At 38.9% G+C, this 125181-nt stretch overlaps 2 protein-coding genes across 4 annotated transcripts; one reads left to right on the top strand and one right to left on the bottom strand.

Annotated features, from left to right (window-relative positions):
- Positions 1-13715: 13715 nt before the first annotated feature.
- On the bottom strand, positions 13716-52639 carry FAM210A (family with sequence similarity 210 member A). Of its 2 annotated transcripts, none has more exons than XM_026486343.4 (4): positions 52381-52639; positions 26380-26896; positions 20355-20466; positions 13716-15948 (listed from the first exon to the last, which is right to left on the bottom strand). In XM_026486343.4, the coding sequence occupies exons 2-4, from the start codon at positions 26853-26855 to the stop codon at positions 15715-15717; spliced, it is 822 nt and encodes a 273-aa protein (XP_026342128.1). In that variant the 5' UTR covers positions 26856-26896; positions 52381-52639; the 3' UTR covers positions 13716-15714. The 2 variants fall into 2 exon arrangements, with proteins under 2 accessions (XP_026342128.1, XP_026342129.1); XM_026486344.4 differs by having other exon boundaries at positions 52506-52636.
- An 89-nt stretch (positions 52640-52728) lies between these two features.
- RNMT (RNA guanine-7 methyltransferase) lies at positions 52729-93667 on the top strand. Of its 2 annotated transcripts, XM_026486319.4 has the most exons (11): positions 52729-52799; positions 55163-55624; positions 56995-57130; positions 60898-61023; positions 63521-63636; positions 64612-64793; positions 65317-65481; positions 68926-69043; positions 83951-84052; positions 85615-85648; positions 88855-93667. In XM_026486319.4, exons 2-11 carry the CDS (start codon positions 55205-55207, stop codon positions 88890-88892), a joined length of 1437 nt encoding a protein of 478 aa, XP_026342104.1. In that variant the 5' UTR covers positions 52729-52799; positions 55163-55204; the 3' UTR covers positions 88893-93667. The 2 variants fall into 2 exon arrangements, with proteins under 2 accessions (XP_026342104.1, XP_057161834.1); XM_057305851.1 differs by having other exon boundaries at positions 52735-52799; positions 85615-93667.
- Positions 93668-125181: the final 31514 nt, after the last annotated feature.

The raw sequence follows: 125181 nt of genomic DNA, 5'->3' as shown, positions 1-125181 counted from the left end.
ATCACACCTGAAGTGCAGGCAACAACATAAGATATAAACAAATGGGACTACACCATACTCAAAGCTTCACATCAATAAAATGAAAAGTCAACTTACAGAGTGGGAGAGAATATTTGCAATCCCTATTATCTGGTAAGAGGTTAATATCCAAAATACATAAAGAATTCCTACAGCTCAATAACAAAAAACAACCCAATTAGAAAATGGGCAAAGGACCTGAATAGACATTCTCCAAAAAAGATATATGAAAGGCCAATGGGTACATGAAAAGATACTCAACATCACTAGTCATTAGGGAAACGCAAATTAAAACCACAATATCGCCTCACACCTGTTAGAATGGCTGTCATCCAAAAGACAAGAGATAATAAATGCTGGCAAGGATGTGGAGAAAAGGGAACCGTTGTGAACTGTTGGCAGGACTGTGAGTTGGAACAGCCCCATGGAAAACTGTATGAAGGATCCTCAAAATATTAAAAGGAGAATTATATGGCTAGTAACTCCACTTCTGGGCAAATATCAAAGGAAAGAAAAACACTAACTCAAAGATACGTGCACCCCCTATGTTCACAGCAGCCTTGCTTACAACAACCAAGACATGGAAACGACCTAAGTGCCCATGATGGGTGAATGAATAAAGATGGTGGTGGTGGTGTGTGTGTATGCATGCACACACAATGAATGTTAATCAGCCATGAAAACAAAAATAAGGAAATCTTACCATATGTGACAACATGGATGGACCTCAAAAGTATTATGCTAATTGAAATAGGTCAGACAGAGAAGGACATATACTGTATGATCTTACCTATGTGTGGGAATGTTAAAAACCAACCAACCAATAAAACCCTACCTAAGTCATAGAAAAAGAAATCAGGTTTGTGGTTAGCAGAAGTGGAGGACTGGGGAGAGGAACTGGAGGAAGGTGGTCAAACAGTACAAACTTCCAGGAAGAGGAAGATGGTAGAGGAGTAGGGGATCCTAGTTTTGTCTGGTCCCTGGAATTCAGCTAGATAACTATCAAATCATTCTGAAGGCCTCTGAACTCAACTGGAGATCTAAGAAAAGAACTGCTGCCAACTCCACGAATAGCAGAGACCACTTTCTGCAAGGTAGGAAGTGTGGAGAAGTGAATCTGAGGTGATACATGGGAAGATAGACTGTGGCGGGAGGGAGCCTCCAAACGCCGGCTACTGGAAAGTGATATGCAGGAGACCAAAATCAGAACTTGTAGAAGTCTGCTCCGGAGAGGGACCTCCCTGCCTGAAAGACGCTCTGGTGGCGAAGCGGGGTGTGAAATCCTAGGTGGGACAGTGTGGCCCCAGGATCCCCAGGGTCACAGAAAGAATGGGAGTGCCTGAGTGCGGCAGAGCTCCCAGGCATCGGATTGGGGAAGCCGGCTGCCATCCGCAATTCCAGGAGTGGGCTCTCAGGGTTGCCATAAATCTCGAACCACAGCGCGGGGGGAGAATGCTCTCTGAGCAGGAGCCCAGCAAGCAGCAGAACCACAGCCAGATGCCCCCCGCCTCTCCCCCCCACCCAAACCCCGGGAGGAGCAGCGCAAGTGGGAGCCGCAGGAGTCTTTAAACTGGGGACTCCAAATGAGGTCACAGGCTGGGTGAACACAGAGTGCAGGCGGAAACCAGGGAGACAAGACTGATTGACAGCTTTCTTCTGGGGCTCACTGAGTAGTAGGGGGCACGAATTTTCGGCGCTAGGCCTGGGGATCTAGGCGCCACTGTTTTCGTTTTTATCTCTAAAGCATTGTGGAAAGCCTTCAGTGAACGAAAGCCACATAGAGCAATTGGAAGCCGCTTACACCTAGCCTGGCCCCTTGTAAAAGGGGCTGTGATTCCTCCTGCGGCAGACACTTGAGAATCAGCGCAGCAGGCCCGCCCCCAGAAGACCAGCAGAAACAGCCAGCTAAGACCAAGCTCACTGATTGCACAGAAGTACCAAACTCCAGCGCTAGGGGAAAACAGTGTATAGAATTCAGGTTTTTTCCTCACGATTCTTTAGTCTTTCAGTTTAAATATTCTCTTTTTCCTTTTCAACTAGTTTCTTATTTTATCAACTCTTTTTTTTTTTCATTTTTACATTTACATTTTAAATATAGATTCTGCATTTTTGGCTTCCTTTCATTGTATTCAATTTTACTTTTATATATATATATAATATATATATATTCTTCTTTCTATACAATTTTGGGATCCAGTTTCTCCTAACAAACAGACCAAAATACACCCAGGACTTAGTGTATTATTCTGTTTGTCCACCTGTTTGAGTATATTCTCTCTCTCTCTCTTTTTTTGTTTCTGAACTCTTCTGATTTGTTTAGTGTATATTTTGCTGGGGTCATGGTTGATATTTTTGTATTTGGTTCCCTCACTCACCTATTCTTATCTGATGATGACACAAAATGACAAGACAAAAAACACTGCAGATAAAAGAACTAGAGGCAGTACTAACTGCCAGAGACTTAATCAGTATAGTTATAAGTTAGATATCAGAGCTAGAATTCAGAATAATGATTATAAAGGTACTAGCTGGGCTTGAAAAAAGCATAGAAGACACTAGAGAATCCCTTTCTGGAGAAATAAAAGAACCAAAATCCAATCAGATTGAAATTTAAAAAGGTATTACTGAGATGCAATAAAAAATGTAGGCTCTAACTGCTAGATGAATGAGGCAGAAGAGAGAATCAGTGATATAGAAGATAAAATTATGGAGAATAAAGAAATGAGAAAAAGAGAGAAAAACAGCTACTGGATCACCAGGGGAAGATTCAAGAGATCACTGATAACATAAAGCAAAACAATAGCAGAATAATTGGGGTCCCAGAGGAAGAAGAAGAAAGGGGGGGCAGAAGGTATATTTGAGCAAATTGTAGCTGAGAAATTCCGTAATATGGGGAAACAGGCATTCAAGTACAGGAGGCACAGAGAGCTCCCCCTCAAAATGAATAAAATAGGTCAACACATCAGTGTTGCTTGCAAATTTTAGAGACAAAGAGAAAATCCTGAAAGCAGCTCTAGACAAGAGGTCCTTAACCTACAAACGTAGAAACATAAGCTGACAGCAGACCTATCCAAGGAGACCTGGCAGACCAGAAAGGACTGGCATGATATCTTCAGGGTGCTAATAGAGAAAAATATGCAGCCAAGAATACTGTATCCAGCAGGGCTATCATTCAGAATAGTAGGAGAGAGAAAGAGCTTCCAAGACAAACAGAAACTAAAAAATTTGTGATCACTAAACCAGCCTTGCAAGAAATATTAAAAGGGATTCTTTAAGCGAAGAGGGAACCCAAAAGTAACATAGACCAGAAAGAAACGGACACAATCTACAGAAACAGGGACTTTACAGGGAATACAATGGCACTAAATTCACATCTTTCAATAGTTACTCTGAATGTAAATGGGCTAAATGTGCCAATCAAAAGACACAGGGTATTAGATTGGATAAAAAAGCAAAACCCGGGGCGCCTGGGTGGCTCAGTCGTTAAGCGTCTGCCTTTGGCTCAGGGCATGATCCCGGCGTTCTGGGATCGAGCCCCACATCAGGCTCCTCTGCTGGGAGCTTGCTTCTTCCTCTCCCGCTCCCCCTGCTTGTGTTCCCTCTCTCACTGGCTGTCTCCATCTCTGTCAAATAAATAAATAAAATCTTTAAAAAAAAAAAAAGCAAAACCCATCCATATGCTGTCTACAGGAGACTCATTCTAGACCCAAAGACACCTCCAGATTGATAGTGAGTGGGTGGAGAACCATTTATCATGCTAATGGACATCAAAAGACACATGGGGTAACAATCCTTACATCAGACAAAATAGATGTTAAACCAAAGACTGTAATAAGAGATGAAGAAGGGGGGGGCCTGAGTGGCTCAGTCAGTTAAACAGCCGCCTTCAGCTCAGGTCATGATCTCTGGGTCCTGGGATTGAGTACCATGTTGGGCTTCTTACTCAGTGGGGAGTCTGTTTCTCTCTCTCCCTCTACCCGTCCCTACTGCTCCTTCTTTATCTCTCTCAAATAAATAAAAATTTTCAAAAAAAAAAAAAAGATGGAGGTCACCATATCATAATTGAAGGGTCTATTCAACAAGAAGTTCTAAACATTTGTAAATATTTATGCCCCTAACTTGGGAGCAGCAATTATATAAACAAAATTACAATAACAAAATTAAAGAAACACATTGATAAGAATACAATAATAGTAGGGGACTTTAACACCCCACTCACGGCAACGGACAGATCATCTAAGCAGATCAACAAGGGAACAAGGGCTTTGAATGACACACTGGACCAGATGGACTTCACGGATATATACAGAACATTCCATCCTAAAGCAACAGAATACACACTCTTATTGAGTGCACATGGAACATTCTCCAGAATGCATCACATACTGGGTCACAAATCAGGTTTCAACTGGTACCAAAAGATTGGGATTATTCCCTGCCTATTTTCAGACCACAATGCTTTAAAACTTGAACTCAATCACAAAAGAAAATTTGGAAGGAAAACAAATGCATGGAGGTTAAAGAGCATCCTATTAAAGAATGAATGGGTCAACCAGGAAATTAAAGAATTTAAAAACTTCATGGAAAAAAACCTCAACTGTTCAAAACCCTTGGAATGGAGCAAAGGTGGTCCTAAGAGGGAAGTTCATGGCAATACAAGCATTTGTCAAGAAACAAGAAAAGTTTCAAATACACAACATAACCATACACCTAAAGGAGTTGGAGAAAGAACAGCAAATAAGGCTAAACACAGCAGGAGAAGAGAAATAATAAAGATTAGAGCGGAAATCTATGAAATAGAAATTTAAAAAAATAGAACAGATCAACAAAAGTAGGAGCTGATTCTTTGAAAGAATTAATAAGATTGATAAACCCCTAGCCAGACTTATCAAAAAGAAAAGGCAAAGGACCCCAATTAATACATCATGAATGGAAGAGGAGAGATCACAACCAACACTGAAGAAATACAAATAATTATAAGAACATATTATGAGCAACTATATGCCAATAAATTAGGCAATCTGGAAGAAATGGATGCATTCCTAGAAACATGTAAACTACCAAAACTGATAGAGGAGAGAAATAGAAAACCGGAACATACCCATAACCAGCAAGGAAATTGAAACAATAATCAAAAATCTCCCAAAAAACAAGAGTCCAGGGCCAGATGGCTTCCCAGGGGAATTCTACCAAACATTTAAGGAAGATATAATACCTATTCTTCTGAAGTTGTTTTAAAAAATAGAAATGGAAGGAAAATTTTCAAACTTTTTCTATGAGGTGAGCATTACTTTGATTCCAAAACCAAAGACCCCACCAAAAAGGAGAATTACAGACCAATATCCCTGTTAAATATGGATGCAAACATTCTCACCAAGATACTAGCCATAAGTATCCAACAATGTATTAAAAGGATTATTCATCAGAACCAAGTGGGATTTATTCCTGGGCTGCAAGTTTGGTTCAACATCCGCAAATCAATCAATGTGAAACACTACATTAATAAAAGAAAAGACAAGAACCGTATGATCCTCTCAATTGATGTGGAAACACTTTGACAAAATACAGCATCCTTTCTTGATTAAAACTCCACAGTATAGGAATAGAGGGAACATATCTTAATATCATAAAAGCCATCTATAAAAAGCCCACAGAGAATATCATTCTCAATGGGGAAAAACTAAGAGCTTTACCCCTAAGGTCAGGACACAACAGGGACTTCCACTCTCACCACTGTTGTTCAACATAGTACTAGAAGTCCTAGCCTCAGCAATCAAACAACAAAGAGAAATAAAAGGCATCCAAATAAGCAAAGAAGAAGTCAAACTCTAACTCTTCATGGATGACATGATACTCTATGTGGAAAGCTCAAAAGACTCCACCCCAAAATTGCTAGAACTCAGCAATTCAGCAATGTGGCAGGATACCAAACCAATGCACAGAAATCAGTTGCATTTCTATACACTAACAATGAGACAGAAGAAAGAGAAATTAATGGATCGATCCCATTTACACTTGCACCAAAAACCATAAGATACCTAGGAATAAACTTAACCAAAGAGGTAAAGGATTTGTACTCTGAAAACTATAGAACACTGAAGAAAGAAACTGAGGAAGACACAAAGCAATGGAAAAATGTTCCATGCTCATGGACTGGAAGAACAAATATTGTTAAAATGTCTATGCTTCCTAGAACAATCTATACATTCAATACAATCCCTATCAAAATACCATCAACAGTTTTCACAGAGTTGTTACAAATAATCCTAAAATTTATATGGAACCAGAAAAGGCCCTGAATTGCCAATGGAATGTTGAAAAAGAAAAACAAAGCTGGGGGTATCATGTTGCCTGATCAAGCTATATTACAAAGCTGTGATCACCAAGACAGCATGGTACTGGCACAAAAACAGATACATAGACCAATGGAACACAATAGAGACTCCAGAAATAGACCCTCAACTCTATGATCAACTAATCTTTGACAAAGCAGGAAAAAAATATCCAATGGAAAAAAGACAGTCTCTTCAATAAGTGGTGCTGGGAAAATTGGACAGCTATATACAGAAGAATGAAACTGGACCATTTCCTTACACCATACACAGAGATAAACTCAAAATGGATGAAAGACCTAAACGTAAGACAGGAATCCATCCAAATCCTAGAGGAGAACATAGGCAGTAACATCTTCGACATCAGCCACAGCAACTTCTTTCATGACACATCTCCGAAGGCAAGGGAAACAAAGGCAAAAATGAGCTATTGGGACTTCTCAAGATAAAAAGCTCTGCACAGCAAAGGAAACAGTTGACAAAGCCAAAAGACAACCTACAGAATGGAAGAAGATATTTGCAAATGTCTTATCAGATAAAGGTTTAGTATCCAAAATCTATAAAGAACTTATCAAAGTCAACATCCAAAAAACAAATAATCCAATGAAGAAATGGGCAGAAGACATTAACAGACCTCCAAAGAAGACATACAAATGGCCAACAGACACATGAAAAAATACTCCACATCATTTGCAATCAGGGAAATATAAATCAAAACCACATGAGATACCACCTCACATTGGTCAGAATGGCTAAAATTAACAAGAAAAGAAACAACTAATCATCATGAGGATGTGGAGAAAGGAAACCCTCTTCCACTGCTGGTGGAAATGCAAGCTGCTGCAGCCAATCTGGAAAACAGTATGGAGGTTCCTCAAGAAGTTAAAAATAGAGTTACCCTATGACCCTGCAATTGCACTACTGGGTATTTACCCCAAGGATACAAATGTAGTGATCCGAGAGGCACCTGCACCCCCATGTTTATGGCAGCAATGTCCACAATAGCCAAATTATGCAAAGAGCTGAGATGGCCATCAACAGATGAATGGACAAAGATGTGGTGTGTATACACACACACACACAGAATATTACTCAGCCATCAAAGAAGAAGAATGACGTGGATGAAACTAGAGGGTATTACGCTAAGCAAAAAAAGTCGATCAGAGAAAGACAATTATCATATGATTTTACTCACATGTGGAATTTAAGAAACAAAATAGAGGAGCATAGAGAAAGGCAGGGAAAAATAAAACAAGACAAATATGAGAGAGGGAGACAAACCATGAGACTCTTAACCATAGGAAACAAACTGAGGGTTGCTGGAGCGGAAGGAGGTTGGGGGATGTGGTGGCTGGGTGATGGGCGTTAAGGAGAGCACGTGATGTAATGAATACTGGGTGTAACATACAACTGATTAATCACTGAACTCTACCTCTGAAACTGATAATACACTATGTTAATTGGTTGAATGTAAATGAAATAGAATATTTTAAAAAGGTACAAACTTCCAGTTATAAGTAAGTACTAGGGATGACTAGTAGCTAACCATGCCGCATGATACATAGCAAAGTTGTTAAGGGAGTAAATTGTAAAGGTTCTTATCTCAAGGTTTTTTTTTTAAATTGTATCTATATGAGAAGACGGATATTAACTAAACCTCTTGTGGGGATCATTTCACAATATATGCAAATCAAACCAGCATGCTGTACACCTGAAACTTATACAATGATGTATGCCAATTATTTCTCAATAAAACTGGAAAAAAATAGTCATTGTGTGTTCCAGCAATTAGTACAACTTAAGGTTGAAGCATCCAATGTCAAGGTAAAGACTAAATCACCAGGCCTAAAACTTCCTTCCTGTAGGTTTTAAGTAAACTACATGCTTCTCTCTTCATTATTGTTGCCATCTACAGGGTTTCTGGTTAATGAACCACATTGCGGGGTGGGGAGCGGGGGGTGTGTGTCTTACAGTCTTACAAACAACGTGAAAATCCAAGGAGAGAAGAGTTTAAAAAATAATTTCCCTCCTTGCCTCGCCCCTTTCACCTGGCCCTTTTTCCTTGTCTGGTTTTCTTTTTATGTGGGGGAGCAGCTGATGCCGATTGGAGCTGTTACTTAGCATTCTTTCTGCTTCCCCAGTTTCGAGCCCCAAGTGCCAGGATCTTGCACTTCAGGCACGTCTGCCTTTCTGCTAGTGCCGGGCTCTTCATTCCTCTTTGCTAACACTGGCATGATCGCACTTTCTCTACCCATGAGTGCTCAGGCTTTTCTCTTACTGTCAACCTCCTTTAAACCTCAGATGAACATGTGTGTTCTCCATTTCTCACTCTGATGTTTCTTTTTCCATCAGCCAGTCTCTGCCTGCAAGTGTTTCAGCCAGGCACAGCCACAGGGGAGACGAGGCAAGGTGCAGCACCCCACCCAGATGGAGGGGCTCTGCATTCAGACGGAGGGGCCGCTGTCCACAAACAGGAGCACCTTTTGTTCTTACCGTCCTTGCTGATTAGCCATGAAGTGTGCATGCGAAGCTACGTGAGGGACGGAGGCAAGGCAAATGTAGCAACGCGAGTTCTAGCCTGTCAGGTCCATTAGACACGCCCCCCGGAACAGAACAGGTGTAACAAGACGACAACGTGAAGAATACAGCTTTTCTCTGTGACACTTCACCATATTGCACAGCTGCTCACCGGTGTGTGCAAGCCAGGGTTTAAGTTTGGTCATTTTCTTGGGACTCAGTGAAGCCAACCTCTGTCCTTTGGTGAAACCTGATAATCCTTAACCAGGGATATACTGAACTTCTCAGTGCTTAAATTTTCCATAAATGCCAGCTTCTGATCGCTTCAGATGTTCTGGTGATTGGCCTCAAATAAACGGAAAATTCCAATCTGAGCTGGCTCCAAGTATGCCGCAGATACAGGCTCAGACATCATGACCGCTAACACAACCCGCCACACAGAAGCAACGGGAAAACGCAAACTCCCTTTTTGCCAAGGGAGGCAATGGGGAATTTCCCGGGATCAAATCCTCTTTCGACAATGAAATATTAAATGTGCAGATATATAAAGACTAAATCTAATTACCAAAGTTTTGATTACTTGCTCCCCAGTATGGATTTAGGTGTTTGAAAATAGTCACAAATTGCTTTACCAAAGTCAACCTGGATAGCAAGAAGACGCCAGCACTGACTGGCCCTGGGCAAACCTTCCTATGTCACAGGCTGACGGAAATGAAGCTGGAGCACGAGAAATGAAGCAGTATGTCCTTTCTCTAGCCCTACATGAAATAACAGGATAGCTACTTTCTCCCCTTTCCACTACTCTAAAGAGAAAAGGATGAAAATAGACTGTGAACGAATTAAAGAAAAATTATAAGGTTAAAAGCCAAAGAAGAAGGCAGGCACCAGCAGAAGAGAGGCAAAGCGTGTTAATAAATTGGCTTCAGGGGCATCTGGGTGGCTCAGTCATTAAGCGTCTGCCTTTGGCTCAGGGCGTGATCCCAGGGTCCTGGGATCGAGCCCTGCATCAGGCTCCCTGCCCCGCTGGGAGCCTGCTTCTTCCTCTCCCACTCCCCCTGCTTGTGTTCCTTCTCTCACTGGCTGTCTCTCTCTCTGTCAAATAAATAAATAAAATCTTAAAAAAAAATAAAAAAATAAAACTGGAAGTTGGGATCTGAATTCCAGACCCAGCTCTCCTGTGCCTTTCTTCAACTAAAAATATTGGTTTCAGTTCTAAAATGATCCACTAAAGGCAAAATTCTATATAAACTCTCTGCAAGACTGGGGTATAGGACTCAAAACTCCTATTAATCTAAAATGCTTCTAAAATAATGCAGTTACTAAATGGTCTAGATTCCTCAACAAAAGTTACACTAGATTTTGTGGAAAAAACTATTTGATGATATTTCCAACTTTTCGGGGAAACCACTGAGACTTGTCTGTTATTTCTGAACCAAAAGAAATAGTAATGCGAATTACGACCCACCATATCCTGCATCCTCTTTAACAGGGTACTAGAAAGTGCCAGTTGGTCGAGTACCATGGCAACCAAGCCCTGCAATTCTATCTCCAGAGGTAGCTGAAAGGCAGTCAGAGCCATCTGTATTTGTGGACTCCACAGACCCCGCGTTTTGCACCCTTAGCATAAGGAGAATGAAAGCAGCCGCTACTCTTAGAGAAGTAAAGCAATGGTGACAATTAAGTCACCATATTAAGTGTCAAAAGAAAATATTGACTCAGATTCAATAAAACACAAATTAATCAAAATATGCTTCAATCATTACAGAATCTGAAATCTAGTACTTAGAGGTTCATGAAAAGTAATTACAGCTGAAATATTTGTGTATATAGAGAAAACTTTGTATGTTGTTTAAAAAATCTAGGGGCACCTGGGTGGCTCAGTCGTTAAGCATCTGCCTTTGGCTCAGGGCGTGATCCCGGCATTCTGGGATCGAGCCCCGCATCAGGCTCATCCTCTGGGAGCCTGCTTCTTCCTCTCCCACTCCCCCTGCTTGTGTTCCCTCTCTCGCTGGCTATCTCTCTCTCTGTCAAATAAATAAATAAAATCTTTAAAAAAAAATCTAATTTAGTTTTAAGGCACTAAAACATCTAATCAGTAAAAGGGAAGATACAGATTTGCCAAGATTTCATGTGTCATATGCTTAGAATAACATTTATGGAATTCTCAAAACAGTAAAAGGCTTTTGACCACGTATTTGATTAAAAAGTCAGGGAACTTCGAGTTTACTGTCCCACTCTTTCCGAAGCTGGGCCGTGTGGACCTGCCCACTAGAAGCAGACAGGGAGAACTGGCCTGTACCGCACGGAGAAGCAGGCAAGCTTGTGTGCACACTCCGATTCCTTTCTCACTTAGGAGTTTTCTAACCTTTAAGTTGATCAAAATTCAAAACAAAACAAAGCTGGACAGAGGGCGGGAGAGGGAATGAAAGAAGAAAGGGTCTATGCAACCTGCACTTTCAGGAAGACGAGGATATACTTTGGCAGCACGTGGAATATCTTTTAACTGTCCTGCGGCTTCTGCCCTCATAGACCATGCCGTCCCAGAGAAAACACAACGTGAAAAGTGTTCTTTCGTATTACTCCTCGCGAGCACTGCCATCTGTGAAGAGAAACCACGTGCTCCGAGAATGACTCTTTGGCTGCCTGTGCACTTCCCCACCATGGCTGTCCAATCAAGTCATCAGAATAGAGAACAGGCTAACCATTATACTCTGCCCTGAAGGTTTCCAAAATCAAGATGCATTCTTCCTACTGAGATCATGCTTAGGAAAATAGCCAGATAATTGCCACAAGATAATTATGATCTGTAATTATTATTGGTGGTGATTGTCAATGACGCACAGGGAAGAATACAGCTTGATTTTCAAAGCCTAACCCTGAAGAAGCAAGACAATCAAAAACTTGTTTTGACTAGTTAAAATGAACCAATATGACACAGAAGTCACAAAAGAAAAATCTCAGAGGGGAAAAAATATATCCAATTGGCCTGAATCAGCTTTTCTCAAATACAAGTTACAAGCTCAAACTGCAGGATGGTTCAAGAATCAGAAGGCTAGGCCAAAATTCATGGCTGAAGATGGACTCCGGAAAGGAGTGGGACCCTGGGCCATTCAAGTCTCTAAGAAACAATGAAATCTGGAGTCTGCTGTACCTTCAGGTACATGGGACGGCATCATGTGGAATCCCATTTAATGCAAAATTGATACCACGTGACATACAGATGGACAACAGAGACTAGACAAAAGTCATATTTACAGAGTGAATAATTAAAAGTACCCACCTTTCATTCTATAGATTTCTGGTTCAGGTTGTTCAGCTCCAAGGTGGCTCATACTCTCCTACTGGAATGCTCCTGGGCTAATTCAGCTCTAGGCTAATATGATTTGATGAATTTTAGACTATGGTGCAGATAGTCAATTATGTAGTTAGCTTTTAATATGGAAAATACTTCAAACCAACTTTGGTAACATTTAATCTCTTTTAATTTAGGCCTTATAAACCCAACTTTGAAAATTTCAAATAAACGAAGATCCCATTTCAAAAAATGAATTGTAACAACACAAGATGTATGTGTCTACATTACCATGAAAAAAGTGTTTTTCAGAAACGTATCTCAGGGTGCCTGGATGGTGTAGTCGGTTGAGCGCCCAACTCTTGGTTTCAGCTTAGGTCATGATCTCAGTGTCGTGAGATTGAGCCCCGAGTCAGGCTCCGCATTCAGTGGGGAGACTGCTTGAGATTCTCTCTGACTGTCCCTCTGCCCCTCCTTCCTGCTCTCTCTCTCTCAAATAAATAAATCTTAAGAGAAAGAGAAATGTATATGTTACAAATACATTTTACAAAAATGGTATTTCAAAAATATCAGGAAAGATGCACTCACTTTTTCTACTTCATTCGTTAAAATCACCTTCTGTCTATTTCATTACCATCGCCATATTCCACCACATACAGGCCTTGCTCAAAATGTTTAAAAGAAATCCTGAGACTCGGCCTGAACCCAGTGGAAAGAACACAGGGTAAAGCTAGATATGCTTTTTGCCCAACACATTGTCTGCCCAAACTATTAAGATCTTTCACATTCCTGGAATTACCTTCTAAGATCACTAAAGTAGGACAGTCAATAGCTCCATTTCACCCTGGGGCATGAAGACTACAGTGGTATCTTTCATTTGTAAATAAATGGGGTATATTTTGTAACAAAAAATAAATAAATAGAAGAAACATTTGAAGGCATAATTTTATTAGGTTCACTGCTGGAGGAAAGGGAATCTCAATATATCCATTCTTTTTCTCCTTTGTTGAAATCTAAACAGCACCCTGCTGTATGCAAAAGATTCAGTAAAAGATAATTTTTCGTACATTCCTGAATAAACTAAGTCTCTTGCCTAAGCCTACTTTTCATTTCAATTGTGAATTTGCTGAGCAAACCCTTTTCATCACTTTATGTAAGTTAAATCTCAGTCATAGCTCTCTGTTTACCCTATCAACACAGACAGATACGCATATCAAACTTGGGAAGCTGCTCTGCTTCACTGCTCACAGAAGGTGGGGGCAAATTAATCCAAAGTATAAGGCTGACTGTAAATGAAATGGAGTTTACTATATATAGCAAACTACATGTATTTACTGTGAGATATATATATATATATATATATATGTAATTTATTTAACTTGATATACATTACTATATTCTGTTAGCCTATTCATATTTCAAACAACGTATTACAGGTGTCCCCTTTTAAGTCATTTGTAGCTTTCCTTAAAGACTAGGATAGCAATATGCTAGCAACAGCATTTGACAGGAGACAAATATTCCTGATGCCAAATAATGACAAAAGCACTCACCTCTTCAGAGAATATTTTACTAGAGAATTTCAAAGCACTCATCGGCATCTCACTTTCTATAACTGGATAAACACAATAACAAAGTGGATGTCAATAAAACTCAAATGGCGGACAGTCAGGAAAAGTAAATTTTAGTTTCAGGATGATTAGTGACTTCTAAGGAACCAAATTTTATCCCCGTTGGAAAATATGCCCTGTGTAATATGAAAAGTAAGTTGTTTTAGAAGGGTTTCATAGAAGATGTTAAAACACAGGCATAGTCTCAAGTGGTCAAAAAAAAAAAAAAAACAACAACAAGAAATTTGTTAATGTCTTAGCATTTAATATCTGCAAAAATGTGATTTAATAAGCAAGCTGAAACATGGAAACTGTGTTTAGATTTGAAATGTGTTGTCAATCTGAAATCATTGTTCAATTGTCTATCAGGAGACCAAACCATTCTGCCTGATCAAGGGTATGTGTGCGAGAGCAACTGTGGGCCCCTTTGCTGCTCTGCCCGGCCCCTCCCCCAAAAAAGGCAAAGATTCCAATGACAGCATATTAACTTATAAAGTGTTCCAATATAATGATTGGATGTATCAAATGCAAACATTTTTTTCCTTTATTCTCCAAATTTGGCCAAATTAAATATTGACTACAAAAATCCTGCCCAACAGCAGTGATCCCCACAGGATTGCTTCAGGAAGTCCCTCTGACACTCTCTTGCCTTATCATATTGCTCAAAACAATGACAGGTCCAGAAAGAGGCCATCCTATCTTCTATCAATCAATTCAAGAGTTAGAACTGAAGTAAAAGCAGTTAGAGCAAAAGAAACAGACACACACGTCTTCAAACACACCCACACAATCATGGCAACTCTCATATCTGACAATGGCTGAATTTCATTCCAAGCAGATAATTTAATGGTAGCTTTGCTATTAAAAAAAAAATTCAAGTAAAATGCTCAAGCATATTTCAACATAAGGGAAAAGGATATTTCAGTACAGGGGAAAAAGCAGCTACAATTTAAAAATTTACTGCACAATGAAATCAACATTAACTCTGAAACAGACACTGAAAGTGTTGGCCTGTGGAGACGAAGGCCTGCCATGTGGCAGGGAGAGTGAGTCAGCCCTGGAACAACCTGATGGCACTTTCCATCCTCCCACACCTGTAACTGCTCGAAAACCACAGACTTGAGTCATGGCTTAAGAATATTTGATTTCAACAATAAACTTAAGGTATAACATAATTTTTTACTTTTCCTCTGAAAAATAGTTGAAGAGAACACAAATGATTCAAAGTAGAGATTTACGTTTTAGGTGAAAAAGTACCATAGCCATATATATTTGCTTTAAAAAAACTGATTATGACAAGCTTCAGGTAAAAATCATTTTTAAAGGGTCAATTTTTCATTTACATGAAACCAATACATCTTATTTACACATATATGACTCAATTTTTGTTCAACTTCCTTCATATAAAATGTGTATTTTAACTGGCATATAATTGTTATATACTGTTTTTACAGAAACACTAAATATCCTCTTATTCACTGGCAGTTTTGATGGTAATATTGGTCTCCACATTAAGAAATAAATATAGTTAAAAGCTCAGTGAATAACATAAAGATGAAAACCCAGTGTTAACACCCTGTCTAGGGCCACATCAGTTATTCACGGAGCCAACTGCTTCATCTGCATAAATTATAGCTGCAAAAGACACAAAGCAAGTATGATTCTGAAGACCCTGAAAAAAGAGCTCTGACTTATGAGACATTAACCACTGCTTAATGGTGCTATTGATGTTAAATTCTTATACTGGGTTCATTTTTTTCTTTTCAAAAACACTGATTTTTCTAGTAATATTTAACTTTAAAAAGGTATCTCAGGTCTTTAACCCTCAGAGAACTGGTATATTTAGGCAACCGACCAAAAAAATAATCAGGAGCATGTATCTTTGTCCAAAGTCTCCAAAGGGTTAAAGTGCAGAAATTGTCTATCACCTGTTATATAAGGCACCCTATTCCACTTTTTTCTTAAAAGAAACTTTTTCTTTGGTTTCTTGTAATTTTTCAGTGAGTCTGTCCTTTGTTTCTTCCATTTTCTCTGTAAGAAGCTCCTTGGTCTCTTCCATCCTGTCTTGTAGATACTCCGTAACAGGAGGCGGTGTCGACATGTAGCCCCGACTACGCAAATACTTCACAGTGAAGGAGGTTCCTCCCAAAGTCACCGTATAGCGGGCGGGTGTTGCAATCTGAGGAGCAAAGGAAACACAGGCGGATTAACAGCTGATCATGACTACCATCATTAAGCAAAAACAGTCTGAAATTAAAATTGTTAGTAAAAACCAAACAGTATAAATTACTTTTTTTTTTTTTTAAAGATTTTATTTATTTATTTGACAGAGATAGAGACAGCCAGCGAGAGAGGGAACACAAGCAGGGGGAGTGGGAGAGGAAGAAGCAGGCTCATAGTAAATGAGCCTGACGTGGGGCTCGATCCCATAATGCCGGGATCACGGCCTGAGCTGAAGGCAGACACCCAACCGCTGTGCCACCCAGGCGCCCCCCAAACAGTATAAATTACTTTATTGCTTCACCATGCTTACGTAGTTACAGTCTAGATGGTTTTCCCTCCTAACAAGGGATCTTATTCTGTAAACGCATCTTACAAATATCTGTCCCTTAGACACTGACCCAAGGATTACAGAATATTCTCGGTAGAAGCAGTGGAGCCTGTAACCACGTGCTAGTGAATCTGGAGACAGGCACCCTGGGAAATGAGAAAGATGGTCCAGGACCAACAACAAACATGCTGATCTGTGGACACTGTGATTCTAGAACTAAACCAGAACCAAACTACTTGAAATGGTGAGAGGCCAGCATGGGCCAAATATTTATTCTTCACTGAATTTAGTTTAGTTTCACTTCCAAATCCCTTCGACTTTTCCAAGGCCTTATGCTACCTTCTCATTACAATCCACCCCGGCTCTGAAATCCCAACTTAACTTTGACCAGAGATTTAAGGACCAAAGCTGAGCACTAGATGAACTGGTCAACGAGCAACACAAAAGCGGAGCGCAACTGTATCACATAGCTTCTGTGTTAAATTCAGTACCAAAACTCTTTGAAGAGCTGCCTATGCTCTCCATATTCAATTTCCCTCTTCATTTTTTTGAATTTACTCTAAGCCTCCACCCCCACCTCTCATAACAGTCACTGAAGAGGCCTGTGAACCATCAGAACTATGAAGCCAGCGGCCGCCTCTACTCCTTGGAACATGTCCTGCCTGGCTGCCATGCCCCCACCTCCCTGGTTTCCTTCCACTTCGGAGGCTGCCCCTTTCCAGTCCTTCCTGCCCGTTCTTCCTCCTGTCGCCTACCTCTGGACACTGTGGGGCAGCATTCAGTCCCTGTACTCCTTCTCCACCTACCTCCTTCCCTTGGTGGTCTTACCCCATTTCAAGTCTGTAGTGCTATCTGACATTAATGATTCTTAGATTTCCAGACTGAGCCTTTTCCCTAAATTCCAGTATGTACAACCTCCGACTTATTTCCACCTGCATGTCTAAGAGGATCTTAAAATGTCATTTGTTCAAAACTGATCTAATGATGTTCAATGATTCCACCCCAAACCTGCTCTCTCAAAGCTGTCTGCGTCTCAGGAAATGGCAACTCTATTCTTTTATTTATTTATTAGAGCATGGGGGGAGGAGCAGAGGGAGAGGGAGAGAGAGAATTCCAAGCAGACTCCCTGCTGAACAGGGAGCTCCACGTGGGGCCTGATCTCATAAGCCTGAGATCATGACCTGATTTGAAATCAGGAGTCAGACACTTAATGGACTGAGCCACCAGGGCGCCCCCACCACACCGAGCACAGAGCCTGATGTGGGGCTTGATCTCACGACCCAAGATCATGACCTGAGCTGAAACCAAGAGTTGGAGGCTCAACCGACAGAGCTACCCAGGTGCCCCGCAACTCTATCCTTAAGTTGCTCAAGCCAAAAACCTAACAATAGCTTCAACTCCTTTCTCTTGCATACTTGATGTTCAATCCATTAAAAAACTCCACAGCTCCATCTTCAAAACACATCCAGAATCCACCTACATCTTATGGGCTCTCCTGCTACCACCTGGGTCCTGGCCACTACCAGCTCTTACCCATACCATGGCAATAACCCCTCCTGCTAGGTCTCTGGGCTTTTTACCCTTGCCCAGTTATATATATATAGACTGTTCTCAGCATAGCGGCCAAAATGATTTTGTTAAGACACAAGTCAGATACTCAAAACTGCCCAGGGACTTTCCATCTCCTCTGAGTAAAAGCCAGAGTGCTCATAATGGCCTGTAAGGCCACCCTGATCGGGCCGCTCTGTTGCCTCTCTGCTGTTCACTCATCCCAGCCACACTGGCATCCTCCCTGTTTCCTCCAATATTCCAGGTATCCTGTAGCCTCAGGACCTTGCACTTGCGTTTCCCCTCCTCGAATGTTCTTCTCCCATACAACTACCTGATTAACTCCCTCACATTCTGGCAACCCTCCCACTGAAAAAAACAAAATAAACCCAAATACCAAAAAAACCCCACTCCAACACAAACACATCTTTCCCTGCTGGTTTGTTCTTTCTTCTTGGCACTTAACGTCATCTAAACACCATGGTGTGTGTGTGTGTGTGTGTGTGTGTGTGTGTGTGTGTGTGTGCGCGCGCGCGCGCGTTAACTTTACCTTCTTTTTTTCTTTTTTTTTAGATTTTATTTATTTGACAGAGAGAGAGAGACAGCCAGCGAGAGAGGGAACACAAGCAGGGGGAGTGGGAGAGGAAGAAGCAGGCTCATAGCGGAGGAGCCTGATGTGGGACTCGATCCCATAACGCCAGGATCACGCCCTGATCCGAAGGAAGATGCTTAACAACTCCACCACCCAGGCGCCCCTTAACTTTACCTTCTTCACCTAACTGGCTCCCACCGCTAGAATATAAGTTCCATGAAGGCATGTATTTTGTACCATTTGATTTAATTATAGTATTGCCAGTACCTAGAATGGCACTTGGCACAGAGTAGGAGCTCAACAAATTTCTGTCAATGCAAACAAAGGTTCACTTCCAGGACAGTGCTAGGGGGCTGAGGAGTGTGTCCTAGTCAGTGTGACAAGGTCACATTCAGGTGGTTTTTCTCCTCTTCGCCACACCTTGTTTTGAGGCTTTGCCTTATTGAACCAATAAATCTCAGTGTTGGACGCTCCACCCAAGAAACTATAGGTTACAGACAATACCCAGGGGAATCCCCTGTACATTTCCCACCTCATAGAGGAATACTGAGCGGGAAGGAACACTGCTGACACTAACTCCCCGACGTGTACAGGTTCATGTTTTAATTCCCACACAACAAACATGCTGTGAGCCCTGATGTGCCTACAGAGCACCGTATCAGGCACAGTGAAAACACAGAGAAAGACGACTTGACTTTGAATTCCTACACACAGAAAATCAAATAAAGAAACCAAGTATTAAAAAAACAAAAAAGGGGCGCCTGGATGGCACAGCGGTTAAGCGTCTGCCTTCGGCTCAGGGCGTGATCCCGGCGTTATGGGATCGAGTCCCACATCAGGCTCCTCTGCTATGAGCCTGCTTCTTCCTCTCCCACTCCCCCTGCTTGTGTTCCCTCTCTCGCTGGCTGTCTCTATCTCTGTCGAATAAATAAATAAAATCTTTAAAAAAATAAAAAATAAATAAAAAAACAAAAAAGCCCCACAAAACTAACACCACACCATGATACAAACTATAAGAGCTACATACATGTTATGGGAGCATCCGATAAGGAGCAATTATAATTAGGGAAATGGCTTAAATCATCACAATGCTTTGATTTATTAAGGTAAATTACAACCACTGTAACTAGAAACTTGAAAATTTATCTTTATTAAGTTTTAATGTTGTAAAGCTCAGCAATTAAGCTTTAGCCCTCTAGTCAAAATAATAAAAAAGGAAATCTAAGATTTCAGAGGATTTTAATGACGGTGACAGAATAAAACGTTACCTGTACTGCTATAAAACCATACTTCCAAGTATTTTTACTACAACAGAAGTAAAATAAAATAAAATCTAGTTCCAAACGCTTTCTACCTGTTTTTCTTTCTTAGGATGAAGATATATAGAACTTCATAATTATTTGTTAAGTGTGAAAAATAAGATTAATATGGCTAAATTCCACAATTTACAGTGAGTCTAAGGTTTATCCCATAAAACAATTTGAACTACACTTTACTATTTTACTTATCAAGAAGATGAACTATCATAAACAGTAAAATAAATGCTAAATATAACTAAACAAGTCAGGGAGCATGTGGATCTCTGAATAAGGAAAATTAATATACCGTAAGTGGGACAAATGTCAAAAGGATGACTTCCGGAAATCTGGAAGTCTCACATTTGTCTGCTCACAGCAGTTTAGGAATGATCTACCTATTTTCAAGTCACTTCTTCTTAAACCATCATTTTATTTATGCTTAAAATTTAAACTTAAAAAAACATAAAACTTTAGCCATTCGACTATGGTATTTTAAGTTACAAAAGTAACTACTGGGAACTAACATGGAGTTTGACGAGGAACTGCACGGGCTACTGGTTAAGTGTGAAGAGCAACTCACTTACAACAGTACTTACCTTAAACAAGGCATATGCTGTTAGTGCATTTCCACTCTGGGAATTTTTCAGAATGCTTACTATGCTGTCGGGTAACCCAATGAGTTCTAGAAAAGGAACGACATTCACTCCTCTAAGAAAGAAACAAAATCATTTATATATATATATATATATATATGTCACTCCTCTAAGAAACAAAGTAACATACATATACACACACATTTATGTATGTATACACACAAACTTTAAGGGGTAAATATTTTCAAAAAGTTTTCTGAAAACACCAAAACCACATTTTGTTTAAAAGTTACTTATGCATTGTCAAGAGCTCTAGAAGACCATGTACAGAAACATCAGTGTTATACCGTATCTTACTGTTTGCAGCTTCCGTTTTGCTTCTGCACACGGACATACATCCTTAATTACCATATTTAAAAAAACAGAAGGATCTAGCAGAGTAAAATTAATAGCTTTAAACGACTTAAGAGAGAAGGAACGGTCAGACTCATTTACTTGGTCTTAGTTTCCCCTAACACTACTTCTTCAGAATGCTCTAATTCAAACTTCAAGACCTAAGCTTTCATCTCTAAAATTACATGTCAAACTATATTGTTGTAAAAGCAACATTATAACAGTACTTACTGTGTTATTATGCAAAGAATAAATGACTCCATGGGTTTGATGAAAACTTCAATTATTCTAAATGGATGCCTCTACTTTATTAGCAGGCTTAGAAGGCAGGTGAAGAAGCTATTACCATAAATTGCAACCAATTTTTGGACGGAGGGAGAGAAGGCAGAGAAAGTCTCTAATATGAGCTGTTAAGCCCTAATTTATTTTTAGTTTCCACGATTATCAACATTTAGCTATACTGGCATAAGCTCTCTCATGCTCTCTCCTTTTCTCACTGTGTGTTGTTTTACAGACATTGTAACCCTTCGCCCTTCATTCACAACAAGGTTCTTGTTCTGTGCTTTTCCTACAAAAACATAACTATCATATTCAGGAATTTTTAAAAAAGATTTATTTATTTATTTTTAGAGAGAGAGAGTGTGGGGGAGAGGGGCAGAGGGAGAAGGAGAGAGTCTTAAGTAGAGTCTGTGCTGAGCGTGGAGCCAGATGTGGGGTTCAATCTCACCATCCTGGGATCACAACCTGAGCCGAAACCAAGAGTTGGATGCCTAACTGACTGTGCCACCCAGGCGCCCCCACATTCAGGAAATTTAACATACACAAGAGTCTATAGTTAATACACAATGTATTATTTAATATTAAAATTTCCTGAATTGTTCCAGTATGTCCCTTAGCACTATCTTGTCATTTCTCTCTGGTCTCCTTTCCTCTAGAAGTGATCCTCACAATTTTTTTGAGGAGGAGGGCAGGATGTCTTTGCCACTGAGAATTTCGAAGCTTCCAGACCAGTTAGCATGGGAGAATACCCCTCTATTTGGATTTGTCTGTCTTTTCCCTCCTGATCAGGTTCAGGCTATTTCTCAACAGGAAAACTGTATATTTAATTCTGTCTCAGAGCATCGTGACAGAAGCCACATGACGTCAGTTTGTCCCATTGCTGGTGTACGTGTGACTCTTGATTAAGACAGAGCCTACAGGGTACTTCTCTGTACAGGTACTCTCTTTGTAATTAAGAAAGAGATTGCCTACATCCATTATTATTATAGATAGCTGTATTCTGTATAACACGTAATAGCTAGCAAACTAACTTATTCTTTTTTTTTTTAAAGATTTTATTTATTTATTCGACAGAGATAGAGACAGCCAGCGAGAGAGGGAACACAAGCAGGGGAGTGGGAGAGGAAGAAGCAGGCTCATAGCGGAGGAGCCTGATGTGGGGCTCGATCCCATAACGCTGGGATCACGCCCTGAGCCAAAGGCAGACGCTTAACTACTGTGCCACCCAGGCGCTCCTATTCTTAATATTAAAAAATAATTTGGTTAATTGGGGAAGTTGTCCCTCTATGATTTCACTATAATACTCTGAAATCAGGGACTACTCTCAAGAACATATGGCTGATCACCATCCAGGAAAATTACCTACCATCCACAAGAGGAAAGCAGATATCTGAAGGATCTTTAAAAAGTTAAATTACAAAATCGACTGTAAGTCCAACCTGGTTTCTTCTTTCTCCACCATCAGTTCCTTTTCAAGTCTCTTAGATAACAACAGAATCTCATTAAAGCAAAACTTAGTACTACGAGGACGTAGCTATTCTATGGATCTAATCAAGTCACTATGCACCATTAATACCTTACCATGATAGGCTAATAACTATATCTTCTAGAACCAATACAATTATAAAATTATTCTATCAATCATTTCCTAGCCCACTATGTAAAATCTACACATTTAACAGCAATCATGAAGGGGAAACAAAAGACAAACATTTGGCCAAAAATAAGACAAAATTGAGTGATTAAAAAAAAAACTATCATAAAGATCAAATAATTACCTCAGACACTTTGTACAAGTATCTTTTAAAAAATAAAGAAGCAAACAACTGGTTCTAGTTCTTTCTTTATTTTAAAGATTTATTGATTTATTTTAGAGTGCGAGAGACAGAGAGCACGAGCGAGTGTGTGCCGGGGGGAAGGGGCAGAGGGAAAGAATCCCAAGCAGATTCCCCACTGAGCACAGAGCCCCACATGGGGCTTGATTCCACAGCCCCGAGAGTATGACCTGAGCTGAAATCAAGAGCAGGACGCTTAATCAACTGAGCCACCCAGGCGCCCCTGGTTCTATTTATTTCTAAAATACTGATTTGATTATTTTAAAGTAAAAATAACTTTCACTTCCTTTGGAATCGCTAAATATGAAATACTAGTGAGGGACTAATCCCAACAGTAATATCCACTTGTCACTTTTTACTCTGAAGCTTCCACGGCCTGACAGAAATCTGTGCTTTACAAACTGCCAGCTTTACGGATGTTTCAACGGATGCAGAAACACATGGGGGCAAAAGCACATTCACGGTGGGGAGAAAATGCAGTAAAAATCAGGCAGGATTTTGCCTCGGACTGGATCTGTAACTTCAGAAACTTGAGGTCTAAAGCACAAGGCATCTTAGTGTAGAAACAAAACCATCATCACGAAGCTACACTTATCAAACACAGCACTTCTGCTTAGATGTAAGATCTCTGCAAGGTTTTGCCGGATAGAAGGGGCAACAAAGCTTAGCTTAAAATAAAATCTATTAACATGTACAATTCAGATCTCCCTGAAATAAAATGTTTCAAAATAAAATGTTTGCCAGATAGAAGGGGCAACAAAGCTTAGCTTAAAATAAAATCTATTAACATGTACAATTCAGATCTCCCTGAAATAAAATGTTTCAAAATAAAATGTTTGCCAGATAGAAGGGGCAACAAAGCTTAGTTTAAAATAAAATCTATTAACATGTACAATTCAGATCTCCCTGAAATAAAATGTTTCAAAATGTTTCTTTATCACTGAGTTAAATACAGAATGACATTTTGTTCCATCACGTCTAGTAAGGCAGTAATGCTAGTTGTCAGAGTGACTAAAACAAACACTGGTCACTAATGCAGTGTGATGTCAAACGCCCATCTTTCAAATCACAAACTATTTTTTTCTCTTTCTTTTAATAGTTAAGTAGGTAACAAATAACAGAGAGCTTTGCCCAGGTGAAAACAAGATAAAATAAAGCTAGCCTTTTGTCAGGTGAATTGAAAAACCTATATTTAATACAATCAACTCCAATTTGATAATGAAACCACATCGCAGTTAAAGATACACTGCCATTAGAACAAATCCTAAATACTTATTCTGTAAGCATTACTTGTGATAAGATCTTTACTTAGAACAAATCAACTTTCTGAAGGGATAGGATTTAATAAAAACATTAAGAAGAACTGTTTCTGGGAAGCAACACATCCTACGTAATAGAAATTAGCTGTGTGATGCCATAACAGAACAGACCAGTTGTCGTGGCTGGGCAGGGGTGGGGGGTCTGGCAACCAAAGTCCCATTCTGACAAACAGCCAGAAGGCAAATTGTGATGGATAAAGGGACATGACTTTAAGTGGAGAGTCTTACCACCATGTTTACACACAAGTATTCTCTAGAAAAAGAGGGGGAAGAATAAAATGAGGGTGCATTCCACAGGGGACGGCAGAATGTCACCACAACTGCCGTAGGTGCCAGACGGACTGAAAAAATCTTAAGTATAATTTATATCACCAGGTTACTTGGGGTCTGCTTTTTTAGTTACAGAGCTCTTTTACTTAAGAAAGCAAGGGAAAGTAAAAAGAACAGAAGTGCTGTTTTTGACAGTCCAAATGAGAATCTCATATTCAATTAATTAAAAATTTAGATTTCTCCCTCCAAGGCCTTCTGGCCAAATGCTTATAAAGGGCAAACTAAGGAGGGCAGAACTATCAGTCATATCAATTTTCACAGTATTGCATCAGAAAATCCTCAAGAGCTCAAAAAAGAACATTTGACATACAGGCAGCCATTAATTAATTAGAGCTGAAGGCCAGTAATAATTTTTATTCAAAATGGCACAGGATTTTATGCTCTGTTAAAAACTAAGGGCAGTTTTGAGACTTCTATAAATATTACATATGTCCAGAAAAATGTCATTAATGAAAAAGATAATTCCATAAAGTGTACATACAAGTGTCTTCTATAAAGAAAGGAACAATTCTTAAAGGATAATGATACATAATGAAGAAGGATATAATTGAATATTAGGAAGATAATGGAGAAAAAGATGTGAAGAGAATCAGAACAGGATCAATAATACAAGGTAAAAAAATCCTTTCAGAACTTTTGTAAAGAAACACTTCTAATCCTGTGTCTTCCAAAAATAAGTCTTCATTTCATTATCTTTTAATTTAGTAAAAAATAACCTTTTCCCAAGGAGTGAACTTTACATATAAAACTGACATATCTTAATACCTTACTATCAAGCCATTAAATAGAACCAAACATTGAAAATTGATGGACTTCCGGAAAGAATAAAATAATTCTGGCCCCATAAGGATTGAGTTTACTAAACTCAAAGTGGGGTCCATTGTGCCATTTCGTTGCTCTCAGGATGGTGAGCTCATTCGGCTCTGTCTTGCCCAGGCTAATACAAGAAAAGCCCACACAGCACATTCAAAGGAACAGGCACATGTGGGAACGCCTTGGTTGCTAGTGGTAGAAACAAACAGGAAATCATTGGGAGCTGTTTCAATGTATACCCTGCTTCTAAAACATTGTAAATAATGTAACTTGCCTTAAAAGAAAGGAAGAGTATTTAACAAAAAAAGGTGCATTTAGACATTCTGTGTTTTACAGTACGTGCAGGCTAGGCCCACCAAATCAACTTTTTTTAGAAGTTTATTTTAGTTGTGATAACACATGAGATCTACACTCAATTTTTTAAGTGTACAACAAATTAACTTCTGATCAGAACAAAAGACCTTACCTTGACACATATCAGATGTGGGTAACACTAAAACATAAACTTGCAATTTGTTCCTTTTTGTATCTGTAACGGATATAGAGCTAGACTTTGGCAAAAATATCATACTAATTTCCCACCAAAATCACATATATGGCAAAATAATAGATATCTTTTTACGTTTGTGGACACTTTAAGCAATATATAAGTATAGAACTCAATAGTGCTGCCAAATTTCTGCAATCTCTTATTTCTGCGTCATGCTAAATGTTGATAGATGAGCAGGGGCTTTGAAAAAGGACTCCAAAATATTTGGGAAAAAGCTAAGTTGTTTTGACTTATTCTTCCTTAATCTCTTTAATATAATGGGAATAATTACCTACTTCATATAGTTGTGAGGATTAAATGAGATGATAGTTTAAAATCTTTGTATAACGCTGCTATACATGGTAAGCAAATCTAGCTGTGAAAATGTCAAAAGCAGCTATGAAAAGCAGTCGCACTCAACAGTTAGACATTAAGCATTTAAGAAACTACTTAAGGCTTCGATTAGTACAATTAAGAAGATTAACATTCTGATAAAGCTGGGAAAGGTGCTCAACCAAGCAAAAACTTACTTTATGGCCGCATAATAAAATGTTCCAAACCAAACACCAGAAGTTATTAGATGCACTGGAATCAAAACTTTTCCATATTGCCTAAATGTTTTCTTAAATCGTTGATAAAGACTAATAGACTTGTCTTGTAAGGGGTCAGGTTCTTCCTTTTTTTCTGAAGGAGTTCCAGGGGATCTGGCGTTGGATGACATTATCCTCTTGGATAAAATATCTTGCTCCCACCGTTTATGGTGAAGGACCCCCCGTTGGGGTGGATGAGCAGTGAATGGCTTCCTTTCCTTTGCAACACACTGGACAGCAGACAAATGCAGCCATTGTTTTTGAGGGCCCTGTACCAAAACTACTCTGGATTCAGATTTATACAAAAGTAATGGTCCCTTTATGTTCTGACAGTGTCCAAAAAGACTGGCTTTCTGTGGTTCCATGCATGTCCTATGTGCCAGTCGGAATACAGACCTTGGTACATTCCATTGCATTTTGAAGAACGGTGACGGTCGGATTTCAGCTTCTACAGAGACTAGATAAAAAAAAATTAGATTATACAGATTTCCATTTTAAACCAATCCACTTAAAAATAAATCATTAATGTTAAGGCATATAGTTTGAACATACCACAATTTAAAATGTTACTAAAATATATTTAAACATGATAGAGTAAACCAGTCCAACAGATATCTCGAAGGGTAATGTTTTGAGGTTATTTTACTGCTACAAAGGGGATGTTTGTAGGGCTTCTGTTATTCTACAAGGAAGCTGTGTAGCATAATGGAAAAATAATAAGATCTAGAAGCAAAAAAAACTGGGCCCTCATGTAATTGCCTTTTAGACTTCAAGCTCAAGTCTACTAGTAAAATGAGGAGTACTCCACAGGGTTGTTATATAAATTACATTAAATCTCTGATGTAAAAGTGCTTTTGTAAACTAACAAGCATCAAGTAAGTTATTACTACAACTGTTAAGGTCTGATAAATAGTTGATACAAGTACCATTTTTTCTATAATGCCTTTCGACTAAATTATATAAAATTCTAAATCACATCTATTTTTGGCTGGTGAGGAGACAGACTTTTCCAGATATCTAAACTTTTTGTCAAAAGACAGTATAATGTAATTTCAAAAGAATACAGACTTTGGAATAAGATAGACCCAACTGAGCTAACGGTGGTATTACTTTGAGCAAATTACTTAGCCTCCCTAGACGTAGGTTTCCCCACTAATAAAACAGAATTATAGTATGCATCACTAAACATGCTACATAGGAAATCAATTCCCTTCCCTCAATACCAGGCAGTGCCACCTGACCACAATCTCTACCCTTACCCCACATCAGCTACCTTACTACGTCTACTACACTGTGAATAGATGATTTCGTTTTTAAAACTGCACACCAAACAAGAGTAAACAGGATACGAGTTAGCACCCCAATAAATGAGCAATCCAATAAATACAGGTACTTCATTTTATATGAATATTTGTTATCTGGGGTACAAAGTTGTCTGTCATTATATAAAAATATCCAATAATGAATTGTCCCCATATAGAATTAATCCCCTGACTCATCCCTCCCTAATTAATAGTTAACATCAGCTCTTATCAGGCTCTCACAGATAATCCAACAACACAATGCAAATAAATTATGAAAAGAGACTGCGTATCTTGCAAATAATAGGCTCCCAGGAAACCTTTAAAGGTGATACTGGAGATTGCTGCAATGAAATGCAAAGTCAATGACAAGTGACAATCTGAAGAATCAGACCAGTTACTAACCAAAAAGAAATACCACAGGATGATAACAGGTGCTTCAAATAATGACTTAAATATTAAATGACTAAGAAAGGCCACAGAGAAAAATGATTAAGTCCTTAATTATTTTTACAAAACTGACTTATTTGTTGTGAAAGTCAAATGTTAAGTAAAGGAGGTATTACTGTGCTTTCTTACAATATGTACCTATGTTGTTTATTTCCTACAAATCTATGCTATGTCTATTCCAAGGGGGGGAAAAACCATCAATTGGTTACTTATTCTAAGAATTAGCTGAGTTGGAATTATAACCTAAAATTTTCAAATATAACGCTTGGCTTCACTTTTTACAAAAAATTCCTTTCAAGTATTTTACTATGAATCTTTGGTCTCTATTTTAGTTGGATTTATTTTGAGTATTTTCTCCAGCACCATTATCTTTGAATTATTCCTGTCCATGGCTTTAATGCAGATGTTTTCGGAACTCAAAAGGTTTTTTCCCCCCCTTTTAAACCTATTTCCTTTACAAGGCAGTTTTCCAGGAGTTGAAGCTCCTGGGTGGCTTTCGGATAACTAGATTATTATATGTTTGTGAATAAAATAAAGGAAAAAAAAGATTTTAAAAAAAGAGCCTCTTTTCAAGCATCCAGTTTGCACCCTTTCCCCTGGTTTCCCCAACTACCCCCTCCCATTAAAAAAAAAAATTATCCTCTCGTACTTCTTATTATTTAAAAAAATATCCTTACTGAAGTCTAACGAACATAGAATGCACTCATTTAAGCTGTAGAATTCAATGACTTTTAGTATATTCACAGTTGTGAACTATCCCTACAGTCTTAGCTTAGACCATTTTCATCACCCCAGAAAGAAATCCCATATCCATGGGCAGTCACTCATCATTCCCTCCCCCTTCTAGCCCCAGGTAACCATTAAACTATTTGCTGTCTCTCTATATTGGTCTCTTCTGGACATTTCATTTAAATGGGATCACAATATGTGGTCTCTTGTGACTGGCTTCTTTAACTTCGCATAACATTTACAAGAGTCACCCCTGTATTACCTCTTGAGCTAATATTTACTTTGGTTCCCTTAGAAACCAGTATCTGGGCTAGTGGTTTCCAGAACTGGCTATGCATCAGAATCGTGGCAGGTTGGGGATGTTGAAGGAAAGGACAGGTGGCTTGAAAAACCAGATTCCTGGTCTCCATCCAGACCTAATAAATCAGAATCTCCTATAGCCAGGTAACAAATGGCAATATGAATTTGGGGGTCATTTCTCTAGGCCCAGCAAATGGCTTCAGTGCCAGAGGCAACGTGGTGGCAATGCTGTTATCCATCATCATCATCATCATCATTGTAAGATGTTTTTGAGCCCCTACTATGCGGTAGGTGTTATAAACACTTTACATGTATTAACTCATACTATTCTTACAACAATCTTATGGAGGGACTACTGTCACCATTTCACATTTGAGGACACTGAAACACAGAGAGGAAATATACTCAACTGGTGAGTGGAGAAGCTGGGTTTCAAACCTAGTCACTAAGCTATATTGCTACTTCTGGAAGAAAGAAACAGTGCCAATTTTCAGTAGACTAAGATACATAGGACACATAAGACACATGATAAAAGTGCCCTAAGGAAACATACGGCCCAAGAAATTAACTTTTAACTTAAAATTAACTTTAAAGTTAAAAATAAAAATTAAAACTATTTTAAATGAGAACATATGGACAATAGCCACAATATCTGACAGTGCAATTCTAGACTTCCAAAAGTAATCAATCATTAATACTGATGACATACACAGTAAGATTCATTAGATTTCAAGGAACAAACTACTTCAGATAAAAACAAGTAAAAGTAGATGGCAAGTACAAACTGAGTAGTATCATACGTATTCTGGAATGAACAGGCTTCAAGAACAATAAAACCTAGGCAAGATAGAAGTGATCTTGTCTCACAGCTAGCGTTGTATATGATGGTCTCAGCTCACTGGCAGCTTCTGTTACTGGATTTTATTAGTCTGCTCATCTTTTCAATTAAAGATAAAAGTTTTTGGTTATTGGTCAATGGTGCAGGTGTCATTCTTCATAAACTCTACTTAGACTGAATTAGTTATATGTGGACAGGATGAGTGGACCTGAAGAAGCTGTGAACAAACAGGCCTCTAACTATTTCTGATATAAGTGGAGACCTGGAGTGATGAACAACTTAAACCTGAATTTCTTCCAGTGAAATACAATAATTTCTGTAATACATTTTTTAAATCATGAGACTCAACTTATACCAAAAGTTGCCTGTTATTTTCCCGCCTCGGCAGTATGAAATTTTCATATGTATAGATGAGGTAGTGTTCTAAACTGCTTATTGCTTTAGTTATGGAAATAAATGATGAAATGCATTACCAGACCCAACTGAAGTGACAAGATTACATTGCTCGCTGTGGCTATCCTTTTCCCCTTTAGAATTATATCAGAAAGGCCTTTAACACTGCAAGGGGCTGGCATATGATTAATGGTGCCTAATTCTCAGTATACAGCCCTACCCTGTATGGTAGGGGCATCATGAATAATTTCTAAGTAAGGCCTGATTCTGTCATGAATAATCTTCATGAGCAGGCAGTAGAATTTAACAAATGAGAGCCTGGAATCCAAGGTCAGACTGCCCAAGTTCACATCCTGAATATGCTATAAACTACAGACCATTTGGACAAGTTGATTAGCCCCCCCCCATGCCTTGGTTTCCAATTTGTAAAATGGGGTTAATAATAGCGCCTACTTCATAAGATTGTTCTGAGATTAAAGTAAATGCACGTAAAATGTCCAGAAAATGAGGAGTATGTAGCGAGTGCTCAGAAAATGTTACAAGTTATTATTGTAAGTTTGTAAGTAAACAAAGTAGTCTGTTGCCCTTATTCACAGTGAAATAGCCTAAAAATAAGTGCCTGAGCTGAAAGGAGATTACACAGGAAAAACAGTTGTCTAGGATGGCTCTGGCACAAAACTTGAAAAACTACATGAAACTACATAATCAATCCAATAATATCTGGCCCAAGACCAGGCATGAAGAAGCAGTTAACACGTATGTGTGAAAGTTAGGAGCCTCTCCATAGCAATTCTGAGGCAAAGAGAAGGTGAAGACATAGTGGTCAAGAGTAAAAGTCTAAGGATTCCAGTTGTGGAATGAATAAGTCATGGGAATAAGAGGCACAGCGTAAGGAATACAGTCAGTGATATGGTACTACTGTTGTATGGTGTCAGATGATAGCTACACTTGTGTTGAGCCTAGTGTAATGTGTAAATTTGTCAAATCACTGCCCTGTACGCCTGAAACGAATGTAACATTGTGTGTCAACTATACTCGAATAAAAAAAAAAAAAAGAAAGAAAGAAAGAAAAAAAAGCAAAGGTATAAGGAAGCAATGGGAACCAAAGAGAAGCCAAGCTAAAGGAATGGTACAGCGGGAAGAATGGATTGGAGCAAATGCCAATGAGAAAGCACAAATGTTAGAATGCTGTTGGAATTCTAAGAAGCTATATTCTAAATTTCCAGTTCTATGAGGCAAATGAACTAGTTCATGAGATTCCTTTTCTCCTTCTATATATATATATATATATATTTTTTTTTTTTTTAAAGATTTTATTTATTTATTTGACAGAGATAGAGACAGCCAGTGAGAGAGGGAACACAAGCAGGGGCAGTGGAGAGGAAGAAGCAGGCTTCCAGCGAGGAGCCTGATGTGGGGCTCGATCCCATAACGCCGGGACCACGCCCTGAGCCGAAGGCAGACGCTTAACTGCTGTGCCACCCAGGCGCCCCTCTCCTTCTATATATTAACCAAACCCACACTGCTCAAAATTATAGGAACACGTTTCTGTTCCTCACAACCCGCAAGCCCTGGAAGCCTAAGACATTTGAGCAGCACTAGAAATACGATAGCTGAGCGCACAAGGAGTTAACTGATTTATACGCCATTCTTCTATAAGAAATAAAAACATACTAACTAAAAAGTTAAGAGTTAAACAACAAATTCCAACAGCAAGATTTAGTTCTCTATTGTATGAATCAAAAAACATCTTGTCAAACGAAATCTTATTTGGAAGTTTAGTAAAAATAAATAAAAGCAAAGTTGCTCAGGTTAAAGCAGGAATGAGACGAATAAAGTCTTCTGGCTTGTCCTCACCTCCTCCAGCCCATGGGCCACGGCGCCACAGATGCCCTAACTGTGAAAACAAAATCACAAAGTGTACAAATTCTCTGTGAATAATAGTCCTACTTCAACTGCCATTTTCCTGCAAGTCACATCACAGGCACTAATTCCTTCTGAAGTCCCTGAGCCCTGCAAGCTAGAGAAGAAACTCCACTGAAAACATAGATATTAGAATCTTCTTCTTTTTTTTTTTTTTTGTGGACTCTATGTTCCTGGACAGCAAGAAGTTTGTCTTGATTTCCAGTAATTACAGGGACTAGTGTAAAGCCTGGCATCTAGTGTGTGTTCAATCTAATTCAGTTCCATGAATGTCAACAATTTGTCAGGTTTTAAAAGACTCAATTTATCTCTAATGAATTACTTCCAAAATCAATGTAGCATCTTTAGCTTGGGAAGTTTTGAGGACTTAAAAATTAACCCTGTCAATTTAAAATAACTATAATATGTTAAAAGCTTGAATGGGAAAAGTAAACAACATAGAATGTAAGCAGAATGGAAATTCTAAGAACCAAAAGGAAATGCTACAAAACAAAAACACTGTAGCAGAAAGGAAGAATGCCTTTAACGGACTCATAATCCACAGAGCCAAGGAAAGAATCCATGAGCTTGAAGGGAGGTCAACAGAAACTCCCTATGCCGAAATGCAAAGAGGAAAAAAAAAAAAAGAACCCTTCTCCCCTGACCAACACACATATAAAAATACCAAAACAAAACATCCAGGCATATGGGACAACTTCAAAAGGTGTAACATACACACGATAGGAATACCAGAAGGAGAACAGAGAAAGAAGTATAGGAGAGAATTTTCCAAAATTCCTAACAAACACAAAATCACAGGTCCAGGAAACTCTGAGAAGCAAGTAGGATAATTATCCAAAATCCATATCTGAGCATATCATATTTAAGTTGCAGAAAATCAAAGACAAAAAGGAAATCTTGGAAGAAGATAGGGGGGAAAAAACACCCAAAAACAAACACCTTACCTAGAAGGGAACAAGGATAAAGGTAGAGGCTTCTCAACAGAAACCAGGCACACAAGAGAGTAAAACGAATATTTATTTATTTATTTATTTTTATTTATTTATTTATTTTTTTTTTTTTAAAAGATTTTATTTATTTATTTGACAGAGATAGAGACAGCCAGCGAGAGAGGGAACACAAGCAAGGGGAGTGGGAGAGGAAGAAGCAGGCTCATAGCAGAGGAGCCTGATGTGGGGCTCGATCCCATAACGCCGGGATCACGCCCTGAGCCGAAGGCAGACGCTTAACCGCTGTGCCACCCAGGCGCCCCAAGAGAGTAAAACGAATATTTAAAGCATGTACAGAAAAACCATCAAACTTGAATTCTATATGCAACAAAATTACCCAACAAAAGTATTAAAGCAATAAAGGTTCTATCAAACAAAAAAACGGAAGGAATTCACTGCAAGTCCACTTGACCTTCAAGAGGGAAATAACATAGAAACTCGGATCTATATAAAATAAGAACGACTGAGGTTAGAAAACTGCAGGAGGAGGAGGCAAGATGGTGGTAGAGTAGGGGACCTCGTTTCATCTGGTCCCTTGAATTTAGCTAGATAACTATCAAACCATTCTGAACACCCACGAATTCAGCTGGAGATGTAAGAATAAATATCTGGAACTCTACAAGTAGAAAAGCGACTGCTTTTTGCAACGTAGGTGTGGAGAAGTGAATCTGAGAGGAGATACTGGAAGATAAATGGAGGGGGGGAGGGAGCCTCCATAAGCCCACTACAAGAAAGTGATATAGCCCCAAAGGGCAAAATTGGAACTCTTAGAAATGCTCCAGTGAGAGACATCCCTGCCTGAAAGGTGCTCAGGGAATAAAAGGGGCAGAATTCTAGACGGATATCAGGAGTCACAGAACTAACAGGGGTGCCTGAGCCCGTAGAGGACCCAAACAGTGGAACAGGAAAACTGGTTTACGGTCAGGGAGCCCAGGAGGGGGATCTCAGCTCTGGTCACCATAACCACAACCTGGACCTGACTGGGTGACTGCTCTCTGCCTGGCACCCTGCAACGGACTGGAATGCTGGGACCCCGGGAGGGGCAGAATGGGTGCGCCCACAACCTGGCAACAGCTTTCAGGATTGCGGCTCCAGAAAGGACAGTATGGTGACATTTAGCTGTCCTCCAGGAGGGGTGGAGCAGGTCCACACACGATCCCTTGACCACTCTCAGCAGCGGGACCCTACAAAGGGCAGTAACGGGGACCCTTGGACACCCCCCAGGAGGGTCACTATGGACACATGCCACAGGAGTCTGCAGAGTTAGGCACACACAAAAGTGAAGACCATTTATCCTAGAGGGTTTACTGGAGAGGGGGGACCTCGATATTTCAGCTCTGGGGCTGGAGATCGGGGTTCGGCCATTTTTATTTGGATCCTCTAAAGAGGCACCGAAAGCCTTCAGGGAACAAAAGCCACACAGAGGACCAGCTTACATTGAGCCCAGCCCCCTGGCAAGGGGCAATGCAACTCCACCCAGGCACACACCTAAGAAGCAGCACAGGAGGCCCCTCCCCCAGAAGACCAACTGGAAGAACAGGTGCACAAGGTTACACATCCCACAAGACTGTAAAACTCCAGTGCTAGGAGAAAACAGTATATAGAACTCACAGTTTTTCTCATGATTTGTTTATCTTTCAGTCTACAATTTCCCATTTTCTTTTTTCCTTTTCAACGTTTCTTATTTTATGAACTCTTTATTTTTAAGTCGCTTTGTAACTTTTCTTTTTTACACCTACATTTTATAGATATATGCTTCATTATTGGCCTTTTTTCACTCTTATTTGTGTGTGTGTGTATGTATGTGTGTATATATAGATAGATAGATGGATATACACATATATATATTGGAAAATTGAAACTATATATATATTGGAACTAAATATATACATATATATACATATATATCTATATATATAGATATAGATATAGATATAGACATAGATATAGATATACACACACATAAGTTTTGCTTTCTTTGCAATTTTGGGATTTAGTGCCTTTTAACACACAGACCAAAATTCATTCAGGAACAAGTGTGAATCATCGAGCCTTACATCGGAAACCGGGGATGTACTGTATGGTGACTAACATAATATAATAAAAAATCATTAAAAAAAAAAAAAAAAAAAAGGAACAAGTGGATCACCCTGTTTTGTCCACCCTGTGAGATTATATGCCACTCACCCTTTTGTTTTGTTTTGTTTTTCTTTGCTTTTCTGTTTCGGTTTCTGATCTCTTCGGATTTGTCTAGTGTGTATTTTGATTGGGTTGTGATGAATATTTTTGATTGTGCTCATTTGCTCATCCATTCTTCTCTGGGCAAAATGACTAGAAGGAGCAATTCATAACAAAAGAAAGAACCAGAGGTAATGTTCTCTGCCACAGATCTAACTGATATGGATATAAATAAGATGTCAGAGCTGGAATTCAGGATAACAATTATAAAGTTAATAGCTGGGCCTAAAAAAAAGCATAAAAGACACCAGAGAATCTCTTGGTGCAGAAATAAGATCTAATCAGGCCAAAATTAAAAATGCTATAACTGAGATGCAGTCTAAATTGGATGCTCTAACAGGCAGGGTAAATGAGGCAGAAGAGAGAGTACATGATCTAGAAGACAGGTTGACAGAAACGAAGTTGAAGAAAAGAAAGAAAAATGACTAAAAGCACAGGAAGACAGGCTTCAAGAAATCACTGATGCCATGAAACATACCAACATCAGAATTATTGGGATGCCTGAGGGTGAAGAGAGAGAGAAACGACCAGAAGGTCTAGTTGAGCAAATTACAGCTGAGAACCTCCCCATTTTGGGGAAGGAAACAAGCATTCATGTCCAAGAGGTAGAGAGGACCCCTCCCAAAATCAATAAAAACAGATCAACACCCTGACATATAATAGTGAAGCTTGCAAATTACAGAGAAAAAGAGAAAATCCTGAAAGCAGCTTGAGACAAGAGGCTCCTAACCTACAGAGGGAAGAATATCAGATTAACATCAGACCTAGCCACAGAAACCTGGCAGGCCCCTAAAGGGCTGGCATGATATATTCAAGGTACTAAATGAGAAAAATATGCAGCCAAGAATACTTTATCTAGCAAGGCTGTCATTCAGAATGGAAGGAGAGAGAAAGAGATTCCAGGACAGACAGAAACTAAAAGAATTTGTGACTACTAAATCAGTCCTGCAAGAAATATTAAAGGGGATCCTTTAAGCAAAGAGAGAGCCCAAAAGTAACAAGAGACCAGAAAGAAACAGAGATAGTCTACAGAAACAGGGACTTCACAGGCAATACAATGGCACTTTCAATAGTTATTCTGAATGTAAATGGGCTAAATGCTCTAATCAAAAGACATGGGGTATCAGATTGTACAAAAAGTCAAGACCCATCCATATGTTGTCTACAAGAGACTGATTTTAGACCTAAAGACACCTTGAAAGTGAGAGGGGTGGAGAAGCATTTATCAAGCTAATGGGCCTCAAAAGAGAGCTGGGTAGCAATGCTCCTATCAGACAAATTAGATTTTAAAACAAAGACTGTAGTAAGGGATGAAGAGGAACACTATGTCATACTTAAAGGGCCTATCCAACAAGAAAATCTAAAAATTATAAATATTTATACTCCTAACTTTGGAGAAGCCAATTATATAAACCAATCAATAACCAAATTAAAGAAACATACTGATAATAGAATAATAGAAGGAGACTTTAACACTCCATTCACAGCAATGGACAGATCATCTAGGCAGAGAATCAACAAAGAAAAAAGAGCTTTGAATGACACACCAGATGGACTTCATAGATCTGTACAGAACATCCCATGCTGAAACAACAGAATACACATTCTTCTTGAGTGCACATGGAATATTCTCCAGAATACATCACATACTGGGTCACAAATCAGATCTCAACCAGTACCAAAAGACTGGTATTATTCCCTGCATATTTTCAGAACACAATGCTTTAAACCTTAAACTCAATCACAACAGGAAATTTGGAAGGAACGCAAACACTTGGAGGTTAAAGAGCATCCTACTAAAGAACGAATGAGTCAACCGTGAAATTAAAGAATTTTAAAAAATCATGGAAACAAATGAAAATGAAAACATAACTGTTCAAAACCTTTGGGATACAGGAGAGGCAGTCCTAAGAGGGAAGTACCTACCAATAGAAGCCTTTCTCAAAAAATTAGATAAGTCCCACATACACAAGCTAAACTTACAACTAAAAGAGATGGAGAAAGAACAACAAATAGAGTCCAAACCAAGCCGAAGAAGAGAAATAGTAATAATTAAAGCAGAAATCAAAGAAAGAAACCAAAAGAACAGGAGAACAGATCAATGGACTTAAAATCTGCTTCTCTGAAAGAATAAGATGGATAACCACCTAGCCAGACTTATCAAAAAGAAAAGACAAAGGACTCAAATTAATAAAATCATGAATGAAATGGAGAGATTAAGACCAACAATAAGGAAATACAAACAATTTAAGAACATATTATGAGCAACTATATGCCGAAAAATTAGTCAATCTGGGAGAAACGGATGCATCCATGGAACCTCATAAACTACCAAAACTGAAAGAGGAAGAAATAGAAAACCTGAACAGAACCATAACCAGCAAGGAAATTGAAGCAGTAATCAAAAATCTCCCAACAAACAAGAGTCTAGGGCCAGATGGCTTCCCAGGGGAATTCTACCAAACATTTAAAGAAGAACTACTACATATTCTTCTGAAGCTGTTTCAAAAAACAGGAACGGAAGAAAAATTTTCAAACTCATTCCATGAGGCCAGCATTACCTTGAACCCCAAACCAGACAAAGACCCCATCAGAAAGGAGAATTACACACCAATATGCCTGATGAACATGGCTAACAAATTTCTCACCAATATACTAGCCAATAGGATCCAACAGTACATTGAAAGGATTTTTCACCAAGACCTAGTGAGATTTCTTCCTGGGTTGCAAGGGTGGTTCAACATTTGCAAATCAATCAATGTGATACATTAATAAAAGAAAGGACAAAAACCATATGATCCTCTCAATTGATGCAGAAAAAGGATTTGACAAAATACAGCATCCTTTCTTAACTAAAACTCTCCACAGTGTAGGGACAGAGGGAATACACCTCAATATCATCAAAGCCATCTACAAAAAGTCCACAGCAAATATCATTCTCAATGGGGAAAAACTGAGAGCTTTTCCCTAAGGTCAGGAACGTGACAGGGATGCCCACTCTCACCACTGTTCTTCAACATAGTACGAGAAGTCCTAGCCTCAGCAATCAAACACAAAAAGGAATAAAAGCCATTCAAATTCGCAAAGAAGAAGTCAAACTCTCCTTCTTCACAGATGGCATGATACTTTATGTGGAAAACCCAAAAGACTCTACCCCAAAATTACTAGAATGCAATTCAGCAATGTGGCAAGATAAAAAAATCAATGCACAGAAATCAGTTGCATTTCTATACACTGCAACAATGTGACTGAAGAAAGAGAAATTAAGGAATTGATCTCATTTACAATTACACCAAAAACCATAAGATACCTAGGAATAAACCTAACCAAAAAGGTAAAGAATCTGTAGTCTAAAAACTATAGAACATTTATGAAAAGAAAGTGAAGACATAAAGAGACGGAAAAACATTTCATGCTCATGGATCAGAAGAAAAAATATTGTTAAAATGTCTATACTACTCAGAGCAACCTACAAATTCAATGTAATTCCTATCAAAATACCATTGACATCTTTCACAGAGCTAGAACAAACAATCCCAGAATTCGGATGGAACCACAAAAGACCCCAATTAGCCAGAGGAATGTTGAAAAAGAAAAACAAAGGTGGGGGCATCACAATGCCCGACTTCAGGTTATATTACAAAGCTGTGATCATCAAGACAGCATGGTACTGGCACAAAAACAGACACAGAGATCAATGGAACAGAACAGAGAACCCAGAAATAGACCCCCAACTCTATGGTCAACTAATTTTTGATAAAGCAGGAAAGAACATCCAGTGGAAAAAAGATAGTCTCTTCAACAAATGGTTTTGGGAAAACCGGACAGCCACATGCAAAAGAATGAAACTGTACCATTCTTTACACCATACACAAAGATAAACTCTAAATGGATGGAAGACCTAAATGTAAGACAGGAATCCATCAATATCCTAGAGAACACAGGCAGCAACCTCTTCGACCTCAGCTGCAGCAACTTCTTGCAAGAGAGGAGTCTAAAGGCAAGGGAAACAAAAGCAAAAATGAACTTTTGGGACTTCATCAAGATAAAAAGCTTCTGCACAGCAAAGGAAACAGTCAACAAAACTAAAAGGCAACCAACAGAATGGAAGAAGATATTTGCAAATCAGAAGATATTTGCAAAAAGATATTTGCAAATCAGATAGAGAGCTGTTATCCAAGATCTATAAAGAACTTATCAAAGTCAACACCCAAAAAACAAATAATGCAGTCAAGAAATGGGCAGAAGACATTAACAGACCTTCTCCAAAGAAGAAATACAAATGGCCAACAGACGCATGAAAAAATGCTCCACATCATTAGCCATCAGGGAAATACAAATCAAAACCACATAAGATACCACCTCACATTGGTCAGAATGGCTAAAATTAACAAGACAGGAAACAACTAATCATCATGAGGATGTGGAGAAAGGGAAACCCTCTTACACTGGTGATGGGAATGGAAGCTGGTACAGCCACTCTGAAAAATAGCATGGAGGTTCCTCAAAAAGTTAAAAATAGAGCTGCCCTATGGCCCAGCAATTGGGCTACTGGGTACTTACCCCAAAGAAACAGATGTAGTAAAACGAAGGGGCACCTGCACCCCATTGTTCATAGCAGCAATGTTCACAATAGCTAAACTGTGAAAAGAGCTGAGATGTCCTTCAACAGATGAATGGATAAAGAAGATGTGGTTCATATATACAGTGGAATATTACTCAGCCATCAGAAAGGATGAATACCTACCATTTATATTGACACGGATGAACTGGAGGGGATTATGCAAGTGAAATAAGTCAAGCAGAGAAAGACAATTATCATATGGTTTCACTCATATGTGGAACATAAGGAATAGCACACAGAGGGCCATAGGGGAAAGGAGGGAAAACTGAATGGGAAGAATCAGAGAGGGAGACAAACCATGAGAGACTCTGGATTCTAGGAAACAAACTGAGGGTTGCGGAAAGGGAAGTGGGGGGACTGGGGCAATTGGGTGATGGGTATTAAGGAGGGCACAAGATGTGATGATCACTGGGTGTTATACGCAACTGATGAATCACTGAACACTACATCTGAAACTAATGATGTACTATATGTTGGGTAATTAAATTTAAATTAAAAAAACCAAAAGATTGACAGGGATGGATCAACAAAGGTAAAATAAGATCTTTTTTATTATTAATTGATTTAGAATTAACTGTTTAAAGTAATACTAGTAACAATACATTAAGTGATTAATAGCATATAATAAGTGAAATAAAAAACAGCACTGCTACAAGGAATTGAGACTACTCTATGATAACACTCCATGGTAAGGTACTTCCAAATACACATGAAATATTTTAGTATCATTTGAAGGTGGTTTATATGAGATAAAAGTGTATTATGAACTTTAGGGAAACCACTAAAAATTTATTTAAAAAGTGCAATTGAGGGGCGCCTGGGTAGCACAGTCAGTTAGCGTCCGACTCTTGGTTTTGGCTCAGGTCATAATTTCAGGGTCCTTAAGACTTTCTCTCCCTCTGCCCCCTTACCACCCCACTTGTGCACATGCTCTCTCTCTCAAATAAATAGTTTTTTCAAAAGTGCAATTAATACACTGAAAGAAGAGATAAAACAGAATCATAAAATTCTCAGTTAAAGCCACAGAAGGCAGAAAAAGGGAAAAAGAAATAAAGAACAAATGGCAATGAATAAAAAACGTTTGCAAACATGGTAGATTATTAAGTCAATTTAAAAAATTAAGAAAAAAAAGCAAACTACATTTTGTTTAAGAAACACCCACTCTAAACATAAAGACTCAGATTAAGTTGCAAGTCAAGGGATGGAGAAAAACATACCACATTAACACTGATTTTTATTAAAAAAAGATGAGTAGCTATATTTCAGACAAAGAAGACTTTAGAAATTCCTTGTTTATCAGTGAAAAGTGGGCTATTTCATAATAAATAGTAATGCAATGATAACATAAGGAAAACGTAACAATCCTAAACATGTACACATCTGACAAAAGAAGATTGAAGTACAGGGCAAAAACTGACAGAACTGAAATTAGAAACAGACATTTCCATTATTATAACTGGAAACTTCAACAACCCTCTGTCAGTACTTGATAGATCCAGCAGCCAGAAAATCACTAAGGACACAGTTGAACTAAACGCTATTAATCAACTTGATCTAATTGACATTTATAGAACACTCCATTCAACAACAGCAGAATATACATTCTACTCAAGCTTATTACATGAACGTTCAACAAAATAGACCACATTCTGGGCCATAAAATACACTTTACCATATTTAAAAGAATAAAAATCATGCAAAATATGTTTTCAGACCATAATGGACTTAAACTAGAAATCACTAACAGAAAGACAGCTGGAAAACCCCTGGAAACTAAACAACATACTTCTAAATAATTCATAGGTCAAAAAAGTCTAAATTTTAAAATATTTTGAATAAAAAATGGAAATACAACTTACTGAAATTTATGGGATGCAGTAAAGCAGGCTTACAGAGAAATTTATAGCACTGAATGCACATATTAGAAAAGACAAATGATGTAAACTCAGTAAGATAAGCTTTCACTTTAGGAAACGAAAGAGAAGAGCAATATAAACCTAAAGCAAGCAGGCCACCATCATCATCACAGCAACAATCAATGAAATTGAAAAGGAAAACAATAGAAAATGTAATAAAACCACAATCTGGTTCTCGGAAAATTTCTCCCTAGGTTTCCCAAGAGAGAAAACACAAATTACTAATATCAGAAATGAAACAGAAGTCTTGACTACTGACACACAGACATTCAGAAAGTGATAAGGAATACTGTAAACAACTTTATGCCCACCAATATGGTAACTTAGGTGTAATGGAGCCAGTCCTTGAAAAATATAAACTACTAAAAATCATACAAGAAGAAAAAGATAACCTGAATAGTCCTATATCTTTTAAAGAAATTGAATCAATAAGAATTAAGCTTTCAAAAAAAGAAAGCACCAGGCCCAGGTGTTTTTACTAGTGAATTCTATCAAATATTTATGGCAGAAATAATGTAAATAATGTCAATTCTCCACAATCTCTTCCAGAAAATGGAAGGAGAAGACTTCCTAACTCATTTTATGAGGCCGGCATTAGCCTATGACCAAAACCAGATGAAGATATCCAAGTATATAAACCAATATCTCTCATGAACATACATGTAAAAATCTTCAACAAAATATTAGCAAATCCAATCCATCAATGTTTAAGAACAACTATACACCAAAGCAAGTGGAATTAGTCCAGATACTCAAGAATGACTGAACAGTTGAAAATCAATGTAATGCATCATATCAACAAGCTGAAGAAAAATCATATGATCATATGGATTGATGCAGCAAAACCCTTTGACAAAATCCTGCACCCATTCATGATTTTTTAAACTCTGAGCAAACTAAGAGTACAGGGGAACTTCCTCAATCTGATGAAGACCACCTACAACAAATCCATAGCTAATGTGATACTTAAGAGGAAAGAGACTGGGCACCTTCCTCCTAAGACCAGGAACAAGGCAAGGATGTCCTCTCTCACCACTCTTATTCAACATCATACGGCAATTCCTTGCTAGTGCAATAAGACCAAAAAAAAAAAAAAAAAATCACTGATACACTACTCAATTTGAAGACTTATTATAAAGTTACAATAACCAAGACAGTGAAGTATTGGAGAAAGCACAGACACAGACCAAGAGAACAGAGTCCAGAAAGAGATGCATACAAATATAGTCAACTGATCTTTGACAAAGGCGCAAAAGCAATTCAATGGAGAAAGGATAGTTTTTCCAACAAATGATACTGCAAGCAGATGTCCACATGCAAAAAAATGAACACAGACACAGACCTTAAACCTTTCACAAAATTTAAGTCAAAATGCATCATAGGCCTAAATGTAAAACGCAAAACTATAACATTTCTAGAAGAAAACATAGAATAAAGTCTAAGTGACTTTGGGTTTGGCTTGCTAGATACACCACCAAAAGCAGGATCCATTAAAAAAAAAAAAAGTAAGTTGGACTTCATTAAAATTAAAAACCGATCTAATGAAAGACGCTGCTAAAAGAATAAAAAGACAAGCCACAAATGGGGAGAAAACATTTGCAAAGCACATATCAGATAAAAGACTTGTATCTAAAATCCAAAAAGAATTCTTTAAACTCAACAATTACAAAATGAACAGACATCTCACTAAAGAAGATACACAGATAGCAAATAAACATCTGAAAAGATGCTAAAACACCTCACCCCTGTGAAAATGGCTATTAAAAAAAAGAAAAAGAAACAAGTGTTGTCGAGAATGTGGAGAAAAGTGCTGTGCATAGTTGGTGGGGATGTAAATTGGTGTAGCCACAATGGGAAACAGTATGGAAGTTCCTCAAAAAACAGAACTACCATACAGTCCAGTAATTCCACTTCTGGGTATTCATCCAAAGGGGGAAAAAACCCACTAACTCAAAAAGATATATGCACCTCCATGTTCACTGCAGCATTATTTACAAGAGCCAAGACATAGAAACAACCTACAGTGTCCACCAATGGATGAATGGATTTAAAAAATGTGGTCTATAAATACAATGGAATATTATTCAGCCATAAAAAGAATAAAATTTTGCCATTTTCAACAGCATGGATGGACCTTAATGGCATTATGCTAAATGAAATATCAGACAGAAAAAGATAAATACTATATGATGTCATTTATATGTGGAATCTTAAAAAAAAAAAAAAAGAAATCTGAATTCACAGGTATAGAGAACAGATTGATGGTTGCCAGAGCTAGGGAGAAAGACATATGTGGTAATAGATGCTGAATCGTTATGTTGTACGCTTGAAACTAATAATGTTATATGTCAATTATATCTCAATTTAAAAAAAGATGCTCAACATCATTTGTCACTAGGGAGTTGCAAATTAAAACAATGAGATACCACTACACATGTATTAGAATAACTAGTATCCAAAACACTAACACCAAATGCTGGTGGGGATGTGGAACAGGAACACTGATACACTGATACAGTCCCATTGTTAGTGGGAATGCAAAATGGTAATAGGCAATGTGAAAGACAGTTTGGCAGTTTCAAAGACAGCTAAACGTAGGCTTACCGTATGCTCCAGCAATAGCACTCCTAGGTACTTACCCAAATAAACTGAAAAGCCTACACAAAAACCTGCACACAAGCGTTTATAGCAGCTTTATCCATAATTGCCCCAAACTGGAAACAACCAAGAAGTCTTTGAATAGGTGAATGGATAAGCACACTGAGGTACCACCATACAAAGGAATATTATTTCTTGATAAAAAGAAATTATCTATGAAACCATGAAAAAACATGGAGGGAAACATGTTGCTAAGTGAAAGAAGTCAGTCTGAAAGGGCTATATACTCCATGATTCCAACTATATGACATTCTGGAAATGACAAAACTACAGAGACAGTAAAAATAGCAGTGGTTTCCAGAGGCTGCAGGGCGGGGAAGGGAAGAGATGATTAAGCACGGGGAGCACGGGGCCTTTATAGGGCAGCAAAACATTCTATATGATCCTATAATGGCGGATAAATGTCATACGTTTGTCGAAACCCACAGAACTGTACAACACAATGAGTGAACCCTAATGCAAACTCTGTACACTAGCTAATAATGTATCAATACCAGTACTTCAATTCTAACAAACGTACAACACTATCACCAGATGTTAATAGCAGGGGAAACTGGGGGTAGGGGTGAATAATACGGGAATTCTCCGTACTATCTCTGTTCCATGTTTCTGTAAACCTAAACTTCTCTAAAAAATCATATCCACTAACTTTTTTTTTTTTTAAGTACACTGTGGCCTTGCCAAATACAACTGATATTTAGTATAGCTTTAACTTGAACCACAGGTATGAGGAAGGGATAAATTGTAGAACTCATTAGGTTGGAACATAATAAAAGGGATAAGTGAAGAAAAGAATTGCCTCTAGTTATACAAACTCTCTCAATTACCACCAAATGGGAGAAATTCAAATTTTCTTCTTTCAACAGATTGAGTCTAATTTATTCATTTCAATCTGCTTTAATCACACCTTGACTGATGCTTAGAAAAAGTAAACGCATGCAAGTTTGTAGTACTTTCTGGGCTGTTATTTTCCTACTCCTTAACAAATCTGACCCCTTCAATTTAACTTCTATTATATAATCCACCTCCTTCAACCTATTCTGCTTTTGAGCTTTCTAATACAAAAATTGCACAACATAGACAAGCTGTGGCAATGATGGAGCCATTGTTAAATTCTTAATCTTCAGGAAAGGTTAAGTTATGCCCTCTAGTGAATTCCCAAGGAATTTCATTAATAATTCACTGATTTCCAGAGCAGTCTTAAATGTCAAATGTATCATTTGTATAGAAAATCAATGATTTTTCCAAAATTACTACATAAATATATTCATTTACACAAAATTTTTATGTCTTTTTGTCTTTTCAGAGGATCTAAATTTTATAAGGCAAGCCATGGTGGTCTCTAATGGTAACACTGGTCCACAATCTACGTGGTTCCACCTCCATCCCCTTTTTTTGTGTTATTACATTGTGTTATTACATTGCAATGGGAAAAGGAAGGCTTTGCAGTCAGAAAGATCTGAGCTCCAACCCTTTCTGGCATTATTTTATTTAGCCTTTTTCCTCAACCTTAAAGTGGGGTTAATTACACTTTCATACTATAGTATTTATGATGATGAAATGAGATAAGATATATTAAGTATCTAGCATTTAGTATGCTATAACAATAATCAGTCCTAGTTTTCCTTCTTTACCTTCTCATCTGTTGACCTGGCCAAACCAAGTTCATATTCTTTCTTCATTTAAAGTTTTAACATTATTCCATTTGGGTGACCCCAAAACCCCAGCTTCTTTAGCAATGCATTCCACCTTGAAGTCATCTGATATTTCTCCACAACTGAAATCCTAAAACTATGCTATCGCACTCTCTGCAGCCTCTTCTACTTATAGCCTTCATTCCTTTACTCTCTGGACTCTAGTTCCACAGGACCTTTCTCTACCCTACCTTCCTTTTTCTTTCAAATCTTACAGCTCCTCCTGGTTTCATTCAGAAGTCTTTAACCAGCCTCAATTCTCCAGTGCATTATTTGAATTACTACTTTGTTCATCTGTAAACACCAGCCCACAAAATCTAATCCTGAGCTAGTCCAACTATCTGTTTTTCCTGCAACTATATCTCGTAGCTGAGCACTAACAAAAATCACACAATTGAGTGAATTAGCACCCAGCATACACTGAGGGTACCTCATCTTATTTCAGAAAGGTTGTGAATGTTATGTGACATCTTACAGTGGTTCCTGGTCCAATCAGCTTCCTCTCCCTTTCCTTTCAATGACCATTCCACACCCTTCCCAATCTCTTCAAACCTCTTATACTTTATTTTCAGCCAATGATAAAATATAACAGATACATAAAACCGTATCTCTCCTGTTTAAAACTCTCCAATTTCTCTTAGAGTAAAAGCTTAAGTCTGTAATGACAATCATTTACAATACCTCACATATCTCCTCCCTTTTCTTCTCTGAACGCATCGTCTACTCTTTTTCTCACTCTGCTCCAGCCACACTGGACCCCCTTTGCAGCTCTTCCAACATGTTAAAATTGCCACTGTAAGAATTTTGCACTAGCTATTCCCTCTGCTTGGAATAGGCTTTCTCCAGGTGTCTGCATGGCTAATTCTTTCACTTCCTATGAGTCTTTTTTCAAATGGCGTCCATTCCATGAGGTATGCCTTGACTAGCCTACTTAAAATCACAATACCACTTCCAGTCCTCCCTTCCCAACATCCCAATCTTCCTTATCTTGCTCTATATGTTTCTTTTTTCATAGCAGTTATCTTCTAACATCCTATTTATTTATTTATTTATTTATTTATTGTGTTTACTACTCAGTGGTCCCACAACACAGATGAACTTATCCCTTTCTTCCCTTTAAAAATGAGTCAAAGTTATTAGGGGTGAATTTTCTCAACTTCAGCCTTCACATTTCCAAAGTTATGTGTATCCACACCCATTTCAGAATCCCTTAACTCCTTCCTCAGAAAAGAAACTCAATCCTCCACCTGTGTTCTAAATCTATCCTCTTCCTGTCTTTTCCAAGACTCTGCTCAACCACATTTTCCTTGTATTTTTCTACTGCTATTCTCCTTCCTGTACTTCAACCGCCCTCTCCTCTGGCTTCTTTCCTTCAGCATGTAAGATATGCCATTAAGAAAATAGGTCCCTCTGTAATAGCTGCCCAATTTCCTATTATCCTCACTGTATATAAGGATCCCTAGTTCAGTGGCAGCAGTTCCTGCTGTAATTTCTGACCCAGAGAAGAGCAATCACAAAGTTCTTCATGGATGCTGGGGTTCCCCTCATAATTTATTTCTCACTGTCATGGTGAGACCCTCCAGAGCGGGTGAGCTGGTCTTACATGATAAATCCACACTACCATTCCAATCTCCCTAGGTCTTTGGATCCCTTCCCCTATAGTATACCAAGGCAGGTCTGGTATTCTAACTTCATGAAGCATGGGGTCACCTTTTGGTCCAAGCTTCAGCCAACCAACCAGACAGAAGCCCTTCCTAATCCCTCAAGCTGTAACAGTGAATCCAGAATCTTTGTTTAGTGGTCCCTATATCAATAATTTTGGCCTGGTCCAACTTTATGTTCCCTCCACCATTATCCCACACCTTTAATAACCCACCCCACAAAAATACCCCAGATTTCTACGTGTATTAAAAAAAAAAAATCATGTGGTTTTTAGAGTGCAGCACACCTCCTCATGGGACATACTTTGTAGCTTGCCTTTGAGGGCCTGCCAGGACGTGAGTCTAGCAGCAAAGAGCAGTAGGGATAGTTCGTAGGGAGAATCCGCTACATCTTTGCAAGGCAAATACCTCCAGGAACGCCATTACAGGTACTTCACACAGAGCAGGGTTAAATTCGCAAAGAGGAGTGGAAGATCTGCTTTTGCTGGCAAAGACAATGCATTAAAATTTAGGGGTTCAGTAACTCATTCCAAATTTGAGGACTGCATTCCTTCTCAGTCAACGTCCTCATTTTAACAGCAGATACTCTGTTAGATGGGGATTCATTTTGCATTGCAATTCAACCATTTTTCAGGATGAGACTCTGGGTTTGGTTTTCAGCAGTCTCAGCTCTGCATCTACAGGAGACGAGTTTCTTCAGGGCAGACATAAAAACTTTCAGGTTATTTACACAGAGCTTGAGCTGGGAATCTGAAGACCTAAGCTCATCCTTTTCTTTCCCCTTCCTCCAGCATAGTTAGCAGCTAGCAGTCAGCAACCAGTGAGTCTCATTTTACTTGTTAATCTGACAAAAATGTTTTCAGTCATCAAATATGTGATCATCCCATCAAGAACCTTATCTTTTAAATACTTGAATAAGATGGTAATGTTCTGCATTTTGCAAATCTCTATTGCCACATCATATCATGGGCTATCAGTGCCCTTTTGCCACTGGGAATAGTCATTAATTAGTGCCTTTAAAATTAATCAGATTAGGGAACCAATTCCAAGAACACCATAACCAATTCAGAAAACTCATCATTAAGAATCTGTTCCTCTAGAACCACACTCAGCACCAAACTCTGAATCAGGCAAGTTTCTCCAGAGATACAAAACCAACAGGAAAAAATATATACCTATATCCCTATCTGTCTTTAGGTTTATCTATATTTAGGTAAATGGATATTTACGTCTATGTATTAGAAATCTAGATCACTTATCTAAATAGATACAGATTTATTTTAAGGAATTGGCTCACAAAATCGTGGGGGTCAGCAACTCGAAATGTGTACAGCAAATGTGCAGGTTAGAAACTGGCAGAAATCAACACTGTAGGCTTGAGGAAGAATTTTTTCTTCTTGAGACACTTCAGTTTAAAATTCAGGCCTTCAATTGATTGGATGAGGCCCACCCACATTATTGAGGGTAATCTTCTTTACTTAAAGTGAGCTGATTGCAGATGTTAACCACAGCTTATAACACCAGCACAACACCTAGATTAGTGTTTGATTAAATAGCTATGTAGTATAGCCTAGTCAAGCTGACATATAAAATTAACCATCACACATAATGAAGTTAGATTTCTCAACTAAATCTTACTTTCAACTATACCAAAAACTTTTTGAACAAGAATATCTTATGGGCTCCAAAAAGGCAGTAAAATTCCAGTAGGACCACTTTGGTGAGTAGACTGGAGGAACAGTCCTTCCTCCAAGACTGGAGAAACAAACTTTCCATTAAACCACCTCACTCCTACCTCCAAGAACACCATCATGCTTAGGAAGCTCTAAGATTCTACCTACACTTAAAGAATTTTTATGTTTCAAAAATGTGATCTTCAACTGCACAACAGAAATCACACTTTAAAATTACACTTCTGAGTGCTGTCACTTTGGAAACTAATGACTTAAAAAGCGGGATGGTATCTGCTGAATCTGTTGCTTACCTTTACTTTAACCAGAAAACTTACAAGTTACTACTCCCATTTTCTCTGACAAAAGTATAATCCAAGCCAGAAGAATCCAAAGCAGCTGGATTAATAATGAGCCAAATAATCAAAACGGCACATAAAGAAATTTTATAAATGAACTGATGTAAATCCTGTACGTCCTTTAAAAAAAAAAAGAATTTTTAAAACTTTTCTTGGCAATTCATTCATTCAATAAGCACCCAGGTATGCCAAGCATTGTTCAAAGCACTCACTGAACAAAATGATGATCCTTGCCTTGTTGGAACTCACATTCTAGTAAAGATAACGTCTTTATCGAGTTATTTCCTCTCTGAACATAATAACCCATGCATTAGGAAGTATCAGGAAATTTTCTGAAAATCTATTATGTGCCAGCCAACTTCCAGTTCTGAGGCTGGTCTTCCAGCAGACACTGCTTCATTATTAGCATAGATTCTGGTCTCTGGAGACAGCCTGCCTGGGTCCAAATCCTAGTTCACTACTTCCCAGCTGCTTCATTTGGCCAACTTACTTAACCCTCATCTATAAAATCATCATCATCATCATCTTCATCATCATCATCATAGCAACTACCCCACTGGATTACATAAGAATTAAATAAGTTCAAATATGTAAAGCACTTAGTCTGGCACACAGAAGGTACCAAAATACCAGCTATTATTTTAATTCAATTTTCAGAAAACCAGATATTACTCAAGCAATAATGGGGGAAAATAACATCAACGGTAATTTTAAAACATTTTTATCTGGCCCATTCACTCCTTCCATTACTGCTACATTCAAGGGTTTTATTCTCAACTCAAACTGCATGACTTTCAGTTAAGTTTGATAAAAAACGTAAGATGTGATCTCTACATATCTCATGCATGACATTAATTCATGGTGGAGTTTATATAAACACATAGTTAAGAGCCTTTTAATCTAATTAAAGAATGTCTTAGAAAGTCAAAATTAGATTCATTTTTCCTAAAATTACAAGAGCAATTACCTCAAGAAACTTAAGCATCAGAACTAGCAAATATGTGCTAGGTCATCGCTTAGTTCTACTGGATGGATACATATACAGCACATTCAATCTTTAGGACTTAACACCTTTGCAGTTGTCAATATTCACGAACTGAAATTCTCAACACAGCTCATTGCATGTAACAAAAAGTACAGGCACAGTCATCTGAAATTGACGGCTCATTCTCATTTGTTAAAAATAGGCCTCATTCTTGGTCCAAAGTTTATAAAGGGTCAACAACCTCAGAAAGGTTAATGCCCACAATTTGGAAGTGGCTCGATTGTAAACTACAGGCTGCAAATGCCATTCCCAACGCGAAGTCTCATTAATGAAATTACCTACTGACAAGTAGGCAGGCCAGTAAAACCCCTTTTCAAAACTGCTTTTAATGGGATCAATTTTGGTAAAGAATTCAAGATAAAAGGTACAACTAATCACGCTGTTTTTTCGCCATTAAGGTGGAGAGGCGCTGAGGCATAACAACATTAAAATGTACACGCATCAATAACCTTAGTTCAGATACAGTTTTGACCCTACGTCTCGGGTTGAAAGACCTGAACTATGGAGCTTCCGAGTTTCAGTACAGTAAGTGCCTTGGACTCTCTAGTGGAAATATGAGCGGATGGACAAAGTGCGTTTTCTTCCCCAACCATCCCATACGAAAGTCGAGCCAACATAGAGTAATAATACTTTAGCGTTTCTCAAGAATAGGGATGGGCTGCCCCCTCTTTCCAGAATCTGACAGATAAGAATGGCGTTCTTGAAGGGAGGCATGACAGAGATTCCCAAATACAACAGTAAGAACGACCTGCTAGTCCCTACGAAGTAAGATGTTGCTCATTTTTAAAATAACTCCGAGGGCGGGGACTCCCAGGCCCCTCCTCAGCCATCTTCTGACGTAAGGAAGAGCAGAGGGTGAAGGGGTACAAAGCAGAAAGCTGAAAAACAGTCCCCCAAACAGGATTTGCCTAGCCACATGCCTGCCAGAGAAGGGAGGGGGGTGACCTCTTTCGACCGCCAGGGGTGACGGGCGGGCGAGTGTGGAGGATCCTGGCCCCGCCGACGGATTCCCCGGCGTAGCCTAAGGAGCTGTGGGCGCGGGGCAAGTATCGGGTTCGCGCCCTGGTTCTGCTCCCCAACGTGCACCGGGTTGAAGGTGCCCTCTCGACCCCCACCCCCGCGCAGATCCTTAGAGATCTTGGGCCCTGGCTACCTCTTAGGAGATTGAGGCCACCGCCGTTCTCGCCGCACAGGCCAAAAGACAGCTCTTCTGATGCCACGGCGGTGTCACTCAGCACAGTGACCTGATAAAGCGTGGGTCAGGGTGCGGGAACTCACCAGGCTCAGGCGAACGCTCGCTCCCCCTCCCCCCCACCAGCACCCGCCTGGCCCACCAGCCGCGCCCACTTAACAACGTGCTTGCCACTGCCCGTGCGGCTCCGCGCGTCCCCCAGCAGGCCCCCGCGCGCGGCACGACGGGACTCGTAGTTCCGGCGCGAAGGTCGAGCGACCTTCCACTCGCAGCCGAGGGTGGCGTCACGTGATCCGTCCACTCCCCGGAAGTGGCGTAACAACACACGCGTGGCGCCGACTGCCGGTTCCGCAAACAGAACCGTGGATGGCTGTGTCGGTGTAAGTGTGGTGTTTGGAACTCTGGCCATTCTTCTTTGTCTTTAGCCCCTCCGTCGCCGTCGTGATAGAAGGGGTACTCCAACTACTGACATGGGCTAGCTTCGCCCTAGTTCTCTTCCTTCAGTACCGGCCGCTCGAGGTTTATTGTGCACCCAACCCGAAGCTAAGTGGGCAGTACTCGTGGGAGTCGGCGGGCTCTGTTGCTCATTCAGATCGAGAGAGCCGGGGTCTGGAGCAGCCCTAAGATTTGTCTCAGGCCGCACCTCAGCGGTGCTGAGAAGGCAGGCTGGGGGAGGGATTGTCGGATCCGAAGAAGCGTCTGTGTTGTCTTGAGCGGCGGATCGGGAACGTGAACCGGAGGTTTAGTGAGAGCTAGGCCGCGCCAATGACGGAAGAGGGTGATCTTGGCTGGAGATTTCCCTTCTCGCCTTTGTTGCGTCCTCTTAGGCCTCCCGAGTTGACCCCCGTCTAGCTGGCGGGTCAGGGTGTAGAGGTTGTCCTGCTTGAGGTTAAGCTTAGGGGTTCTGGGGACTCGGTCGTTCTTTGAGAAACGGCTTTGAGAAACTGAAATGATGGAGACGTGGCCTGCCTCAGAGGTGTGACTGGAAAGCCAGGTCGAAATGCGTATTTGGATATTTAATGCATTTCCGTCTTTGGGTCAGTTTAATCTTTAGCCTAAGCTCCTCCTCGGAGGATTCTGAGGGGCAGCTCTCTTTAGTTTGGAGTTTATTCATTATTGCACTTTGATGCCCGGTTTTTAACCTTCTTACCCATTTCTGTGGTCCTTGGAAATTCTGTGTGGTTTATTCTGACCGAATCGATTATGTGTTTTATGACATCCCATCTGTGGTAATAGAGTTGCCTAGACATTTGATAATTCGGTGGACAGTATTACTACATAATCATTTTAAATAGGTATTCTGAAAATTACATTTCTGGGTGATTTTTTTTCTTTCTTTCTCTGATTCAGTTCTTCTTAGTTTGTCATGTCTTGGTATTTTGTTACCTACACCTTGTGTAGTGAAAGCTAATATCCCTTGAAACCCTTCCTGGTTTATAGTGACTTGTTTTTACCCATTCCCTTAAGCAACTTCATTTCTTATTCTATTTCTTCACTCAAAAGACTTTTCCCTCACCTCTTCGTAACTTTCGGGTTTTGAATTTGCTGAATCGCACCAATTTTTGGACTTTTGCTCTCCCTTCTGCATTTGGTTTGAATAATACAGCCTACATTTTAAAGGTGGTATATAGATTGTAAGTTTCTTGAAGATTAACCACATAGTGCCTTATTGAGATCCTCTGTAGTAGTAAAATTGTCCAACGACTTAGTAAGTTCCTGTTCCATAGTTCACTTACTTCTCTCTCTCTCTCTTCCATTTTACACATAGGCCTATGAACCTTTGAAGGAGACTTAGTAGTCATTAAGTGAATCTTGCAACTTCTTGTCCAAAGCTATGTCTTCACTTTTCTAATTCTGGCACCCGTTATGAAATAAGGATTTCAGAAGTTAACTGTAGGTTCCCAGACTTTTCCTGTTCTTGGTGCCCTTAGTCTCTGAATTTTTTTTTCAGTATCACTAGTATCAGAAGTAATATCCAACAGTTCCACTTAGTAGTTTAGTCCAAAGAATTTAGTATTTATGTCTTAATAACTTTAAAAATAATACACAAGTTGAAAGGAAAAAATAATGTTTGTGTTTAATTCTTAGTTAACCATGAGTGCTTACTAATAGGATGTGTAAACCCATTGAGTACTGTACAGTTTCTCAAGCTTTGAAATCAGATTTGACATTGCCAACTTCATTTCCTGTTTCAAACACGTTGATATCCTTTGGTGCCACCAAAATCTCAGCTTCACAAAGTTCTGATATCATTGAAGAGAATGTAGTGCAATCTACTCAGTTGAAACCGTGCTCTATTTGAAGCTGTATTTGTGATATCTTCCAGATGTCAGATATCAGGATTTCCCTTAAAATTTTAAAATATCCTGCTGTGCCTGTACAAGTTTGTTATAGTGTCCGGCTTACAATTTGGGAACCAAGGCTATAAAGAAAGGATCAGAATAGAAATGGAATTAGTGCTTGTGTAGTACTCCCACTTCATCTGTCAGTTTCAATGCCAGTAATGACTTTCATGGATGAGATCGTATGTATGTTTAGGGATTATAATTAGTACTTCCATATTAGCATATCCAGAGATTCATGTAAAACATATATCAGTTAATGTTTTCAGTATTTTCTCTATAATGAGACTTTTTTAAACTCCTAGTTGATTACTGAAATTGAATGCCTAGCTTCTGGTTAAAATTGTTTTAAAGTTTCCACATTAGTGTTTACAAGTAATATCAAATTTTTGCCATTCCAGTGTTAGTTCATGAAGTTTTACCATCTATTTAAGTAATCAAAAATGGAAAATTCTGCAAAAGCAGAGGAGTGTGAAAAGATCTCTCTTGAGGAGGCAAAAGCGTCAATAGATTTGGAAACAGAGTCTTCATTCAGTGTTAATGAAAACACAACCACTCCTGGGACTGGGCTTTCTGAAAAGGCTTCTATCTGTGGACAAGTAGACACACCAAAAAAGAGAAGAATGGAATTTGAAGATGATCTTGTAAAGGAAAGTTCTAGTTGTGGGGAAGATATTCCAACCAAGAAAAGAAAACTTGATGCTGAAACTGTCCCAGAGGAAAAAGGTTCTGGTGATGATGAGGGCATTTCAAGGAAAAGAAGAATGGAAACTGATGATTTTCCAAAAGATGAACCTTCTACTGGAGATGGCACACAGAAAAAGAGAAAAATAGAACTCGAGGATGTTCCTGAAAAGCAAAAAGTATGTTGAATGTATTTTTTTAATTCATAATGGAGTGTGTCATTGAAATGTGGAGCAGTTGTGAAATAATAACTATTTTTTATGTAATCGTAAACCTTAAGAATGTTCTGTTCGTAACAGATAATGTCTAAAGATAGAGTAGGCTTTTAACTCTTGTAATTTAGTTGCTTTTATTTGGGTGAAACTTCTGCTAATTGAAATAATTTTTGTTATTTAAGAACTCTTATTTGACTAGAAACTTGAAAGCTAGTTTATTTTATAGTTTGTCTTTTCTCAGTGTTTTAAAAAAAAGTGTTAAGTTCCAGTTGATATACTTTTTTTTTTCCTTTTTTATTATGTGTTCATCACCACTTTCTTGTGTCAGAAATAGTAGAGATTATGACTTAAAAGATAAATTTCAACATTACACCCAGGTTTAATGTGATTCCTTTAACTGTATTGTTTCCAGCTTCTCACTGGGGTAGTTACATACAATTTTAAGCCTGATATTTAGGATGGATATTATAGAACAAGGGACAGCAAGTCATTTTCATCTGGGAATACCATATTATGAAGGAATCTGAGGCAGAATATGAATTTGGATGGAAGGAGTACTTCAGTGAATGAGTAAAAATCCTGGTATCAGTCCTGAAGAGTAAAGTGTTAGGCTAGGCTTTTGTCATTGGTAGGGTGTGAATCCTTGTAACAGAAAGGAGCTTGTATTATACCCACAGTTTTCAAACTTCACTAGCAGCAGAACCCTTTCTTCCAAGTAAAAATATTAAACCTGATATGTAAGATGAAGCACTTTGGTTGAACAGAGAAGTGTGGGAATTTGAAGCCTTTTACCTACCATGGCATTTTTGCAGAATGCTTGGGGTCTTGGGTAGGTAGCACAAATGGAAACTGTTGGAATAGATTAAAAGAAAAATCAAAACAAAACAAAACAAAAACATTGATCCTGAACATAATTCCTTTGTGGGTGTTATCTCATTTAATGCTTACATCAATTTTATATAATAATATAATAAATATAACTTATTCCTATTCTATTCTCTTGTAGGAACCCAATCCACTGACTGACATTTATTGAATTGAATAAATCAGAACTCTGGAAGAGTACTGGTTTTATTAAGACATTGACACCAAAATTATACAGATGAAAGATCAAGATGAAAATTTTAAACCAAGAGGTGTACTTAAAAATAGGGAACAGGGGAGAACAAATCTTATGTGTGATTATAATTAGTAGGATTTCTATCATCAATGACATTGCTTATTGAAGTTTATCAATTTCATTAGTATTTTATCCTTATATAGGTCAGATGCTCTTTTAGGTTTATTTTTGCCATGTTCTGATCCTTAATTTTGTTCCATTCTCTTCTTTTCAGAACTTAGAAGAGGGACACAGTTCAGCAGTGGCTGCCCACTATAATGAACTGCAGGAAGTTGGTTTGGAGAAGCGTAGCCAAAGTCGTATTTTTTACCTAAGAAACTTTAATAATTGGATGAAAAGCGTCCTCATTGGTATGATTGATTGATTTTTGATTTCTAGTTTGGAGTTTTTTATTTCAGCTTATGTTTCTTTTTTTTTTTTCCCAAATGATTATTCATATGCTAAACTATTAAGTCTTTAATTCCTATTCATTTAATTATCAAGTCTTGACTTCATAAAACTGTAGCAAAAATTAAAACTAGACCTTCAAGATAATTCTTTTTATATTTACTTTTGGACTACATAAGATATTTATGAGAATGTAATTGATACTAAGTTCATAAGTTAATTAGGCTTTCAAAGGCAGGGTGCACCTTTTATACTTAATAATTACTCTGTTTACTCTAATAGTTTTGGAACAGTGACATAATGTTGGATTAAGTATTCAGCTTTTGTTAAGTCAAGAAAATGGGCAGTGTCATGATTTTTCATCTCTAGGCGTTTAATGAGTCAGAAGGTCATATGTGGTGATTTTCAGTTGAAATTGTTTTTCTTGTAAAGTGTCTAGGGAGAAATAAAGTTTAATTTGAGGCTTGATGAAGACATTCAGCTTTTTGGAGCCAGCATTTTATTTATGGAAACTCATCTTTAAAATTAAAATGGGGGGAAATATGGTGGTGGAAATAAAACTCAGAATACATTTATTGCTCTGTATATCTAGTATATTAAATAGTTGGATTCCTTATGTGAGTTTAGAGATTTTTTTTTTTTAGATTTTATTTATTTATTTGTCAGAGAGAGAGAGAGAAAGAACACAAGCAGGGGGAGCGGCAGGCAGAGGGAAAAGCAGGCTCCCTGCTGAGCATGGACCCTGATGTGGGACTTGATCCCAGGACTCTGGGATCATGACCTGAGCTGAAGGCAGACAATGACTGAGCCACCCAGGCATCCTGAGTTTAGAGAATTTTTAAAAGCCAGTGGGTTTTGAAGTTTTTCACATTAAGATTTTGGGTGGTTTTTCAAAAAGCCAGCCTCAGGAAAAGTGTAAATACTTTCGTGATTACACTAGAAAGAATAAAGTGCTAATTATGGGTACTTTCTACTAGTTTTGATGATAATTTACTAATTTTTATTTTACTTATTTATTTTAAAGGTTTTTTAAAATAATCTCTTCACCCAACATGGGGCTCAAACTTAAAATCCCAAAATGAAGAGTCACATGCTTTACAAACTGAGCCAGCCAGGCGCCCCAATAATTTACTTTTTTTTTTTTTTAAGATTTATTTATTTATTTTAGAGCAAGAGTGAGAGAAAGAGCACAAATGGGAGGGGGAGAGGGAGAGGGAGAGAGCATCTCAAGCAGACTCCCCGCTGAGTGCAGAACCTGATACAGGGCTCGATTCCACAACCCTGAGACCATGACCTGAGCCGAAATTGAGTGGGATGCTTAATTGACTGAACCACCCAGGCGCCCCAATAATTGACTGATATTTAAAGATACATTATTCATTCTGAATAGTATTGGGAGTAGGAACTAGGCTCATTATTTCAAACACATATTAATATTTTCTATCTCACTTTGTTTTTAATTTCATGTTTTATTACAGAAATATGATTTTTTTGTCTCTGCTAGTTTTCAGCTAGGGTAATTGAATGTTAGCTTATCAACCCTTCCCCTTTTATTTTTAAGGTTAGTATTATGGCATTTTTAATCTATATTTTTAAGGTAATCTATGGACCCTAGTCCTAATTTCTTTTCATTTTTTCTTTTCCTCATCATTCTCAGTAATATAGATAACTTCTAGGGTATTTTTTCTGATGTGTCATTTATTCGTGTGTTTATTCATTGAATAAATGTTTTAAGTTTAACTATATTTTTCATATCATTAGTTATATTATTTTTATAATCAGGGAGAGAGGTCATTTTTAAAAAGTCTGAAGTCAGACTTAGCAAAAAATTTTTCTCTCCACATATTTGTGCTATTCTTTCCTCCTTCAGCTGTTCCAGAAACTCTCTGAATGGGTGCTTTGCTGTCTGCACCTGTCTTTCTGGTCCTGTGTAATTGGTGTGGTCTGTGCCAGCCTCCCTCTCTGGCTTTTTTCCCCTTTCTCTTCTCAGTGCCCATTCTTTGTCATTCATTTTCTCTTTCTTGTTGGTAGTTACAGTTTAGTTACTACTTGAGTACTATTCTTGAATGTGATAAAGATATCTTTGAATAATGTTTCATGATGATTTTCCCTCTTACTAGTCTTACTGTCTGGAAATAAAGAAATTTCACAATAGTTTTTTACTCATTTCATATTATTTGTTATGCTGTTTTTAAAAAAGATTTAGAGAGTGTGTGTGCGCTTGCATGGGTGAGGGGAGGGGCAGAGGGAGAGGGAGAGAGAAGCCTCAAACAGATTCCCCACTGTGCGTGGAGACTGATGTGGGACTCAGTTTGAGGACCCTAGATTATGACCTGAGCTGAGATCAAGAGTTGGCCGCTTAGTGGGGCGCCTGGGTGGCACAGCGGTTAAGCGTCTGCCTTCCGCTCAGGGCGTGATCCTGGTGTTATGGGATCGAGCCCCACATCAGGCTCCTCCGCTGTGAGCCTGCTTCTTCCTCTCCCACTCCCCCTGCTTGTGTTCCCTCTCTCGCTGGCTGTCTCTATCTCTGTCAAATAAATAAATAAAATCTTAAAAAAAAAAAAAAAAGAGTTGACCGCTTAACCAACTGAGCCACTCGGGCACCCCGGTTATGCTGTTTTTTTTAAGATTCATAGCAGAAAGTTAAATATACAACACTTATGCTTCTGTTGAAATTACTTTAAGATCCTATGGGCAGTGAAAGGCAGAAATACTCATAACAGAATTTTTTTTTTTTTTTTAGATTTTTATTTATTTTAAGAGAGAGAGCATTGGAGGGGGTGAAGGGTAGGGGGAGAGGGAGAAAGAGACCTTCTGCCAAGCAGGGAGCTCAACACGGGGCCCAGTCCCAGGACCCCAAGATCATGACCTGAGCCGAAGGCAGAGTCTTAACTGACTGAGCCGCCCAGGCTCCCTGTGAATATTTTAGTAGTCAAAATAATACACACATGAAATAGGAAGTGTTAAACTCAGAGTGATAAAGACAAGAGTAGATCTGCGATTCAGTATTGTGTCAGGTTTTAGAATTGCTGAATACTTCAGTTGTCTAAGAATACTGATATGCCTTTAACTGATATTTGAACCATTTGTCTATTGATGTATGGGGTCCTAATGATACTATTTGTTGGTTATTAATGTGATTTGGTAGCTTGGGATGGAAGATTCCAGTTTTTATTTTAGAGTGTTTAAGAATTTTGGTCACAGTAAAATTAAGAGGGATGTATAGTTTTTGGACTAGTTCTTGTATTGATTTTGGTGGTGAGCCTGACATCTTTTATAAAAGTCAAGCACTCTTATGATCCTATAATAATTTTGATTTAGTTAGGGATATTATAAGCTAAAGATTTAGCTTTTAGAAAGAGAAAACTACAAAAATGATGAGTAATTTTTTTTTCTTATGAACAAGTGTTGAATCTTCTTGTATTAATTAGAATTTAAAATGTCTGCTCTTCAGTGTTGAGTCAAATTCTAAAAGTAACCTGCAAAAACCTGTCTGAACTTTCTAAAATACCAGACACATACTCTCTAATCTGTAATGCTAGAGGGTCAGGTTAACTAACTCTTAGTCATATTTTGAAATGTTCACCAAAACTTATGAATTAATTACATAAATGAACATGTAATAGTTTATAGTAAGCATCAAGCAGGTGTTAGTAGGTTATTGGGCATAACAGTTTATGCCGTAGTAAAAATGGAGAAATGATAATTTATTATGACATTTCTCTCTTAGGGGAATTTTTAGAAAAGGTACGACAGAAAAAAAAACGTGATATCACTGTTTTGGACCTGGGATGTGGTAAAGGTGGAGATTTGCTCAAGTGGAAAAAGGGAAGAATTAACAAGCTAGTTTGTACAGGTAAGATAAATAATGGCATGGGCAAGAATAATTTGTGATCAATCAGGTAACTGGAAGATAAACAGAATCTCAGTATCACATGACACTAAAATATAAGAAGATAGCTGGGGCTGTGTGTGAGATGGGTGTTTTTTTAAATGAGTTTTGAGACTTTACTGATGGTGTTACGTAATATAGGTAATGAACCTGGGATAACTTGTCCTCCCTAAAAGGAGGGAAGTAATCAAAGTTAGAGTCATGTCTAAAGCATAAACTTGAAACTTCCACTGGCCAAATATAGGACAGTTTGATCATCAAAAAGAATAGTGATTTCAGTGGATTGAAACACATCAAATAAAGGAAAAAAATTCATTGTTCACCCTTGGAGGTTGCTAGGAAACTTACTCATCATTCTGAAATTCATACATTAAGGGTTGGGGTATCTTCCTTACCCTATGTGAACTGTATTTTAAGGTGACCAAATGGTTGAAAAGGGAGATTCCACTCTATTAAAAAATCAGAATGAATAAGTGCAGTAGGAATGATGAAAATCACAATTTTCCACCCTTGATGAAACAACAGATCTACACAGCAACCATAAAAAGTTGCTAAAGCTAGTAGGTGAGAAAGGTTGATAGGAATGTAATAACTGAATGAATCAAGCACCTGAACCCACTGGTCAGCCTTCACGCTAAAGTGGGACAAGCAGATGTCGTGTTCTTCCAGTGAGATGAAGTGCATAGCACCACCTGTAAAGTTACCTAAATTAGCACTTCTCAAATTTTTTGGTTTTATGAACACTATATACCCTTATTTTTAGGATGGCGGGCCACAGAAAGCTATTGTGTATGTGGTTATAGCTCTTGATTATAGAAATTAAAATTGAGAATTTAAGAAATATTTTTATTCATTAAAAAATAAAGTTTTTTTTTTTTTAAGATTTTATTTATTTATTTGACAGAAAGAGAGCCAGCGAGAGAGGGAACACAGGCAGAGGGAGTGGGAGAGAAGGAAACAGGCTCCCAGCGGAGGAGCCTGATGCAGGGCTCGATCCCAGGACCCCGGGATCACGCCCTGAGCCGAAGGCAGACGCTTAACGACTGAGCCATCTAGGCGCCCCATAAAAAATAAAGTTTAGTGAGAAGACTGGCACCGTAAAAATATTTTTCCAAATACCTTTAGAGTCTAGAATAGTAGGAGTTTTCACGCCTGTTTCTGCCTTCACTGTTGAGATGTGTGGTTTGATGCATAGTTGTAAAATGAAGGGCTATTTTCACAGTCTTTTCAGATAATGGAGCGTATTCGTCTTTCATACTGTATCCAAACTCAGCAGGTGGTAGTTATCCTTAAAGGAAGTTGGAGTGTGGCATCAGAATTTGTGTCAGTGAAATTTTTGTATTCTGTTATATTGAAATCCATTGGTCTGTCTTGTGCTTTGAATGGATCTTTTGCCCTGCAAGATTTTGTAATATTTGGAAAATAATGTTCACTAAAATTATATAGATCTTCTAAATGTTGACATCAAGAAATCAAATTTTTTTAATGTTACCAGCAGTCAGAAAAATTTTTATTGGGAAGATGCCCAGCCCATGGTGGTAGATGAAGTGTTTCAAATTTGTAATTATCACTTGAAATCTCAAGTTTTATCATTGGTAACAAATACTGTTCTTTTATTTTTCTTGAAGTGAGAGGCTCACTTTGTTCATTTTCAAGAAAATGTCTGCCAAATTATAAAGTCTGAATAACCAGTTTGTCTGTCAATGGTTCTTTCAAGTGAAAACACTTGTCTGTGAAAAAAGTGGCTAGTACAGCTCAGAACATAGTCACACCAGTCCTGTTTAGACTGTTAGGTAGCACAGATGTTCTGTTACTTTCCATTTCATTACACAGAATATTGAAAAAGAGCCAAGATTTAATAAAATCAAATTTTACTGCTTTATCAGTAACATTTGAAACGAAATTGGGGTTTTTTTTCCCCGTGCTAGCTTATAGTGGTGAAGAAGATACCAGGTATTACCTGTATCGTTTGGTGCATGGCTACCTTGTATTCATGATAAGGTGCCAGCTTTACTTTCCATTGCTTTTGCACCATCATTGCAAATCTCAACACAGGAAAAAGCAAATAACTTTTTATTAAGAAAAAATAAACGATATTTTCAAAGCTGGGCCTTGATATTTTTTCAAAGTTGGGCATATAGTTAAAGTTTTATAATTCAAATTGGAGTCTAAACTTTCTGCTTTTAACTTAGAATAAGCATTTAAAAATCATGATAGAACTTTTCTGTTATCAGTACTTATTGAGAAAGCTTTTAATCCTTTTGAAAAATAATAAGGTGTTTGCATTGAAACAGATACTTTCTGTTTTGAAGGAAATAGAACCTTTTTGCTTTTACTAAGGATAGATTTCATGCTGAAGTTTATCAGTTAGGATTAATGTCCAGATTTGAGCCATCTGTGCATTTATATTTTCTCTCTGTGGGTCTTTGTTGCCAGTTACTAATGCCTGTCCCCCTTCCAGATATTGCTGATGTTTCTGTTAAACAGTGTCAGCAGCGATATGAGGACATGAAAAATCGTTGTCGTGATAATGAATATATTTTCAATGCAGAATTTGTAACTGCTGATTGTTCAAAGGTACAGAATTTTTTTCAGTTTGTCAATTTACGTTTAATATTTTTAGTTCAGGTGAATGATGTGTTTTAAAAAGCAGTTAGTTCTTTTAAAATGTACTTTGAAACACTAAAAATCTCAGGACATGCGTTTTCAGTGTCATCTAGAAATTCTGTTAATGATAAATTTCCTTAAATGACCCACTTCTGGGAATTTTTTGCTTTTAATAATTTGAACTTTAGGAATCATTTATTTGTTGCTTTTCTGTTCAGACAAGATTTATTTTCCAGTATTTTAAAATAGAACTGAACTTACATTTTGTTTACCTTGTAATTCATTGGGGTAGTTTCCCAACATATCAGAGTTTGATGTTTTGCACTTTGCACTTGTTTCTGAATTTCTTAACAACTATGAAGTTGAAGAACTACAGAGGCACTTGAATAGTGAAAGTTTCACCTTAAACTCTAATGCTTTGTCTGACTCATCAGCTCATTAAACTATTATGGATATCTTTAATCCTACACATTTTGTTTGCAGTTGTGAAAGTGAAAAGGTAAAGTGGTAGTGTACTGCTAGAATGTTGGAAACCTTTAAAAACACTTCTGCACTTTTAAAGTGTCCCAAAGGCCAGCTTTGTGGGTTTTTTTTTTTTTAATCAAGGTTATTGTTCAACGTCCTTTTATTTTAGCTTTGAAGTAAAGCCAAATAAAAGCATCAGCTTTTTTAAATGTCATATTTGGTTGATAGATTTTGAAACATGATTTCATCCTTAGTTTTTAAATTACTGTGAAAATGGGAATCAAATTCTATTGAACCAGAAGGAAAAGATCATTTCATTGTGGACCTCATTATACATAATGAGAGAAAGGTTGGTGGTTGGGAGGGCATGTCTACTTTTATTTTAAGGATCCTAATTCTAGACATTAACTTAGTAAAAAGTTTTCATATTGTAGTTAACTGCAAAATCTTGACCCATTTTAGTTTTTAATTTTGTTTCAGGAACTTTTGATTAACAAGTTTCGGGACCCAGAAATGTGCTTTGACATCTGCAGTTGTCAGTTTGTCTGTCATTATTCATTTGAATCCTATGAGCAGGCTGACATGATGCTCAGAAATGCTTGTGAGACACTGAGCCCTGGAGGCTATTTTATTGGAACCACTCCCAATAGCTTTGAACTGATGTAAGTGCTTTTAATATATTGTGGTTTATAAAATACTCAGAATTAAGCTTATTTTGAAGTAGCAAATGTTTATCAGAAATAAAGTTTATAAAACCTGCCATGTTAATCTTATAAAGGCTGAGTACTTTGATAATGTATTTGAGTAGATGTAGATACTCAGCGTTTAAGGTCAAAAGATAGATTTACAAATGAATCTTTAAAACATCTTTATGGGTAAATTGGAGACTGACGAAGTATCCAGCCAGAGGTTATAGTGCTACACAAACTCTAGATCAGATACTCAGAGACTTAGCCAGTAGTCATGATAGTGAAGCCTAATTTCCAGCCTAATTTCATTAGTGAGATTGTTAATGATCTGTTAATGTCTTGCTTCTTAAAAGTAGCTCAAATCCAGTTAAAAAGCTGATCAGGTATCTTTTCAAAATTGCATCCTGTAGTTTTTTCACATGCATAATCTGATCAGAGTAAGTCTGAGCTAATAACTTTAATCTTTTTATTTTGGTTTGGGGATAACGTTTAATAGAAGACGCCTTGAAGCTTCAGAAACAGAATCATTTGGGAATGAGATCTATACTGTGAAGTTTCAGAAGAAAGGAGATTACCCTTTATTTGGCTGCAAATATGACTTCAACTTGGAAGGTGTTGTGGATGTCCCTGAATTCTTGGTCTATTTTCCATTGCTAAATGAGTAAGAATGTCATTAATCTGTTACTCTTCTCTTCTTGCCTTAAGAGAAAGAAAGAAAGAAAAAAAAGTATTTCTGTTCATTCCTTATTTTAAATGGAACCCAAAGAAAAAGTATAGCCTTGTAAAAAGGAAAAAAAAAGACTAACCTCAAATTCTGGTTTATGCCATAGCCTCCCATAGCCTTGCTTAATATTTAGTTTTCTTTCATCATTGTAACTATATCCTGTAGGTAAGAAAGGGAGTCTGTTGCCTTCATCTTGTGACAGAAAATACCTGACTTTGCAAATAGTGAAACATTTTTTTTTAAAAACTATTAGTAACTTTGGTAATATAAAATGAGTCTTCATAAAGCAAAGCTCCTCCTTTGATGAGAATAGGTATTAAAAGTTGTTTTACGTTTCACTATAGCTTTGAACCTTAAATCCTGATTCAAAAATGTATTCACTCATGCACCTGGTTTTCGGTGTCCTGTACAAAGACGGGGAAAGTTGGGGTACCAGGCTTCATCAGATAAAGCTTCAAGGCCTTATGAGATTCCTGGGTCTTGGGGTTTCCCTGAGAAGGAAAATGGAGGAGTCAATTTAAACATAAGGCCATGTCACAGTTGACCAAACTTGATTTCCTGCTTTTAAAACAGAAGTCTTTTATTAACTGAGGAAAGAGAAGAGCTTTATTTGCTGTTTATTTTGAGCTGGTGATTATTTGAATTGTGCCTCAGTCAGCTTATAAAATTATAGATAAAAGACTTTTAGAATTCTATAATATATAAAAATTTTATTTGATAAGCTATAAAATTTAAAAATTTAAATCATTTTTCCCCCTTAACATTAGTAAACTTAGGAAATGTTTCTGCTCTTCACCTTTGTAAAAGGAGAAATTAAATGTTTTTAGTATGTCATTACATATGTTTAGTATGTGGGCTTGGTGTTTTTGGTTAACGAAGTTGGTAATTTGAGTAGGCCTAAAAAGATAAAGGATATAATGAAAGTTTTTTTTTTAAAGATTTATTTATTTGAGAGGGAGAATGCAAGAGTGTGAGGGGCGGGGGCGGGGGAAGGGCAGAGTGAGAGAGAGAATCTCAAGCAGATTCCCTGCTGAGCGCGGACCCTGAGATCATGACCTGAGCCAAAATCAAGAGTTGGGCATTTAACCAGCTGAGCCACTCAGGTGCCCCGTAATGAAAGTTTTTTTAAAAGCTAGGAAGCACTAGCTATCTTTTATACTTAATTTGCTTAATGGCGATGCACATGTAAAGTCAAGTCATCACTATAATATCTAAATGTTTAAAAAATTATTTACTAAAACAGTTATACATTCAGTGAGACAGGATCTGAAAATGCATGGGATTTTGAGATGCCCTTTTGCAGTTTTATTAAGAAACTGAACCAAAATATAATTAGCTTTTATATGGCAAACCTATTCAAATTGGTCAGATTGAGTCTTAGTTCTTTGTAATTGTGATATTTCGCAGGTGTAAAACTTGATTTTATTTCTGAAGGCTTATTTTGGAGACTTATGGTAGAAAATGAACTGCCTAGAATAGAAGAGACTCTTAACTTTACTCATGTTGTCTTTCCAAGAAGGGCTAATTCAGATTATGGGGAGCACTGCCTTACCTATGCCTCTTACATACATAGCCCAGTGGCTCTCATATATATTCTTTTTCATTGTCCTTGCCTTATTATCACCTCATAAACCTTCTCATCAACCCTTCCAAAGTTATTTTCCCTTCATCTCCTCCTGTACCTGCTACCTGAGATCCTCCCCAGACCCCTTATGTTGTCAGCAGGTATAGATACCATAAACTTTGGAAAACGCAGTAGAAAAAAAACCAGAGTATAACAGGGAGACCTAATGTAATTGAGTATTTAAGTAATCCACCTGTGAAGAAGTGATGTTTAAGTCAACATCTAAAGGATGGAAAGAAGTTTGCCGGTTGAAGAGTAGAAGGGACAATGTATGTGAACGAGCTGAAGGAAAACCCTTGTGTGGCTTGTAAGGAATCAGGGCCCAAGTGGCTCAAGATGAGGCAGCATTATTATTATTTTTTTTTTTTTAAAGTAAGCTCTATGCCCAGTGTGGGGCTTGAACTCAACACCCTGAGATCAAGAGTCACGTGCTGTATGGTTGTATGGACTGTGCCTGCTAGGTACCCCAGGGAACCATTCCTTTATAGATGAGTGTATTAGAGGCAATGCAAAATGCTTCTGAACTGTGTTCTATTAAGTGTGCTGGAAAGCCAGTGAAAGGCATAAATGAGCGAAGTGACATGTATGTATTTTTTTGAAAGCTCATTCTGCCTGCAGTTGGAAAATTCCTTGAGGGAGAGTAAGAGTGGAAGCAGGGAAACAAGCGAAGTATTATAGCTGAGTGGTGGTGGTAGTTAAAGCAAGATGGTGGGGCGCCTGGGTGGCGCAGTCGTTAAGCATCTGCCTTCGGCTCAGGGCGTGATCCCGGCGTTCTGGGATCGAGCCCCACGTCAGGCTTCTCCGCTGGGAGCCTGCTTCTTCCTCTCGCACTCCCCCTGCTTGTGTTCCCTCTCTCGCTGGCTGTCTCTCTCTCTGTCAAATAAATAAAATCTTTAAAAATAAATAAATAAATAAAGCAAGTTGGTGGCCAATGAAGTGTAAGAAGAACTATTTGAAGAACATTTTATAGGTAAATGGGATGTAGTGGTGTGTGGAGCATTGGAAAGAGGATGGTGGCATGGAGAACTCTCAGGTTTCTAGCATGAATCATTAGATTTACTGAGATAGCAAACATTGGTGGAACAGTCTAATGGGGTTCAGCTTTGGATTTGGAAAGTTAGAGGGTACCTGTGACATCCTGGTGGAGATTTCTAGGAACCGGTGGAATAAATGAGTGTGACAAGAGAGAGCTGAGCTACAGATAGTTGTTGGCATGCTTTATGAAGTCAGGGAAGGGAAAGTGAGTAATGCTCTGGGCCAGACTCTTCAGAATATTAAAATTTAGAAGTTGGGTAAAAGAAATTTGTAAAACAAACTGTGAAGAAGCAGCCCAAGATGTGTTATAAAGATTAATAGTGTATCTTGCCAGAGAATCCAAGAGCTGAAAGAGAATATTTTAAGAAGGAATGGCAGCTGTTTTTAATGCCACTGTGAGGGATCAAGTTAAATAAAATGGAATTAATAGAAAAGTGTTCCTTACAGCTATTCATCCCCATCTCGTAGCCTTTCATTTTACTTCCTGACCTATTTGTTACAGTGATAGAATTTCCTGTGACCCATTGAGATTTAGGATGCATGTTATCTTATAGGTGTAATTATTGGTATGTTACTCTTCATTCAGTTTGTATCATCCTACTGTGAATTTATGATGCTAGCTTTTTTGGTGCCCAGAAATTGTCACTATTGTATCAAAGTAAACTGTGGAGGAATTACAAATATTTTGAAAACGTTTTCATTAAGTAATCTGTTTTGGACAGAATGGCGAAGAAGTACAATATGAAACTAGTCTACAAAAAAACATTTCTGGAATTCTATGAAGAAAAGATTAAGAACAACGAAAATAAAATGCTGTTAAAACGAATGCAGGCCCTGGAGGTAGGTATTTAGAAAAGGTATAAATATTCCAGGTCTTGGTAAACTTGTTTGACTGTCTGAGATTCCTTTTAAGGCCATATAGATGCTCAGTATTTATATAAATCACACAGATTATTTTGAACCACTCTAGACTCTTCAGCACCTAGGATAGAGTTCATTACAGAAACTTTCCTTGGTGGGTACTCAGGAAATACATGAATGAATGAGTGAGTGAGTGAGTGAGTGAGTGATGCTATCATCAAATTCTGTTTTCTAGATAGTACTGCTTTTAAATAGGATTTCTTAACCTCAGGACTGTTGGTATTTGGGACCAGATAATTTCTTGGTTGTGAGGGGCTGTTCTGTTCACGCTAGGGTGTTCAACAACATCTCTGGCATCTATGCACTAGATTTTAGTAGCACCCCTGCCCCCAGTTGTGACAGCCAAAAATGACTCCAGAAATACCAAATGTCCCCTGGGGTGCATTATTGCTCTACTTCTTCACAATATTGCCCTTTCGTTACATTAGTAATTTAAAAGCTTCCTGACCAGGGTCTAAGATGAGCTCATACGATGCCTAATTTTGTTCTTTGCTGACTATCTAGCAAGATTCTGGGTTTTTAGACTATATTGTTGCTGGGACCTGCTTCTGGACGCCTTCTTTTCCTGATTGCAGCAAAGGCAGCTTCTACACAAGTTTTGACTCGTGTAGCCATTGACTAGTTAGTTTTCCTTATCAATATTTAATTTGGTCTGAAATCGTCAGTGAACATTTTTATGCTTGATCAACAGGATCATATTAATCAGATGATCATTAAACTTCTTTAGAGAGTGCATTCAACTTAGAATGTTTTTTAAAGTACTTTAATCATACTCTTATTTATTTTGCAAGTACCCCACAAAGTAGGCAAAGCGGTCACCTTCCATATTTTAAAATGGGCAGTCTGAGGCCCAGAAAGGATACATGACTTCTATCCTTGTCACAAAGCTATTAACCTTCATATTTTTTTTAGTTTTTATAGGTGGTTTTTAAACAAAAGTCTCCTGCTATAGCATCCATACAACTTTCCCTATTGGAGTGAAAGGGTCCTTTTTAAATCCTAAATTATCTTTTGAAACCACTAAACCACTAAAATGTTACATTCTTTATTGGTTGTAATTTCTGTATTTTAGAATTAAGAATATTTGTATTTGCTTTCTTTTAGCAGGAGAAGCTTCTTTTTATTTTGAGGGAAAAGAAGAAACTAGAAAAAGTGTGTGTGTACAAATCACCACACACACATGCCTGTAGGTTGTCATTCTTGGTGGTGCTTTTTGCATGTACAAAAAATGTACTTACACAGCAAACTGCTAAATTTCTAATATCTGAGCTTATTGTGGGATACATGTAAAGAAAGAGGAAAGAGAAGATAGCAAAGTAGACATTTCTGGATCATTTTCTTAAAAAATCATCAGGAAGGGGGCGCCTGGGTGGCACAGCGGTTGAGCGTCTGCCTTCGGCTCAGGGCGTGATCCCGGCATTATGGGATCGAGCCCCACATGAGGCTCCTCCTCTATGAGCCTGCTTCTTCCTCTCCCACTCCCCCTGCTTGTGTTCCCTCTCTCGCTGGCTGTCTCTATCTCTGTCAAATAAATAAATAAAATCTTTAAAAAAAAAAATTCATCAGGAAGATCTAGGTTTAAAGTGATTCCTTGTTAGCTGGTTTGTTATAAAAAGACAAAGGAATTACAGAGAATATATAACCTTTGTAGAGTAGATGGTTGTTAAAAATATTAAGTATTCTATGTAATTCGTTCTGTTTTGATTTAACATGTATTACAAACCAGTACACTTCACAGTATAAGGGGATGCTACTTGAAATGGATTAAAAATAGTGCTTGAAGGGGCGCCTGGGTGGCTTAGTCGTTACGCGTCTGCCTTGGGCCAGGACATGATCTCAGTGTTCTGGGATCCAGCCCCGCATCAGGCTCCCTGCTCCGCGGGGAGCCTGCCTCTTCCTCTCCCACTCCCCCTGCTTGTGTTCCCTCTCTCCCTGGCTGTCTCTTTCTCTGTCAAATAAATAAATAAAATCTTTTAAAAAAAGAGTAGTGCTTGAAGTAATTTGAATAAACATTTGGCCAACATAGCCTTAAAAACAAAGCATTTTGTGTGTGTGTGTGTGTGTGTGAGAGAGAGAGAGAGAGAGAGAGAAATAGGAAGACTGCCCATAATTTGAAGGCTGGATTATTTTCCTTATCTTCTTGAACTCACAGGGTTCTCTGTTGACTCAAGTTTTTCATCTGTATTTTTTTTTTTCTTAAGTTTTCATTTTAATCACAGAGTGCTCATCAGGACAAGTGCACTCCTTAATCCCCATCCATTTTTCACTCGTCCCGTCCACCCACCTCTCCCCTCTGGTAACCATCCGTTTGTTTTCTATAACTAAAAGTCTGTTTCTTGTTTTACTTCTTTAGTGATTTGGATGCCTTTTATTTCTTTTTGTTGTCTGATTGCTGTGGCTAGGATTTATAGTACTATGCTGAATAAAAATGGTGAGAGTGGACATCCTTGTCTTGTTCCTGACCTCTTTAGCGGAAGGGCTTTCAGTTTTTCCCCATTAAGGATGATGTGGGTTTGGGTTTTCATATATGACCTTTATTCTGTTGAGGTAGATTCCCTCTAAACATACCTTGTTGAGGGTTTATAGCATGAGTGGATGTTGTATTTTTTCAGAAGTGTTTTCTGCATCTATTGAAATGATCATATGGTTCTTATCCTTTTCCTTATTGATGTAATGTATCACAACTAATTCATGAATACTGAACCATCCTTACAGCTCAGGAATAAATCCTACTTGATCATGGTGAATGATTTTTTTTAAATGTACTGTTTAACTCAGTTTGCTAGTATTTTGTTGAGGATTTTTGCATCTATGTTCATCAGAGATATTGGCCTGTAGTTCTGTGTGTGTGTGTGTGTGTGTGTGTGTGTGTGTGTGTGGTGTCTTTATCAGGTTTTGGTATCAGGGCAATGCTGGCATCGTAGAATGAACTTGGAAGTTTTCCTTCCTTTTCTGTTTTTTGGAATAGTTTGAGAAGAATAGGTATTAACTCTTCTTTAAATGTTTAATAGAATTTGCACGGAAGCCATCTGTCCTGGACTTCTGTTTGTTGGGAGTTTTTTGATTACTGATGCAGTTTCTTTGCAGGTTATCAGTCTGTTCAAAGTTCCTTTTTCTTCCTTTTTCGGTTTTGGTAGGTTATATGTTTCTAGGAATTTATCCATTTCTTTTGAGTTGTCCAATTTGTTGGCATATAGTTTTTTATAATGTTCTCTTATAATTGTTTGTATTTCTGTGGTGTTTGTTGTTATTTTGCCTTCCTCATTTATGATTCTGTTTATTTGGGTCCTTTTTCTTCCTTGATGAGTCTGGCTAGAGGTTTATCAATTTTCTTGATTTTTTTCAAAGAACCAGATCCTAGTTTCATTGCTTTTTGTTCAGTTATTTTCTTAGTTTCTACATCATTTATTTCTGCTCTGATCTTTATTATTTCCTTCCTTCTTCCGATTTTAGGTTTCGTTTATTGTTCTTTCTCTGTGTCCTTTAGGTACAAGGTTAGGTTGTTTATTTGAGATTTTTCTTGCTTCTTGATGTAGGCCTGTATTGTTATAAGCTTCCCTTTTAGTATTGCTTTTGCTGCATCCCAAACGTTTTGGACCATTGTGTGTTCATTTTCATTTGTTTCCATGTACTTTTTAATTTCTTCTTTTATTTCCCAGTTGTTGACCCATTCATTGTTTATTAGCATGTTACTTAACTTCCCAGTATTTGTGGTCTTCCTGGATTTTTCTTTTGGTTAACTTCAGGTTTCATAGCACTTTGGTCAGAAAAGATGCACGGTATGACTTTGATCTTCTTGAATTTGTGGAGGCTTGTTTTGTGGCCTAATGTGTGGTCATGGAGAATGTTCCATGTATATTCTAAAAGAATGTGTATTCTTCTGTTTTAGGATAGAATATTCTGAATATATGTTAAATCCATCTGGTCTGCTGTGTTATTCAGAGCCATTGTTTCATTCTTTTTTTCTTTTTGTGTGTGCGTAATTTATTTAAAAAAATTTTTTTTATTATGTTATGATAGTCACCATACAGTACTTCATTAGTTCCTGATGGTAGTGCTCCATGATTCATTGTTTGCACACAACACTCTGTGCTCTGGGCAATACATGCCCTTCTTATTACCCATCACTGTGCTAACTCATTCCTCCACTCCCTTCCCTCTGAAACCCTCAGTTTCTTTCCAGGAGTCCAAAGTCTCTCTTAGTTCATCTCCCCCTCTGATTTCTACCCCCTTCATTTTCTTAATGTCCTCCATGCTATTCCTTATATTCCACGTATGAGTGAAACCATATGGTAATTGTCTTTCTCTGTTTGACTTAACTTCACTTAGCATAATCCTCTCCAGTTCCATCCATGTCCATGCAAGTGGTGGGAATTCATCCTTTCTGATGGCTGAGTAATATTCCATTGTATATATGGACCACATCTGCCTTATCCATTCATCTGTTGAAGGGCATCTTGGCTCCTTCCACAGTTTGACTATTGTGGATATTGCTGCAATAAACATTGAGGTGCATATGGCCCTTCTTTTCACTACATCTATATCTTTGAGGTAAATACCCAGTAGTGCAATTGCTGGGTCATAGGATAGCTCTATTTTTAACTTTTTGAGGAACCTCCATACTGTTTTCCAAAGTGGCTGTACCAACTTATATTCTCACCAACAGTGAAAGGGGATTCCCCTTTGTCCACATCCTCTCCAACATTTGTTGTTTCCTCCCTTGTTAATTTTTGCCATTCTAACTGATGTAAGGTGGTATCTCAATGTGGTTTGACTTGAATTTCCCTGTTGGCTAATGATGTTGAACATTTTTTCATGTGTCTGTTAACCATTTGTATGTCTTCTTTGGAGAAATGTATGTTCATGTCTTCTCCCATTTTTTTTATTTGATTATTTATTTTTTGGATGTTGAGTTTGAGAAGTTCTTTATAGATCTTGGATACCAGCCCTTTATCGGAAATGTTATTTGCAAATATCTTCTCCTGTTCTGTGGGTTGCCTCTTTGTTTTGTAGACTGTTTCCTTTGCTGTGCAGAAGCTTTTTATCTTGGTGAAGTCCCAAAAGTTCATTTGTGCTTTAGTTCCCCTTGCATTTAGAGACATGTCCTGAAAGAAGTTGCTGTGCCTTATGTTAAAGTTACTGCCTATATTCTCCTCTAGTATTTGGGTGGATTCCTGTCTCACATCGAGGTCTTTCATCCATGTAGAGTTTATCTTTGTGTATGGTGTAAGAGAATGGTCGAGTTTCGTTCTTCTGTATGTAGCTGTCCAGTTTTCCCAGCACCATTTATTGAAGAGACTGTCTTTTTTCCATTGGATATTTTTTTCCTGCTTTGTCAAAGATTAGTTGACCATAGAGTTGAGGGTCCATTTCTAGAGTCTGTATTCTGTCGCATTGGTCTATGTGTCTGTTTTTCTGCCAGTACCATGCTGTCTTGATGATCGCAACTTTGTAGCATAGCTTGAAATCTGGCATTGTGATGCCCCCAGCTTTGTTTCTCTTTTTCAACATTTCCTTGGTGATTCGGAGTCTTTTCTAGTTCCACACAAATTTTAGGATTGTTTGTTCAAGCACTTTGAAAACTGTTATTGATATTTTGATCGGGATGGCATTGAAAGTGTAGATTGCGCTGGGTAACATAGACATTTTAACTATGTTTATTCTTCCAATCCATCAGCATAGAATGTTTTTCCATCTTTTTGTGTCTTCTTCAATGTCTTTCAAGAGTGATCTATAGTTTCTAGAGTATAGATCCTTTACCTCTCTGGTTAAGTTTATTCCGAGATATCTTATGGTTTTTGTTGCTATTGTAAGTGGAATCGATTCCCTAATTTCTTTCTCATTGTTCCTGTATAGAAATGCAACTGATTTCTGTGCATTGATTTTGTATCCTGCCACGTTACTGAATTGTTGTATGAGTTCTAGTAATTTGGGGGTGGATTCTCTTGGGTTTCCACATAAAGTATTGCGTCATCTGCGAAGAGAGAGAGTTTGACGACTTCTTTGCCAATTTGAATACCTTTTATCCCTTTTTGTTGTCTGATTGCTGTTGCAAGGACTTCTAGTACTATGTTGAACAATAATGGCGAGAGTGGGCATCCTTGTCATGCTCCTGATCCTAAGGGAAGGGCTATCAGCTTTTCCACACTGAGAATGATATTCACTGTAGGCTTTTCATAGATGGTTTTTATGAAATTGAGGAATGTACCCTCTGTCCCTACACTCTGAAGTGTTTTAATCAGGAAAGGATGCTGTATTTTGTCTAATGCTTTTTCTGCATCAATCGAGAGGACCATATGATTCTTGTCTCTTCTCTTATTAATGTGTTCTATCACACTGGTTTGAGAATGTTGAACCACCCTTGCATCCCAGGGATGAATCCCACTTGCTTGTGATGGATGATCCTTTTAATGTACTGTTGGATCCTATTAGCTAGGATCAGGTTGAGAATTTTGGCGTCCATATTCATCAGGGATACTGGTCTGTAATTCTCCTTTTTGATGAGGTCTTTGCCTCGTTTTGGGATCAAGGGAATGCTGGCCTCATAGAATGAGTTTGGAAATTTTCCTTCTGTTTCTATTTTTTGAAACAGCTTCAGGAGAATAGGTATTATTTCTTCTTTGAATGTTTGGTAGAATTTCCCAAGAACTCCATCAGGCCCTGGACTCTTGTTTTTTGGGAGGTTTTTGATCACCACTTCAAGTTCGTTACGGGATATTGGCCTATTTAGGTTGTCAGTGTCTTCCTTTCTCTTTCTTGGTAGTTTATAGGTTTCCAGGAAGGCATCTGTTTCTTCCAGGTTGTTTAATTTATTGGCATATAGTTGTTGATAATAATTTCTAATGATTGTTTCTATTTCCTTGGTGTTAGTCGTGGTCTCTCCCCTTTCATTCATAATTTTATTAATTTGGGTCCTTTCTCTTTTCTTTTGGATAAGTCTGGTCAGTGGTTTATCAGTCTTATTCTTTCAAGGAACCAGCTTCTAGTTCGTTGATCTGCTCTATTGTATTTCTGGTTTCTAATTCTTAATTACTTCTCTTTTCATTTGTGGCTTAGGCCCGTTCCTTTGTTCCACCTCCAGTTGTTTAAGGTGTGAGTATAGGTCTCTATTTTAGATTTTTCTGTTCTTCTGAGTGAGGCTTGGATGGCTATGTATTTCCCCCTTAAGACTGCCTTTGCAGTATCCCATAGGTTTTGGACCAATGTGTTTTCATTCTCATTGGTTTCCATGTATTCTGAATGACAGCCATGCTGGATATGGTATCCTTGGCTGCATGTTCTTCTTATTTAGTACTCTGAATAGGTCTTGCCAGCCATTTCTGGCTTGCAAGGTCTCTATGGACAGGTCTGACATTCTTCTGATGTTCCTCCGTCTGTACGTAAGAAATCTCTTCCCCCTCGCCGCTTTCAAGATTGTTTCCTTGGATCTAAGATTTGCAAATTGTACTATTATAGGTCGTGAGGGCCTGGGTGTGTTCTCACTGATCTTGGGACGGGTCTCTCTGCCTCATGGACATGAATGCTTGTTTCCTTCCCCAAATTAGGGAAGTTCACAGCTACGATTTGCTCAGATATATCTTCGAGACCTCTCTCTTTCTCCACCCCCTCAGGGATCCCAATAATTCTGATATTGGAATGTTTCGTCAAGTCACTAATCTCCCTCAGCTTAGTTTCTTAAATTGGATTCGTTTTTCCTATGACACCTCGTTTTCCTTCTTTTCTATCTTCTTATCCTCAAACTCACTAAGTTGTCTTCTGCCTCATTTACCCTGGTAGTCAGAGCATCCAGTTTAGATCGCATTTCATTCATAGCCTTTTTAAGGTCTGCCAGATTAGATCTCATTTCAGCCCTTAGAGATTCTATATTTTCGTTAGTATTTTCCTCAAGCCTAGATATCATCTTGATAATTGTTACTCTGACGTCCATTTCTGACACCTTGGTTATATCCATATCCATTAGTTCTGTGGCAGAGGCTACAGTCTCTGTTTCTTTCCTTTGTTGGGTGTTCCTTCTCTTTGTCATTCTGATGGGGTGTGGTTGCTGGAATGTACAGAGTCCAAATTATTGACTAGGACCCAAGCAAGATGGACCTGTTTTATAGGGACCTTAGGGATGTGGGCTTCTTGTTCTTCCAGCCTGCCTTCTGGGGGAGGGTCCTGCCACACTGATACTCCGGCAACCCTGTTTGGGCAGAGTTGCCCTACCCCCAGTGGAGGGGGATGGGTTCATTGAGAACCATTTTTGGGGGGCTTTTGTTCTCTGGTGGCTTTCTGTGTCTCTTCTGAGAGTCAGAGCCGAAGTGACCGTATCCAGACTTCTGTCTCAGAACAGAGAGATCGCAGTCTACTCTTCACTGAGCTCTCTAGGCCACACTGACTGCATTTCTGTCTGTGCTGCTAAAAACCCGAAGCGTCCTGGTTTGTGAACCCCACAGCCGCTCTCCCAGTCCTCGCTCCCAGGGCCGGGCATTTCTCTGCCCTTCTTGCTTCTAATCCACCAGCCGCTCCTGGTTTGCGCACACGCTCCCGAGCTACAGGTTTCAGTGTAGTGTGGTGACCTAAAGACCTTTCCCCACTGCTACCAGTCTGCGTGTCTGTGCCCTGTCCCCAGCGCGGGAGATTTTTGCCTTCCTGGTGCATGTTCATGGAGGCTCTCTCCCCCTTCCATTTATCTTCCGATATCTGCCCTCAGACTCTCGGTTCCCCACTTCAGACCTCGAGACCAACCCCCAGAGATGTTCTGTGTGTAGGGATCCAGATATATCTTCTTACATCTCAGGCTGATTTAGTGGGTGTTCAGAATGTTCTGGTAGATAACCAGCTCGATTCAGGGGACCAGTTGAAATAGGGTCCGCTACTCCACCATCTTTCCTTTCCCCAGTTAAAAAAAGAATGAATTGGCTAGGATCTTGTTGAGAATTTTGGCATCCATATTCATCAGGGATATTGGTCTGTAATTCTCCTTTTTGATGGGGTCTTTGCCTGGTTTTGGGATCAAGGGAATGCTGGCCTCATAGAATGAGTTTGGAAGTTTTCCTTCCATTTTTATTTTTTGAAACAGCTTCAGGAGAACAGGTATTATTTCTTTGAATGTTTGGTAGAATTCCCCTGGGAATGGACTCATGTTTTTTGGGAAATTTTGATCACTGCTTCAATTTCATTACTGGTTATTGGTCTATTCAGATTTTCAGTTTCTTCCTCTTCTAGTCTTGGTTGTTTATAGATTTCGAGGAAGGCATCCATTTCTTCCAGGGGGCTTAATTTACTGGCATATAGTTGTTGAAAACAATTTCTAATGATTGTTTCTATTTCCTTGGTGTTAGTTGTGATCTCTCCCCTTTCATTCATAATTTTATTAATTCAGGTCCTTTCTCTTTGCTTTTGGATAAGTCTGGCCAGTGGTTTATCGATCTTATTAGTTCTTTCAAAGAACCAGCTTCTAGTTTCGTTGATCTACTCTACTGTATTTCTGGTTTCTGTTTCATTGATTTCTGCTCAAATCTTCATTATTTCTCTTTTGCTTGGCTTAGGCTTTATTTATTGTCCTTTCTCCAGTTCTTTACGGTGTAAAGTTACCTTTTGTATTTGGGATTTTTCTTTTTTCTTTTTTTTTGAGTGAGGCTTCCCCCTTAGGACTGCCTTTATAGTATCCCATAGGTTTTGGACCGATGTATTTTCATTTTCATTGGTTTTCATGAATTGTTTAAGTTCTTCAGTTTCCTGGTTGACCCAAACATTCTTAAGCAGGATGGTCTGAGTTCAAAGCATTGTGGTCTGAGAATATGCAGGGAATAATCTCAGTCTTTTGGTATTAGTTGAGACCTGATTTGTGATCCATTTTGTGGTCTATTCTGGAGAAAGTTCCACGTGCATTCGAGAGGAATGAGTATTCTGTTGTTTTAGGGTGGAATGTTCTTTTTTTTTTTTAAAGATTTTTTATTTTATTATTTGACAGAGATAGAGACAGCCAGCAAGAGAGGGAACACAAGCAGGGGGAGTGGGAGAGGAAGAAGCAGGCTCATAGTGGGGGAGCCTGATGTGGGGCTCGATCCCATAACGCCGGGATCACGCCCTGAGCCGAAGGCAGACGCTTAACCGCTGTGCCACCCAGGCGCCCCTAGGGTGGAATGTTCTGTATGTATCTATGAGGTCCATCTTGTCCAGTGTGTCATTCAAAACACTTATTTTTTTGTTGATTTTCTTCTTAGATGATCTGTTTGTTTCTGAGAGTGGAGTGTTGAGGTCTCCTGCTGTTAAAAGTATTATTATTACCAATATGTTTATTTTGGTTTACAGTTGGCTTATGTAATTGGCTGCTCCCATGTTGGAGGCGTAGATATTTACAATTGTTAGGTCTTCTTTTTGGGTAGACCCTTTAAGAATGATATAGTGTTCTTCTGTATCTCTTCCTACAGTCTTTACCTTAAAATCGAAATTGTCTGATACGAGGTCACATATTCTTTCAGTTTCTGCCGTTCTTGGAAGCCTCTTGTCTCTCCATGCATTCTGAGTGACAGCCTTGCTGGATAAAGTATCCTTGGCTGCATGTTCTTCTCGTTTGATACCCTGAATATGTCTTGCCAGGTCTCTGTGGACAGGTCTGACGTTATTCTGATGTTCCTCCCTCTGTATGTAAGAAATCTCATCCCCCTCGCCGCTTTCAGGATTGTTTCCTTGGATCTAAGATTTGCGAATTATACTATTATGTGTCAGGGCATCTGTCTGTTCTCATTGATCTTGGGAGGTTCCTCTCTGCCTCTTGGACGTGCATGCTTGTTTCCTTCCCCAGATGAGGGAAGTTCTCAGCTACGATTTGCTCAGATATATCTTCGAGACCTCTCTCTGTCTCCACCTCCTCAAGGATCCCAATAATTCTGACATTGGAACGTTTCATTGCGTCATTTATCTCTCTCAGTCTAATCCCTTGGGGTTTAATCTGTTTTTTCCCATGCCTCCTTGGGTTCCTTCTTTTCTATCATCTTATCTTCTAGCTCACTAATTTGTTGTTCTTCCTTGTTCACCCTGGCATTCAGAGTATCCTTTTGGACTGCATTTCATTGATAGCATTTATAAGTTCGGCCTGATTAGATCTCATTTCTGACCTTAGAGATTCTATATGGTCGCTGATATTTTTCTCAAGCCAAGATATCACCTTGATAGTTGTTACTCTGAAGTCAGAAATATCTGACATCGTGTTTATATCCATATCCATTAGGTTTGTGGCAGAGGCCACAGTCTCTGTTTCTTTCCTTTGTTGGGAGTTCCTTCTCTTAGTCATTCTGTTGAGGGGTGGTTGAGGGAATGTACAGAGTCCAAAGTATTAACCGTGACCCAAATAAGATGCACCTGTTTTATAGGGACCTTATGGTTGTCAGCCTCTTGTTCTTCCAGCCTGTCTTCTGGGGGAGGGGACTGCCACATGTTACTCAGGCAACCCTGTTTGGGCAGAGTTGCCCTGCCCTTTGTTGGGTGGGCCGGGCTGGTCAGTGAAAACCATTTTTGGGGGGCTTTTGGTCTCTGGCGGCTTTCCCTGGTTGGTTTCCCTGTCTCTTCCGAGAGTCAGAGCCGAAGTGACTAAAGTCTTTTCCCTGCTGCTACCGGTCTGCGAGTCTATGCCCTGTCCCCAGCATGGGATGCTTTTGTGCTCTGGTGTTATATCACCTTCCCTTTGCCAGCATATGGTGGTCCTCCCCCTTCTGTTTATTTTCTGATACCTGTGCACAGAATCTCAGAATCTACGACTCCCAGCTTCATACCTCGAGACCGTCAGAGATATTCTGTTTGTAGAGATCGAGATACATATTTTTACATCTCAGGCAGATTTCATGGGTGTTCAGAATGGTTTGGTAGCTATCCAGCCAAATTCAGGGGACCGGTTAAAATAGAGTCCCCTACTTCTCTGCCATCTTTTTCCTCATCCCCAAGCCATTGTTTCCTGATAAGATACCCATTTGCATGATAAATGTTTCTCCATCCCCTCACTTTTTTTTGTTTTTTTTTTTTAATATCTGTTCATTTATTTTACAGAGAGAAAGACAGAGAGATAGGATGGGTGGCCAGGAGGGGCAGTGGGAGAGAATCCCAAGCAGGTTCCATGCTGAGTGTGGAGCCTGATGTGGGTCTTGATCCCAGGACCCTGGGATCATGACCTGAGCCGAAACCAAGAGTCAGACGCTCAACAGACAATGCCACCCAGGTTCCCCTCCATTCCCTCACTGTCAGTCTGTAGGTGTTCTTAGGTCTAAAATGAATTTCTTGTATGTGGCATATAGATGAGTCTGGTTTTTTTTCATTTCATCACCCTATGTCTTTTGATTGGAATCTTTAGTCCATTTCCATTCAAAGTAGTTATTGATAGATATGTATTTATTGCCGTTTTATTCCTTGTTTTGTGGTTGTTTCTGGAGATTTTCCCTGATCCTTTCTTCTCTTTCTTTCATGGTTTGCTGGTTTTCTTTAATGATATATTTGGATTTCTTTCTCTTTATTCCTTGCATATTAGTGGTTTTTGATTTGTGGTTACTATTTGGTGTGTATATAACATCTGCATACAGCAGGCTATATTAATTTGATGGTTGTTTACGTTTTAACCCATTCTTTACTCCTCTCCTCCCCAAGTTTTAGGTATATTCTGTCCTGTTTCATATCCTTTTATTTTATGAATTCATTGACTGAGTTTTTACAGAAACATTCATTTTTACTGCTTTGGTGTTTCCTACTTTCATACTGTCATTTTCATCTTCCCTTTCCACTCAGAGTCCCCTTTAATATTTCTTGTAGGTCTGGTTTAGTGGTCACGGACTCCTTTAGCTTTTTGTCTGGGAAACTCTAATCTCTCCTTCTATTCTTAATGATAGCCTTGCTGGATAGATTATTCTTAGCTGCCCGTTCTGTACTTTTCCCGTTCTGTACTTTTAGTATGTCGTTCCACTCCCTTCTGGCTTGCAAAGTTTCTGTTGAAGAATCTCCTGCTAGCCTTCTGGGTTTTCCCTTATAAGTTAATGACTTCTTTTTTCTTGCTGCTTTTAATATTTTTTCTTTATTACCGTATTTTGCAAATTTAATTAAGCATGTCTTGGTGTCGATCTGCTTTTGTTGATTTTGATGGGGGTTCTCTGTGCCTCCTGGATCTGCATATCTGCTTCCTTCCCCAGAGTAGGGAAGTTTTCATCTGTTAATGTCTTGAAATAAATTATCTGACCCATTTTCCTCTCCTTCCGGGACTCCTATAATATGATTGTTATTACGTTTGATGGGGTCACTGTTTCCCTAAGTTTATTCTTGTTTTACATATTTTTTTTCCCTCTCTTTTGTTCAGCTTGATTATTTTCCATTACTGTCTTCTGGGTCATTAATGTGTTCCTCTGCTTCTTTCAGCCTGCTGTTCATTCTATCAAGCATGCTTCTCATTTCGTTTTTTTAAGCCCTTTATCTCTTTGTTATTCCTTATCTGTGTTAATGGTCTCACTGATGCTCTCCATTCTTTTCTCAAGTCAAGTGAGTGTCCTTATGATCATTGCTTTAAATTCTCCATCAGTGACTGGTGTTTATGCTGAGGAGTCACAAAGGGAAATGGTGCTAGCCAGTTCCTTTATTCTTTTTTTTTTTTTAAAGATTTTATTTATTTATTTGACAGAGATAGAGACAGCCAGCGAGAGAGGGAACACAAGCAGGGGGAGTGGGAGAGGAAGAAGCAGGCTCACAGCAGAAGAGCCTGATGTGGGGCTCGATCCCATAATGCCGGGATCACGCCCTGAGCCGAAGGCAGATGCTTAACCGCTGTGCCACCCAGGCGCCCCTAGCCAGTTCCTTTATTCTTGGGGGGGTCTCTGATGGCTGTGTCTCTGAGGCACGCTCCAAGATGAGCAGTAACCTTCCCACTGTGTGCCCCGGGTGCTCTTCAGATTGCTGTTTCCATGTTATATGTCTGCGGGCTGTTTGCCCTGCCTTTTCTCCCATAGCAACCCCAGTGTCCTCTGAGGTCTCCCAGAGCCAAGCACACTGACCAGGCTTTAAGCTCCACTGGTTGCAAGAACTCACGAAATTCAGGCCCTCTTGCTTTCCAAGCCAAATGCTATGAGGATTTGTTTTCCCCATATGCTCCCCTGTGTGTTGGTCTGTTTCTCCCCCTTCTCAGCGACTGCAGCTCCCTCCCCACCAGAGTGCCCACCATCTCTTTCCCAAACCATGTATCTGCATTTCCTATCTTCTTCAGTGTTGCCTCTTCTCTACCTTTAGTTGTAGAGTTTGTTTTACCAGTCTTCAGATCGATTTCTGGGGTATTTAGGATGATTTAGTAGTTATTTTTTTGAATTCATGGAATGAGGTGGGCCTTTGGGCCTCTTACTCCACCACCATCTTCCCCCAGGATTTTGAGTTTTTCATTTGTATTATTTTTAACTTCTGTTCATGCTTCTGATGGCTAATATATCACCATAATATTTAATATTTAGCTCTTTTGATAATAACTTCCTTCAACTTTGTGTTACAACAGAAAAAGTCTTTCACTGGGAGTCAGGGAGATGCAAGTGTTTGCTGCTAAGTGGTTCTTGCAGGTGATTAAATAAATGGTACAGTTTTGTCCAACTGTAAATATTCTATGATTATCATCAAAGTTGACTATCTATAATAGCTACTTTGTTAAGGAGAGGATCCCCCTTCTCCCATTTTTTTTTCATATTTCAAAACTATGTGTAGTTTATATTCCTGAAATTAATACTTAAGGATTATTTTCTTAATTATTTTATTTTAGTGACTTAATGTTCTTAATTCTGAATTATAAGTTTCATTTAATTTCCTAACTAGGAATTTCACTTGCTTCCCTAGCCATACCCAGCAAACGAGAATTCCAGACTTGCCTCCGAGAAGGTGGATGACTACGAACACGCAGCAGAATACATGAAGAGCAGTCACGTGAGGTTGCCTTTGGTAAGTTTCATGTGTAGCATGTTTTCTAGAAAATGAAAAAAAAGCTTATGTTATGTGGAAACTTATGAAATCATTTCATCGGTTTACAAATCAGATACATGTTAGTCTGTTTCCCCTTTTTAGAACCATAGACTAGAAGATCAAATGTTTTAATAGCGAGAATGGAATGCAATAAGGATGGGGAGAAAGTTACAAGCGTGGTTGGAGAGTTCCTTGCTATATCATTATATCTTAACCTAGGCACTCCTGACTTAACTGTGTTCCGTAGATAAAATTCACGGGCTCAACGTACATGGAGAAAAATTACATTTCCATTTTCACTGACTTCCTTGTGGAAGTTCACACTTCCTTTAATTAAGAATGCAGTGGTACCACAATGGTATTAGATATAGCTGTGACTTTGTTATCAATAGAAATTACAGATTTGCATAACACATTTCTGCTGACATCTTAGACTATCATTTACATTCATCACTTCTTCAAAATTACATTAGTTACTCTATCTTGTTAGTGCATGTGCAAAGCAGCATATAGATGACTGTATCAACATGTTTTTTAGTATTTGGTAAGTATTTTAAACATAATTTATTTCCTTTGAGTGGTAACAGATTCTGTGATTCCTTTGTAAAAACACAAAAATCTTATTCCCTCCTATAATGCTATTGGATGTTTCAAGATAGGCTTTTTTATTTTTCCAATTTCCAAGTTAAAAATATAAGATAGATGCTTTTTCCAATTACACACATGTACAGATACACTCTTTACACAATTCACCCTTTGGTTGAGAATCAGTGGTTTAGAGAATTAGGCAGAAGGGCAAAATTCAGAGCATGACATTAAAGTCTCATTGATTGCTTTTACGTATGTAGGTCACAATAGTATTAACAATAAATTTTGTGTGTAGTTGACCTTTGAACAGTGTGGGGGTGACTCCTCATGCAGTCAAAAGTAAACATATATAAAATCTTCAGGAAAAAAAAAAACCGGTTAAGCGTCTGCCTTCGGCTCAGGGCGTGATCCCGGCGTTATGGGATCGAGCCCCACATCAGGCTCCTCCGCTATGAGCCTGCTTCTTCCTCTCCCACTCCCCCTGCTTGTGTTCCCTCTCTCGCTGTCTGTCTCTGTCTCTGTCGAATAAATAAATAAAATCTTTAAAAAAAAAAAAAGTAAGCATATAACTTTGGACTCCCTGAAAGCTTAATTACTAATAGCCAACTGTTGACCAGAAGAAGTCTTCTGATTACATTATCAGTTAATTAATACATATTTTGTATGTTATATGTATTACATACTGTATTCTTACAAAAATGTAAGTTAGAGAAATGTTACTAAGAAAATCATAAGGAAGAGAAAACACATTTACAGTATTGTATTTGTTGAAAAAAATACACATATAAGTATACCTGCACAGTTCAAACCTGGTGTTGTTCAAGGGTCAAGTTATATATATAGTAAAGTAGGGGTATTTGGGCACTTTTGTCCAATATTGAAAAGTATGCATTTATGTATTTCCATATTCAATCTAAAATGTTCTGTTTTGTTTTGTTTGTTTTTACTTTCAGGGAACCTTGAGTAAGTCAGAGTGGGAAGCCACAAGTGAGTATATCATCAGTATAGATTTATTGACATTTTCAAAGATCGTTTCAGAGTGATCGTTAAAATTTGAAAACTTTGGAACTTTTCCGACACGCGTTAGGATGTATGTGTTTATGTTTACGTAGAATCTCTATGTATGTCTAATGCCCTCTTTCTTGCACAGCTATTTAGTGCCAAGAGAAAATATATGCAGAATGTTCCTTAATATAAACTTTCACAAGCATTCTTAAACATTTTCATTGCCTACTCATTACTACATAGCCATCTGTATTTGCTATCTTTACCTCAGATTTCTGTTAGAAATTTTGGCTTATAGAACACTACCATGTATTTTGTTTTTAGCCACTCTGATGTTGACAACAAAGGCATAATTAATAAGTACTACAACATTTAGTGAAGCAGCAAGGAGCAGGATATTTTAGAGGGGTGTGTGATTGGAAAGAGCCTGGTACAGAGACGTTCTGAAGTGAGGTGCCTGTCTTTGGAAGAGAAGTCAGAGGCCTGGCAAATCTTGAAGTCCGTGGATGTTGAGGAAGTGAAAGCCCAGATCCTCAGTGTTAAGATGATGATAGTACCCCTATATGGCTGCCCTGAGGACATGAAAGGTAGTTCCCCCTGTTCATTTAAGTGTTTGTTGATTATGTTGAAGGCATAAGTGGTAATCAGACAATCCATTTGATAAGTGTTGAGTATTGACTTTTGTAAAGTTCTGTGAAAGGGCTTTGGGGGATAAAAAAAAAAATAAACAGTTGTAATCTCTACTTTCCAGATGTATACTGTCTAATGGAAGAAACAGACACAAATAAATGCAGTACTAGGCAAACTTTTAAGTGCTGAAGTTTCTATAATGGGGAAAAAAGATGAAGGAGAGCCTAAAGAAAAGTAGTAAAATCTGGAAAATAATAATAGTTGATAAAATTGAGTATTTAACGTGTGCTCAAGCATGACTGGAGACTTTTCATATGTTGTAACTTATTTAATCCTCACAACTTTAGGGGTAGACTACTTTTTCTAATACCTCCTTTTCACAGGTAAGAAAGCACTTTAGTAACTTGTCTGAGGTCACAGAGCTAACCCAGGTGATTCATACTTGTAACCGTGGCCTCATGTGTAAAGGATTGTTCTTAGGACTTGCCGAATTGGAGAGAGAGGAAAAGGAAAGAACACAAATAAAACCAACATGTTGAGCCCATCTGTCTCAGAATATTGCTACCCTTAGTGGAAATGGGATTAGAGGACCAACAGACTGGGAAATGTGTGCCTAAACCTGTACATTTCATTACTTTTCCTAGAGTGGAGTTGGGGTCAGTTATCTTAGATAGCCTTCCAGTCCCAAAGTATGATGTAAGGAAAACAACTTTGGTCACAGGTAGTGATGGTGGTACTACCTGTAGTTTAGAACCTTAGTGTGGGCCTTAGTGATAGCATCCAGATGATGATTTAGATGCCCCCAGACCGTGGAGGGAGATGGGTTAGAGACGTGAAAAGCAATAGGAAAGGAACAGTGGTCACATTGCAGCCAGGATCTAGCATGTCCGGATCAGTGTGTTCTTTGATGAATTACACTATTCTAAATTGGAGGGCTCTGTGGACTGGAGAGTATCTTGCCTGGTGTCAGAATCTAATAAATTCAAGAAGCTATACTTCAAACTCCTACTGGTCTGATCATTAAGCTCCTATTGCCAGAACCTGCTGCTCCTCTAGAAGATTCTTTAAATGTGAAAGGAAAGTAGAGAATTGTTGCTGATTTGCTTCTAGAAGTGGTCCAAGATTTCTTTAAATCCCAATTGATATGCCTGCATGGAAGGCATTTTATATACGTGAGACTTTCAGAATGTTTGAGTTAGAAAGGAAAGAAAGTTAATATATTGCTGATCTGAATTCAAACACTGCATCTTCGTGGTTTTAAATGACCCTAGATTTAGGGCAGGTGAGGACTTCTGGGTTGTTTGCAGTAGGTACCGATGTGTTTGGGGTGGGTTTGGCAATTAGACTGCAGAAGGATCGCTTGGAGTGCGGGCCAAACTAAATAATGCTGGCTGCTCCTAAGTCTTGTAGCATACTCGTGAATGTCTTGGACTGCTTTGCTTTCTTGCCTTCTAGAAGAATCAGCCGTGTTGCTATCACCCTGACTGTTCTCTGTCCTTCTATCTACTGCCAACAATGTTTCATTTCTCCTAAAAGAAATTGGGAACTAGTAGGTAAGGAACAGAGAATAGCATTACCAAAGTAGCATTTTGGAAGGACCGGTGTGATACTCCTGGACAGGTTGAGGGAAAAGCTAGAGGATTGGGAGGTTTTTACATGGTCTGCAGTTATCCATGTCTACCCTGTTCAGAAGTTAACTCAGGAAGAGAGGACACCAAGGTAGATGGCCTCCTATCGTGACTTGCTGACTGAATGTCCTGGTGTAGACACTGTACATCCTTGTGATGTTTTGAGGATTTGTCATTTTTTCAGGTGTTTGCTTACCATAAAATCTATTCGTATCTCATTAGAAGATGTAATAGGTTTGAACTTCAGTGATGCAGAACAAGGAACCACAGATGCACTTAGATGTCTTGAGTGAACACATGCCAAAGCGGGAAATCATATTTAAGGGAGAGTATTCTTGGGACTGGAATATCACTGTTGGGGCCGGATAAATATCTAAGCATCAATTGTCATGTAGCTTTTGGCACACTTTCCTTATCATTCCCTACAATACAACAATTGGATAATTGGATGAGTTTTAACTTGTACGTTATATGTGTTCCTTATAATTCTTACTAGTTTCCCCCTCCCCGAATAGAAAATCTAGATAACCAATGCCAGAGGTAATCATGGGAGTGCAGTTATCCTACCTGGCCTGCTCCAGATGAAAAGAATTAAACGATTTTTTAGTTTTAATTTTCTTTTCCTTTATACTTTTAAATTTTCTTATCTCCAGCAGTTTTTAGAGATTTTTAGAGCTGTTAAATTGTTTTTCTCAAGAGCTGTAATATCACTGAGTATTACAGTAAGTGGATATGTGTTTTCAGGTAAACAGCTATGACCCCATATCTGCAAAAGTGTGACTCAAAATAATTGAGGACTCTTAGAAATAATGGGATTTTTCCCTTCAGAAGCTTGACAATTTTCACCAAATTACAAACAGGACTGAAATTGTTCTGTTTAGCCAATGGATATGAGAAACCAAACTCTAATTTTTATTATTTTCTTTTTAGGTATTTACTTGGTTTTTGCATTTGAGAAGCAGCAGTGAGCACGTATGCAGTAGCACCAGGACAGCTATGGCCTGTCCTGTACAGGTTTGAATGATCCGTCCTAGATTTGACAACTTTCTGTTTGTTTGTTTTAATTATTCTAAATGTGCAGGATGCTGCCGGAAACTCCAGTGTATAAATTCAACATTTGCTGTCTGTGACAGATGAACTTTTGTGTGTGTATATAAGAATGAGTTGGGACCTTTGTCTTTAAAAATCTATTTTTAAGTAATGTCTAAGAATTCCATTTGCCTCACTATTCCTTAGCACGTAGAAATTACAGTATGACTTGTTAGAGCTACTGAACTCTTTCCACAGTGCTCTGATCTGTTCAATGTTTGTTTACAGTATTAAATTCATTGCAGTTGTAGAATTGATATGGGAGCATACTGGTTTGTGGGGTTTCTGCTTGTTTCTGTAGTTTTGTTACATGGTGTTTTTCAAGATTAAATGGATTGTGTTCTGTACAATCGAATGTGTTCAATATATATTGCTAAAGTCGTAAGTTTAAAACAAAATTTTAGATGGTCATGAAAGTTATTTACCTAGAATTTTAGCCAGTTACTACATTTCAGTATGAATACTAACTACTTTATTTGCTAATATGATCTAATTCTGGAACTGGTTAGAATGTTTTATATGCCAGCATATAAATTGTTTTGGATTTTAGGGGCTTTATCTTAAGAATTTCCTTCCGTAGCAATTAATGTTTCTAGTTATCAAGAATGTAATTAGATTTCCCTTTCTTCATTGAACAAAAATGCCATCGTTGTTTTTCCACGATTTAATGGAAATCCGTTCCACGTGAACCTGTTGTACGTTTTCTTCAGATATACGTATGGAATTGCACAGGAGGATGTGACTAAAGGAAGCCGAAAAGCAGACTTCAGATGAATTCTCTTTGGTGTTAGATTTAGCTTACCGGCACTGTGTGCTCTGTAGGTCCGTTACTCCCCTTCAGCCCCAAGAGAAGCAGTACCTGGTCTTCTATTGCACCATACTTTGTGCAGTAGGAGCCAGCATCCCATCACCACTCAGAATTTGTATTTGCCATTTCAGAACTGTTAACCGTTTTCAGCCCTGGCTTCTTGTTTGACTCCTCTTCAAAACTGACACCTAGGTAAACTGTTGTCCTTACTTTACTGTTTAAAAAACTTGCCAGTGTTTAACAGGTGTAGTGAAAAACTTAACAAAGAACGAAACAGAGCAATTATTGCGTATTCTTCTAAAAATCATTTATTTAATGCATGGATTTAAAATACATTACTTTCTATAACTATCCAGAGTACTTGTTTAAAACGTGAGGTTTCTTAATTTGTTTATATATGTTGATTATTCATGGTGTTTAGAGTAACAGACCTTTTAACGAGAGAACATGGGTCACCTAATTTGTTTCTTGTGCAATTTGTCGATCTCCAAGCTGTTACCAGTTTACAAAAATTAAGTCTTTTTGCCTTAGTGGTGGTTTGCCATAAGTCATTTGGGGAAATAAATAATATTTCTGACCATGGTGGCTGCCATTAGCTAACAAAGGTTTGGTGATGGTGCTGGGAGGTGGGGATGGTGAGCTCTTAGTGTTGCAGGTTCATTTTAATTCTGGGGGAAGTTCCAGAAAGTATTTTGATAGTTTGATAGAGGATGTGGCTGCTTTATTATTTCCTATCATCATTTTCATTTCCTTAGCTAATTTTAAGCAAGTAATAAAACATCTTTAGACTCTTGCCCTTTCCACCCCATGGATGATTTGTGGGAGAGAAGGATCCCCTGAAGAATGGAGTGAATGGTGGTAATACAAAGCAGAAAAGGAAGGTGGAGTCCCCCGGGGCCTTCACTGAAGGGGTAGAAAGGAGTAAAGGAAACCCAAGTGGATTGAGCCAATGTCTTCGCTTGGAGCGAGCAAGCTGTTGTGTGTACAGGAGGCCCATGGAGCCACACCCAGAGGATGCAGAGTTCTGGTGTTCCCCTTGTGTTCGAGCTTTATTTTTCTCTTGGCCGCTTCTGCTCTTCACTCTTCTCCCTGACACCTTCCTGCTGCAGCTAAGTGTCTGGGCAGTGACTCAGGAAGAACTTTTAGGAAGAGGTGGATCCTGGCCATCACCAAGGTAAAAGCTGGGAGGACAGCCCCCCACCACCACACCCATAGTCTGAATGTTTGGGAGTTTTCCATTCAAAACTTGTAACTATTATGAAGGGGGCATGGTTCTTCACTATCAGGTCAGTGATGTGAACTTTGTGGGAGTGATTACAGGCACTCCAGTTTGTCCTCCGAGGATGAAAGTGAAATGAAGATCAAGCCAGCCATTTGTGGAGAGGACACAACCTGCAGATTGGGAGGATTGGTCTGGTAACATGCCTGGATTGTGGTATAACAAAGAATGCTCAAGTTGAATTCTTTGGGCCTAGAATACACTAAAGGATAGTCACTGTGTAGCCATCATGTTCAGGGAGACAAAGTGGCTATTTCCAGGGGGAGGTGTCCTAACCTGCACACTGCAGCTGTCTGTGGGTAATGACTGCTCTTCCAGTGCCCACTGAGCCTCTGGTTCCAGTGTGACTTCCCAAAGAAATTTGCCTTCAGGGAGAGAAAGCATTGATTAGAGACTTTGACTTCTATTAACTAATGTGCGTCATGACTGAAAGGTAGATTACCAGTACAGAGTTTCCTAGCCTACCCTGTCTCTGAATTTGAAAATTGAGGAAATGTGATTGCTACCTAAATTCATGTTAGTAGCATTAATAGGGCATCAGAGGTGTGCCAAGTGATGGGGTTTGGGGCAGTGTGCAGTGTTGGTCAGCAGTGGAGAGGTAGAAAAGGGATTGTCAGCTATCAGAGGTCCAGATCTCCAGTCACATTAGCTCTTGTGGGGATGTGTTCTTCAGCCTGTCTTAGCTTATCGATATTATATTATTTTGTTAAGTCTTCAAGTATCTTAGTGAAGATGTGGTTTCTTGTGTAGGTCTGCCAGTGTGAATATTCTAGCTACTGAATATTTTTCATTGTTGATAAACGACTTTGTGTTGCCTACTTCAGGCTTTGTATGTATTGTGAGCCAGTTACTGCCAAGGTCTCTGGGTCTTCAAAGTAAGGCCAGATCCAGGGACCAGGGCCCTATAATAATTGTATCAAAATGCCTGTGGTATTTACTGGCCCTTTGGTCAAATAGGAAGCATAGGTATATGATGTCACCACCTCCCTAGATGCTGTTATGTCAAGTACTACGTAACTGGTAAGTTTCTTCATTTCTCACCCTCTCACAGAGCAACGTTCCTGATTGCTTGAAGGCTGTCAGTGCAGTGGCTCTTACACTTATCTATTTAGTGATGCATGTGACTTGGCTGGGGGACAGCCACCCCTCCTCCCCTTCTCAATTTCTCCTCTCTCCCATGTAATCCTGAAACATGGGTGCCTACTCCTCACTGCAATACTAAGCAAGTGTGGGACACCCAAGAGTGCCCTCCTCAGTTTGGGGAGACTTTTGGGTTAGCCCCAAAGCCCTCTGCTCCCTAAATTTATCCTGGGCCATGCTTCCTTGGGGACAGCATACCTTGGATAAAGCCAGGTTGACAACATTTATTAAGCTCCTTCCTTAGGTCAGTTACTTTTCTAAATCTTTTTATTTTGATCCTTAGAACTATATGAGCTAAGCACTGTTATCCCTGTTTTAATAATGGAACTGAGGCACAGAGAGAGTACAGAGTTGCCCAAGCAGGGCCAAGATTTGAATACCCATATCCCTCAAGTCAGGCCTGCAATCCAATCTCATGTTATACAGCTCAAAGGGTATTATATCCAGATGACTTCTCTCCCATTCACTACCCACAACTTCAAATGTTAACTGGTTGGTGCTCCAACCTTTTGGTTCAAACTTTTGATACTTATTTTGAGGCACCTGCATAGCTCATTTGTTTAAGTGCCTGCCTTTGGCTCAGGTCATGGTCCTGGAGTCCTGGGATTGAGACCCCTGTTGGGCTCTGTGCTCAGACCCCCAACCCCCCATCCTGCTTGTGTGCATGCATGCTCTCTCTCTCAAATAAAATCTTACACACACACACACACAAACCTTTGGTACTTACTTAAGTGTCCCCTGAGAGGAGCATTTATCCTGCGTGAGAGACTTTGGGGCAGAAAGAGCAGAAGGGCATTTGAGTGTACTTAGGGCCCGAGGGTAAAAAGTGAGTAATCAACAGGCAGGAGGGCAAAGATAGACTTGAACTTCACATTTTCATATACCTGCTCCTTTAGCAAACAGTCCTGTAGCAAATCTAGTTTAGTCTGCATCTTAGGGGGTGGGTGATAGTTCTTTTCCCACTCTCACCATATGGACATAGCAACACGTGGGAGCACAAGTGTGAGTATAGCCAAAGGGAGGGGGAAGGAGAAGGAATCATTTCTTCAGTCTGAGTTGATTACCCAGACAGAGGCAAATCATTTTGTTTTAACCTTTAATACACAGGTCTTTGGTTTTTAACAAGTGGAACACAAATACAATCATCACTTCAATCAGCAAACTATTACCACCACCCTAGAAGCCCCTCTCATGTTCCCTTCCAGTTACTACCTCCCCAAGAGTAACCACTGACTTCTAAGAACATAGATTAGTTTTGTCGGTTTTTGGACATGATACAAATGGAATCAAATAGTATGTATTCTCTTGTATTTGGCTCGTTTGCTGTACATTATGTTTGTAGGATTTTTGTTGCATGTATTTGTACGTGGTTCCTTCTCATGGCTGTATAGTATTCCTTTGCATAAATAAACCATATATTTATCACATGGATGTTTTGTTCATTCCCAGTTTGGGAACTATTATTAACAGTACTGCCTCAAATACTCCAGTACATGAATTTTGGTACACATAGGTATTCATTTCTGCCTAGCAATGGAATTGCACAGTCACAGTATGTACATACGTTCAGCTTTCCTGGATACTGCCAGTTTTCCAAAGTTCCAATTGCCCTACCCTCAGTAGTGTCTTGTCTTTTTTCATTTTATTCTGGCAGACATGTAGTGGTACCTCACTGTGGCTTTAGATTTCATTTTACTGATTATTAATGTGATCGAGCACTTTACATATGATTATTGCCTTTTGACTGTCCTCTTGTTATGTGTCTGTTCAGTTTCTTTTGGATGGACTATCTTTTGTATTGACTTGTGGTTTTCAAAAATATATTGATTCTGGATGCATTTCATTTATTGAAGTATTGTGAGAATGTATTGAAGTGTGTGTGTGTGTGTGTGTGTGTGTGTGAAAAAGAAGCTCTTAATTTTATATATAGTATATCAATGTTCTTTTGCATAGTTGACATGTTTTGCTTAAGAAATGTGTGTCTGGATGGCAAGTTAGGATGGCGGAGGAGTAGGGGACTCCTTTTTCAGCCAGTCCCCTGAGGCGAGTTGGATAGGTACCAGAACATCCTGAACATCCACAGAATCAGCCTGAGACACAGGAAGATACACCTGGATCTCTACAAACGAACATCTCCAGCGCTGAGTATTGAGGTACGAAGCGGGGAGCCGTGAGTCCGCGCACAGATATCGGAAGATAAACGGAAGGGGGAGGGAGCCGCTGCGTTTGGGCGCCGGGAAGCAGTAGCCACCTGCACGGGGGAGCGGGCGGACTCGTGGACTGGCACCCGCGAGAGAGCAGACTGAGACCGTGAGCTGGGGAACACGCGCCACCAGACTGAAACGGAGCTCTGGTGCGCTCACTGGGACCAGACTGAGACTGGGAGCGCGCGGGGGCGGCTGGCAGCTGGTGGTGTTAGAAACACAAAGGACAGAGACGCGCTGGCCCAGGAAGTGAGGGCTGGGATGCTGGGTGAGGGGCGCACATCCCAGGATGCTGCAGGGTTGAGCAGCACCAACAGAAACAGAGTTAAAGTGGCCAGAACATCAGTGGAGAACGGTCGGCGATCCCTCTGTTCTGAGACAGAGGCTGAGATTTGGCTACTGCTACTCTGACTCAGAAGAGGCACAGCAAACCACCAGGGAAAGCTGCCAGAGAACAAAAGCCTGGAAATACCAGCTCACAGTGTGCCCATCCCCATCCCCCCTCGCAGGGGACATGGAGACTACCCAAACAGGGTTGCCTGAGTATTGGCGCGGCAGGCCCCTCCCCCAGAAGGCAGGCTGAAAAATCAAGAAGCCCACATCCCTAAGATCCCTATAAAACAAGTGTGCACTGCCTGGGTCCCAGTCAATAATTTGGGCTCTGGACAACCCTGCAACCTCTCATCAGAATGACGAGGAGAAACCCCCCCCAGCAAAGAAAAGACAATGAGTCTGTGGCCTCTGCCACAGAACTAATGGATATGGATATAACCAAATTATCAGAAATGGAATTCAGAGTAACAATGGTCAAGATGATGTGTAGACTTGAAAAAAGTATTAACGAAAATGTTAATGAGAATATAGAATCTCTAAGAGTGGAAATGAGAGCGAATCTGGCAGAAATTAAAAATTCTAATGAGCCAAATGCAGTCAAAACTAGAGGCTCTGACAGCCAGGGTGAATGACGCAGAAGAATGTATCACCGAATTGGAGGATGGGTTAACAGAAGAGAAAGCCAAAATAGAATCTGGGCTAAAAAAAAATCCATTCTCAAGAATGTAGGTTACGGGAGATTACTGACTCAATGAAACGTTCCAATGTCAGAATCATCAGCATCCCTGATGGAAAAAAACAGAGGTCTAGAAGAGATACTTGAACAAATTGTAGCTGAAAACTTCCCTAATCTAGCAAAGGAAACAAATATTCATGTCCAACAGTCAGAGAGGACCCCTCCTAAGTTCAACCACGACAAACCTACGCCACGTCACGTCATAGTGCAATTCGCAAATATTAGATCCAAGGATACAGTATTGAAAGCAGCCAGGGCAAAGAAATTTCTCACGTACCAAGGCAAAGGTATCAGAATTACGTCAGACCTGTCTACACAGACCTGGAATGAGAGAAAGGGTTGGGGGGCATTTTTAAAGCTCTTTCAGAGAAAAACATGCAGCCAAGGATCCTCTATCCAGCAAGGCTGTCATTCAGAATGGATGGAGAAATAAAGACCTTCCAGAATCGCCAGTCATTGACCAATTTCGTAACCACGAAACAAGTCCTACAGGAGATATTAAGGGGGGTTCTATAAAAGTAAAAAGTCCCCAAGAGTGATACAGAACAGAAAGTCACAATCTATAGAAACAAAGACTTTACTAGCAACATGGCATCATTAAAATTCTCTCTCTCAATATTCAGTCTCAATGTAAATGGCCTAAATGCTCCCATAAAACACCACAGGGTTGCAGATTGGATAAAAAGACATGACCCATCCATTTGCTGTCTACAAGGGACTCATTTTGAACCTAAAGATACATTCAGACTGAAAATAAAGGGATGGAATACCATCTTTCACGCCAATGGACCTCAAAAGAAAGCTGGGGTAACAATTCTCATCAGATTGGATTTTAAACTAAAGACTATAGTTAGAGACACAGAGGGCACTATATTACTTTTAAAGGATGTATCCAACAAGTGGATATGACAATTATAAATATATATGCCCCCACCAGGGGAGCAGCAAGATACACAAGCCAACTCTTAATCAGAATAAAGAGACATATAGATAAAAATACGTTAATAGTAGGGGACCTCAACACTCCACTATCAGCAATAGACAGAGCACTGGAGCAGAAAACCAACATAGAAACAAGAGCTTTGAATGCCATACTCGACGAGTTGGACCTCATAGATATATATAGAACACTACACCCCAGAACCAAAGAGTACTCATTCTATTCTAATGCCCATGGAACATTCTCAAGAATAGACCATGTTCTCAGACACAAAACAGGTCTTAACCAATACCAAAAGACTGAAATTATCCCCTGCATATTCTCAGACCAAAAGGCTTTGAAATTGGAACTCAACCACAAGGAAAAATTTGGAAGAAACTCAAACACTTGGAGACTAAGAACCATCCTGCTCAGGAATGACTCGATAAACCAGGAAATCAAAAATCAATTTAAACAATTTATGGAGACCCAACAAGAACGAAAACACAATAGTTCAAAACCTATGGGATACTGCAAAGGCAGTCCTAAGGGGGAAATACACAGCCATCCAAGCCTCACTCAAAAGAATAGAAAAATCTAAAATGCACTTTTTATATTCTCACCTCAAGAAGCTGGAACAGCAACAGAGGGACAGGCCTAATCCACGCACGAGGAAGCAATTGACCAAGATTAGAGCAGAAATCAATGAATTAGAAACCAGGAGTACAGTAGAGCAGATCAAAAGAACTAGAAGCTGGTTCTTTGTGGAATTAATAAAAATGACAGACCACTGGCAAGACTTATCCAAAAGAATAGAGAAAGGACCCAAATTAATAAAATTATGAATGAAAAAGGAGAGGTCACAATCAACACCAATGAAATTGGAAGGATTATTAGAAACTTTTATCAACAGCTTTATGCCAATAAATTAAGCAACTGGAAGAGATGGAGGGTTTCCTGGAAACCTATAAACTACCAAGACTGAAACAGAAAGAAATTGATTTTTTAAACAGGCCAATTAATTACAAAGAGATCGAAACAGTGATAAACGACCTTCCAAAAAAAACTCCAGGCCCAGACGGTTTTCCTGGGGAATTCTACCAAACATTCAAAGAAGAAATAATACCTATTCTCCTAAAGCTATTTCAAAAAATAGAAACAGAAGGAAAGCTACCAAACTCATTCTATGAGGCCAATATTACCTTGATCCCCAACTCAGGCAAAGACCCCATCAAAACACTACAGATAAAAGACTACCCCATCAAAAACACTACAGATAAAAGACTGGTATCCAAGATCTACAAAGAACTTCTCAAACTCAATACACGAGAAACAAATAAACATAACATGGGCAGAAGATATGAACAGACACTTTTCCAATGATGACATACAAATGGCTAACAGACATATGAAAAAGGAGAATTACAGACCAATTTCCCTAATGAATATGGACACCAAAATTCTTAACAAGATCCTGGGTAATAGAATCCAACAGTACATTAAAAGGGTTATCCATCATGACCAAGTGGGATTCATCCCTGGGATCCAAGGGTGGTTCAACATTCGCAAATCGATCGGTATCTTAGATTTTATCCAGAAGTAAAAACCCAAAAATCATATGATTTTCTCAATAGATGCAGAAAAAGCATTTGACAAAATACAGCATCCTTTTCTGATTAAAACCCTTCAGAGTGTAGGGATAGAGGGTACATTCCTCAATCTCATAAAAAACATCTATGAAAAGCCTACAGTAAATACCATTCTCAATGGGCTAAAGCTGGAAGCCTTTCCCTTAAGATCAGGAACACGACAAGGATGCCCACTGTCACCACTATTACTCAACATAGTACTAGAAGTCCTTGCAACAGCAATCAGACAACAAAAAGGGATAAAAGGTATCCAATTCGGCAAGGAAGAAGTCAAACTGTCTCTCTTCACAGATGACATGATACTCTATATGGAAAACCCAAAAGAATCCACTCCCAAACTATTAGAAGTTATAGAGCAATTCAGTAATGTGGCGGGATACAAAATCAATGCTCAGAAATCAGTTGCATTTCTATACATGAATAATGAGACTGAAGAAAGAGAAATTAGGGAATCCATCCTATTTACAATAGCACCAAAAACCATATGTTACCTTGGAATTAACCAGAGACGTAAAGGACCTATATTCTAGAAACTATAAATCACTCTTGAAAGACTTTGAAGAAGACACAAAAAGACGGAAAAATATTCCATGCTCATGGATCGGAAGAATTAACATAGTTAAAATGTCCATGCTACCCAGAGCAATCTACACTTTCAGTGCTATCCCGATCAAAATACCAATGACATTTTTCAAAGAACTGGAACAAATAGTCCTTAAATTTGTGTGGAACCAGAAAAGTCCCTGAATCACCAATGAACTATTGAAAAGGAAAAACAAAGCTGGGGGCATCACAATGCCAGATTTCGAGCTGTATTCCAAAGCTGTGATCACAAAGACAGCATGGTACTGGCACAAAAACAGACACATAGACCAATGGAACAGAATAGAGAACCCAGAAATGGACCCTTGGCTCTTTGGGCAACTAATCTTTGATAAAGTAGGAAAAAACATCCAGTGGAAAAAAAGACAGTCTCTTCAATAAATGGTGCTGGGAAAATTGGACAGCTACATGCAAGAGAATGAAACTTGACCACTCTCTCACACCATACACAAAGATAAACTCCAAATAGATGAAAGACCTCGATATGAGACCAGAATCCATCAAAATCCTAGAGGAGAACATAGGCGGCAACCTCTACGACATCGGCCAAAGCAACCTTTTTCATGACACATCTCCAAAAGCAAGAGAAACAAAAGATAGAATGAACTTGTGGGACTTCATCAAGATAAAAAGCTTCTGCACAGCCAAGGAAACAGTCAAAAAAACTAAGGCAGCCCACGGAGTGGGAGGATATATTTGCAAATGACACTACAGATAAAAGACTGGTATCCAAGATCTACAAAGAACTTCTCAAACTCAATACACGAGAAACAAATATAACATGGGCAGAAGATATGAACAGACACTTTTCCAATGATGACATACAAATGGCTAACAGACATATGAAAAAATGTTCAAAATCATTAGCCATCAGGGAAATTCAAATCAAAACCACACTAAGATACCACCTTATGCCAGTTAGAATGGTAAAAATTGACAAGGCAAGAAACAACAATTGCTGGAGAGGATGTGGAGAAAGGGGATCCCTCCTACATTGTTGGTGGGAATGCAAGTTGGTACAGCCACTTTGGAAAACAGTGTGGAGGTCCCTTAAAATGTTAAAAATTGAGCTACCCTATGACCCAGCCATTGCACTACTGGGTATTTACCCCAAAGATACAGATGTAGCGAAGAGAAGGGCCATATGCACCCCAATGTTCATAGCAGCATTGTCCACTATAGCTATATCGTGGAAGGAACCGAGATGCCCTTCAACAGATGACTGGATTAAGAAGTTGTGGTCCGTATATACAATGGAATATTACTCAGCTATCAGAAAGAACGAGTTCTCAACATTTGCTGCAACATGGACGGCACTGGAGGAGATAATGCTAAGTGAAATAAGTCAAGCAGAGAAAGACAATTATCATATGATTTCTCTCATCTATGGAACATAAGAACTAGGAAGATTGGTAGGGGAAGAAAGGGGGGATAATCAGAAGCGGGAATGAAGCATGGGAGACTTTGGACTCTGAGAAACAAACTGAGGGCTTCAGAGGGGAGGGGGGGTGGGGGAATGGGATAGGCTGGTGATGGGTAGTAAGGAGGGCACATACTGCATGGTGCACTGGGTGTTATACGCAACTAATGAATCATCGAACTTTACATAAAAAATCAGGGATGTACTGTATGGTGACTAACATAATATAATAAAAAATAAATAAAACTTAAAAAAAAAAGAAATGTTTGTTTCAAGCTCATGAAGATGTTCTATGTTTTCTTCTAAAATCTTTTTTGTTTCACTGTTCACTTTTAAATCTGAAATCATACTGATTTGTTGTTTTGTTTTTGTTAATAGTGTGAGGTAGGGTTTAAGGTAGAAGCTTTCCCTTTATGGATTTCCAGCTCTCCCAGCACCATATATTGCAAAAAATCATCTTTTCCTCCTAAATCACAGTTTTTCACCTTTTCACTTTTTCCAGAGTGGCTGTACCAGCTTGGATTCCCACCAACAATGTAAGAGTTTCCCCTTTCTCTGCATCCTTGCCAACACCTGTTGTTTCTTGTAATTGTTAGCCATCCTGACAGATTTGAGATGGTATCTCATTGTGGTTTTTATTTGAATTTCCCTGATGATGAATGATGTTGAGCATTTTTTCATGTATCTGTTAGTCATTTGTATGTCTCTTTGGAGAAGTGTCTGTTTATGTCTTCTGCCCATTTCTAGACTGGATTCTTTGTTTTTTTGGATGTTGAGTTCGATATGTTCTTTATAGATCTTGGATACGCTAGGCCTTTATCTGATGTTATTTGCAAATATCTTCTCCCATTCTGTAGGTTCCTTTTTAGTTTTGTTGACTGTTTCCTTTGCTGTGCAGAAGCTTTTTATCTGGATGATGTCACAGTGATTAATTTTTGTTTAATGTTTCTTTGCCTTTAGAGACGTATGTTGAAAGAAGTTGCTGTGGCCGATGTCGAAGAGGTTACTGCCTATTTTCTCCTCTCGGATTTGGATGGATTCCTGTCTCACATTGAGGCCTTTCATCTATTTTGAGTTTATCTTTGTGTATGGTATGAGAGAATGGTCTAGTTTCATTCTGCTGCATGTGGCTGTCCAATTTTCCCAGCACCATTTATTGAAGAGACTATCTTTTTTCCTTTGGATATTCTGTCCTGTGTTGTCGAAGAGTGGTTGACCATAGAGTTGAGGATCCATTCTGTTTCTCTGTTTTGTTCCATTGATGTATGTGTCTGCTTTTGGGCCAGTACCATGCTGTCTTGATGATCACAGCTTTGTAATATAGCTTGAAGTCCAGACATTGTGATGCCCCCAGCTTTGGTTTTCTTTTTCAACATTCCTCTGGTTATTCAAGGTCCTTTATGGTTCCATACAAATTTTAGGATTGTTTGTTCCAGCTCTGTGAAAAATGGTAATGGTATTTTGATAGGGATTGAATTGAATGTGTGGATTACTTTGAATAGCATGGACATTTTAACAATGTTTGTTCTTCCAATCCATGAGCATGGAATGTTTTTCCATCTCTTTGTGTCTTCCTCAATTTCTTTCATAAGTGTTCTGTAGTTTCTAGAGTATAGATTCTTTACCCCTTTGGTTAGGTTTATTTCTAGGTATCTTATGGTTTTTAATACAAAATTTAAATGGGATTGATTTCTTAATTTCTCTTTCTTCAGTCTCATTGTTACAGTGTATAGAAATGCAACTGATTTCTGTGCATTGATTTTGTATACTGCCATGTTGCTGAATTGCTGTATGATTCTAGCAATTTTGGGGTGCAGTCTTTTGGGTTTTCCATATAAACTATCATGTCATCTGCAAAAACTTCTTCTTTTCCTGTTTGGATGTTTTTATTTCTTTTTGTTGTCTTGTTGCTGAGGCTAGGACTTCTAGTACTATGTTGAGCAATAGTGGTGAGAGTGGGCATCCTTGTCATGTTCTGGACCTTAGGGTAAAAGCTCTCCTTTTTTCCCCATTGAGAATAATATTCACTGTGGGCTTTTCCTAGATGGCTTTTATGATACTGAGGTATGTTCCCTCTTTGCCTACACTGTGGAGAGCTTTTTTTTTTTTTTTAAGATTTTATTTATTTAAAGAGAGACAGCTTGAGAGAGCTCAAGCAGGGGGAGTAGCAGGCAGAGGCAGAGGGGGAGAAGCAGACTCCCTGCTGAGCAAGGAGCCCCATGTAAGTCTCGATCCCAGAACCCTGGAATCATGACATGAGTTGAAGGCAGATGTTTAACTGACTGAGGCACCCAGGCGTCCCTGTGGAGAGTTTTAATCAAGAAAGAATGTTGTATTTTGTCAAATGCTTTTTCTGCATCAGTTGAGAGTATCATATGATTCTTGTCCTTACTTTTATTAAGTGATGTAACACGTTTATTGATTTGCTAAACTTGAACCACCCTTGCATCCCAGGAATAAATCTCACGTGGTGGTGGTGCATGATCCTTTTAATTTACTGTTGGATCCTATTGGCTAGTATCTTGGTGAGTATTTTGACATCCATCTTCATCAGAGATATCAGTCTGTAATTCTCCTTTTTGATGGGGTTTTTGTCTGGTTTTGGGATCAAGGTAATGCTGGCCTCATAGAACGAGTTTGGAAGTTTTCCTTCTATTTCTATTTTTTGAAACAGTTTCAGTAGAATAGGTATTATTTCTTTTTTAAATGTTTGGTAGAATTCCCTTGGTTAGCTGTCTGGCCCTGGACTCTTGTTTTTTGGGAGTTTTTTGATAACTGCTTCAGTTTCCTTGCTGGTTATGGGTTTGTTTGGATCTTCTATTTCTTCTTGTTTCATTTTTGGTAGTTTATAAGTTTCCAGGAATGCATCCATTTTTTCCAAATTGCCTAATTTGTTGGCATGTAGTTGCTCATAATATTCTCTTGGAATTGTTTGTATTTCCTTGATGTTGGTCATAATCTCTCCTCTTTCATTCATGATTTTATTAATTTGGGTCCTTTCTCTTTTCTTTTGGATAAGTCTGGCCAGAGGTTTATCGATCTTAATTCTTTCAAGGAACCAGCTTCTAGTTTTGTTGAAGCTTCCAGCTCCTGGTTTCTGACTGTTCTGCTGTTCTTCTGGTTTCTATTTCATTGATTTCTGCTCTAATCATTATTATTTCTCTTCATCTGCTTTGTTTAGGCTTTATTTGCCATTCTTTCTCCAGCTTCTTTAAGCTTGTGTATATGAGATTTTTTTTTTTTTTTTTTTTTTTTTTTTTTTTTTTTTTTTTTGAGAGGGGCTTGTTGAAATGTGTTCCCTCTTAGGACTGCCTTTGTTGTATCCCAAAGGTTTTGAGCAGTTGCGTTTTCATTCTCATTATGAATTTTAAAAATTCTTTTTAATTTCCTGGTTGACCCATTCATTCTTTAGCAGGATGCTCTTTAGCCTCCAAGTGTTTGTTTTCCTTCCAAATTTCTTCTTGTGACTCAGTTCCAGTTTCAAAGCATTGTGGTCTGAAAATATGCAGGGAATAATCACATCTCTTGGTATCAGTTGAGACCTGATTTGTGACCCAGTATGTGATGTATTCTGGAGAAAGTTCCATATGTACTTGAGAAGAATGCATTTTTTTTTTTCCTAAGATTTTATTTATTTGTCAGAGAGACTGAGCAGGAGTGAAAGAGAGCTAGCAAGCACAAGCAGGGGGAACAGCAGCAAAAGGTAGAAGCAGGCTCCTCAATGAGCAAGGAGCCCAGTGCATGACTCGATCCCAAGACCCCGAGATCATGACCTGAGCCAAAGGCAGATGCTAAACCAACTGAGCCACCCAAGCATCCTGAGAAGAATGTGTATTATGTTGCTTTAGGATGGAATGCTCTGTATATATCTGTGAAGTCCATCTGGTCCAGTGTTTCATTCAGAGCCCTTGTTTCTTTGTTGATTATCTGCTTAGATGATCTGTCCATTGCTGTGAGTGGGCTGTTAAAGTTGCCTTCTGTTCATGTATTATCATCTATGTGTTTCTTTAATTTGGGTTTTAATTGGTTAATATAATTGGCTTCTCCCAAGTGAGAAGCATAAATATTTATATTTGTTAGGTCTTCTTGTTGGGTAGATCCTTTAAGTATGATATAGTGTCCCTCTTCATCTCTTAATACAGTCTTTGGTTTAAAATCTAATTTATTTGATATGAGGATTGCTACTTCAGCTTTCTTTTGAGGTCCATTAGCATGATAAATGGTTCTTCACCCCCTCGCTTTCAGTCTGGATGTGTCTTTAGGTCTAACATGAGTCTGTTTTAGACAGCATGTGGATGGGTCTTGCTTTTTTATCCAATCTGATACCCTGTGTGTTTTGATTGGAGCATTTAGCCCATTTACATCCAGAGTAACTATTGAAAGGTATGAATTTAGTGCCATTGTATTGCCTGTAAGTCCCTGTCTCTGTAGATTGTCTGTCTTTTTTTTTAACTTTCATTTTTTTACATTTACATTTTACAGATGTATTCTTCATTTTGGCTTCTGTTCACTCTATTCAATTTTATTTTTGAATGCATTTGTTTTGTTTTCTTTACAATTTTGGGATTTTCTCTGCAGCCTCCTGCAGTGCACTGGGAGCAGTCGCTGGATCCTGTGCCTACCTGCTCTGCTCCTCCCAGAGAATGGCAGAGGGTCATCCTGCCCTGTCTTTTCCCGGCCCACCATCCTGAGGGCTGTTGCTCAGTCATGTGTGCACCCTATCCATCCCTTCTGGGGGATGGTGGAGGGTCCTGGCATTCCAGTCCTCTTTAGCATCCCCAGGCAGGGAACAGTCACCCCATCGCCTAGCTCCTGGTTTCTGGCGAATGAAGCTGAGAGCCCCCTCCTGGCCTGCTGACCATAACCAGTTTCCCCCACTTCCCTGCTTGGGTACTTTACCGACTTAGGCACTCCCATTAATTCTCTGACTCCCATGGATCCTAAGACCACGCTGTCCCACCTAGAAATCTGTCCATTTCATCCCCTCAGTGCCTTTCAGGCAGGGATGTCTCTCACTGGAGCAGATTTCTAAGGATTCTGATTTTGCTTTCTGGAGCTATATCACTTTCTGGTAGCCAGTTTATGGAGGCTTCCTCCCCCCTCTGTTTATTTTCTGATATCTCCCCTCAGATTTACTTCTCCATACCTCCTCCCTTGCAAAAAGTGGTTGCTTTTCTACTTGCAGAGCTCCAGATGTTATTTTCTTACACCTGAGGTTGAATTCATGGATGTTATCTAGCTAATTCAAGGCACTGGATGAAACGAGGTCCCCTACTCTTATGCCATCTTACCTCCCTCCTCCTCCAGCATCAGTTTTTTAAAAGAACAAAGTGAGAGGATGTATACTTTTTTGATTTCAAAATTTACTATAAATGTACAGTAATCAGCATAAAAATAGACATTTACAGATAAATGGAAGAGAATGTAGAGTGCAAAAAATAAACTCATATTTAAGTCCATTGATTTTCAAGAGAAACACCAAGGTACATAAGGAAAAGATAGTCTTTTTGACAAATAGTGATGGGACAATGTTAACCCTTACATTACACCATCTGCAAAAATTAACTCAAAATGGACTCAAGACCTAATTTAAGAACCGAAAGTATAACCCTTTTAGAAGAAAACATAAGGAAAAGTCCTCATGACCCTAGGTTAGGCAAAGATTTTTTAGATACAATACCAAAAACATCCATAAAATAATGATTGTTAAATTGGACTTTGTCAAAATTAAAAACTTTATGCATTAAGAGATACCATTAAGGAGATTAGTAGACTAAAGAATGGGGAAAAGTATTTGCAAATCATATTTGTGACCAATGACTTGGATCTAGAATATACAAAGAACTCGTAAAACTAAATAAGGCGAACAATCCAGTTTACAAATGGGCAAAATATTTGAACAGTTGTTTACAAAAGAAGACATACAAATGGCTAAAAAAACACAGGAAAAAGTGGTCATCCTTAGTCATTCAGAAAGTCCGATTAAAACCACCACACGGTACCACTTTTCATCCACCAGAATAACATTACCAAATTGAGCAGAAAATAACAAGTGTTGGGGAGGATGTAGTGAAAAGGGAACCCTCCATAGGTTGCTGATAAGTGTATAAAGCAGCTTAGCCATTTTGGAAAGCAGCTTGACATTTCTTCTTCTCCTTCTTCTTCTTCTTCTTCTTCTTCTTCTTCTTCTCCTTCTCCTTCTCCTTCTTCTTCTTCTTTTTTTTTTGAGGGAGAGAGGTCCATGGGCGGGGGGAGTTAGTGAGGAGGGACAGAGGAAGAGAGAGAACCCTAAGCAGTCTCCATGCCCAGCACAGATATGGGGCTCCATCCCAGTGATGTGGTTTTGGGATATCGGTGAGGCGTGAGGTGAGGTGATGCCCGGGGCCAACAACCAAGAAAGAATTCTTGAGGCATCTTTGGTGCAAAACAGTGGCTTATTAAAGCTCGGGGACAGGACCCATGGGCAGAAAGAGCTGCTGCCCTGGGTTTGTGAGGGGTGGCTGATTATATACTATGGGGTTGGGGGAGGTGAGGAAAAAGGGAGGTTGAGAAAGTACTTTCATATGTTAAAGAAGACTCACAGGATACCGGAGGCCTTGCCATTGTCAAGTTAAGGTTGTTTTTCCCCTCTAACAAGGCATTAGCATGAAGATAGTTGGGAACTTCCTGGAAGAATATCACAAATCCCACCTAGGAGTGGGGGATGGGGAGGAGGTTGCAGGGTGTCAGCTTATGCTTTGTCCTCAGCTAGCCTTCCGTTCCCTCATCACCAGGACCCTGAGATCATGACCTGAGCTGAAATCAAGCATCAGACAATTGATTGAGCCAACCAGGCACCCCAGTTTGACATTTTCTTAAAATGTTACACATAAATTTACCATATGACCCAGAAATTCTACTCCTAGGTGTCTAGGTGTCTACCCAAGAGAAGTGAAAACATATGTCCACACAAAAGACTTGCATGTCAATATTCACAGCATTATTCATAGAAGCTGAAATGTGGAAACAATCCACACGTCTATCAACTGGTGAATGGATAAACTAAATGTATTTCTTTACAATGGAATATTCAGCAATAAAAAGGAATGAACTTATACATGATACAACATGGATGAACCTCAAAAACAGTATGCTGAATGAAAGAGGTCAGATGCAGAAAAGTATATTTTGTGTGATTCCATGCACATGAAATGGCCAGAAAAGGCAAATGCCTGGACAGTGGTCAGCAAACATTTTCTGTAAAGGGCAATGTAGTAAATATTTTAGGCTTTGTTGGCTGTACAGCCTGTTTTAACTAAGCTCTGCAGTTGTTGGGAGAAAGCAGCTGTTGACTGTATGTAAATGAACAGGCATGAAACTATTTACAAAAACAGGCCATAGGCCAGATCTGGCCCATGATAACAGTCTGCAGACCTCTGCTGTGGAGGCAGGAAGTAGATTAATGGTTGCTTAGGGCTGGGAGATGAAAACTATGAGTAATTGCAAAGGGGCAAGAGGGGCAAGATAGGGGTCTGCAAACTACTCTTAACAATTTTTAAAGGAATATGCAACAGAGACCGTACGTGGCCCATAAAACCTAAAATATTTACAATAGCCTGGACCATGTGGAGCAATTGGTTGTGTGATCAGATTACTCTAGAAGTAAAAGACTTGGTTTTTGTTAATAGGGAGTTTATAATTTATACTAGAAAATGTAAAAAAAATTATGAAGGTATAATTTTTAGAAACCTAAAAATATACATTTGTAACCACAGAGATTAGAGTGGATAAGGTTGTATATTGCTCTGACACCAAACCTAGAAGATGAGCAAACAAGTAATTTTTGTGAGAGTTCTTTGCAAACTTGCCAGAGTAGAAAGCACTCCCATTCCTCTCTGCTTCACCTTTACTCCAACTGTTCTATGACAACAATCCTCACAAAGCTAGGGTTGCTCTTGCTGGCTTGTGAGACTGAGGAAAATAAAAGGGGCATTTAAGGACTTTTGACAGTGATTTTTTTTTTTACCACAGATTGTTGCACTTTCTCTAATTATTCGGGGCTAAACTAGCATGCTGACAGGAGATGTTTCCTATAACATTTACCGTTGTGTTATTAATGCAGCAAATGGTCTCCATTAGCAATTGTCTGAAGCTTTTAATTTCCTTAAGTGTTGGCAGTGAATCCCTACACTTAAAATGAACAGAAACATTGGCAAGAGGGGCGCCTGGGTGGCTCAGTCATTAAGCATCTGCCTTCGGCTGAGGTCATGATCCCAGGGTGCTGGGATTGAGCCCCACATCGGGCTCCCTGCTCGGTGGAAATCCTTCTTCTCCCTCTCCCCTGCCTGCTGCTCCCCCTACTTGTGCTCTCTCTCTCTGTCAAATAAAATCTTTAAAAATTAAAAAAAAATTTTTTTAATTTAAAAAAAGAAACATTGGCAAGAGACTGAAACCCCTCCTCTCTGGGTTTCCAGTGGCTGAAGTTCATAAGCTAGGAATTCCTTCCAATTCTCTGGCACAGGGTATAATTCAGAGTTCTCCACACCCTATGGGTGCCCAGTAAGTAATGCAAATATGTAAACTTATTCCATCCTGTGGCAACCTTTTCCTGCATCTTCCTCTGCATCCTGTACTCCATTTACCCATCTTCCTTCCAACAAAAAAACTACTCTTGGACCATCCCTTTCAAGGACGTATAGAAAAAAATCTTGTGTTTTGGTGGAAAACTATGCATTGTCTATAGCACACTCTTCCAGGTTATTAGATCCTAACTCTGTTTATTGTAACTGTATATGGTGGTAACTGATGGATATGCACACTATGTCTTTTTTGGTGAAGATCCTCCCCCCCACCCCCCACATTGGAAAAAACATTTTTGGTATCTACCTGCAGATTGGGCTGGATCGTGTCACCTTGCCCAAATTGTTCATCCTTATTCAATTTTTAATTCTTCCAGTTTCTGTCAGTGTCTGGCTACAACCCTCCAAACTACTGGTTTCAGTTTGCCTCCCTCCCTCCTGACACTGACTGCCCAGTCCCTAGGCCACCTCATAGCTAGTTCTTTCTCCAGGATCTGGGGGCCCCTGTGCACTGAAGGGACACAAAATTCTGTGGCAACATGTAGTTGGGGTGAGAGGCAGCAGTGAGAAAGTAACCTTGAGAGGCTGAACGTACAAAAGACAATGGTGAGGCCATGGATGACAATAGAACTCTGACCCACACCCTCCGCAGTAGCCAGCCCTGCAAGCCAGGACCTCTGCAGCCATGGCCCAGAACAACCAGAACTTAGTCAGTGACTGCCAGCTTCACCATCTTTGCTCTTGATTGTCTGCCAGAGGCCCGTGATGGTGCTGACTCAGTTGCTCCAGCAAGCTCTGAGTAGATAGCTTCTGCTTGTTCTTGTGATGGTAGCGTTCATTTATTTCCACAGCTCTCAGGAACTGCTATGAGCTGGGGGGATGTTAATGACTTCACACATTATTTGAGATGTCGCTTAAACCATAGTTGTTCAAAGACTGAAAAAAAGGTGGACTATGGTTTCACTTCCAATGTGGGAAGAGCTTGGACCCTCCTGCTCTCTGGACAGAGTTTTGGAATAAACTTATGTAATACCCATCTTGCAGCCATAAGGGAAAAAGCCTAAGGACAAAAACAGAAGACAAAAGGAGCTTGGATCCGTGAAAACATTGTTGAGCTGCTCAGTTAGCCTTGACTGGAACCAACTACGTCCAAACATCTTGTATTATGAGCTTTCTTATGGGATGGGGGCAAGATTGAAATTTTATAAATTTAAGAGTAGACACTATTAATATATATTGAGTCTTAATATACATGGAGTCAAGACACATACCTCTTTAAGTATAGAAAAGGGAAATGAGAAAGTTTTTAAAGTTGGTATGAGATGTGAGTTGGTGAAGGGGCCTAAAATTAAGACAGATTAAGGCCTAAGGCAAGATAGAGACCTATTTAGGGGTCTGTTTTGGAGACTGGATTTACAGAGGAGTTGTTCGAGAAGACCAGTATGTCCCAATTTAACTGGTGATCTGGGGCCTATTAGGGATATTAAAGTTTTATTGCATGCCTTTTCTAAGAGCCTAGGGTTATTTTTGAGAAGTAAAATGTATGTCTTGATTACTATTAGTAATGTCTGTAACTCTGAAGGAAATAAGGAATCTCCTGGCAAAGCTTAGTATTGTGGCGTTAGTATGTGTAGAGACATGGGCAAGTTTGATTTATATTTTGTGTATTTGTGAGGTAAGGGATTTCCAGGGTTCTTTACCCTGAAGGGGACAGCTTTTAGGCAATGGCCAGTAGTTTGTGATAAATGTGAAGATGGGGCCACTTGTTGGTTGGGGCATTTGGTGCTAAGATGACTGCCTGAAGTTTGGCCCAGTGCGTTGTTTGGAGTCTTGTCTTTATTAGAAATATCCTGGCTGAGGGAAACCAGCACATTCCAGTGGGCTCTATCACATGTGGTGGTTATCACTGTCACTTGTATAGTCCATGAACTCCCATTGCTGTTCACGCAGTTAAGCGCAAGGGATGCTGTAGGTAGCCAAGGAGTCTGGGGAAGGGGTGATCCCGCTAGCAAGGGACTAAGGATAGGGGAGGGCACCAGAATATACCAGAGGGCCCAGGTTTGGCTCTGTCTTGTCTTAAGGAGGCCTCAGTAGCTGTGCTGTTTCCAAGACCCAAAGCATAATGGGTAGCTGAGAATGGAGGCTCAAGTTCTATAAGAGTCCCTATTTTCAGGAGAGTCCAGTATGTAGACATTTGTAGTTTTAAACATGAAGTCAAGGAGGAAAGTTTCTTGCATGAAACACCCTTGCACAATTTTGGCCATTATAAGTGGACTTGAGACTCCAGGAGGCTGGAGAAGAGCTTGCCAGAGCCTCAAGAGTAAAGGGTTTTGAGGGCACTAATGGGAGTGTCTGTTGATTTTAATTTGGAAGTAAAATTTGTAAATGAGGAAGTGTTGTCAGGTACTCTGTCCTGAATCCTGAGTGCTCTACCAACATGGAGAAAAGTGGAGAATTGTATTGAATGCCCCTGAGTCCCTGACACTTGACATTCCAGCCTGTGTGGCAGCTAGAGGAGGACTCAGCTTTTGGAGCTCCTCAATTTTAGGGTTAGGAATTTATGGCAATATCTGACAGTAAACCCCAGCACAGTGCAGTAGCCATCAGGTAGCAAGCACCCCAACAAGCAGTGGTACCTTCCTATAGTTAAGGGTGTTTCAATCTTGCTCTTGGGGCAATTGGAATAGTATATGTGAGCACCTTGTACAATACAGCATACCTGGGCAACTTAACAACCTCTGCTTATGAATACTTTTCAGTGTAAGAGTTCTCTAATTTTCATCAATAAATGCTCTCCAAAAAAAATCACTTGATGTGTATGAAAAATGCATATATTCCAAGCCGCTATCCTTGACATATCTACTCAAAATGTATTGAAATAGGTCCCCACATACACTAAAAATTGAAAAACATTGATTTAATTTTTCATATCCCTAGCAAATAAAAAAGAATGTTTTCCTTTACGGCATTTACTTTAAATGAGGACTATCTGATCTTTAGACATATAGATCCACTAAGAGGTTTGGAGGCAGTTGAATTATTTTTAGTCATTAAATTCTCTGATATTTCAACACAATTAGTTAAATTGTTGTGAGCAATCCTTGGCAGTTGTTGAGAGGCCCTTCATTACATGGGTGTTTTTTCAGGTACATGAATGTTTATGTGTGTTTGTGCATGTTTTTTTACCACTGGCTTTAAGAAATTTGATTATGGTGTTTTCTTCACGTTTCTTGTGCTTGAAGTTCATTGAGCTTCTTGAATGTATGAATTTATTGTCTTACCAAATTTGGAAAACTTTCATCTATTATTTCTTCAAAAATTTTTCAGTCTCTCCAATCTCTTGTTTCTTTTGGAGACTCCAGTTATATATATGACCTGATATTGTCTTACAGCTCACTGAGGTTCTGTTCATTTGTTTTCATTCTTTTCCTTTTTTGCTTTCCATGTTGGATAGTATCTATAGGTATGCTTTCAAGTTCACTAATTTTTCTTCTATAATGTCTACTTTGCCATTAATTCATCTAGTACATACTTCAGAGACTCTGTGGGTTCAGTTCCAGACTGCTGTAATAAAATGAATATCACAATAAATTATGTCAAATGAATTTTTTGGTTTCCCTGTACATATAAAATTTATGTAGACACTATAGTATATTAAGTGTGCAATAGCATTATGTCTAAAAAACAATTTACATACCCTAATTTAAAAATACTTTATTGATAAAAAGTGCTAACCATCATTTGAGCTTTCAGTGAGTCTAATCTTTTTGCTGGTGGTGGGTCTTGCCTCAGTGTTGATGGCAGCTGACTTATCAGGGTGGTGGTTGCTGAAGGTTGGGGTGACTGTGTCAATTTCTTAAAATAAGGTAACCAAGAACGTTGCCTCATTGTCTCTTTCACTGATGATTTCTCTTTAGTGTGTGATGCTGTTTCATAGCATTTTTTTTTAAAGATTTTATTTATTTATTCGACAGAGATAGAGACAGCCAGCGAGAGAGGGAACACAAGCAGGGGGAGTGGGAGAGGAAGAAGCAGGCTCATAGCAGAAGAGCCTGATGTGGGGCTCGATCCCAGAACGCCGGGATCACGCCCTGAGCCAAAGGCAGACGCTTAACCGCTGTGCCACCCAGGCGCCCCGTTTCATAGCATTTTAATAGCAGAACTTTTTTCCAAATTGACGTCAGTTGTCTCAAACCCTGCCACTGCTTTATCAACTAAGTTTATGTAATATTCTAAATCCATTATTGTCATTTCAACAGTTTTTGCCAGGAGGAGATTCCATCTCAAGAAACCACATTCTTTACTCATCCATAAGAAGCATCTCCTCATTCATTAAAGTTTTATCATGAGACCACAATGCAGTCACATCATCAGGCTCCACTTCTAATTCTAGTTCTCGCTCTTTGCACCACACCTGCAGTTACTTCCTCCATTGAAGCCCTCCATGGGGGTTGGATTTCTTCCAAATCTCTGTTAATGTTGATATTTTGACCTTTTCCCATGAATCACAAATATTCTTAATGACATCTAGAATGGTGAATCTTTTCCAGAAGATTTTCAGCTTACTTTGACCAGATCCATCAGATGAATTACTGTTGCAGCTATAGACTTATGAAATGTAGGGGCACCTGGGTGGCTCAGTCGTTAAGCATCTGCCTTCAGCTCAGTGTGTGATCCCTGCATTCTGGGATTGAGCCCCACATCAGGCTCTTCTGCTGGAAGCCTGCTTCTTCTTCTCCCACTCCCCCTGCTTGTGTTCCCTCTCTCACTGGCTGTCTCTATCTCTGTCAAATAAATAAATAAATAAATAAAATCTTAAAAAAAAAGACTTATGAAATGTATTTTTTAAATAGGAAGCCTTAAAAGTCAAAATTACTCCTTGCTCCATGGGTTGCAAAATGGATGCTGTGTTTGTAAGCATAAAAACAACATTAATCTCATACATCTCCATCAGAGCTCTTGGGTGACCAGGGCATTATCAATGAAAAGTAATATTTTGAAGGAATTTTTTTTCCCCTGAGCAATAGGTCTCAATAGTGGCTTAAAATATTCAGTCAACCATGTTGTAAACAGATGTGCTGTCATTCTGGCTTTGTTGTTCCATTTATAGAGCACAGGCAGAGTAGATTTAGCGTAATTCTTAAGGGCCCTAGGATTTGCAGAATGACAAATGAGCATTAGCTGAAACATGCCAGCTGCAACAGTCCCTAACAGGAGAGTCAGCCTGATCTTTGAAGCTTTGAAGTCAGGCATCAACTTCTGTGTAGCTCTGAAAGTCCAACATCGCATCTTCTAATATAAGACTGTTTTGTCTACATTGAAAATCTGTTCTTTTGTGTAGCCACTTTCATGAATTATCTTAACTAGATTTTCTGGATAAATTGCTGCAGCTCCTACATCAGCACTTGCTTCTTCACCTTTTACTTTTATGTTATGAAGATGGCTTCTTTTCTTAAACTTCATGATGCAGCCTTTTCTTGTTTCCAACTTTTCTTCTGCAGCTTCCTCACCTCTCTCACCTTCATAAAATTGAAGAGAGTAAGGACCTTGTTCTGGATTAGTTTTAGTTAATATTTTGCTAATATTTTGTTTATAATTTTTGCATTTTTGTTCATGCATGAGATTGATTTGCAACTTTCCTTTCTTATAACACCTATCAGGTTTGGTATCAAGGCTATACTGGCTCACAGGGAAGTTTTCTTTCTTTTCCTATTTGGTAAAAGATTTTTGAGAGATTGGTATCATCCTTAAGATTTATGTATGATTGGCATTATATCTTCCTTAAATGTGTGACAGAATTTCCTGGAAGCCATCTAGGCTTGGTGTGTGTGTGTGCATACACCTGCATGTATCTGGACATGTACATTTTGAGTTATGTCCTTCCCATGAATTAAAACTTTATAATTATAAAATAAATTTCTCTATCTCTAGTAATGCTTTTGCCTTAAAGTGTTCTTTGTTTGAAATAAATATAGTTACTATAGACCAGCTCTTTTAGTTTACATGGTATAACTTTTTCCATCCTATCAACATTCCTGTGTCCTTATATTTAATGTGTGTCTCTTCTAAGCAGTATATCATATTTTAAACATCTTGTCTGACAGCCTTAGCCTTTAACTGGAGCATTTGCTCTATTTACATTTAACATATTTCTATGTAAATCTATGTCTGATAGCTCCACTGTTGAATCCATGTGTACTATTTATATTATATGCTGCTTATTTTTTATTGAGTACTGGACATTGTGTATGAAAATTATGGATATAATTCAAGGCACCTGCTGATGTTATCTTCCTCCAAGGGGAATTCATTTCTGCTTCTGGTGGTCTGTTTGGCTAGAGACACTAAGTATTCAAAATAATCTTTTTTTTTTTTTTTAAAGATTTTATTTATTTATTTGACAGAGAGAGAGAGACAGCCAGTGAGAGAGGGAACACAAGCAGGAGGAGTGGGAGAGGAAGAAGCAGGCTCATAGCGGAGGAGCCTGATGTGGGGCTCGATCCCAGAACGCCGGGATCACGCCCTGAGCCGAAGGCAGATGCTTAACCGCTGTGCCACCCAGGCACCCCCAAAATAATCTTTATCTGAGTAGGATCTGAGATAATTCGGGTCTGAATTTAAGATTCTGCTGGTCTACAATGCTTTGAAACTGGAACTCAATCACAAGGAAAAATTTGGAAGAAACTCAAACACTTGGAAACTAAGAACCATCCTGCTCAAGAATGATTGGATAAACCAGGAAATCAAAAATCAATTTAAACAATTTATGGAGACCAATGAGAATGAAAACACAAGGGTCCAAAACCTATGGGACAATGCAAAGGCAGTCCTCAGGGGGAAATACATAGCCATCCAAGCCTCACTCAAAAGAATAGAAAAATCTAAAATGCACTTTTTATATTCTCACCTCAAGAAGCTGGAACAGGAACAGAAAAACAAGCCTAACCCACGCATGAGAAAGCAGTCGATCAAGATTAGAGCAGAGATCAATGAATTAGAAACCAGGAGCACAGTAGAGCAGATCAACAGAACTAGAAGCTGGTTCTTTGAAAGAATAAATAAGATCAATAAGCCACTGGCCAGACTTATTCAAAAGAATAGAGAAAGGACCCAAATTAATAAAATTATGAATGAAAGGGGAGAGGTCACAACCAACACCAATGAAATAGGAAGGATCACTAGAAACTTTTATCAACAGCTTTATGCCGATAAATTAAACAACCTGGAAGAAATGGATGTCTTCCTGGAAACCTATAAACTACCAAGACTGAAACAGGAAGAAATTGATTTTTTAAACAGGCCAATTAATTACAAAGAGATCGAAACAGTGATTAAAAACCTTCCGAAAAACAAAACTCCAGGGCCTGATGGATTCCCCGGGGAATTCTACCAAACATTCAAAGAAGAAATAATACTTATTCTCCTGAAGCCATTTCAAAAAATAGAAACAGAAGGAAAGCTACCAAACTCATTCTATGAGGCCAATATTACCTTGATCCCCAAACCAGGCAAAGACCCCATCAAAAAGGAGAATTACAGACCGATATCCCTGATGAATATGGACACCAAAATTCTCAGCAAGATCCTAGCTAATAGGATCCAACAGTACATTAAAAGGATTATCCACCATGACCAAGTGGGATTCATCCTTGGGATGCAAGGGTGGTTCAACATTCACAAATCAATCACTGTGATAGATCATATCAACAAGAAAAGAGTCAAGAACTATATGATCCTCTCAATAGATGCAGAAAAAGCATTTGACAAAATACTGCATCCTTTCCTGATTAAAACCCTTCAGAGTGTAGGGATAGAGGGTACATTCCTCAATTTTATAAAAACCATCTATGAAAAGCCTACAGCAAATATCATTCTCAATGGGGAAAAGCTGGAAGCCTTTTCCTTAAGATCAGGAACACGACAAGGATGCCCACTGTCACCATTATTATTCAACATAGTATTAGAAGTCCTTGCAACAGCAACACGCAACAAAAAGGGATAAAAGGTATCCAAATCGGCAAAGAAGAAGTCAATATGTGTCTCTTCGTAGATGACATGATATTCTATATGGAAAACCCAAAAGAATCCACCCCCAAACTACTAGAAGTTATAGAGCAATTCAGTAATGTGGCGGGATACAAAATCAATGCTCAGAAATCAGTTGCATTTCTATTCACGAACAATGAGACTGAAGAAAGAGAAATTAGGGAATCCATTCCATTTACAATAGCACCAAAAATCATACATTATCTCAGAATTAACCAGAGACGTAAAGGATCTATATTCTAGAAACTACAAATCACTCTTGAAAGACATTGAAGAAGACACAAAAAGATGGAAAAATATTCCATGTTCATGGATCAGAAGAATTAACATAGTGAAAATGTCTATGCTACCCAGAGCAATCTACACTTTCAATGCCATCCCGATCAAAATACCAATGACATTTTTCAAAGAACTGGAACAAACAGCCCTTAAATTTGTGTGGAACCAGAAAAGGCCCCGTATCACCAAGGAATTGTTGAAAAGGAAAAACAAAGCTGGGGGCATCACATTGCCGGATTTCAAGCTGTACTCCAAAGCTGTGATCACAAAGATAGCATGGTACTGGCACAAAAACAGACACATAGACCAATGGAACAGAATAGAGAACCCAGAAATGGACCCTTGGCTCTTTGGGCAACTAATCTTTGACAAAGCAGGGAAAAACATCCAGTGGAAAAAAGACAGTCTCTTCAATAAATGGTGCTGGGAAAATTGGACAGCTACATGCAAAAGAATGAAACTTGACCACTCTCTCTCACCATACACAAAGATAAACTCCAAATGGATGAAAGACCTCTATGTGAGACAGGAAAATCAAGATAAAAAGCTGCACAGCCAAGGAAACAGTCAAAGATACTAAGAGGCAGCCCACGGAATGGAAGAAGATATTTGCAAATGACACTACAGATAAAAGACTGGTATCCAAGATCTACAAAGAACTTCTCAAACTCAATACACAAGAAACAAATAAACAAATGAAAAAATGGGCAGAAGATATGAACAGACACTTTCCAATGAAGACATACAAATGGCTAACAGACACATGAAAAAATGTTCAAAATCATTAGCCATCAGGGAAATTAAAATCAAAACCACACTGAGATACCATCTTACGTCAGTTAGAATGGCAAAAATTGACAAGGCAGGAAACAACAATTATTGGAGAGGATGTGGAGAAAGGAATGCAAGTTGGTACAGCCACTTTGGAAAACAGTGTGGAGGTCCCTTAAAAAGTTAAAAATTGAGCTACCCTATGACCCAGCCATTGCACTACTGGGTATTTACCCCAAAGATACAGATGTAGTGAAGAGAAGGGCCATATGCACCCCAATGTTCATAGCAGCATTGTCCACAATAGCTAAATCATGGAAGGAGCCGAGATGCCCTTCAACAGATGACTGGATTAAGAAGTTGTGGTCCATATATACAATGGAATATTACTCAGCTATCAGAAAGAACGAGTTCTCAACATTTGCTGCAACATGGATGGCACTGGAGGAGATAATGCTAAGTGAAATAAGTCAAGCAGAGAAAGACAATTATATGATTTCTCTCATCTATGGAACATAAGAACTAGGAAGATCGGTAGGGGAAGAAAGGGATAAAGAGGGGGGGTAATCAGAAGGGGGAATGAAGCATGAGAGACTATGGACTCTGAGAAACAAACTGAGGGCTTCAGAGGGGTGGGGGAATGGGATAGACTGGTGATGGGTAGTAAGGAGGGCATGTACTGCATGGTGCACTGGGTGTTATACGCAACTAGTGAATTATCGAACTTTACATCAAAAATCAGGAATGTACTGTATGGTGACTAACATAATATAATAAGAAAACATTTAAAAAATGATAAATTGGACTTCATTTAAATTAAAAACTTCTTTTTTTTTTTTTTAAAGATCATTCGACAGAGAGAGAGACAGCCAGCGAGAGAGGGAACACAAGCAGGGGGAGTGGGGAGGAAGAAGCAGGCTCATAGCGGAGGAGCCTGATGTGGGGCTCGATCCCATAATGCTGGGATCACGCCCTGAGCCGAAGGCAGACGCCCAACCGCTGTGCCACCCAGGCGCCCCTAAATTAAAAACTTCTGCTCTGCAAAGGATACTGTTAAAGAATAAAAAGTCAAGCCACAGACTGGTAGAAAATATTTTCAAAACTTGTGTCTGATAAAGGACTCATATCCAAAGTATCTGAAAAATACAAAAGACCTTTGCATAAAAAATATACAAAGAATTCCTAAAACTCAACAATAAAACAAGCATCCCAACTACACAGTGGGCCAAAGGTCTGAACAGACACTTCATTAAAGAAGTTATACAGGTAGCAAATAAGCATATAGAAAGATGCTCAACATCATATGTTATGACATATGTAATTAGGGAATTACAAATTAAAACAACAATTAGATGCCACTGCATACCTATTAGAATGGCTAAAATCCAAAATACTGACAACACTAAATGCTGATGAGGATGTGAAGCAACAGGAACTCTCATTTATTGCTGGAGGGAATGCAAAATAGTACAGCCACTTTAGAAGACAGTTTGGCAGTTTCTTACAAAATTAAACATACTCTTACAATATAATCCAGCAATAACACTCCTCGGTATTTACCCAAAAGAACTGAAAACATATCCACACAAAAATCTTCACATAAGTGTTTATTTTTTATTTTTTAAGTTTTTATTTAAATTCCTGTTAGTTAACATACAATGTAGTATTAGTTTCAGGTGTACAATGTAGTAATTCAACACTTTCATACAACACCTGGTGCTTATCACAATAATGCACACATATGTTTATAACAGCTTTATTCACAGTTGGCAAAATCTGGAAGCAGCCAAGATGTCCTTCAATAGGTGAATGGATAAACAAGTGTGGTATATCTATACAATGAACTATTCAGTGATAAAAAAAAAAAAAGAGCTATCAAGCCATGAACAGACATGGAAGAAACTTAAATGTGTATTACTGAGTGACAGAAGCCAATCTGAAATGTCTACATGCAATTCCAACTCCATGACATTTTGGAAAAAGCAAAAGTATAGAGATAGTAAAAAGATCAGTAGTTACTAAGGGTGTAGGAGTGGGGAGTTAGGAATAGATGGAACATGGGGCATTTATAGGGCAGTAAAACTGTATGATACTGTAATGAAGGATAAATGACATCTTACATTTGTCAAAACCCACAGAATGTACAACACCAAGAGTTAGGCAGTGGTTGGAGCGCAAAGCTCTTTGTGCCTCTGGTGAGCCCCTTTCAAGGTACTGACAACAAATAAGGGTGCACATCCGTAGTTCTATGGCTGCAAAGACACCCTTGGATGAGCAAGTCATTGACACATGGGCTATCTGCCAGCTGGGTCTTGGACCACACAAGCCTTAGGACTTCAATTGTGGTGGCAGGAGCCTATTTAGGTTCAGTTCCATAATAATTAATAATGAAAAATATTTTTGTCACAAATAATCAAGGGGCAGGTACTATTAGACCAATGTCTGGAATTTGTTACTTTGTGTTGGACATTCAGTCAAAAAATGTCTGATGAGTAATATGTAGAAACGGTTTCCATTTGTACTTGGCACATCAAACTTGATACTGTCCCGACCTGAGATCTGCTAAGGGAACTGAACTTTTTTTCAGTCTCTGCAATAAAAAGAACCCAGAGAAGCTATATCTGGCACCACATTCCTCCATCTACCAAATTGCCACTCCCTTTATCAGCTTGGTATCCCATCCGTTTTCCAGCCAGGAGGACCTAAGTTCAATTGCTTGACTTATCCTGGATTCCTGGCGTTTGAATCCTTGTACTAAATGTCCAAATACTTGACATATTTCAGACAGTTTCTTGTAACAAGAAGTTTATCAGAGAGCATCTATGACAAACATTACACTGCACAAGGGCTACAGTTGAGAGTAGATGAGAGTTGAAGTCACTCTGCTTTTCAAGCTATCAGCCTTGGTGGGGGTAAGGGGCTGTCTTCCTAGAAGGGATGGCTTTTTCTGATTTCCACAGTGCCACTGTTCAATAACCAAGCTATCAGTATGCCTATCTTCCCAGAGGAGACCCCTTTTCCTAATTTGCACCAAGCCATCATACAGACTAGCTCTGATTTAGTGACATATTCAGGGATGGGAAATTTGATATGGCACCCTGTTCAATATATTCCAAAATTCTGATTCAGTATATATTTTTATTAGACTGCACTATCTCTTCATTTTTTGTTTGAAAATATTGGGCTTATGAAGGTGCTAGCTCAGAGAAGTTCCTTCCCCCAAGTTCTTCAGTGAGATGAAAGAGAAAGAAACCCATGTTAGAAGCTGCAATGGTTAACAATCTCTGTACTGAAAATAACTGGCATAGATGTTGTTCTAATGGTATTGGACCTAGGAGTGCTGTTGAACCATACTGAACAGTGCACTTAGAAAGTTCTCCCTCTGAGGTAGTCTTGTATTCCAGAGACTCCAGAAGATTGGAGCAGTTTTCTGGGATTCTTAATGGCCAGCATCATAGATATCTGCAGAGGATGCTGTTTTCTAGTTTTGAAGGTAGAGAGGCACTTTGAACAAAACTAACAACCTATGAGTGCTGTAGGTGCTGACTGAGACAGTGGGAATCAATTCTTCCCAGGTGCTTTTACACAGCCCTGTTGTGATTGCAAGTGGCAACCTTTTTGTGAAGGAGTGCCTTTGCTCATTCACAGCATAGTCATGCACTGTCTCAACTATAAAATCATGCTCATCCTTTTTTTTTTAAGGTTTTATTTAATTATTTGAGAGAGAGCACAAGCAGGCAGAGCAGCAGGCAAAGGAAGAGGGAGAAGCAGGCTCCCCTCCAAGCAGGGAGCCCGATGCTGGACTTGATCTCAGGACCCTGGGATCATGATCTGAGCCAAAGGCAGACCCTCAAGACTGAGCCACACAGGCAGCCCAAAATCATGCTCATCTTGAAGAACATGAGAGCATTAGCAACTTGACAAAAGAACTATGCCATACATGATGAATTCCGCTGCAATCCAAAGAAACCCTGGCTCAGGCTAGCTTAAGAACAAGGAATTAGGGGTGCCTGAGTGGCTCAGTCATTAAGTGTCTGTCTGCCTTCAGCTCAGGGTGTGATCCCAGGGTCCTGGGATCGAGCCCCACATTGGGCTCCTCTGCTGGGAGCCTGCTTCTTCCTCTCCCACTCCCCCTGCTTGTGTTCCCTCTCTCCCTGACTCTCTCTCTCTCTCTGTCAAATAAATAAATAAAATCTTTAAAAAAAAACCCAAAAAACTAGGAATTAATATTCTCCTATACAAATGGTCCAGCAGTAGAATGGGTTCAGAGTTGGTTGATTCAGAGGCTAATCAAATTCCCAGGTTGCTTCCATCTCTGTGTTCTGCAATACACAATGAAGGCGTCACCTTCACCCCGACTAGAAGTTGCTTCAGCATCCCCAGAGTTTCTTTTTTTCTTTTTCTTTTGGTTTGGTTACTTTATTTATTTATTTATTTTACATTTTATTAATTATTTTTTTAAAGTTCCATGATTTATTTCTTGCGTATAACACCCAGCAGCATCCCCAGAGTTTCATGCACACTTGATGTCTCCCAAAGGAAGAAGAACACTGTCTTTTTTTGTATCTTTCTTTGAAGCCCTTCAGCAGATTCCCACCCTATTTTATTGATGAGAATTAGCAAAACCATGAGGTCCACTCTTGGAACTGAGTGTGGTAGGGGGGACATTCAGCTCCTCTGAGAAATGTGGTGGACAGTGGTGGTGGTGGGGGAATGGATCCCTGAACACAACCCTGAATCTATGAGGAAGGAGAAGAGGAAAATCCCCCAAATCCCTAAGTAGGCAAATTGAGAGGCTGTTGTGGAAGATTCCTATCCCAAAGCTAATGTATCAGTGGGTTTGATTTCCATCTCGTTCTCCAGCCTTTATGAACCACACTGAAAAGACTGGACAAGACATTGCCTGTGAGGGCTTAAGATCTCCTGGTTTCACATATTCAATTTTAAAAACAATTCCTGAGCTTTACTCAGAGTAGAATTTGGCCTTAACATCCTTACATCTGCACGTAGACTTCAAATATTCAGCCTTCAGGGTTAGGACAGGGACTGCTAAATCTGTATCTGATTTCATTTCTGAAATTTAACTCTTTAGAACAATTATGGGATCCTGAAAATTGCACTTCTAGTAATCCCTAAAGCTTTGAATATACTAGTCTTAGCTGAAAGAGTGATGAATAATAATTTTATTAGGGCAAATTAAACTACCAAATTGCCAGGAATGCAGCATGTGTTTTGTTCAGCTACTTTGTTCTCTACTTTGTTTAAGATAGAAGGCGGGGGGCGGGGGGGTCCTGGATGGCTCAGTTGGTTAAGCCTTGGTTTTAGCTCAGGTCATGATATTCTGGTCATGGGACTGAGCCCCATATTGGGACTCCGCGCTCAGCATGGAGTCTGCTTTGGATTCTTTCTCCCTCTTCCTCCCTTTCTGCCCCTCCCCGCTCATGTGCTCTCTCTGTCTCCCCAAGAATAAGTAAGTGAATAAATAAATAAATAAATAAATATTTTTTATTTATTTTTTGTTTCTTTTCCTTTTTTTTAAAATGATTTTTTATTATATTATGTTAGTCACCATACAGTATATCCCTGGTTTCTGATGTAAGGCTCGATGATTCATTAGTTGTGTATAACACCCAGTGCACCATGCAATACGTGCCCTCCTTACTACCCATCACCAGCCTATCCCATTCCCCCACCCCCTCCCCTCAGTTTGTTTCTCATAGTCCATAGTCTCTCATGTTTCATTCCCCCTTCTGATTACCCCCCCCTTTCTTTATCCCTTTCTTCCCCTACCGATCTTCCTAGTTCTTATGTTCCATAGATGAGAGAAATCATATGATAGTTGTCTTTCTCTGCTTGACTTATTTCACTTAGCATTATCTCCTCCAGTGCCGTCCATGTTGCAGCAAATGTTGAGAACTCGTTCTTTCTGATAGCTGAGTAATATTCCATTGTATATATGGACCACAACTTCTTAATCCAGTCATCTGTTGAAGGGCATCTCGGTTCCTTCCACGATTTAGCTATTGTGGACATTGCTGCTAAAAAAAAATATTTTTTAAAAAGATAGAATAGAAGGTTCTCAAAATCTGAATTCTAGAATTGTTCTTCCTGTCAGAGCCTAATGTTCTCAGGTTTTGTTTTGAGTTTGACTTTCCTGGGACCACCTAGGAAGTGCCATCTGTGATCAGGAGAGGGCAGCAGAAAGCCATCTGAGTCAGTCCTCTGTGAGCTGGGTCTGCCCAGGAATCAATTTAGGAAAAACCAGAACCAAGGGGAAAATCTCAGAGTTGATGCCAGCAGAAATCAAGGAAGATCTAGACCTGAAGCAGAGTCCAGTGCATTTGTACCGCAACAGAGTTGAGGTTAAATGCTAGAATCCAGGAGGAATAATCATGTCAGTATGGTCTTGTTTTTCCAGAATAAAAACTGGGGTGAGCAAAGTGAAAGCTGGTGAATTTGGTCAGATAGGAGTCAAACCAGCAGGATTGGGGTGGGTCAAAGAGTTATAAAAGGTTAATTATATTGATTGTTTGAGGAGAGATGCAGCATTTTTATTTAAAAAATAACATAGTTTATAATTACAAATATAAAATATATTCATTGTAGAAAAGGAAACTAGAGAAAAAGACACAGGAGAAAATAAAACTAATTTGGAATTGTTAACTCATCAGAGGTAACAGTGTTGGTATATACTCCAATAACCAAATCTATCAATCAGTCAATCATGTATTTATCCAGATAAAATTGGGATCATGCATTTAAACCACATGCCATCAATGTTTCTCCTTGAGATTACATATTTTTCCAAAACATTAAAAAAAATAAAAAAGACTGTATAGCATTCTACCATAGGGTGTGTCATGGAGCATTTAGTAAGCACTGTCCAGTCTTCAGGAGGTAATACTGGAACTTTGCACTGATTGATGTCAAACCTCATTATATTCCAGATCAGACATGATAAAATAATAACTTCAAAGCTTGGGAAAATAAAAAACAAATAATCTCTGAGCCCAGTACCCTAGCCCATTTAAATTTTTGTTTTTTTCTCCTCCTAGTTTTTGTCCAAATGCATAGATATTTTAACATGATTACAAGCATAATGTACATTTGCATGTTATTGTATTATAAATATTGTTTATTTTATTTTTTCATTTTTAAAAACTGCTTTATTAAAGAATAATTGATATATAATAAATGACACATATTTTAAAATTTTTTAATTTAAATTCAATTTAACTAACATATACTGTATTATTAGTTTCAGAGGTAGAATTTAGTGATTCATCAGTTGCATATAACACCCAGTGCTCTTTTTTATTATGTTCAATTAGCCACAATATAGTATATCATTAGTTTTTGATATAATGTTCAATGATTCATTATTTCCATATAACACCCAGTACTCACCACATCACCTGTCCTC

Source organism: Ursus arctos, unplaced genomic scaffold, assembly GCF_023065955.2.
Source record: "Ursus arctos isolate Adak ecotype North America unplaced genomic scaffold, UrsArc2.0 scaffold_34, whole genome shotgun sequence".
Taxonomy (NCBI): domain Eukaryota; kingdom Metazoa; phylum Chordata; class Mammalia; order Carnivora; family Ursidae; genus Ursus; species Ursus arctos.
This window is presented reverse-complemented; position numbering and strand designations above follow the sequence as displayed.

Excerpts from the sequence above, each read along its gene's own strand:
- FAM210A (XM_026486343.4), bottom strand. The coding sequence starts at position 26,855 with ATGCAATGGAATGTACCAAGGTCTGTATTCCGACTGGCACATAGGACA. Across the intron at positions 20,467-26,379 it reads TTTTATTATGCGGCCATAAA|AGGAGTGAATGTCGTTCCTT; the intron begins GTAAGTTTTTGC and ends TTTCTTTCTTAG. Across the intron at positions 15,949-20,354 it reads CAGCATATGCCTTGTTTAAG|ATTGCAACACCCGCCCGCTA; the intron begins GTAAGTACTGTT and ends TTTGCTCCTCAG.
- RNMT (XM_057305851.1), top strand. The coding sequence starts at position 55,205 with ATGGAAAATTCTGCAAAAGCAGAGGAGTGTGAAAAGATCTCTCTTGAG. Across the intron at positions 55,625-56,994 it reads ATGTTCCTGAAAAGCAAAAA|AACTTAGAAGAGGGACACAG; the intron begins GTATGTTGAATG and ends TCTTCTTTTCAG. Across the intron at positions 69,044-83,950 it reads AACGAATGCAGGCCCTGGAG|CCATACCCAGCAAACGAGAA; the intron begins GTAGGTATTTAG and ends TTGCTTCCCTAG.